At 36.3% G+C, this 138,335-nt stretch overlaps 1 protein-coding gene across 3 annotated transcripts; it reads right to left on the reverse strand.

Annotated features, from left to right (window-relative positions):
* Positions 1-12,956: 12,956 nt before the first annotated feature.
* On the reverse strand, positions 12,957-78,883 carry ABCA5 (ATP binding cassette subfamily A member 5). 3 transcript variants are annotated; one of them, XM_087441488.1, is made up of 41 exons: positions 78,763-78,883; positions 68,783-68,939; positions 68,031-68,065; positions 67,780-67,896; positions 66,514-66,718; positions 64,359-64,520; positions 62,942-63,030; positions 61,196-61,425; positions 59,474-59,615; positions 58,074-58,262; positions 56,520-56,667; positions 54,412-54,580; positions 53,011-53,069; positions 47,735-47,845; positions 46,089-46,264; positions 45,435-45,554; positions 43,957-44,095; positions 42,814-42,904; positions 42,485-42,624; positions 41,416-41,535; positions 38,359-38,560; positions 35,438-35,607; positions 32,970-33,097; positions 32,405-32,545; positions 29,511-29,624; positions 26,491-26,661; positions 25,385-25,498; positions 24,862-24,996; positions 23,295-23,369; positions 22,686-22,777; positions 20,404-20,530; positions 19,981-20,098; positions 19,793-19,884; positions 18,577-18,752; positions 18,127-18,202; positions 17,903-17,997; positions 16,705-16,824; positions 15,411-15,560; positions 14,924-15,003; positions 13,779-13,834; positions 12,957-13,263 (listed from the first exon to the last, which is right to left on the reverse strand). In XM_087441488.1, exons 4-41 carry the CDS (start codon positions 67,879-67,881, stop codon positions 13,156-13,158), a joined length of 4,932 nt encoding a protein of 1,643 aa, XP_087297614.1. In that variant the 5' UTR covers positions 67,882-67,896; positions 68,031-68,065; positions 68,783-68,939; positions 78,763-78,883; the 3' UTR covers positions 12,957-13,155. The 3 variants fall into 3 exon arrangements, with proteins under 3 accessions (XP_087297614.1, XP_087297613.1, XP_087297612.1); XM_087441487.1 differs by lacking the exon at positions 68,783-68,939 and having other exon boundaries at positions 78,763-78,828; XM_087441486.1 differs by lacking the exon at positions 78,763-78,883 and having other exon boundaries at positions 46,101-46,264.
* Positions 78,884-138,335: the final 59,452 nt, after the last annotated feature.

The following is a 138,335-nucleotide window of genomic DNA, read 5'->3' on the forward strand; positions in this document are numbered from 1 at the left end:
CGGGAAAAGGTGTTCAATACACCAAAGGCTGTGCCTGAAGAACTGTTTCCTTCCTTAGGCCTTTCACAGCTTTTGTCCAGATCCCTCAGGTTTCACTCTAATCAGGATCTTCTCAAAGCAGACAATTCAGGTAGTCATTTAAGTTTGAAAATCATTGCTTTAGCTAACGCTAATTCTCATTTTTCCACACATTTTGCAACGGATCACTTTTGACCGATTATCTTCAGTTGACTCAGCAGGAAGACCAGACAAATAGTGGAACTTCAGCCACCTTCCACTAGCCACCACCAGCCACCTTTGGCAACACCACCCTCACATGTGTATGGAGGTGCATGCATACCAGAGAGATGTCTATCTATTATATATATTGTGCTTACCTAGGGAATTCAATATTTTAGAAGGGCCATAGGACAGAAGCCAGATACCACAAAAAGGCTAAGTGGCACTCTCTATGAGAGGAAGAGACCAAGAACATAAGCTCTGAAGTCACACTGCCTGAGTTCAAATCCCAGCTCTGCCACTTAGGAACTCAGTGTCATTGGGTAAATCACTTAACTTCTCTGGCCCCAGATTCTCCAGCTATAAAGGGGAGGGTGGAAATAAATAATCCTTATTTCTTAGAGTTGTTGTGAGGATTAAATGTAATATTCAACACCCGTGGTTCTCAAACTTTAGCAAGCATCAGAATCACCTGGAGGGTTTAAAACAGATGGCTGACTCCTCCTGGAGTCTCTGATTTGATAAATCTGGGGCCACCTGAGAATTTACACTTCTAATGAATCCCCAGCTGATTCTGACATGGCTGGTCAGGGAACCACTAACCTGCAAAAAGTGCGTAGAACAATGGAAGAACGCCCTGTACAGAGTAAGCCCTCAATAAATGCCAGCAATTACTATTTCTAAAGCTCAGCTCTTAGATATCAAGTCTCTTCTAACGCTGGGAATTATTTTACTTTTAAAATAATCCAATAAAATGACTTTTGTTTTGACTCGTCTTAATGCTCTCTCCCATCTGAGAATTATCATTGAAATTCTTAAGTAATTGTTTATATGAGAAAAAAATTAACTGAATTTTCCCAAGTATGTGAGTATCACTAGTTTTATTATTTGAAGCAAAATAAGAGGGAGAAGTGAAAATCAGATTAGAGACCGTGGTTATATCTTTATTAACAATGATACCCCAATAACACCTTTCCTGGAGGTTTCATTTTACCATCTCTGCCCATCTCCCTCCTAATTATTCCAGTTATCAATAAAATTTACTTTTAGGATAAGACATGATAACAGAGGGTTCCCTGCCTGCCTTCTGGAGAGTACTTTAGAAGTTTCAGATTTTGTGGCTCCTTAAAAGGACCAAGGAAGGACTTATACTGTTTTGTTAAAATCCAGACTCAAGCGCTTGTCTACCACACAATTCCTGTCCTTTCTAATCTCTGGCTGTTCTGCCTTCTTCCATTTGATGAATGGCTGGGACTGTCTTCTGGCTCACCTATTTCTTGTTCTTTGTTCTGACCTCCTGAATCCTGTTGCCTCCTCACTATTTCCCGCATGAACTAGAACAAGGACGACCCTTTGGCTCAGTGGAGTTCAGCCTCGGGCTTCCCAGACTGGCTGGCTGGCTCCAACTTGGCTGTCCTTCCGTCACTGCTCAGGCAGCCTTACCCCACCCCTGTCTGGGACCGGGAAGGCGCCCCTTCAGCACAGCCCTCTGCTGCCATCTGGTGGTCAAAGGGTTTCACACTTTGCCCCGTCTCTGCTAGCCACAAGCAGCGTGTACTGTGTTGCTCTCACTTGGCAGGATTAGAAACTGTGTCTCATGGTCACTGAGGTGAAAAAAAAAAAGGAGGAGGACACTGGACCTTAATTGTAAAATTTGAAATAAAATGTTTCTGAATAAAAAACCCTGGCATTGCCACATTTCCAATATGAGATTCATTCTGCTCCAGCTCAGAGCTCTGACTTTAAATTGTAAATTATGTTTGTAACTATATATGGTGACAAATGTTAACTAAACTTATTGTGGTGATCACTTCGCAATATATACAAATATCAAATCATTATGTTGTACATATGAAACTAATATATGTCAATTATACCTCAATTAAAAAATTGAAAACAATTCTATATTTTCATAAAATGAATGTTGTCTTAACTTTTATTAGAAGGTATGAAATATTGTGAGTGGAAATAAGATTGGAATTGGCATCAGAAAGCCCAGCCACAGACCAGACTCTGTCACCTGAAACCTGTAAGATATGGATAATTTATAAAAATGGGAATCTCTGAGTGTTTTTTGTTATTGTTTTTATTTTAACGGTCAAATTCTTTGACTGTATTTCTTCGAAACTACATCTCTCTGTAAATAGGTTGTATATTTGTTTAGAAACAAATAAAAAAACTTTTTAATTAAAAAAAACTGTAAATTGTTATTCTAAGTTATTTTGACCTTCAATTAGACAAATGATCAAGAAATATCCGGTGGCTTCCTATACAATTCAGTTCTCAGTTTTTTTCTCAGTGGTCTGCTGAAAGGCTTTGTACCTTCAACTGCATGGGAACATCCACGAGGGCCAAGCAAGATCCTGGGTTTGCATCTTACAATAACAATTTATATGATGATTTTAATGGCCATAAGTCAAATAGTGCCAGTAGGACTTTTTTTAAAGGTTCTTATCTTTAACTTCAAAATGTAAGAAAGTTATACAAACGTGTGGATCTGCCATACTGTCTTTATAGACAGTTAACATTCATCTGAGGCAACCATTTCTAATATTCAAAATGTAGGCTTGTAAATAGTGATGCCCCCCCCCAAAATGAACAGTCCCAAATTGGGAACTTCATTAACAAATGGCTTAAGAATAGCAGATAAGTAACTTGACACGTAAGAAGGAGATAGGTCACAAAATAATGAAAAGATAATCCAAGATTAACTCTAAACAGCACTGAAAAAAGAGAAACCCTCAAATATGCACACAACGACCTTCAGAATAGCGGGGTGGCCTGGTGGCATGGTGGTTAAGTTCACGTGCTCCACTTCGGTGGTTCACAGCTTCGGATCCTGGTCGCAGACCTGTGCACTGCTTGTCAAGCCATGCTGTGGCAGGCGTCCCACATATAAAGTAGAGGAAGATGGGCATGGAGGTTAGCCCAGGGCCAATCTTCCTCAGCAAAAAGAGGAGGATTGGCAATGGATGTCAGCTCAGGGCTAATCTTCCTCACATACACACACACACAAAAACCTTCAGAATAAGTGCACATAGTCTGTTAAACTCTAATAATGAAAGTTCATTTAAAAAGTTAGAATTTAAAAGATGTCTCTATTACCTCAATCTGAATGAACCAGAACCAGGAACCCACCTCCCTTGAGCACAGAGTATGAAGCATGACCTGTATATGGAAAAAGCACAGAAAGGTGTTAAAGACAACTTTTCCACTAAAACCTTCACGGAAATGAATTGGATCTATTTTCAATCCAGAACTATGCATTAAATCAGTTTTCTCAAAAAGGGAGATTTTGGCCCCAAGAGAACATCTGACAAAGTTGAGACATTTTTAATCATGCTACTGGCATCTAATGGGAAGAGGGCAGGGATGCTGCTAAATATCCTATAATGCACAGGACAGCCCACACAACAAAGAAGGATCCAGCCCAAAATGTCAATAGTACCGAGGTTAAGCTATTCTGAACAATCATAAAATCAATCATAAAAAACAATCATAAATCATCTTTGTGCAAAATCAGTTTTTTAAGGAGAGATTCAGTATACTTTAGACAGTAAAGGGAAGATGAGAAAGGTTATTATTCTCCAGGAGATTATTTGTGCTGCATTTTGATATATCCCCTCTGCAGCACAATGTCTTACGAAGGCCTCCAACATCCTAGCCACTTCTCGCTCATCTAATCCGTGATGTCAAGAGTGGACCAGAGTCACGTTCTGTGGGATGTCCAGCTGACCCAAGTCTTGGAACTATACTGAGGGTGGAGAACCCCAAGTCTAACCTTAGGGCAAGGTTGAAATGTACACTTTTGTCCATTCCAGATTAATGCAGAATGTTTCTGATTCTCTTTCTGATTGGAATGGAAAAGAAGGGATTTTCCTAATCAGTGGTTGAATACCATGTGACAGAAGCTCTTCTTAATCTGCTCTTGCAAAAACAGTATATCTGGCTAAGCTGCTAAATAAGAGCTACTAGTTGGTTGCATTTGCAGTAGATTAATGTCATCCTCCAGAATCTGTCTGATTTTTGCAGGGGCAAGATTAGTAGATTAAAATGGAGATAAAGACCACTCCCACTGGCATCTTTAACTTCTCCCATTCTCTCTCCATCCTCCCTCCCAAAATGAAATATTGTTTTTATTTCCTATCTTGGCTAAGGGGAGGGCAGTTTTAGAGGCTTCCATTTGGCCTTCCCCTACTCTACTAGGTTGAATAGTGTCACCCCGCCCCCATCAAAATTCTTATCCTTTCTGAAACCTCAGAGTGTGACTTTATTTGGAAGTAGGGTCATTGCAGGTGTAACTAGTTAAGATGAGGTCATATTGGAGTAGGTTGGGCCCTAAATCTGAAATGACTGGTGTCCTTAGAAGAAGAGAAGAGACACCAAGACAGATTTACAAGGAAGGTGGCCATATGACAAGATTGGAGTTTGGCAGCTGCCAGCTAAGGAACTCCAACGATTCCCAGCAACTACCAGAAGCTGGGAAAGAGGCATGGAACTGATTCTCCCTCTGAGCCCCCAAAAAGGAATCAACCCTGCCAACACCTCGATTTTGGACTCCTGGCCTCCAGAACTATGAGAGAATATATTTCTGTTGTTTGAAGCCATTCAATTTGCGGAACTCTTTTACAGCAGCCCTGGGAAACTAATACACCCACTAGAATAGTTCTTATCCCACAAGCCAAGGAAACAATGTGGGGTTATGCCAACTCCCAAGTATGTCTATTCCAATTATAAATTCAGGGACTGAAGACATGAACACCAGATAGGTCTACAGACAAGTAGACTCACTCTGAACTGGATCTAGGCCAGGATTTTATTTATTACCTGACCCTCAAATGCCCCCACTCTGACAGAGGGGCCATCATGATGCTTTGGGTCTCTGGGTCTCAGTATCAACCTTTACCCTGTGTCCAATTGACCTTGAAATGTTTGGCACTCCTCCTTTTCCAGTGTATAGTTACCTGAGTTAATGGCTACAGATCTCTTTGGAGGAGGTCTGGGCCTCATGCTTTGACCTTAACCCTCTACTGTGTTTTTCAGTCTCATATAGTACACCTACTCAAGTATGCCCAATTTTCTGAGTCTTTTCATCCCTTCTTCCATCAAGTACCACAGCTTTTTAGCCTTTATACATAACATCATACGGGCCATTGCTTTTTCTATGCTTCTAGGAGGTACTCAGCAGTGTGTTCCCACCATCTCCTGGGGTTCTTGCCAGGGTGTTAAAAATCCCTGCCCAAAGAGTGCTCCCAAATAAACGAACTCTTTCTTATCCAACCTTATGTTCAGCATCACTTAATCAAGTACCCTCAGAATTCAGTCCTATGCATACTCTCCTAGCTCCTGTGGGTAAATGTGGCTAGCTCCTAGAATCCCTTTCTTCCCTCAGCAAGCCCAGCACAATTATGGCCAAGTTATTTTATGACTTAACCCTTTTGTTGGCTTAATGACCAGGAAGAGAGGGAAAGGCAGATCCTGGAATGCAGCTTGCATTAGTTTCCTAGGGCTGCCCTAGGAGGTTGAAAGCTAAGGCCTGTTTTCTGGTGGCACTCTCAGGAGTTGGAGAAGTAGGTTTTTCATTCTCTAAAGGAAATATAGATGGTTTATCACAGCATCCACTACAGCCAGCAACAGAGGGCCATTCTATGGACCAGGGGCTGGGGGGTGGAGGAAGTGGAGGATTTGGAGCAGCTAACTCAGTTTCTAGACTGGAGCACTCTTCTTTTTTATTTTTATTTTTTTTTGTGAGGAAGATCAGCCCTCATGGATGTGAGCTAACATCCGTGCTAATCCTCCTCTTTTTGCTGAGGAAGACCGGCTCTGAGCTAACATCTACTGCCAATCCTCCTCCTTTTTTTCCCCCCAAAGCCCCAGTAGATAGTTGTATGTCATAGCTGCACATCCTTCTAGTTGCTGTATGTGGGACGCGGCCTCAGCATGGCCGGAGAAGCGGTGCGTTGGTGCGTGCCCGGGATCCGAACCTGGGCCACCAGGAGCGGAGCGCGTGCACTTAACCACTAAGCCACACGGCCGGCCCAAGAGCACTCTTCTGTTGGTAAAATTAAACAGTTCCTTTAGCAAATAGTACCATGAGGAGATTTTGGTGGTCTTCTGACTCGGATACTAACTTTTCTGTAGAACACTTCAGTTGCCTGCTTTATATTAGCAAGTCTCCAGTGGACGGCTCCCCTGTCAAAATTGTCTCCCTCCTTCCCAGCAGTCTGGTCCTGTGCACTTCACAACTTTCTTCTTTTCAATTCCTCTGTAGCCAATACTTGAGTCCATTGGGTCTCAAATCTGTTCTTAGAATTTCCTTACTCTGGGTGGGATTCTTGCCTTTTGGCAGTGTACCTTAGTTATTTCACTACGGCCAGGACCTTCTGCACTTCTTACTCTACTGCTCAATACCCACCTGACTCGCAGCTTAAGGATGTGCTCCAAACCTAACACTGCCACAGAAGTTTCCTTCCTTTGCCTACCGGACATGTCCACTTGAATGTCTAAGGAGCATCTGAAACTCAGGTCCGAAACTGGCTCCTGATCTTTCCTCCACATCCTTAATCCTGAACGTCTATGGTCTTCATCCCATCTGATGATACCAGTAGAAGATGGGGTCAGAGAGATAACTGATGACAGTTCCACTCTTCCAGTACTCAGACAAAAAAACTTGGAGTGACTCTCCCACACCCCACATCCTATCTCCACCTTCAAAACACTGACAATCCACTTCTTACCACATGCACTTCTTACCACTTCTGATTCAACTCATCTTAACCTCTCGCCTAATCAAATGCAGTAGCCTCCTAAGAGGTCTCCCGTACTTCCTACCCCCTCCCACACCCCACATCCATTTATATTCAACACAGCAGCTAAATTGTTCCTATTCAATTATGTCAGATGATGTGAATCCTCTATTCAAAATCCTCCAATGACTTGTGATCTAACTCAAGTCCATACAATGTCCATAAGGGCCCTCTGATCTCTCTCTGATCCCATCTTCCACTCCTGTTCCCTTGATCAGTCCACTCATGCCTCACTGGTCCTGTTTCTCTCTCTCTCAAACATGCTACACACACTGCCTCAGGGCCTTTGTACTTGCTGTTCCTTCCGTCTATAATGCTTTTTCACCAGCTCACCTTCTCAGTGTGTTGTCACCATCTCAGAGTGGTCTCACCTGCAACACCCACTCTGGCTCCAACACTCCTTATCTCCCTTTTTCACCCACACATTATGCATTTCTTAGTAGTTTGTCTCACTCTACTATAACAAAAGTTCAGTGAGGGCAAAGATTTTTGTTTATTGCTTCAATAATGTATCCTCAGTGTTTATAACGGTGCTTGATTCATAATAGGCATGCAATAAAATACTTGTGAATACACAAGATATGGAAACACAATCTTTGATTAAACCTTTAAGATTGTGGACACTACCATGGATATGCATACTGAGTGGTTACAGTCACCCTTTTTAAGTTGTATTTCTTTAACCAGCCAAATAAAAACTGTATCTGCATGTATCTGAAGACCAGAACTTCCATTTTTTACTCTATAGGAATATTTACTCTTTTCTTGGAGAGCCAGAGAGCAGGATGACTTACTTTTCACTCTTTACTTCTAAATTTTGAAGGTGTTACATGTATCACCTATTCATTTAAAAATTAAAGCAAAAATATCTTGAAAAATTAAGAAACATGACATTAGAATTCAGGGTTTATCAATTTGTAAAGCTTGACCAAGAATAATTTTGATCTCATTCAATCACAAACTTGATTTCACATACTGTTTGAAAGTAGTCAAAAGAAAACAAATACAACTACATAATAATTACATAATAATATCAATAGTATAACTTGGCCAAAGAAATTACTAGCCAATATGTAAACAACATAATCAGCATTCAGTACTTTTTCCTACAACTGTGACAAAGACATTAATAAATAAAAATTAGATAAGGTGAGCCAAAACAATAATGCTCTCATTCTGTTAGTTAAATGACCATAATATTGCATTTAATGATACATATAAGAATTACAAAACACAAAGGGAAATAAAATTGCAACCCAAGTGAGGGATTCATTTAGCTAGTCTTGAATTAAGAAGGTTAGGCTACAGTCACAACATAGAACCTTGGAAAATTCTATTATCAAGAATTTAGATAACACCTAACAATAAAACTTAACTGATATCTTAAGGAAAAATACTAGGTTGCAAAAACCTGAAACTTACTTTAAGCCACAGCTGAAAGTTCAAAAGGTCAAAGCTTAAACCTAAAAGAAGGGCCACCTAACAGTTGCCAGCTTACTCTTTGAAGGTAGATCCACGTTTTACGCTTTTATTAGCATTTAGTTTACTTTACAGATAGCCCTTGATCAGTTCCAAACATTAACTGAGCAACCTAACCAGTACCCATCTCCTAGTCTCAAGTAATCAAGGTATAAACTTTCGTGACCTGAGATGGCCCTCTCACTGGTAAATGTGTAACCCTGGGAAAGTTTATGTGTAGCATAGTGAAAAGAAAATTACTTCAAATTTCTGTGTGCTTTTTCTGGAATCCTGTATTCACGGAAGTGTGAGAGGAAGCATTCCAATCATGCAGTTTTGTGTATGTTGTCTATTTTTAAGATGCTTGAAATTACTAAGAAGTTGATGTGCTTAATTTTAAAAGTAGATTAATTAGATTTGCAAGAGTTGCATAGGTGCTTGGGAAGAATTTGTTCCTTAAATTTAAAATCTTGCCCAAGTATTTGAGAGAATTAAATTTATTCAAAAATTCAAAGGGAAACTGATAAATATGTAAGCAGTGTTAAATACTTGGGAATAGTTTAATCTGCTAAATGTAATAAAATGTAAGTGAAAATGATTGCTTTATATTTTCAGCAGACTTGAGATAAAAAGCTCTACAAGCGTATCTAATTTAAATTTAAAATATGAATGTGAATTAAAACACAGTAACTGTCAATGTACTTTCTGTACTTGAAAACGTCCCTCAGATACTTAAAAAATTACTAACAATTATAGTGCCAGGTTTTTCCTTCATTTTTAATATGAGCCACTCATTATTCATTTATCAATACTAAATAACAAAGAATCAATTTCAGTATACAAAATGAAGAGTTGTCCTACATTTTCAGTTCTTAAAGCTTATTACTAATAATATAATAATATTTATTTTTCTTAAAGGGCAGCATTGAGAATTAATTACATATAACACATTATGAATAAAAAAAAGTAAACTTTTACCTTATAAGAATAGCTGATATAAAATTATTCACCTGAGAATAAATTCTTTCATTATATATAAATGTTCTTTCAAAAAAGAAAATGAAAAATCAATGTCAGCAATATTAAAAATACATTAAGGATAAGCATTTCTATTTTTCAAAAATTAATGCCTATTTATGTGTTACATGAAAATACAGTATGGTATTTCATCAAACTCAGAGGACAATCAGAATGAAATGCTGTGTGACCAAGAGAACAATAAAAACAATGACAACACTTACCCTAAACAGAATTAATTATGCTCCAATGAAACAGTGTTAGTAGCACTAACAAAGCATCTGTCATATTATATTATAGTTAGTTATGTAAGTATCTATCTTCCTTCTACTAGACTGTAAGATCTTACAGGGCCAAAAGTGATAGTCATCTTTCTACCCAAAGAACCCACTGCTTGAAACATAGTCACTAAAATGTCTACTGAATTAAATTACCCTAATGATATTTTAACAATTAAAATAAAAATATTGACTTAAGGTAGTTTGTGCCAGTTTAAAGGAAAAAATGCTTTTAAAGAAAACCTACAGCCTTATACTGAGAACAAACCGGAAAAAAATTAAGAGCCCACAAAGTGAAATGTAAAGTACACTCATCCTGTTTTTCACTGTTACCAACTACTTGGGTCTTAACTGCTGCAGACAGAGGTTTGCCTTATTAGTCAGTAACCACATCACTCGGTGAAGTCCGGACTTTACTTTTAAAATTTGATTGTGAATGGAAAATATAAGCTAGGTGATGCTGTTTTTTCCAACTTTTGCCTAATATATGTATTTATATTTATTTGTATTGGTATATAAAAAGTTTTGAGACCAAAAATTTAAGACATTTTGAAATAAAGTAATATATATGTTCAATAACTGTAAATAAAGATAAACTTCACATTTGACTTTCTGTCTCCTTTTCTTCCCACCCCACTTACCCTTGCTTTCCTATTAGTTAAATTATGCTTCTGAAGCTTCTGAATAGGAAAGGTTTTATTACTGTGAAAAAGGCAACAGAACATTCCTACAAATAATTTAATTCATGAGCAAAATAGATTCACTCTAAGTATGTAAAAATTTTTGAAAATTAAATCAAATGTCTTTTTTAAAAAATGCTTACAAGAGTACAATAATAGTAAAGTAACTGAATGGACATAATAGATAGGAACGTGATTATGACTAATCAGCATAATCTCAACTTTCACTCTGCAAGAAAAAAATTTTACTTTACATTGATCACACACAGATGTAAAGTGAAGGTGACCAAATCAACGTGCAAAAGCAGGTAACATTCTACGTTAGTCATGCTGTATTTTAAAATAACACATCTGGGGGCCACCCCCTGGTGTAGCCGTTAAGCGCGTGCGCTCCGCTGTTGGCGGCCAGGGGTTTGTATCCCGGGTGCGCACGGACTCACTGCTTGTCAGGCCATGCTGTGGTGGTGTCCCACATAAAATGGAGGAAGATCGGCCTGGATGTTAGTGCAGGGCCGGTCTTCCTCAGCAAAAAGAGGAGGATTGGCTTGGATGTTAGCTCAGGACTGACCTTCCTCACAAAAAAATAATAATAATAAATAAAATAAAATAACATCTTTCTCAGTATGGTCAGGTTCTAAAAAGCTACCTTTTCAGTGACTGCCCTAGTAAACTATAGTTTTGTTTCTTACGCTGAGCTTAAGTGTTCAAGGTAATCTATAGCTACAAAAACACATCTCAAAAGAGAAGCCCCTGGGAATTAAATGAACAATAGATACTAAAAGATCTCTCTTTAAATTTATGGCACCATTTAGCATTGACTTGCTTAGAAAATGCAATGTGCTATTTATTAATTTATCTACAAAGGTAAAGATTTTCTTTCAAATGTGTCTTGAATTGGATTCATCATGCAGTACTGAAGCTGAGTAAAGTTACAACTTTTACTAAAGATGTAAAAGTGAGATTCCAAGTGAAGAATCCAAAAGCTTGGTATTATGAGGCCAGGGACTGTCACTTGATAATAAAAGACTAAAAACTAGTGCCAACTAAATCTTACAAGGAGAAATAACCTAGCTGTAGGTTGTAAAATCCAAGCAGAGACTGTAAGGCAGCTCATTTAGATTAGTTAGAAAACCTCTGAGACAGCTGGTAAGGTAGGTTCTTTAGGAAGGTGTACAGCAGTTGCCAAAGCAATGGGGAAAATATCAGTCACCTATCCTGTACCAAGACTGAAAAGGGAATACTATTTAAATCAGCTGCTAGAGCCTAAAATCACAGATGTCCTATTACACAGTAGAGCTAAAACTTTATTAAGGTTTACCTAGGTAAATAGCTAATAACTTCCTTAAAGGGTTTGGCTATTTAAAGTAACTCAGTACCAAATTCTTCTGTTGTTGCTGTTGTTTTTTAAGACTCCTTGTAATGCAATAATCACACTCCCAATATATTTGTTTTTGCAAAGTTAAAACTTTCATTCATCTGGTTGAAATATAATGTCAACTAGTATTATTTATACTATATTATACCTATAGTCCATATATGGGTTCTACAAGGAAGTATTTCTAAGATTGCATGAACCATAACCTCACTTCAACTCTGGATTTCACAGAGTGAAATTCTGGTTTCTTATTAAAGAGAATTATGTATAGTTTGCTTCTAATCCTTAATTTAAACCCCAAAAGTTCATTTACATCCCACCATGTTCCAAAGTGAATCTGAGGTGAGTTACTAAATGAATCTACACACTGATATACTTAAAACTCTATACAGGAGAGAGAGATTCAAATAACAAAGTTTACCGATAAAAATGATTACCCAACAAATTATTTTATTCTAGAATAAAATAAAATGTGTTTTTGGAAGAAAAATGACAAAAAAAATTTCTGTCTTCCATGGAGGGGTGGAGGAAAAGGTACGGCTAATTCTTCGAACTCTATAGACATCTGTCATTCTAGCCACAGACAGACTATTACATAATAAGATCCTAGACACAGTCTTCTCTTAATTATAATAATTAAAACACCTCTGAATGTTACTGTAAGCAAAAGAAATGTAACTTCAAATACCTAAGTTACCTATGTCTAAAATCACCTACTACAACAAGGTCTCATTTCATTTATGATTGATGAGTGCCACCTAGTGAGTGTCACTTCCCGCAAACCTCTATCTGCACTGAGATTGTCTCGTGTTGGTGCTTGAGCTTTTGGATGCCAACTTCCAAACAAAGTTTCTTTTAGAAATTAAAAAGGAGAAGAAACTTTCGCTTTATGTCTCTTTTCTATGTACTATTTACCTATTAGTTTTATCTTTAGATTGACACATTATATACTTACATAACAAGATGGTATGAACTTAAAAATGAAGGCAACTGTTCAAAATAAAATTATTCTATCACTATTTTTTAAATCATAAATTTAGAAGCACTGTTTTTGAAAGGTAAAAAAGTAAATATTTTCAGCTTCACATACAGACTATAGTTCAACATATTTCAGATACAAACATGCAGTTTCAATTAATTAGACATAAGTTTTATTTGAAGAAAAGCAAAACACAACCACAGCATTCAGTTAAGGAACTTAGGAAAATCCCAAGTGCTTTCATGGTTCTTCAGTTACCACTCAAATAACACACTGCTTAAAACAAAGTGAAAATAGAGTGAAAAAAAATTCAATACGCAGACTCAGCAATATAAATTCAAATTCAAAATACTACTCTGTCTTCCTGTGTTCTTTCCCACCAAAGTGTGCTGTTTAAAGTTCCACAACTATTATCTTCTTCCTCTTGTTCTTTAGTGAGTTCTACAAAAACCTAAATGAAAATAAATAAATGAATACAGTATTCTGTATCAAGAATTTTTAACTAAATCAGAAATGGTATAAAGTTATATCTAATTACATTGACAAGTCAAGTATCAAGAGATTTATTGCTATAAACATTACTTAAACAGAATAATCTCCATTAAGCACATACAAAGATGAACATTATTTTAGAGGATTAATAGATTACTTGTTTTCTGATTAATATATTTAAGTAGCACCGTCATAAAAAAATAATTTATAAATATTTATCCAGTGTAACTTCAGATATGCTAATATGAAATACCATCATCATGATCAGTTTTCTTTACTAAAATGAAAAAAATTCAGCTATTCAAAATAAGTGAAGAACCTAAAGTTGTTTAAAATTATACAAAGTTTAAGAATATCCTGTAACACCTTGTCTTTGGTTCCCAAACTCCCTCCCTCTACAATATAAACCTAAACAATTAAATATTAGACACTTTTTTCAATAAAAGAATTTTTAAAAATTTAACATTATAGTACCTGTTCCAATGTTGCTTGAGAAAAGCTATATTCTTCAATGGCGAAAGTATGTTTAGCTATTAAAATATGAAAACAATATTTTACTTAATTGGCAGTAACTAAGTAGCCAACAACTTGTTTTTTTTAAAAAAATCTCTATAATCAACTCATTTAAATTTGAAGCTGCCGAAACATATTTTCCTCTACCTTGCTTCCTTTCTCTCCCCCTCACCCCGCACAGTTCCTCTACAGCCCTAAGCACTATATATTTAATGTACTTGCCTTATTTCACCTTTTCCAAGCGTCTCCTCTTTACCCTCTTCTATCTCCTTCCTCATTATTCCTTTTTTTCATGATTTCTTTCGATCCCTGCTATCTCCTACTCCCCAATTCCAATACAGCCTGTTCTTGACTTCTTGAACTAGACTCTGGATATTGTTCACAGGTCTATATACTTTTTTATATTTATTTCAGATCCTTTTGCAATCTAATCTAATACACCTAATTTTCTGGTTTTCTATTCATTCCTTTAATTTAATTCTTCCTAAGTAGTTCAGGTGTTCTCTTGAATCACAAAGAAATCACCAAGTAATATAGGTTGTTTCATCATTTAAAGATGCCACAAAATAACCTGTATATGAATACTTGCCCCATCCAGGAGCTTACCTCTTTCTATGCCACCAGTATATCTTTATCCTACTACCATTTACTTTAAAAATGCCAGGACTCAATAAGCTTCTTTAAAGCTTTTAGGAATGCCCACCCTCCCGCACTATGAATTCTCTCCTCTCTCCTGCTGCCACTGGAGTCTTGCCACCAGCGCTATTTCTGTGCCTCAATACGAAGTAAGGATTCAAGAAACTCAATGCTCCCACTTCTGGACAGAATTAGTGAGGACTACTTACACTGAACTTCCTCACAGACACAATGTGAAAAACTGTGGTGATGTCTACTAAAGACAGGAAAAGGTTTATACTACAATATAGTTGATCTACCAAACCCCTACATATTAGTATTTACCTACATCTTAGATTAAACTAATGAAAGGTTATCTTCTTATTTACTATAGTTTCTATAATAAGCTGAGTCCCAACTTCCAGACTTTTTAAATAAAATTCTTTTATAATTTGAAAGCTACCTAGCAATGTTTTTCAAATATTACTTACCTTCTTCTAGCTTAGCAAAAGATTGTGAAAGGGACTGAACATCTTCCTTAGGAATTTTATAAGCCAAAATAGAAGAAAAACTGAAAAGAAAAATAAGATAAAATGTAGGAAAATTAAAAGATAACTACTACTATGTTCTAAAGCTAAAGTTCAAAATTTTTAAAGTTCAGAATTAAACTACAATAACTCATTTTGATACTTAATTAGATAAAAATTGTTTGAAATCTTAAAGTATTTCCATGTACAATAAAATAACTCTCATAACTACTAAATAAGAACTTTAAAAAGTTTAAATACTACCAAACACTGAAATATTATATCTAGATTATATCTAACACTAAGTTAGATATAAAATTCCAGCCATCTGACTACATTAGTCCAATATCAGTGATAATACAGACTTTTTTTTCCTAATCCTTAATACAATAACCAATTTTTATGACTATTACTAAACAAAGAAATATAACTAAATTTTTAAAATCTTTACCTTTCTTGGCGGCTTGCATTTGGGAAAATATACTGAATTTCTCTTTGAAGGCGGTCTACTTCTAGGTTTTCTATCCAGTCCTTTAATTTAATTTCCAAAAAGTAGCCTTTTCCAAATTTACTCTTCAGATGTTGGACTGTCCCAATACATCTGTAGTTAATTTTTAAAAAAAAATTCAGGTATAAAATGATTTGACAGTTTCAAAGAATGATATCTCACTTAAAGAATGATTTAAATAAAATGTTTATGGTGGAATACTTTTAAATTTACAGAGAGGTTGTAAATATAATAAGAGAGTCTCCATACACCCCTCACGCAGTTTCAGTTTCTCTAATTTTATGATCTTATATTACCATGGTATGCTTGTCAAAATTAAGAAACCAATATTGGTATATTACTATTAACTTTATTTGACTTTATTTGGATTTCACCAGTTTTGCACTCACGTCCTTTTCCTGTCCCAGGATCTATCCAGGATACCACATTGCACTTAGTTGTCATGTCTCCTTAGTCCCCACTGGTCTGTGACAGTTTCTTACTCTTTTCTTCTTTTCATGACTTTGACAGTTTTGAGAAGAACTGGTCAAGTGTTTTGGTAGAATGTCCCTCAATTTGGAGTAGTCTGACGTTTTTCTCACGATTAGACTGGGGTTACAGGTTTTTGGAGACCACAGAGCTAAAGTACCTTTCTTATCACATCATATCAGGCAGTACATGACATCCGCATGACATTGCCTGGTTAAGGTAGTATTTGTCAGGTTTCTCTACTGTAAAGCTACTCTCTCCCCCTTTCCGTGCATTAGAAGAGACAGGCCAAGTCCAGACTACTTGGGAGGTAGGGGATTAAGCTTCCCCCCTTGGAGGGGTTAGTATCTACATATATTATTTGAAATCTTTCTGCAAGGAAGATTTGCCTCTTCTCCCACATTTATTTATTTATTCAATCATTTATTTATATAAGTATGAACTTATGTATATTCATTTTATACTTTGGGCTATAATCTAATACAATGCCTAGCAATTTTTTAAAATAACAAATATCATGTCTGAAAATAACATTCCAAGTTGTTGAATAATTAAGCCAATTCCAAATGCAAAGCAGCTAGCCATTTTTTCAAAAAATAAACACATTTCCAAGTAATTCTGTAGAAAGCTAACTGATTCAAAAACTCAAACATGGAAACATTTTTTTACATTTAAATTATTATGTATTATTATAAGTTTTTGAAATGATGACATTAAAAATCCACCTCCCCACACCCATCCCCAAACGGCACGCTGTTCAGACTTCTACCTTAACTGCCCAGACACCATGATAGCCACTCGGTCACAGACAGCCTCTGCCTCCTCCATATAATGAGTGGTCAGAATAGCAGCTCGTTTTTTGTTTTTAAATGCAGTTCGAATTGCTCGCCTACAAAACATAAATAAAATAAAAAGAGAAGAAAGCATCTGAATGCTAATAAAAATACCTGGGCTTTTAAAAATCCAGCTATTTGGTTAATTAGGTTAATTATAATTTATCAAATATCAATTGCTATAGTTACTATATTCTGTCCAACTATGATTTTTCTATTCTAATTTATTTGCCTTTATTTTTGAAAGCTTGTCAAATAGTCAGAAATTCTGTGATGTCAAATGTTTCTATGCATTAAAAAATGAATTATAAAAATCAATGCCTTTTCACGTTACAATAAAAATAGCCATAGAATCACAGAGAAACCTTAACATGCATCTAAACCAAAGCTTACATTTTACAGACATGGAAATCTAGACTCAAAGAGTTGGTCAGCTATTTGGCACTGTGCATTCCTAGAAAGAGTTCCAACATAAATTCAAGACAGTATTATTATAAGAAAGAATTATATATATTATATATAATATATATTTAATATATATCTAATTATACATATATCATATAATTATATGTTAAATAACTAAGAAAAACCTTTTAAAAACTATTCAGGGGGCCGGCCCCGTGGTGTAGCGGTTAAGTGCTCGCGCTCCCCTGCTGGCGGCCCGGGTTTGGATCCCGGGTGCACACTGACACACCACTTGTCAGGCCATGCTGTGGCAGCGTCCCACATAAAGTGGAGGAAGATGGGCGGATGTGAGCTCAGGGCCAGTCTTCCTCAGCAAAAAGAGGAGGATTGGCATGGATGTTAGCTCAGGGCTGATCTTCCTCACACACACACACAAAAAAAAACTATTCAGTCAGCAGTACTCTTTATTTTAATAATTACCTATATACTCATTTTTGTTCTGGAATATATAAAATATTATTACTACTTCATGAAAAATATAAAGTTTAAAGGATTCTCTAGAAATCAAAATACTTAATTTTTAATTTCTATTTAATCATTTGTATAGGATTTTAAATCAGTATGTATATATAACTACTATAAAACCATTAGTTATAACAACATATTCTTTTATTCTGAAGTGTGATATAGTATAATGTGTCTCAAAAGTGTCTTTAATATCATACTCACCACATATGCTGTTTGGCTTTAGGATCCATACCTGTAGATGGTTCATCTAACAGAGTAATCTGAGGATTCCCCAGCATACTTAGAGCAAAACACAACTAGATGGAAAGAAAACAGGAGGAGGGGGAACTAATAAGGCTTCACTACAAGGAATTTTATCAATGGTTTAGTATCAGGCACTAAACTATCAAGAAAACATACACATATTTGTTTTTTAATAAAAGTACCTTTCGCTTAATTCCTACAGGTAGTTTCTTTATAGTTTTCTGAAGATGTTCCTTTAAATCAAGTGCATTTGTTATTCTGCAAAATAGATAATACAAAATGAATGTATTATCACTTATTGTTTGTGATCATTGACATTTTTCTTTTCTAGAACACCCAGTTGAAGCTTACTATAATTAGACCTCCAATTTACATCATTTTAAACAAATTAATAAAAAACGTTCACTTTGAATTAAAATGTTTCATGACACTTATTGGTATATACATTCTGTAATTAGAAATAGAAAAACTGCCTTTTTATCTTCATAGCTATCATAATTCAGTAAAGAATATATGAAAAAGTAATGAGCATTTTCCATGAAAATTATGACCCACGGAAATGCCTGTTACGAAATTTTTTAAATGTGGAATGTAAACCTTTCTCCAGGTAACAAAAAGGTTCTAAATTTTACCGATATATGACTTCTTTCATGTCATCTGCACTCATTCCTTTCACAGCTCCATAAATTTCAAAATGTTCCTGCAATGTAATATCTGGCCACAGTGGGTTTATCTGAGGACAGTATCCCATACACTTAATGGAATCATCATCTTCAGCTGGGTCTGAAGAATAATCTCCTAGAAATACCTACAGAAATACAAATCAATTTTAAATAGCCATTTTTGCTTAATTTACATTCTGAAGGAAGTGGCAAGTGAATGAATTCAAACTCCTTCCTTGAGCCAGAGAACTATCAGGTGAGATTTTTACTCCTTTTGATGAAGAAAGGACACAAGTAGCTAAATCAGAGTTCAGTGACATGGCCGGAAAGGGCGATTAGGAATGCAGGGTTGACTGGGAAGCCCAGCTCCAATTTAAACTAGGATGATCAGGCAGCCTCACTGGAGGTGGTATTGAGCCAGGCAGGTAAGTAAATTTAGTCATTTGGATTTCTAAGGGGTAAGGAATAGCCAACAGGCAAAAACCCAAGGAAAAGAGTGTCCCTGGCATTTTCCAGGAGAACAGTGAGCCAGTGTGGTTGGTGTGATGTAAGCAAGGGGGAGAGGAGCAAGAGATAGGATCAGAGCAGTTTTGTAAAGTTTCCACAAAGTGGTGAGTGATATGCTTATAATCAGAGACCAAGTGATGGCAGGGTCAAGACTAGCTCCCATATATCCTGAAGTTAATAGGACTGTCTTCCATTAAGTTGGTGGACAAATCACCTGTAATTGTAATAATTTTAAAAGCAGAAATACAGTCTTGTGTCACTTAATGACAGGGATACATTCTGAGAAATGCATCATTAGGCGCTTTTGTTGTTTTATGAACATCATAGAGTGTACTTACACAAACCTAGATGGTATAGCCTACTACACACCTAGGCTACCTGGTCTTAATCGTATGGGACCACCATAGTGTATGTGGTCCACCATTCACCGAAAAGTCATTATGCGGCACATGACTGTACTGTATATGCTTGTGTCTGCACGTGTACATGAAAATTTCACTATGTACATTATTTTCACAGATAACCAAAAAAGATAATAATTTGATCAAGCTATACCAAAAAATTAATACTAAAAACATGTAAAATTTAAGCATCAAAATCCTAATTTGTCATTAATAAATTTATTTTAATTAAAAATGTAAATCATAGTCAACATACCCCACACCCTTACATATCATACCTGGCCTGAAGTTGGTTCAATATTACCAACCAGAATATTAATAATTGTGCTTTTGCCTGCACCGTTTGGACCCAACAGTCCCAAGATCTCTCCTAAAGGAATTGAAAGAAAAATCATCATACGTAAATCAAACTAAAAATGGAAATTACTCTTCTAGAAAAGTTATTTAATAAAAAGTAAATACCAGCCTTTTTTCACACAGAAAGAGACATATTTAGTTGCCACTTTCTTTACTTTTCTTGACAGAAGAAAATCTTTCCTGTCATCGTATTCTTTATGCAAATTGCTGACCATGATGGCTGGTTTCTAATAAGGGAAATAGGATTTAAAAAGAGAGTTATAAATCAGATACCCATCATGACAGGCTGCACACAACTCATGTCCATATCCTAAGAACTATATTTGCTAATAAAGGGTATTATATAAATAAATATCCATTTATGACTAAAATAATGGCTTATTCAAAAGTAAGTGGACAAAACTATTATTTCAAAGAAAGATTTTTGTTCAAATAGATCCATATGGAAAGAAAAATATTTTTCAGATTAATTCCTAAGTATGTGGAACTAATCATTGCACATTTAATATGACAGCGATAAAGACTAAATTACCTCCTCACAACACTGGCAGCTCATCAGCTCTTTGACCTTCAGTCTTTCAGCTTTGACATCTTCATCTTCATCCTCATTGTCTGGTGGTTCTGGAAACTTCCTATTTTTGGACTTTGTTGGATGGGTCCTAAATATATAAAGATAGTAGATCTGAAAATTAAAATTGTAAGAAATTCAAGCACTACACAGAGAAAAGACTAAAATAATATACCAATATGAGATCTATGGTTATCTCTGAAAGGTGGAATTACAGAGCTATTTTTCATTCAGTGATACCATTTGGATGACAGTATCTAAATTCATTCATTCATTCAACAATATTATTTTTGATCAGTATGTGTCAGGTACTATTTCACACAAAGATAAAAAGATTAAAAAAAAGTACCCCTCCCTCAAATAATTTACAGTCTGGGCATAAATGAGATTGCCCAGGAGAGCAGATGTAGAGGGCTGAATTAAGAATCCACAGAAACACCATAAAGGTAGGTAGAGGAAAAAGTTCTTCTAAAGGAAATTTTGAAGTAACAGTAAGAGAGGTAAAGAGGCAAACAGGAGTTGACATTATAGAAAACAAACAAACAAGAGAAAAGTATAAGAAGGGAGAAGTCAGTCATATTAAAAGCTGCAGATTAGTTAAATAAATTGAGCCTACTTGAAAGACAAAGCAGTCATTAATTAGCTTACTGAAAACAGTATCAACAGAAGGGTAAGGGCAGAAACCAGATTGCAGGGAGCTAAGGAATAAATGAGAGGTGAGGAACTGAAGGTGGAAGTTTTTGGCCATGAAAGAAAAGAGAGATATGGGATAAGAGCCAGAGAGGGATTCAGGTTTAAATGAGATTTATGAGTTCTGACGTCTATTACTTTGTTTTATAAGGGAGAAAGGTGACCTCCTCCTGAAAGAAAAATACCCTATTAAGATCCACAAGGGGAAAACATAGGAAGAGAAAAGAAAATTGACGGAGCAACATCCTTAAGAAGACAGAACAAATGAAGACTTAGATAACAGGAGGGGTACTTCTTCCTCTGGGACTAAGAAAAGGCAAAAATGATGGAAGAGATGGATAAGTGTGAAAAAATTTATAAAACTATAAAGTGCTTCTGTTTATTCTTAGACGGCAAGATCATCTACTGAGAAGTAGGAAACGAGGTGAGGCCAAGTGAAATTTGGGAATCTGAAGAATACAAAAAAGGTTTGGGATAACTATCAAAAGGAAGAGATAGGAAGGTGCTGACTAGGAAAATGTGATAGAGTTAGCAAACAGTGTCAAAGTTGAGTTTATATAGGATAAATACGCAGTATTTTCAGACTGCACTTTTATGTTATTTCTCTCCAGCTAAGATTCACCAAAAATTATGATTTTTAGCGTTCAGGTCAAAGAGATATAGAAGTTAAGGGTGCTGACAGAGGGTGAAAGTGATGAATCATGTGAGCAAGGCTGGACAGAGAAAAAGGTAAAAACAAGGATTAGCTAATACATTTGTGAGAACAGAAAAAACTCAAGGGTATGAAACCATAGGAGAAAAGTCCAATAGGACTAATAAAATAAGAAAGCTGGAAAAATGAAGTTACTGGTAGAGTTGGACACTGAAGTTTAAGATTTTACAGATGAAGTGAAAAGCAGAGACGGCATGGATCTGACGCAAAGAGATAGGTGAAATGGAAAAGAGACAAGTAACTGGTGTGGAGAAAATCAGAAACTGAGGGGGCAGGGTGTTAGAAAGGTTATCTAGGTGGATGCTGAAGTCTCCCCTAAGACAACAGGAATGAGGGAAAAGAGGAAGGAGAACCAGACACTAAGCCTTCCACGGATGTGGGAAGTATCCAGTAGTTAATATATACGCTTACAGCAGCATTATTCATAATAGCCAGAAAGTGGAAACAACTCAAATGTCCATCAACTGATGAACAGATAAAGTGTGGTATATCCATACAATGGAATATTACTCTGCCAAAAAAAAAAAAAAAAGGAATTAAGTACTGCTACATGCTACAACATGGATGAACCTTTAAAACATTATGGTAAGTAAAAGAAGCCAGACAAAAAAAGACTACATATTGTATAATTCCGTTTATCTAAATGTTCAAAATTGGCAAGTCTATAGAGACAGAAAGTAGATTAGTGCTTGTATAGGACTGGGGGGTTGGGGAAGTGACCACTAACGGGTACAAGGTTTCCTTTGGAAGTAAAGGAAGTGATCTAAAACTAGATTATGCTGATGGCTACACAACTCTGTAAACATACTAAAAAACATTAAAATTTAGAAAAAAATTAACTGACCTGAAAAAGGGATCCTCTCTTATTGATCGGCCTCCATATTTTTTCTCATAGTACTGTAAGAGGAAAATCCACAGTACACACTGCAGGTAAGGCTAAAAGAAGAACACATAACAGCTCACGACCAAATCTTTTTTTTTCTCCTTATACCAACAGAATGAAGACCAGATACATCAGATTCCTTACCATCACCAAAAAAATTAATCACAATTTTTTTTTGCATGTCATATGAGTTAAGAATAAATTTTAATAGGTAGATTTCTAGTAAAATAATCTCTCACATATTTTTCTACCTCTGTAAAGTCCACTGGTTGTCAACTTCATAAAATATAATCAAAGAAAAAAAAGCTCTGTTTTTGCTTCTGAGGAAGCCAGAATTATAATTAAATAGAATAACATGAAAAAGCCAAGTATATTAAAATGGACATATTCAGTAAATGAAAGTTATTACCACCCAAATGCACATTAGCTAGCATTAACTAACGCACTTGACTTTTTATGCACTTTTGTTTTTATGCAACAGGATAAAAATTAAAAAGAGAGTTAAAATCATACAACCAAACTATTCTTAAGGTAACATGCTAACACACAAACATTTCTGTTATTTCTTACCGATATAACAGCCACCAAAAGCCTATCCCATGGATTATAGGTGTCCTCATGTTTTCTACCATTCTTCCAAGAAATCTAAGACAAAAATTTTTGAATTGTATACGCTGCCAAGACATTGTGATATAATATTTTGGTCTTTGATCTGGGTTCCTGGCACACAGCTTCTAACTCCCTTGCCCTTGAAGCTTCCTGAGTGATAGAGGTGACAGGAGCATCTCTGGTTATTTAAAACAAGCCCCTAATTTAAAGCAAAGCTGAGTTAATGCTAATGAAGTTACTCATGGAGGATGGCGGCTGGTTGTCAGAGGAACCAACAAAGTGATGAGATGGTTGGAACTTTCAGTCCCATCCACTGACCACCGAGAAGGGGAGAGGGGTTTGGAGATTGATTAACTCATCACGTCTAAGTACCAGAACCTTCATAAAAACCCTAAACACAGGGTTGGGAGAGCATCCATGTGCTGGGAGGGTGGCACACTCCGAACTCCATGGGGACAGAAGCACCTGCACTTGAGACCCTTTTGGACCTTGCCCTACGCACCTCCTAATCTGACCCGTTCATTTGTATACCTGTTATAATAAACCGGTAATAGTAAATAGTGTTCCCTGAGTTGTATAAGCCATTACAGCAAATTACTGAACCTGAGAAGGGGTCACAGGAACCCTGGATTTGTATCTAAATTAGACAGAAGTGTGGGTAACTGGGGGACCCACTACTTGTAATAGGCATCTGAAATGGGAAGCAGTCGTGTGGGACTGAGCCCTTAACCTGAGGGGTCTACACTAACTCTAGGTAGCTAGTGTTAGAATTGCTTTATGTGAGGGAAAAACCCACACATTTGGTGTCAGAAGTGTTGTGATTAGTTTTCTTTCAGCTGCAATGAGTAGAAATATTTGGATTAAAATGAAAAAAATGCATTTGGTTAGCAAACGTATTCTTGATACATAAATTAGCTATTAATATTAATAGCTATAATTTTTAGTTAGATTACAATCTTCCCCATCCCAAAATATTTCTATCTGGGGAGGTATAAATTCAACATATTAAACTGAAGGAAAGAAAAAAGAAGGGAGGTTAGTGAGTAGACTTAATTAGCAATCATCCTAAGTCAATAATTCATCACTTAATTATTTTTCAAATCATATGGAAATGTTTTTCAATTATCCAGGCATAATAAAACTAATCTTTGTTTTATTTTTTTCTTGGAAAGAAATCTCTTACACTTTATTTTCTCTCATCCCTTTATACTACAATACATTATTTAATCCTTGAAAAACTCCCCCAAAACAAATACTGACTCAAGTCAGACCATATTTGTAATTCATGTACATCATTTTGGGCACCAAAGAACATGTACTGGACATGGTCCCTCTCCTTTGGGACTTTAAGTTTTAAAGACATGCTTGAAAAGATTCCACAGTAATTTTAAATGGCTGCATTCATAATATTTAAATCAAGTAGCAGCAGCTAACATGATGTTTTTTACTATTTTCAGTACAAGAACTAATATCTCAAAGATAAGCAGTATTTATGCTTTTTAAATATTAAAATACCTAACAGACCTACCTTTATGAAACAAATCAGACAACCTAGAAGTGGATAGATTGGAATGACAATGCAAAAGGTATAATGAAGAATAGCTGTAACTGTGTATCCCATAAAGAATGTTATTTCGGTGATTGCAATGCAAGCCAATGCTGTCTAGAGAAAAAAACGAGAAAACAAGTGAAAAACTGTTAGAAATTTCATACAAACTTACTTGTAAGTTTGTGCCTCAGCATTAACTATGTTTTCAGTCCTCTAGTAAAACATGGAACCAGAGACGATACTTAGCCAGGAAGCGTCAGTATGCTGGTACCAGTTGTTTGTAGCTGGCAGTTCTTAAATGCTTTCAATATCATCCCTTCATGGACTGGATGATGCAGAAGACAAATATACACACAAAAAGACGCTGCCAGCTATCTATTATCTGAGTTCCATACTTAGAAAAGACACAGTAACATTTTTGAGTATAATCCCAAAAGAGTTCATGACTTTCAAATAAGCTGTTATGAAAAGCTGGGGTAAAATAACATAAAATGTAACTTACCACAGAATAGATAAATGACCAAAATTCTTTGGTATTCAAAATTTTTTTAAAAGTGAAAGAAGTAATATAGGTAAACAGAATAACTGATGGAACATAACCAATGAGGCAAAAAACCTGTAAAACAGAAATGTGCACTTTTATGTAAAAACATGAATAGCTAGCAATACATATGATATAAAATGCTAGTCATATTAAAATATTAAGGAATAATTGTTTTTCAAATTTTATTGCTCAACAAATCACTCCAAAAACTGAAATTGTGATTACTTAAGGAGTCACCATGCACATTTCTCCTAAATCAGTAAAACTCATGCCTTTAACTTATTGTTAACATAATCCTGAACAAGTCACTTAAAATGAACACTATTTGTAGTTCTTTTTTATGCCAAATAAAATGGTATCTCATCATTTTATTATAAAAAAAAGTATAACAGCTGGTTACAACTTTATCTTTCTCAATCAACTATTAGCTACCATTTTAATATACAACATTTAATGCACTGTGTAAATTTTTAAGAAAAACATTTATTAATTTATAAGGCAGAAATTAATATGTAAGGTCAGTATGATCTCTGGCAAAACTGGTAAGTTTCCTTTCAGCAACCCCACCCTCACCTAGCTTTGTCTTGCCTTTTTCCTAATACACATCATTCATATGAAAAGGTTGAGTACCAGTCATTTACATGTGAACATGAATGCAAATCATACTCTCCCTTAGTATTTTAAACCATATTTTAAATTATGGAATAAAAGAGTTTCTTCCTTGGGAAGTTATTTTCAGGCATAGAAACGAGGAAGATATTTTAAGGATTGTTTAAGCATTCCTGATTACATACAAGTAGACAGTCTACATGAACAACCCCGTTGGTTTCAAAGAATTATTTTATAATCGTAGTAAGTTATTGTTTTAAAAATTGCTTATAGTAATATAAATTGCAGTCATTACTGGTATCATATACAATAATTAAACAGATGCTGCTTCTATTTTCTGTAAAAAAATTAATATCCAAATTACTCAACCAACCAATTGCCACATTATAAAGTCTTAGTTTTTTAAAATAACATTTTACTTAAAAATAGCATGAGTACAACTGATGTTAACTTACCACAGAAAGGAACTTTACAGCATAAAAATATAATCCATAATGAAATGCAAATAAACTTCCTAGCATCAAAATAAGAACAAGAAAAAATAAGGGGATATCAACAATAGCTTGTCCAATCCAATATGCCGATGGCAAAAGACCTGAAAGTTTAAGTTGAGTATAAGCTTTGATCTAAAAGAAAAAAGGGAAAAAACTGATTATAATTTTAAACATTTGCAAACAAAAAACTCTAGCAAATTATTGTAGAACTCTTAATTTTACATCAACAAAACAATAAGGGTCACATTACAGATCTACAAGTAATAAAAGCCCTCTTTAGAGCTAAGTATAAATTCAATTTAGCCTTTAATTTGGCTCATTATTTCTAAGATATAACAAAATAACAATTTCAACAAAATTTTTCAGAATCAGAATACAGCAGAGCAGCTAAGAAACACAAAACTAAAATAAAGCAAAAGGCGTTCACAGAAGTAAAGGCTGTGCAAGCAGTAAGGAGCCAAAACATTGCTGCTTTTGAAAATCTGTGGAAATAGATGGAAAAATATGTTTTAAACAGGAAAAGGACTCTCACTTTTAAAAATTAACCTTTCATGAAAACGCTAACAAACTGCCAAGTAACCTCTGCATTTACATAGGGCTTTCAGGTTAAGCATGACACCTGGTACTGATAATGCATTTAAAAGCCACCTATAGACTCCTGTGTAGTACATACATCTACGTTATTATTACTACCACAATAGCATTTTCATATGTACTAACAGTAAACTTAAATGACCATAGTTTTCCTAACTCTCTCATGGTCTCATTATTTAATTTGAAATTTTAAAAGTCTTTTATAAATCCAAATATCTAATAATTTTATTCACTTGATTTTTTTCATCTATAAAAACATCTACTCCTGGGGCTGGCCTAGTGGCATAGTGGTTAAGTTCACTCCGCTTCCGCGTCCCAGGGTTTGCAGGTTTGGATCCCGGGTGCGGACCTATGTACCGCTCATCAAGCCATGTGGCGGCGTCCCACATATAAAATAGAGGAAGATGGTTAACAGCTAAGAGATGTTAGCTCAGAGCTAATTTTCCTCAGCAAAAAGAGGAAGAATGGCAACGGATGTTAGCTCAGAGCCAATAGTCCTCACCAAAAATAAAATAAATAAATAAAAATCTACTCCTAGTTATTAAAAGTACTATATGAAAGAGCTAACCCTAGAGCGAGGTAAAGGAAGCATGGAATATAAAGATTAGTTAAGAAGAGAAACGATTAAAAAAAAGGACAACTTTCATGTTCAATGAATTATAAGAACAAAAACATAAATTTCAATGTAAGTATAAAAACATAAACCAAGTGAAATACAATTATTTTGGATAATCCTTGCTTTCGTCATTCATTCATTGTTGGTGGGAATGTGAAACAGTGTATCCACTCTAGAAAACAGTTTGACAATTTCTTATAAAACTAAACATGCAATCACTATATGACACAGCAATTGTACTCTTGGGCATTTATCCCAGAGAGATGAAAACTTATGTTCACACAAAAACCTGTACACAAATGTTCAAAGCAGCTTAATTCATAATAGTCAAAAATGAAATAATCCAGATCCACACCATGATATATTACCCAGCAATAAAAAAAACAAATGGACTATTGATATATTCAAATTGGATGAATCTCCAGGGAATTATGCTGAGTGAAAATAGCCAATCCTAAAAGAAGATATGCTATGATTCCATTTATACATTCTTGAAATATCAAAATTATAGAAATGAAGAACAGATTAGTGGTTGCCAGAGGTCAGGGAGGTGGTGGGGTGGGTATGTGGGCTTGAAAAGGGCAATAGCAGGGATCTCCGTGGTGATGGAACTGTTCCACATCCTCACTGTATCAATGTCAATATCCTGGGTGTGATACTGTACTATCGTTTTGCAAGATGTTTTTGGGGTAGTGGGAAAGGGTACATAGGATCTTGCTGTATTATTTCTTGCAATCTAATATGAACCCACAGTTATCTCTAAATGAAAATTTTAATTAAAAAACACAGGTTGAAACAAAAAAGAGAAAAATGCAATTGTCTAGTAAGTTTTATATTTGAGTTGCGGGAGTTATGAATTATTCTTTATTTTCTTTATACTTTCCTGTATTTTCTAGGTTAGTACAATGAATATATATTTATAAGAGAAAAATTGAATATATTTTAAAACTGTCTCCTGAGATTCATGCATTGCTTTTACACTAAAGAAAATTACTAAAAGATGTAACTGTCTGCTGTGAAGCTTAACCTTATTCTTCACCACACTGTGTAAATTAATTTAGACATATTTCCTTCCATTGAACTAAGAACAGACATGGAAAGAATGAAAATTTTGATTAGAGGAGTAAGAAAGAGATAATCTCAGAAGAGTGGAAGAGTGGAAGGCTTTGAACAGCCAAAAGACTGTACAAGATCACCAACTCACTGGGGACCTCAAAAGAGAAAGGAGCAGAAAAGAAGATGAAAGAACACCAAGAACCTCTGGACACACAGTAATGTCTCCTAGGCCCTGATGATCACAATCATTTCCTACCTATTTTTTTTCATTTAACAAAAATTAAATGCCTTATACATTCAACACATTCTATTAAAGGTTAAAGGGGAGAGGCAGTTTAGTGTACCAATTAAGAACATAAGGATCATAGTCAGTTCTTAGATCCACTACTTAAGTTGAGTCAACCTGGGCACACTATATGAACGTTCACATCCTCCATTTTGTGACCTATAAATAAAGCAGGTAATATAAAACTTACTTCACAATGTTGAAAGATTAAAGAATGTAACTTTTAAAGTACATGGCAGGGACTCAAGTATAAATGATAGTTATTACTATTATTAATAAATGTATTTATACTCCATTTACTTACTCCTGAAGTAATAATTATACAGAAGTCTTGCACTCATGCGAAACAGGTTATTTTTTGTGTGTGAGATATGTGTGAGATATCTTATTAGCAAAGTATACCTGTAAATTTTTTAACTGAGTCATTACCTTATGATTCTCTGCATTTTCCATGGCAAAGTAAGGTGGCATTGCAGTAACAATGATTCCAAGTAAAGCTGCTTGAAAATACAGCTCAATTTTAAAAACGATGTCTGTAATTTCCTGAAAGACAACCACAGAATAAGAAACGGAACTGAGAATCACTTTATATCATCTTACTACTTTCTAAAAGGCTATCAAAACCTCTGAAGAAAAACATTAGGATATCTATCCTAGGCACAGTCTATAGGAAAGAACAGGTGGCAGAGTTAACAGGCAGTGAGCTACAGTACCAACTCTGCTACTTATTAAATAGCTATATGATCCCGGGAAGATCAGTGTACTTCCATTTTCTTATCTACCACACCGAATAATATGGCATATAAATTAAGCTTCACCATTTAATTAAAAATAACAAGGTGCATGATAAGCAGTTAACATGTTCACCAGTGGTCTTATGCAATGCACATGGCCATCTCAGGATAATCTCTGACGCCTTCATTGGTTGCCTGGACTATGCACCAGCTGGGATCTTGGGGTCCTCCTTTTCCCCACTGGGAAAAGCTGTACCCAAGCTCAGCTTCCCACGGAACTAGAAGCTTCTTCGCTCCAGCAGGGGGGACTATAACTCGCACAGGCCCCAACAGTCCTAGTTGCCCTAAGGACCAGGAACAGAGAGCAAACGTTTCCAGACTACCCAGTTAACAGCTGGTGCCCCAAGTGCAAACTACCCAGAACCAAGGGTACTGTATTACCCCCCACTTTCAGCAAGGCCCTCTTCTTACCCTTGTTCTGTAAGAAGATATACCCATGGGACAGGAAAGTATTCTGCACTAGAACAGAACCCACACGATGTCTAGCAGACACCCCGGCCCTGGCACACTCCTCCACAGGATGATGTGGAAACACAGTGCATCTTGTTGACCCCAGCCTTCTGAGTTTTTAGCAATAAGGCCAATTCCTTAATTCATGCCATATGACACTGAGGAATTTGTCCCAAACTCTGGTACATTATAGTGGAAGACCCAGATAGAACCAACAAATATGTAAGCTAAGTAATACAAAAAGTGGAGATTAATGAGACTACAGTTGGAGCCAATCATGCAGAACCTGATAAAGGAAGAAAAAAAAATGTAGAACATTAATAAAACTATATCCATGAATAGTGATTTTTAAAAAGTCTCATTTCTTTCCCCTGGTTTTAAAAAATGGTATGGTTATATGTCAGTGTTTGACAGAAAGTTGAAGATCTTTTGTAATAGTTATAGATACATACAAATGTAGTCACATCATAAAAACACGTATAGGAATCATAATTTTGAATTGTGGTTGTTACTTCACGGAGTAGAAAAGGAACAAGATTGGGGAGGATATACTAGAGGTTTCAACTGTATCTTTAAAGTTTTATTAAATAAAAAAAAGTATGACAGAAGTTAACATTTGAAACATTTAGGTAGTAGATACATGGTTGTTTATTTTCTGTAGGCTTGAAATATTTCACAAAAAAATCACAAAAGACGATCTATAACTTCAATGATTTCAACATCACCTATGCACTGGTAATTCACAAATATTTATTTCCTATCCAGAAATCTCTCCAGATTCATACAACCAAATGCCTAACATGTCCATCAAGCAAATGTCACAAGGATAACCAACAACTCAGTAGGCTCAAAACGGAATCAGTATCTTCATTCCACGAAAACAAAACAAAAATCTCTCTTCTGCCTATATTCTCAAAATTGGTGAATGGTACTATTATGCACCACATCACCCAAAACTGTAAGCAATATGACTCCTTTCTTCTCCTCACCTCATGAATGCAACAGTGATGAAGTATGTCACTATGTCACATATTTTTAACATCTTTTTCCCTCTAACACTATTGTTACTGACATTGCATTAATTCAGACACTCATCATCTCCTCTCATCTAAACTATTTAGTAAAAGAATCTCTGATCCGATTTCTTTAACTTTCTTTCCTATCCTCCACCTCAATTCACCCCACAGAAATCCCTCTCCACCTTGATGCCAGTGAGTTTTTTAAAATGTAAATTTGATGTTAATTTATCCCCATGTCTAAGTATAACTATAATAAGACGAGTACTAAATTAATCTTCGATGTGATTTCCATTTAAAGATGGCAAAAGATCACAGCAAACTAAAAAAGTTTTGGGTGTAGATTACATAGCCATAGAGACAGAAAGTAGATTAGTGGTTGGCTGGGGGTGAGGGGAATTAGGGAGTGATTAACTAATAGGTACAAGGGTTTCTTGGCAGAGTGGTGAAATATAGAAATGATTGTGGTGATGGTTGTAAAACTCTATGAACATAAAAACCATTGAATTATTCACTTCAAATGGGTAAATCAGATAGTGTATGAGGTACATCTCAATAAAGCTGTTAAAAAACAGTATAGCAACAGAAAATAGAAAATGCTATTACAGAAAGATATTTGTCCATTTATTTTTCAATATATGAAAAACAAAACATAAAGATTAAGAGAAAAATGTTGAATATTTTTCTGGAGACTTAATTTTCATATTTATAATCCAACAGTCCTATCTAGAGGAAAAATGACTGCCTGGGTGACTTCTCAAGCTTCTTTCAATACTCAAAGTATCTAGATTTTAGACGAACAATATTCATTTTTAACCTAACTTTTTTTCTATGATTAATATAAAAAATACTTATGCTTTACAAAAGTATCAGTACTAAGACAGAACCTCCTTGACCCTGAAGCAAACTAAGACTCCTGAACCCAGATGTAAACCATCCCCAATTTAAGTTTTAAGACTAGGAAGTGTCACAAGATGAACACTTACAGATTTCGTTTGTTATTATCACTTGGCTTTTAACAGTTATTATATTTATACACACACATTTTTTTAAGTTTGCTTACTTGAAAGAATGGGGTATTCCACACCTGGATGCTTTCATCAGTCACATTTGAATGATAAAGATAGTAATTACTAATGATATTCATCAATACAGGTAAAGAATAAACCATAGTACTGTTGAAAACAGCTGTAAAAACATAGTCCTACAATTTAAAAAAATAGAGACTTATTACATACTATATATAAATATAGATAGATATACTGTTGTTATGTATCAAGCTTTTCTCACTAACTAATTAACTATACTAAAAGCCGGTTCAACAAATCACAAAAATAATATTCAATAAAAACAGATGAATAAAGACAACCTAGTTTGGAATCTACAGATATTTTGATATTTTAAACAAAAACATAACATAAAAATAAAATTAAATTCTTTGTAGCTTTATATATTAGTCACTTATAAAGGCATAAAATATATTATACATAAACACAGCTAGTTATTTCCAAGAGTAAATTCTAATTTCCAACTAATGAGATCAAATCAGCAAATGATTAATTTTACAGGAAATATCTTAATCTTTTATAACTTTCAAATGGGAATTCATTCACATACATTACTCTTACCTTTTCTGAATACATCACGTTTAAAGCTGCACTATGAGGAGCAGCAGACACATAGTCACTGTCATTAAACATCGTCACCATAATGTTCTGGTTTGTGAAAAAGCTAATAAGATCACTGATATCTGAGTCTGGTATTAGAAAATAAGCAAATAATAAAGAATCAGTTTAAATGAGAAATAGATACAGGCTTTTAATAATATCGGACAGTGCTCTTTTTAAAAAAATATTCTATCTTCATTTGATAAGACATGATTAAGAACACCGGCTCTGGAGCCCGTCAGCCTGGATTCAAATCCATGTCAACACATACACAGGTCGTGGAGCAGAACCTGGCACACAGTAATGATGCCAAGTTTAGCTGCTGCTGCTGCTGCTACTATGACTCACATTGGAAGTTTATCTATAATACTCACATGAAATTTGGTTAAACAGTGAGAATAAAAATCTACCTGGCTATTTTGTGTAACAAGACAACCTGGTGGGCTCAGAAAGGTAGAAGCAGGGTGTGCAGTTAGGTAACATCACTTCTTAGAGGATTTCTGTGTGCTTTGAAAAGACAAATTTTATAAATGTCAATTGCGTTAACTGCCTTAAAATACTAAAGCACATAATCAGGTCTCTATCTACATTCTTTAAATTGCCTGGAGCCAAGGGAAAGATTTGGAATCCTCTCTGAGGTTTAAATCTATATCAACGTGTCTGATGAAAGGAAACAGATCCCCTCCACCATCACAAAAGCCAGGATGCAAGGAAGGACAAATGTGACTTGTAGAGAAATCAAAACCAAACAAAGGAAAACACTATCAATAACTGAGGAGCATGGCAGGATGCATCAGACTCAGCACCAAACTTGAGTGTCAGAGAGAATGGCGCCTTTGGTGGTACTACATTCACTCCTAAGCTAGCGTCTTAACTCATCTCTCATCTCCAGCTTGTCAGAGTGGCTCTGCACTTGAGAAGACACCTATGTTATTACTGAAGGACTGTATCACCTGTGATACAAAAAGCTTTGCAGGGAGGGTAAGATACCACCCAACATATATACACAGAGGCCACTGATTCCTAAAGGACATGTGGCTTCATTTAGGACTAACAACAAGGGCTAGGAAAATATGGGATACATATATGAGCAACTCTAGAAATACTAAAAAATAACAGAAGGAATAAAATTTTGAAAATACTCAGATTTCTGCAGATCAGTGAGAATGCATTCAAAGCAGAAAGGTTTTAGATACATGTACAAATCCCCACACACAAAAAAAAATGTCCATGCAGTACTCTATATTTTAGCAAGATGAAATGTCAGTTAAAATCAAAAACAAGAACTCTAATGAAAGAAATAAATTGCAAAACATAACATTTTCTATTCAAGAGTAGTTTTCTATCACTAAATGCCTTCTTCCTCCAAAAGAATGAAGGTTATGTAATAAATTGAGAGCCATATTTTTAAAAGTGATGACTTTTAGAGTAATTTACAATCATCCCTAACTATGATTATTATTTAACACTAGGCAAAGCTCTTTAGTTAATAAGGAATCAAAAAGGAAAGATACTACATAGTATCTAGTGAAAGATACTTCACTACAGGTGAAGTGTTGGGAAATGTTAAACCCCAAAGAGTTTGTGAGTATAGAAAGGGTTAGATTAAATGCAACTTTCTAATATCTTTCAGCAAGATAAGCAAATGAAGATGCTTTTGTTTTGCTGTAAATTTGCCAGTTAGCTAACCTTGATTTTACTCTTCAAGAACCCTGGGACTATAAACTATCTATGCAGATGGGAGATGTTGTAGGAACAACTGATCATGTATTAATGAAATTCTGTATTAGGTTTCAATATTTTGAAAAGCAGAATCCTATGTCAGTTTTTTTTATTTGTTCTGAGCCTCACTCAAGACCATATGTTTTTAAATTTTTTTTATATTTGACAACTATGTAATAAGAATAATCAATAGCAAATCCAAAAATATTCATAACAAATTTAATGTATTTGATTATAAATATTTATATCTAAGGCAATTTTTCTTAATTCTAACTAATTTTTCAGAGAGTCCTTGAAGAATTGTTTAAACATTTCTATTTAGATATATAACTACATAAATATTACATACTGTAACTCTTTCTAAAAAGGGTTTTTCAACTTCTGAAGTTTACTTCACTCGTCATAAACTTTGAAATGAAACATGCTGCTCTGAGAATACGTTGCTACTATTAAAAAAGGAAATTTTATTATTATAAGCAGTATAAATCAGTATTTTTAAAAACTGTCATCCCCACTTACATCAAAGTTTCATTTCTGTAATATATTACTCAGCATCAATACGGAGTTTTTTTTTTTTATTTAGATTCGTGCAGACAGATCATGCCTTTACTTTCATATATTTCTAAAATTCCAACCTCTGACTTATATGTACCCCTCAACCCCAAGCCCCAACCAACACACATTCACAGACCTTCACACACTCTCACCAGTAGAATTTTGAAGAAGCAGAGTTGTTTTATATTTATGAGGTTTATCTCCAGGTTTTAGGAAATATAAGTCTGGAACAAGTTTGATGGGAACCACAGCATTTTTAAAAGAGTGATGCACCAGAAACATAAAAATCTGAACTGTGAAAAAAATTAAAAGCAGAAGCAACCTGAAAAGAAAAAAAATAATACAGCTCAAGGTACACTAATATATAAATCTATTAAAAAATCTTCCTTCACATGACAATTAAAGGGTACTCATCAAAAAGAGAGAGAGAGAGAGAAAGAAAAGAAAAAAACTTGGAAAAAACAGCACTTAGAATTTCTTCAAATGATCTCATGACAATACTGGACAAAAAGCCAATATTCAATGACAAAATTAAAGGCTATAAAAGTATATTTTAGACCACAGTCACCCTGAACTTTTTATAGGGCATGTAAACTTGTATAACTTAAAGAACCAGACATTGTATCACATTTACACCTTTATTCTCCTGAAGGAACTACTTCCTGCCCTACCTCTATTCTGACTATTTACTCTCCATACATTTTAGAAAATATATGATACAAAAATATTTTAGACACAATGATGAAAATAAAAATATAGTGAAAACTTGAATGATTATCTTTGGGTTTTTTTTGGGGGGGGAAGATCAGCCCTGAGCTAACATCCATGCTAATCCTCTTCTTTTTGCTGAGAAAGACCGGCTCTGAGCTAACATCTATTGCCAATCCTCCTCCTTTTTTTTTTTCCCCCCCAAAGCCCCAGTAGATAGTTGTATGTCGTAGTTGCACATCTTTCTAGTTGCTGTGTGTGGGACGCGGCCTCAGCATGGCCGGAGAAGCGGTGCGTCGGTGCGCGCCCGGGATCTGTACCGGGCCGCCAGTAGTGGAGTGCGTGCACTTAACCGCTAAGCCACGGGGCTGGCCCGAATGATTATCTTTGAAATTCATCCTCACCACATTAATTCCCATTGTTCCTCTAGAGGCAAAGCAAGATGTACTACACGCGCACCTGGTCAAGCACATAATTCTATTGTCCAGTCAAAGTGTCCTCCTACCTGGAGGGCAGATACCCTTCTATGCTATCCTGCAACACAGCTCTACATTATACATGATAGCTGTCACAAGTGGGTCGAGAGAGCTTAGATTACCACACTTGAGCATTTTTTAATTTTCAGAATCCCTATAATTTTTTAAAAATCATTCTTCAATTGTTGTAAGTACACCTAAACTAGCATTTCCAAAAGCATACTGCATTGAACTCTAGTTCTATAATAAGGTAATAGGTGTTTTATGGTAAAAAAAAATTTCAAGGTTAAATAATATTTGGAAACTCCACATTAAACAAAGTTGAGATAATTTCTTTACCATAGAACCTCTCAGGTGTTTTTATATGCTAATGAATAACTCTTTAAGAGAGGGAATATAAGATACAATATTTTCTAAATGCATAGATGGTCAAATGCATATCTGACCATACGATACTTTTTGTTATGAACTGAATGTTTGTGTCATCCTCCCCACCAAATTCATATTTTGAAGCCATATTAATGCCCAATGTGATGGCATTTAGAGGTGAGGCCTCTGGGAGATAATCAGGAGTAGATGAGGTCTTGAGGGTATGGCTCTCATTGATGGTATTAGTGCTCTTATGAGAAGAGACACCAGAGAGCTTGCTCTGTCTCTTCTCCTGTGCATGCACCAAGAAGTCATGTGAGCACACAGCTAGATGGTGGCCGATCTGCAAGCCAGGAAGAGAGTCCTCACCAGAACTCGACCATGCTGGTACTCTAATATGATTTCTACCCTCTAGGACTGTGAGAAAATAAGTTTCTGTTGTTCAAGCCACTCAGTCTATGTTATTTTGTAATGGGAGTCTGAGCAAAGACATTTTGCTGTTTTTCAGGGAGTATTTTACGAGAATAGTGTTGAGTGAAATAAACTGAAACATACTGATTTAAATAAATATTTTTCTTTCAGTAATGCTAACACTAATAAATCTGATACATTTCTTTGCTACTGAATAAATTAGGGCAAAAAAGCAAATGAATTCAGCATATTTCAAAAACATAACAATACTCTTATTCTTGATTATTAAGTTTTATTTCTACTGTCATTCTGGATCTAACAAGATAGGCGAGTGGTATTTGAAAGTACTTAATGTTATTTCCAAATAATTCAATGTCTAACACCCCATGAGAACCTAAATGAGAGAGGCAAAGCTAAGTTGAAAAGATGTCATTTTGATCCCAGTTCTACCAGCTATAAAGCCTTCCTTATAGTTCAGTTTCTTCATCTGATAAGAAGGGATAAAACTTATTCCTGCTGTATACAAAAAGTGGCTATAAATATTAGTAATAGATGCAAAATAATTGTGAAAAATATAAACGCAAAATAAAATTTAAATATAATGACAATAATTCAAAAACTACACAATTAGAGAATATTATTTGTCACTCCCTCATTTTATAGATGAGACAAAAATGCTAGTTCAAAAAAAGAGTAAAGCTCTAATGGTATTCGAAGAAATTACTAAAAGCATAATTTTCTTCTCAGACATTGTGAAAATATAGTTTTATCTTTCAAAACTACATAGATTATTTACATATGTCTACATTTTATTTTTTTTTTTTTAATTTTTTATTTATTTATTTTTTCCCCCCAAAGCCCCAGTAGATAGTTGTATGTCATAGTTGCACATCCTTCTAGTTGCTGTGTGTGGGACTCGGCCTCAGCATGGCTGGAGAAGCGGTGCATTGGTGCACTCTCGGGATCCGAACCCGGGCCGCCAGCAGCAGTGCGCATGCACTTAACCGCTAAGCCACGGGGCCGGCCCTACATTTTAAAAATTAAGATGGTAAATTCAATTTGTATCCTTAAAAAAACAACTCATCAGCCAGCAGAGTGATTATACTTACACTGATCTCACTGATTTACTTTCACGTTTCAAGGTAAGGAAATGAAACTTGGCTATTGTATACACCTGCTGTTTCCAAAGGCTCATGGTGCTCACTAGAGAAGCCTTGGTTTCAGAAAGAATAAGTAAGCTCTGCTCCATTTCATCAAAAGATTTTGAATCCATTTCTTCTTCTGGTGGCTGCTGAGTAAATACACTATAATCTATTTGCCAAAAGATAACAAAAAGATAGAAAATTAAGATATATTCCTTAAAAGGATGAAAATCTTTCTGAAGCACGTAAATTTTAAAGAAGCACACATCTGGCGGTGATGTAAGGACAAATGGAACTCTCATGTACTTCAGCAATATTACCAAAACTGAACATACGCATATCTTATGACCCAAGAAACTCTCTATTAGGTATAAACCGAACAGAGATATGTAAGATATGTACATAGGTTCACCAAAACACATGTACAAGAATATTCTTAGCCAGTACTCTATCCAGAATAGCCATAAACTGGGAAGAGCCCAAAAGTCTATGAACAGGTGAATGAATAAATAAGTTGTGAAATACTCCTGTAACAGAATAGCGCAAAACAATGAAAGTGAACCATCTACTGTACAGGAGTTTGAATCTTACAAACGTAACATTAAGTAAAAGAAGCCAGAAGCAAGAGACATACTATATGATTGACTCCACTAAACCAGAAACAGACAAAACTAATCAATGAGATAGAAACCAGGATATATTATTTTTATAACAGTGATTCAATTTAAAAGAGATGAAAAATAATGAAAAGATATGAAAATTGGCTTCAGTATGATGAGAGCCACAAAGAGGGAACTTCTTAGACTCATGCTAGATTTAAAAAATGAGTAAACATTAAAAATTTTAAGAGTGGAATGGAATAATGCATAAAATATTATTTAAGTACAATCTGGTTATCTTGGCATCTTACCAACTTAACAGTTTAGATGAATGACTTAGTAAGATAAACAAGTCCAATCCCTCTCTTCCTCTGATACAGTGGACTAATCAAACTAAAAAAGGTGTTAAAATATTGTATATTACAATCATGGTATTCCAGGAGCATCAATCTACCTTCTACAGAATTTGATATACACTAACCTTTGAAAAATAAAACGATCAAAATCGGCCAAACTGAAAGCAAGCTGATGTTAAAAGTAAATTTATTTTGCACGGTGGATTTAAAGTACTATAGAAAAAAGCCAGTAACACCTAGATAGAGCACACCCTTATCTTTATCCCCACCACCCAAACATTTCTAGAAACTACTTCATATACTTCAAAATATTTAGCACCACATGTACAAGCATCTTCTCCATCTAATTCTCTTCCAACATCCTAAGTATTACAAACATATTCGTTGATAATGCATTCTACATCCTGATCTCTAACTTCCTTTATTTCCTCTATTCCTACACCCTATCTCTACCCAATTTCATCAAACTGGATGCAAGCCTCAGTTTAAGCTCTTATTATCTTTTAACTGTATAAGATCCAAAATTTGGGGGCTGGCCCGGTGGCGCAAGCAGGTAAGTGCGCGTGCTCCGCTGCGGCGGCCCAGAGTTCGCTGGTTCGGATCCCAGGCGCACACTGACACACCGCTTGTCAAGTCATGCTACGGCGGCGTCCCATATAAAGTAGAGGAAGATGGGCACGGATGTTAGCCCAGGGCCAATCTTCCTCGGCAAAAAAAAAAAAAAGAGGAGGATTGGCAGATGTTAACTCAGGGCCAATCTTCCTCACCAAAAAAAAAAAAAAAAAAGATCCAGAATTTGTATGTGAACTTTCCCTCTCTGACTGCAATCTGATATGTGCTCATCATAAACTTGACTTTTCTCTTTTCTCCATGTTTGAGAGAAACATCTCCATTTCCTTCACTCTCCTGACCTACCACCACAACCATCTTGCTAACCTTCAGTCATAAGAAAAGTTTCCTCAACTCACATTCTCACCTTAAACTACACAGATCCACTGAAATTGCTCTGGTCAAGGTCACCACTGGCTTCCACACTACCAAATCCCCCACTGTCTTCTCTGTTACCAAAACCATCTTTTCTGTTCTCATCTTATTCTTCACAGCAACCAGAATTGGCCACTTCCTCCTTCCTAAGCATCATTTGCCTTGGTTTTTACATCTCCTTTTATGAAGAAAGAATGAACAATAATGGCTCCTTTTTAGCCCTTTTTGGCCCTTCATTGTTCAATCTCAGGGCTTGCCCCTCTACTCGTTTCTATACTCTCTACCTAAGTGATTTCATCCAATCCCATGGCACCATCTACATGTAACTCCAGAATTTGTATCTTCAGCCCTAACATCTTCACTTAGCTCCAAATGTGTTCATCTAACTGCCCACTGGACACACCTCCACTTGGACGTCAAATAATATAGCCAAATTCATGCCTGGATTCCTTCTTTCCACCAACCTGCTCCTTTCCCATTCTCAGGAAATGGCAATTCCATTCCCAGTTCTCAAGCCAAAAGCTTAGCAATTATTCTTGATTCCTCTTTTTCCCCGACCTCTAACACTTAATCTATCAGCAAGTCATCACCAGGATCACTAATATAACCCAAATCTGCTCATGTTTCCCTATTCTCACTACCATCCTAGTTCAATCTAAGATTAAGTGTAACAGTTTCCTAACTGGTCTTCCTGCTGCCACACTTCCTTTACAATCCACTCATCATTTGACAACCAGGATGCATTTTTTAACAATGCAAATCAGATCATGTTACTCCTTTGCTTTAAAATTGAAAAATCTTCACTTACTTAGATTTTTCTTGCCATCGAGGTCTCAGTTTAAATATCATCTCAACGAAGTCTTCCCTGAAGATATAATCTAAGTTATCTGCTCCCGAAGACCACCCCATTCTTTCCTTCATAACTCTTAGCCCTATCAGTAAATATTTCTATTACTTATCTATTTACCTTTTGTTTCTGCCCTTTCTCCCCCAAAATATAAATTTCACATGCTTATACAATTATTTGTCTTGTTCACCATCTGTCTGGTTCATTGCCTAAAATGTTTTGCTAGTTTTGTTTTTACCTGCTTGGTCAATTTCTGCTTCAACTTCCAGCTTTAAGAATACATCTTCCAAAGTAGTCATGGAAACACCATAAGAAATAACACCCAAATTTGAATGAATATCTAGATCAGAAAATAAACCTAAAAGAAAAAGATGAAAGAATGTTGTGTAGTTAAGCATACTATCATGAATTATTCTAAAATATCCTTTAAAAATAGGAAATGACTAACTTTACTCTGCTACCACAGTGGTTCTCAAACTTTTTGGTCTCAGGAACCCTTTAACATTCTTATAAATTGCTAAGGACCCCAAGGAATATTTGTTTATGGAAATATATCTATTAGATATTTATCATATTATAAATTAAAACTAAGAAATATTTTACAGACAGAATGATAGGTAGGGTTCATTAAATTGGCATATGTACTTCAATCCAGTTAATTAATGATTCATTTTTCTTTCTCGAAAGAAATTACTTAAAATTTCTGTCTAATTATGAGATAAATGCAATGGGAATTCTACACAATATCTATATAAGTAATATCCTTTTAAGAGACCCCTAAACAGATAAAGGAGACTACACAATATCTACATAAGTAATATCCCTGTAAGAGATCCCTAAACAGATAAAGGAGACTGAGTTTCAGTTCCTCATTATAAAGTGGAAAAATAATGCTACAATTAAAATAATTCCAGAGTTTACCATATAATCACGGAATTCACTATGGAATCATGAAACTGGAAAAGAACCTGAGGATATATACAAACAACTATAAATGTGTAAACATCTTATTCCCCGGAGGCCTACAAGCAAATGCAGCAATTTCTTTCTTTCTTGACAACAAAGCAAACACAATTATTTACTTAACAAATTGGTTACAGTTTATCGCATATTGTAACAAAAACAATACATTAGCTTGTAGTATTTCTGATTTTCAAAAGTAAAATAAAGCAGAAACGAAATATTAACTCTGGCCACGTAGGAGCATGTAAATTTACACAGAAAAGTAAACAAGAAAGTAAATCAAGAAAACCTATTCCCAGTGCAAGATCCTGGTTCAACAACAAGAAACTGAAAGTAGGTAATACCTGAGAATTTGTCCATGTCCTTAAAGGGCAAGCTATACACAAGTTGTTGGTCATTTTGTTGTAATAAAGTAGCTCCAGGTATGTGTTGTTTAACCAGAGAAGAAAGAGATTCCATAGCACAATATCTGTCTATGTACATGCTAGAGAAAACAAAAAATCATACTTTTTTTATGATTACTCAGTAAACATCTAAAAGTAAATTCTGAATGCTGTAAGTTAAAGTTAGTGCCATAAAAAAAAGGTCAAAGCACATTATGGAAGACCCTAAATACAACAACAGTATATCAAGAATACAATAATGAACAAAGTCAATAAAGAATGAATGATACCTCAGGCGGTAGCCAATCCCCCATTTACTTTTGAGAAAAATTGAAGAACCAACACATTTCAACATTCCTTGTGATATGACAGCTTTCCTATCTGTAAACAGAGATTTGCATTTCAATTTTTAAGTTAGTAACAGCATTAATAATTGGCATTCATATTTTATGGATTACCTCTTCCTAAAGGGCTTACTAATACAAGTGCTTTCAATTTCCTTTATAAACACATGTAAAAAAGACAAAAAAGCAATGAAAACAAAATGTTAGGTTTTTTTTAAAAACAAAGATACTACTGAAAAAATGAATCACATAACCTATTTATTAGATTATATTATAAACAGAAGTTGCTCTAGCATTTCAAACTCCTGGGTCTTGTCACAGTTATTAAAAACCATGTGTTGGCTTAAATCTAGATTCTTTATATATGTGTCTATGTTTAAAATTGTGCAGAAAACAGTTAACATAGCAGGCCTGAGACCGTTATTCTTAGAAAGACCTGCTTACAAGGCTGGCCCTTGACTGGTGTCTGGAAACCTGGATTTTAAGAGCATTCTCATCATTCCCAGAACAGATAAGGGTGGCTCACTGTACCTAAACTGTACAAACAATGTAAATTATGGTTAACACCTCCTTTCCTTCTGGGAGTCTGGAATTTTGGTATATGCTAGGCAGAGGGTGCCTACATGACCAGCACCCAACAAAAACCTTGGGCACTGAGTCTCTAATGAGCTTCCCCAGGAGAAAACATTTCACACGTGTTGTTAACAACTCATTGCTGGAGAAATTCAGCGCATCCTGTGTGACTCCGTTGGGAGATTCTTGGAAGCTTCTGTCTGGTTCCTCTAGACTTTGTCCCATGTGCCTCTTCCCTTTGCTGACTTTGCTTTGTATCCTTTCAGTTTCACTGTCACAAATCATACCCATGAGTATGACTATGCAAGTCTTATGAGTTCTCCTAGCAAATTATTGAACTTGGGGTGGCCTCAGGGACTCTCCAATACAAAAATATGTAGTTTTTAAAAATTTTAAAGCTTTTTTGTGAAGAACGCACAGTTTCTTTATTTACTCCTCAGGATTTAGCATCTCTATGTCCAATCTCCCATTTGGCCCCATAACCTTATCCTTCAAAAATAAAGTAAAAAATCTCACCAGCAAGAATGTCAGCTTCATCCATGAAATGAGTACTAAACACTGTCACTCTATTAGATTTTCTGTATTTTAGAAGATTCCAAACAATATGACGAGAACAGGGGTCCATTCCAGCTGTTGGTTCATCTAGCAAGAGTATCTGTGTGAAAAGGGATGGCAAAGGCAAGGAATCCTCAGGAAAACCAAAATACATAAAATTTATGTGGACACTTTAACACTTCTCCATTCCAAGTTACTATTTCCAATCATAAATATATTAGACCTGAGTTTTTCACTCATATGTGAGTTAACATAATTTTTGTGTGTGTGTGTGAAGAAGATCAGCCCTGAGCTAACATCCAATGCCAATCCTCCTCTTTTTTTTGCTGAGTAAGATTCGCCCTGAGCTAACATCCCTGCCCATCTTCCTCTACTTTATATGGGACGCCGCCACAGCATGGCTTGACAAGTGTTGTGTCAGTGCGCGCCTGGGATCCGGGCCTGTGAACCCGGGGCCGCCGAAGCGGCACTTGTACACTTAACCACTTGCACCACTGGGCCGGCCCCCTAACATAAATTTTAAAAATTATTAGTTTGGCATGTGAATACTTTCCTTGGTTTAATTTTAAAAGACTAATGTCTGTGATATATAAGACATAAGCATAATAACAATCAGAGAAACAAAAAAATAAAACATTAAGTATACTGCTTTTATCTGAACGATTAAATTTTGTAGATCTAACAATCGCTTGTTAGAGAAGTATGTCCTATATTAGTTCAAAGCAAGCAATTTGTTTTAAGACTATCTTTGATTTCAAACACATGGTGGTGGGGTTTGGGAGGAAGCTAAATGAACACAAAGCCAGAACAGAGAGCCATCCCCAAGCTGCAGCAGCAAGGGGAAATGTGGCAGGATGGTAGAAACCAATGGGGCTCCTGGCTGCAGGCACGTACCTGGCAGCTTTCTAGTACTGTGCATTGTATCAGCTGGTTCTCTGTTTCTACAAGACAGAGAACAGCACAAAACAGACATATAAAATTAAGTAAGCAGGGCAGTGAAAAACTGAACTATTCCTTTGATTTTATTTTTAAATTTTTATTATGAACTATTACAACTATAGAGAAAACCATAAAGAATAATAGAACAATACTACTATAGCCACCACTGAAATTTAAGAAATTTTAGTAAATTTAAAATGCTACTTTTTGGCCATTTTCTTGAGATCTTTTTTTAAAGAAATAAAACACTGCAGATATAACTAAAGTCCATCCTTCCCATTCCCCTTCCTAGAAGTGACCACTGTCATAAAGATGTTAGATATCTTTCTGACTTCAGTTTTAAAATCTTATTACTATAATTACATCCATAATAATGTACAGTATTTTATGTATGTTCAAACTTCACATAATGTGTGTATGTGTACATATCTTTCTACAACCTACTTTTTTATTCAACACAATTTAAAATTATCTCATCAGGGACACTAATATTTGTTTACCTTTGGATTCCCAAGAACAGCAATTCCTAAAGACAGTTTTCTTTTTTGACCACCACTTAACTTTTTAGCTTGATTATCTTTGATAGCCTGCATGTCTAAATCCAGTAAAACCTTCTGCACCTGTAAAAGTAAAGTGTGAACAATATTATTTTTTAAATCACACCAATTACATAATTATCAATATTAGTTTTTAAGTGTTCCATTTTTAATACCAACTTCAAAAATGTTCTTTTAGTATATAATTTAATTTTGACATATATTCATATACAATTTTGAAACAACAGATAACAAGATTCCTGATGGAAAGGTCTGTTTTACTTCTGTGACTTCCTGGGTAGTCGGGAAGGGATCAGTATGAAGGCTCTATGTGTGTGTGTGGCTAGGGGGAGAGGGCAGATGTGAAAGAAAAGGAAGGAAGAAAAGAAACATACTTATATTTAGAGATTAGTATCCTCCAGATGAACAACCACTATTTTATATGTGCTAAAACTTTTACTCCAAATTCTATCTAATTCTTTGTAACGATTTTCTGTTTACTGGCTCAGAACAGGTATTATATTTAGATTTCCAAGCATATTTTTATTACACAAGTTATTACAAAAGGTTATTAATTTACAGGGAATAAAAGTAAAGATTTCTATATGAATAACATACTTCTTGTATTACATTATTGGCTGGTATTCCTTTGATTGAAGCCAAAATGGATAAGTTTTCTTCTACTGTCAAAACATCAAAGTGCATATCTAACTGTGGACAAATGCCGATCATTTTTCTTGCTTCAAACATTTCATCTATTTCTGAGACTCTGTGTCCATATATACAGGCAAATCCTAAAAGCAAAACATATATTTAAATTTATAATAAATATATTAAGTATTAAAAAGTATATATGCTTTATATACACTAATAGTTACTTGTATGTAATAAACATATAAGGTAAGAGTTAATATAAATTTGGAAGAGAGAACACACCCTCATTTCCATACTATTGGTGATTTGCTTCCACTTATATTCCAATCACATCTTCCTTCATTTTCAGGTCATATTATATAGTGCAAAGAGCAAAAAAACAGAAGCTTCACGGGTGCATTACTTACACTTATATTCCAGTAATAATTTTTCTTCATTTCCAGACATTATGGATTAGCAGAGAGAACAAAGAACTAAAAATTTTCCCCTAAGTAGTTGTGCGGTCTTGAGAAAAATCAGCCTGAATTACAGCTTTTCTCTTATATAAACTGTGCTAAAATATCCCTCTTAAGAACTGTTAAATCAAGATGATAATGTATGGAAAATCGTTAACAAAAATCATAAATTCTTATATAAATGTCAGATATTATTATTACCATCAAAGAGTGACACAATTAGGAATAAGCAAAAAAATCAAACTAATTTTAAAAGTTAAACTACATTTAAAAAGATGCAGATGCGGGGGCCGGCCCGGTGGCGCAAGTGGTTAAGCGTGCGCGCTCCGCTGCAGCGGCCAGGGGTTTGCCAGTTCGGATCCCGGGCGCACACCAACGCACCGCTTGGCAAGCCATGCTGTGGCGGCGTCCCATATAAAGTGGAGGAAGATGGGCACGGATGTTAGCCCAGGGCCAGTTTTCCTCAGCAAAAATAGAGGAGGATTGGCAGATGTTATCTCAGGGCTGATCTTCCTCACAAAAAAAATTAATTAATAAATAAATAAAATAAAAAGATGCAGATGCAATACATGAAAATTTGGCCCTTTCTTAAAGTAAAATATTTATTGTACTGCCACTCTACCTGTGTTCAGTTATTGTGGAAATGTGGAGCCGCCATACTGAATTCTCCCCTATAGGGCAATCACACATAACAATTAAACGTTTGAGATATTGCTCTTAAAATTCTATTTTAGGAGATGGTATTGACATTTATCATTCTTTCCTTTTGAACTACTGCTGCATACTTAGAAATCTGTTTCTATTTTCTCAACCTGAAATGTCTCTAGATCTCATTTAATTTCCAATTAATTACTGATTTATCCTTCCTTGAAAAATAAACACACACACACACAAAAATCTGATAAAATAGGTACAAAATTACATCTTTTTTACTTTATTAAACATGACTGAATCATTTTTATTTTCTACTGAAAAACAGACAAATGTGTGCAATCAACAAAAAGATAAAAATACCTTTATAGACACAAAAGTTGGTCCCAAATCACTGACAAAAATCAATCCATACATATTTCAAATAATTATATTGTGATACCTTAGTTAATAAGGCTAATAAAACGAAGTAAGAGATTTTTTTTTAAGTCAAAAAACTCTCACCATCAGAAGGTGGGCATAATCCACAAAGAATATTCATCAACGTACTCTTCCCTGTTCCACTGTGGCCAAGTAATGCAGTAATCTGACCCTCGTATATGTCAAATGACAAACCTAGTACAGGAAAGAAGGAGAAAACTCATATGTGATTTTTATTTCTGTTGAGCTATGCAAGATGATTCATAATACTTGAGCATCCTGAAATAAGTTAATAAATTTAAAGACAGATGTAAAGTTACCAGCATATTTAATAGCATAATATTTAATATTCTAGCATAAGAATAATTCTTTGTTATAGTCAATGGTATAAACAATAAGAAAAATAACAGAAAATAAACTTCTATTTTTTTGTTAAACTAATAGATTCAGAAGGTGCACAAGATTTTGGGGGGGGGGTGATTTCTGTGTACCCACTTTTGAGAATTTCCAAGGGAATTAAAACAGATAAAGAGACAAATAAAAATTTGTTCCCAAGGATACTTACAGCATGTCAAATATATTAGCAAAAAACTAGAAATTAACCAACTGCATGAGAATGGCTAAGTAAAGGCTTGAAAGGTCCAATTTAAATAAAAGGCATATTGAATAAAGAAATATCACTAGATGCATGCGTCAATGACTGAAGGAAGAAAGGAGACAACAATCTGAAAAACCAGCTTCAAATAATCATAGCCCCTGATTTGATGAAGGTGATCTGGGATTGTTAGTATCCCTAGAGCTGCAGGCGAGAAGCAAAAAATAAATTCTCTTCTAGAGGAAGATCACATCATGCAGAACAGCAAACAATCTCTACAATTATTCATATGCAATATATAGCACTCAGCCAAAAATAACCAGGCAGGAGAAAGCAAGATAAGACCAAAACCCAATAGAAAAAATAGGCAATAGAAATAGATCCAGAGGCCATGTAGATATTGGCACCATATGACAAGATTTTAAAATAACTATGCTATCACATTCATAAGAGAATGTCAGCAAAGAACTAAAAACTATATAAATAGAACCAAGAGGAAAGACAAAAACCAGAAAAGATAAGTGAAAATATTTCAATAGATAGTTTATCAGCAGATTAGACCCAACTAAAGAGAAAATTAGAGAATGACAAGAACAGTCAGGAGAAAATATCTAGACTAAAGCACAGAGAGACAAAAGAACAAAAAATTCAGAAAAGAGAATAAAAGACAAATGGGATAAAATGAAAAGTCATAACATGTAATAATAAACCTAGAGGAGGAGAAAAGACAAAGTAGGACAGAAGCAATGTTGGAAAAGAAATGGCTGGGAATTTTCTAAAATAGAAGACACCAAGGCACAGATTCAAGAAGCACTATACAACCAAAGCAGAATAAATGTAAAAGCAAACAAACAAATCAGCAAGCCATGTCACAGCAAAACTGCTGAAAACCAAAACAAACAGAAAGATCTTTAAAAACAGCCAGGAAAAGGTATGTAACAACAACAGAGAAATAAAACTAACAGCTCTCTTTGCAACCAAAACAATGGAAACAAGAAGACAACAGAATTACATTTTAAAGAGCTGAAAGAAAGTGCATTTTCATAAAAACTGTATAATCAGTTTGTCAAAATCTACCCAAAAAGCCTAACAGAATTTTCACTGTGTTTGAATCTACTGAAATTTGGGTAAAACTGACATCTAAACATTGAGTCTTCTCACCTATGAACATGGTATTTCTCTTCATTTATTCAGATATTCTTTAATTTCTCTCAGCAATGTTATTTTATTTTTCAGGGTACATATCTGTCACATCTGTCATATTTATCTATAAGTATATCATATTTTTTGATGCTAACATAAGCATAATTTTTATCTTCCAATTGCTGGTAGTATATAGACATACAATTGATTTTTCTATATTTACCTTATATCCTCTCACCTTGCTAAACTAACTTTTTTGTAGATCTAATCGGATTTTGTAAATGGACACTCATATCAACTGTATATTAATAGTTTCACTTGTTCCTTTCCAATCTGGATGCCTTTTATTTCTTCCTCTTGCCTCTTTGCACTGGCTATAACCTGCAGTTGAATAACCTACACTGGAGGCTATATATCACCTCCAATGTTGAATAAAACAAGACTCAAAAAACACTGAAACCATAAAAGAATGGATTCATGAATTAGACTTCATTCAAATTAAGAACTTGTATTCATCAAAAGACACTATTAGGAGAACGAAAAGGCAAGCCTCAGACTGGAATATTTGAATACATATATCTAACAAAAGTCCTGGAACTAAAATGTGCAAAAAATCTGAATAAGTACTTCATGAAAGAGAACATCCAAATGCCAATAATCATATGAAAAGGTAAGCAATAGCATTAGTTATATGGTAAATGCAAATTAAAACTATGTTAACTTGTCATTATACCCTAGCAGAATAGCTGAAGTTAAAAGACGGACAATATCAAAGGTGGGCGAGGATGTGGAGCAAATGGAACTGTCACACATTAATGGTCACGGTGAAAAAGGGTACCAACTTTAGAAACCTGTTCAGAGTACTTACTAAAGTTAAACATATGACCTAGCAATTCTACTCATCAAGTACTAAGGAAAAATAAATCATCGTATATTCATTCACAATAGAAAACTAGACAGCAATGATAAAGAACAAAGTACGGTGACAGAAAGCAACATGGATGAATCTTAGACATAATATTGAGTAAAAGAAGCCAGAGAACATTCTATATGATTCTACTGATAGGAAATTCAAGAATAGGTAAAGCTAACTCACAGTGATAGAGCTTAGAAGAGTGGCTATCCTGGGGAGGATGGTATTGATTGGAAAGGGGGCATAAGCAAACCTTTAGAGTGCTAGAAATGTTCTCTATTTTTATCTGGGTAGTGGTTATATGGCTGTATACATTTGTAAAAGATTCACCAAGCTGTACATTTAAGATTTGTGTACTTTACTAACTGTAAGTTATAATGCAAGAAAAAGATAACTATGTTCAATCAACCAAAAAAGGCAAGAAAGATAAAGAAAAAACAGGATAGGTGAGATAAACAGTAACAAAGTAATAAGATGGAGGATTAAAATTCAAGTATAGCAATAATCTCATTAAAGGCAAATGCACTAAATATTCCAAACAGAAAAAGATTTTCAGATCAGATTTTGAAACTACAATAACAACTATACAGTACTTATAACAGACCCACCTTTAAAAACAAATAGAAAGAAAAAGGATGGAAAAACATATACCATGTAATCACTAGTGTAAAGAGCATAATTTATGCAAAAAATATTACTAGAGATACACCCCTTAATGAGAAAAGGTTCAACTCATTAGGAAGCTATAACTCTATATTTGTATGTATCTAATTGCATAGTCTGAAAAATATGTAAAGGAAAACAATGACAGACGTATAAGAGAAAATAAAATTCACCATCATAATTGAAGATTTTTACTTTTAATTTATCTCTCTCAATAAATGATAGAAGCAATCCCACAGAAAATAAATTAGTAAACATACAGATTTCAAAAACACAACCCACTTGACCTGATACAGAACAGTATATACGACAACTGCAGAATATGTTTTGTACAAGTGCACACAGATCATGTACAAAAACTGACCATACGCTGGGCCATCAAATCTAAATAAATTTCACAAAGCTAAAATGAATCATAAGACTATGTTCTCTGAGTACAGTGGAATTAAAGTAGAAATCTATAACAAAAAGATAAATTACCATATAGTTAAAAATCTAAACATATAAATAATCCATGCAAAGATAAAAACATAATGGAAATTAGAAATATTTAAAACTGAATAATGAAAACAACCTGTCAAGATTTGTACAATGCAGCTAAAGCCATGCTTAGATTAAAATTTATAGATTTAAAATGCATCATTATAAAATGATCTATGCATCTATCTTAAGAATTTAGGGGAAAAAACATTTAAATGTATAAGTAGAAACAACAAGAAAACAAGACCAAAAATTTAGGAAATAGAAAACAAATATAACAGAGAGAGTCAACAAAGCTAACAGTTGGTTCTTTAAAAAGATTTATTTTTACTGATAAACTTCTGCCAAAAAAAGAAAAAAAGTACAAATAACAAATCTCAGGAATAAAAATCGGGAGATCACTACAGATCCTACAGACCTTTACAATATGAAATTACTATAAAGTTTTTGGCAATAAGTTTGAAAATAATAAAATGAAGGTGATCTAAAAAAGTCAACATATGTTAGGCCAATAGTTCTCAAGCAGGGGTGGGGGGATAATATTTCGCCTTCCTTTCCCAGGGGATATTTGGCAAGGCCTGAAGACATTTTTGGTTGTCACAACCGGGCAAGGGGGAGGCTGCTACGGGCATACGGTAGGTAGAGACCAGGGATGCTGCTTGTGATGGTTAATTTTGTATCAGTTTGGCTAGAGCTATGATGCCCAGTTGTTTGGTCAAAGACTAGAGTAAACATTGCTATGAAGGTATTTCGTAGATGTAGTTAACATTTATGATCAGCTGACTTGAAGGAGATTACTCTCAATAATACTGGGGAACCTCATCCAATCAGTTGGAGGCCTGAAGAGCAAAAACTGAAGTTTCCCGGAGAAGAATTCTGCCTCAAGACTGCAGCACAAATTTCCCCTGAAATCTATGTCTGAGTTTCCAGCCTGCCAGCCTACCCTATGAATTTTGGACTCAAGACGGCAATTTCAACTCTTGCCTGAGTTTAGAGGCTGCCAGGCTGCCCTGCAGATTTCCAACTTGCGAGGCCCCACAACCATGTGAACCAATTCCTTAAAAATACAAAATTTCCCCCTTCCCTCTTGCTCCCTCCCCTCCAACCCCCTCATTCTGTGTGTGTGTGGGTGTGTGGGTGTGTGTATTCTTTTGGTTCTGAAGACCCCTGACTGACACAGTGCTAAACATTTTACAATTCTCAGGAGAGTTCCCCAAAACAAAGAATTATCAGGCCCAAAATCTCAGTAGTGCAGAGGTTGAGAAAACTTGTGGGAGGCCAAAAGAAACAAAAGTAACTAACATGTATACATATACATAAAAATAAAATGCAAAAGGACACAAACTTGTTAAATAGTTGAATATTTTTCATCTTAATATTATTTTTTTCTTTTACTACTTTGATGTTGTTAGTTTTATTATAGATATTAACTACATAAGTAAATGAAAGTATCTCTAAAGGAAAGAGAAACTGTGGCGAAAAAATTTAAATTTTCCATAAACTATGCAAATTGTTTTTCCATTTATACTTTAATACTATGGACTGAATACTAGAAAAGCTACTTACTTCTCAAAGCCTCCACATTTTCACCTTTCTTTCTGTATGTCTTCTGAATACCACTGATTCTGAAAAACACCATTTTCTACTTTAAGTATTTAAAGCAAGTTTATAAGTGTGTGTGTTTTCATCTATAATATTTTCATCAAAGTTGTCATATTTTATTAGAATAATAAAGTACCTTCCTACTAAAGCAATAAACCAAAGAGAGCTGACAATTATAAAAGTATTTCAAACTACAAGAGAAAATTATAGTATTCCTCTCCATTTTAGAAGCCATTCATTCGTTTTTCATGATAAGCCAACTTCTAAAAAGAAAGTGAATGGGGCTGGCCCAGTAGCATAGTGGTTAAGTTTGCGCACTCTGCTTCGGGGGCCCAGGGTTCGTGAGATCGGGTCCCGGGCAGGGACCCACACACTGCTCATCAAGCCATGCTGTGGCGGCATCCCACATACAAAAACTAGAGGAAGATTCACACAGCTGTTAGCTCAGGTCCAATCTTCCTCACCAAAAAAAAGAAAGTGAAGCATTTGACTCAAGTAATTTATAGATTTCTTTTCATCTTTGATACTCCTCTGTTTGTAATTAGTCAAACCCTTATTGCATCAGCTAAAGAAGATTAAAAACCAAATGCTATTATTTCACATTAGCACACATTTCAAATTGTCTATAAATGTGAAGCGACTCTCATTCCACTTTAAATGTTTTACCTAATTTTTTAAAGAATTAATGGTTTTGTAACCTCTTTGAATTTTACCTTTGAGAAGGCAGACCACTGGCCCACTGATTACATCCTATCTGACTCTCCTTAGCTTTTATACACTTTTCTTAAACTTAAAAAACAGAAATTATACTTCACTTTTTCTTTCACTTTTCTTTTTTTTTCTCTTTCTCACTATTATTTTTTTAATTTGGTTTTGGCTGATCTAGCAAGGAACAGTAACCATTTTCTTTGGTTCTTAGAAATTAAACTGATATGCTAATTAAACTGATATGCTAATTATGTCACGATACCTAAGGGTCTACGAAATTAACAGTGAACAATTTAATATATGTACAACTTAGACAACATAGCTTGAATAAAATTATAAAGTTAATATTTATTCTATTTTAATCTACACAATGGAGAAAGTTTAAAACAGCTTAATTGTATAAACACTAAGTTTTATTACTTTTAGAATTTTCCATCGAAACATAAAATTTCAAACCTAGCAGCAACTTTATTCCAAATGGTTGCAAACAAAATAAGAACTTAGAAGTAGCCCTTATTAACACTGTGTTTTAAAAATAATGAAATGTGTACCAAACCTCCTACAATACCATGCTTACACGCATTACTTAAAAGGATTCAAATGTGGCATATTCCATCAGTAGTTCTTATACCTAAATTGCCAAAGATTAAATCCTACCTTAAGGCTTCTTTTCCTATAAATTCTGAAGAAACAGGCTCAACAATTTCACTAAAACTAATATTCCCATTAACATTGCCCTCTGATAACTCCTTATAATTTCTTTTGCTCTTTGACCAGTATGATGGCTTCAGAAAATACAAAGATGATCTCCGTAAGCCAAATTCCCCTGAAATTTAAAAAAACTGAGTTATCATAACAAACTATTTCTGAAAACTAGTTTTTAAATCATAAAGGCAGTATGTGAAATATATGACAACCTAGATCTAAAGTTTAGTTATAAAGTACTAAATCAATATTGTGTGAAAAATAAAAGTTTTACTGACAAATAACTCTAGTCCATAAATAGCTTTAGAGTTGCTGAGAATGGGTGGGAACATAAAGGTGAGTAAAGCACATTTTCTGCCCTAAAAGAACTTACATCTTTATGAGTACACATATATACCAAAAGGCTAAAACACAATGCAGAACAGGAGGCATGCCATGTACAGTGCTACCAGGAGTTCAGAGGAGGAAAAGTTCATATCTGGATAGGGACTATATCCTGAAGGCTTCAATGAGTATCATCTTAGATAGTCTTTGAAAACAGGTAGTATTTAGAAAAGTAGATATAGTTCATAGAGAAGACATTTTAGAATTCGGAGAGTAACACAGCAATGGGACAGACATAGGAGATTTGGATGTCGCACAGCGATGGCTGTATCCATTTTCCCCTCTTTCCCCTCAAAAACCCACACACCCCATTTTTTTTAATATCCACTCCTCTTCTAGACAGCCACATGTTTCTAAGGGATCTGATCCCAACTACAGAGAAGGTTCTAATTGACCTAATCAGTACTTGGCATGCTCTGGTGACTGTTGTTGCTCCAGCCATAAGCACATAACCAACCAGACAGAAGCAAGGGCTTAGTTGGGGGAAAGGTTCAACCTCCCTCCTCCACTGGACATGAACAAAGAAGCACAATACTCTGCAGCCATGAGGAGAGTAAATCTGCCAGACTCTGAGACAAAGGTGGCAAAAGCTTGGAGAGAGTGGGCCCCTTATGACATGCTGAGCAAGTCAACCAACTCGGAGCCCATCCTATCTCTGGACTTCCTTTTAAGTAAAGCAATTGGTTCCTTCTTGTTTAACCCAATTAGAAAGGTTTTCTGTTATGAGTAGCTAAAAACAATCTGATATACTGAAGATGTGTTTAACTAGGACTGTAGAGATGAATATTAAATACAGTGAGGGGGAGAGTGATAAGGAGAAATTAAATATGTATGTAAAAGTATCGTGGAGGACATTAATATATAACAGGTTTCTATTTAATTCACCAGGATATGCCCAGCAAGGTTTCTGAGCATGTGATCAACTTGATTAAAGGGAATGGTGAAGTTCTTAGACAGACCTGTGGTAGGTAATTACATGAGAGGTACTGCAACGGTCTAGACTAGTGCTACCCAATAAGACTTTCTGCAATGATGGAAATGTCCTATATCTGTACTGTACAATAGGGTAACTAACAGCCACGTGTGGCTACTGAGTGCTTGGAATGTGGCTTGTGCTACTGAGGAAATGAACTGTTAAGTTATTTAATTCTAATTAACTTATATTTTAAAAGCCAAATATGTGTAGCAGTTACCATGTAACAGTGCAGGTCTAGAACACAGACAAAAGTAACAAGGAACTCAACGGGAAAAGTAAAGGGGTGTCCGATATTTAACAATATTTTGAATCCACAGGAGTTTGCTATAGATGCAGGATAACAGAGATGAGGGGAACAGTAGGGGTTACAATATTACTTCATAGTTTGGACCTCAGAGGGTAAAATAATGAAAGACTTCAGCCAAAGAAGATTGACATAGGGAAGAACCAAGTTAAGAAGCTCGGTTAGGGACTTGAGGCTTTCAAAACAAACTGCTCTGTTTTTACACAATTTCCTTACATTCACTAGTAGTTAAGGCATAAGGTACAAAATATACTTATTTAAAATTAAACTAAAAGTTTTAACAATGAATATGACTTAGAGTACTCTGGCTAGAAAAAAAATTTTAAATTAAGTTGACCCTATGTGGGAAAAAAACCTAAAAATCTTTAAAGTAAAATCCAATAACTACCTACATACCTGGAATGACTTGATCAAGATAGACAGCCAAGAGGACATAGAATATACTATTAAGTACCAACATGATAATAGTAATAATTAGAGGGTATGGGCCTTCAGTCAAATTAGAAAATAAAGCACCTTCATTAAAATCTTCTAAATGCATGACCTGAAAAACAGAAACACCAATTTTATTATATAAACATAATAAAAATAAGCAAAAGCTAACACTACTTAGAGTTACTCATTATATTCAGAGTGACAGTAACTAAACTGGGCCTTTTAGCAGATTAAACAGTCAACTAAATTAGTAATACGAATTTATTAAAAAAACAATAAAAACTTTACCAAAATATAAGTTTATCACAATAATCCTTTTCGATCATTTTTAATACTATGCTTCTAAAACTAGTACTGTATACATCCATTCCTGGGGCATTTAATTCTAATGCTACAATGAGCAAATGAAATAAAAATAAAGTATGATGCTAATATTAATGAATGCAAACAAAAGGATTATGGTCCACATGGAAGTCAAATTAACTGTCTGAGGATAAAATTATGGTCAGCATCTTTTTGATCCCAAAAAAGGAGAAGGTACTCTGATTAACACATTTACTAAATTATTCAAAGTAGATATATGTTATAGAGCAGAAAGAAATGTACTAGAGGTTGAGGCCTCTAATAAACTTTACACCACTCTGGATTTCAGTCTCCTCATCTATAAAATGAAGGAGATGAATTAAATGACACTGAAAGTCCCTCCCACTCACAACAAAAACCTATGAATCTATAATTTTACCTTCCTAAATGAAGGGGGACTCAGTGGACTCAAAATGGGTAGCAACAGCTCTTAGGTCTCAAGTAATTAAAACCTGTTTAACTCAATATTCATAAGCAATCTTTCTTAAGTCTTACAAATCAGAATATTCTATCCAGCCAACATGAATAATCTCATATTAAGTAATTACATTTTCTCTTTATACATTAACCAAATTTATGTTCTATTATATAAAGCAGTACCTTATAAGAATTTTTCCCTTAGAACCTGACTGCCCCGAAGACTAATAAAAATCATATTTATAAATCTAAATATTATTTAGGTAAATATGACAATCCCATGATTCCTAGACCAATAAAATCCACCAGGTCTACTTATTTCACTACTATAGTCATGAAAAACCTATTCTGCTCCACACACTATTTTCTCCCAGGCACACATCTGAGATAGATTTGCAACAGGTAGCAATGTAACCAGGACATAGAGCAATCTAGCTTACCTGATGCTTAAACCAATAACTTCTAACAAACTGAGTTATTGCAGTGAAATTGATTACTGAGATATACTAAAGCAAAAAGTGGAGAACTTATAAACAGATCATATAAATTAAAAATTTAAGAATGGAGAAAATATAAATGAAACCAATATGAAGGGTACTCCAGTATTCAAATGTTGAAATTTTAAAATAATTTTTTTTGCAAATCAAAGGTCGTATTTGTAGCAGTATAACATGCTGCATGGAACTAGAGAAAAAAGAAAACATTTAGCGAAAGCAAGATAAATATATCACCTACCTGTGCAATACCAATCAAAAAAGTACACTGACAGAAGGGACTTAAAAGCCAGACTAATGATTTGGGAAAACTTTCCAGGAGGACTATCAAAAGGCCAACAAATCCAAAAGCCACAGTAACTAAAAATTCAACTATTCCCACGTGTTTTGATTTTTTAAAAAGAGGTGTCAGCATTAAAGCAAAAAATACCTATAAAATATAAATATTAAGGTTAATACATTGTTCATATACAGTGGTATGAAAACAAAATTAAATTTTGCTTGTGAAAGAACAAGCTATTTTCATTGAAAAACACATTCATTAAAATACAATTAATTTCTAAATGCTATGACAAGATATTTTATTTTCACACAAATAGTGATACACAAAAAAATTTTTTTTTAATAATTTTATTTATTTATTTATTTATTTTTCCCCCCAAAGCCCCAGTAGATAGTTGTATGTCAGCTGCACATCTTTCTAGTTGCTGTATGTGGGACGCGGCCTCAGCATGGCCGGCGAAGCGGTGCATTGGTGCGCGCTGGGGATCCAAACCCGGGCCGCCAGCAGCGGAGCATGCACACTTAACCATTAAGCCACGGTGCCAGCCCACACATAAAAAAATTTAAACTGACAAATATTAAAAACTGAATTTAATCTATATAATAGGAAAACATGATCACCTCTACACTAAAGAAACCATAAACAGCCATGTGCTTCTGTAGTTGGATGTGCACATATATGAACAAAACAGTAATAACAACCTTTAACTACAGAACACATTTTTTAAACTTAATGTGTTGATAAGAAACAAAACCAGTTAAAAACCACGCCATTATGTAGAGAAGTATATGACTTATTTGTAAAATATCATGTTACAAAGCAGGAGTGATAGTCAAAATACTTAACTGGTAGAGCATGGGCACACAAGCCAATCAGAATGGAAACTGGAACCACTTACAACAAAGGTTGGTCATTAACAGCTAGCATTCAGCCAATATACCAAATGAATAGCAACACTGCCAAAGAGCTATATTTACAGAGTTCTTGGCACAACATCATCCTATAACACAAATTAACTTAAAACAGTCAAGATTTTATGAAAAAAAAAGGAATAAAAAGTCCACTACTGGACAATCTTAATTACACATGGTTATAAGAAGACAGTAAAAGACAGACTCAGAGGAACTGTGTGTGAAATACTTTATATGAAAACAAGTTAAATTTAAACTTGAGACTATTCTGTACCTTTTCTAAAAATATGGAGGTTCAATGATGCTACTTTTAAGTCATTTATTAGCAACCTCATCACAATCTCTTTCATGGGAAATCAGGTATAAGTAAACCAAAGAACAAGACTTTGCTATATTAATCAAATATTTTGACAGTTCTTTATTACTCTTTCAAGTTAAAATACTTACAGATGATAATCCATACAGGAAAAAAAGCAGGAATACCACAACGCAGCTACTGTGAGGAAACAACGAAGAAGCTGTTGCAATGACTGCCATAAGAAGGGACATAAGAAAAATCAAACTCGTATACAGAAGAACCCAAGAAAGCCTAAAATGAGAATACAAATACACGTATGGTTAAACGCATAAGCTTTAACAGTTAAAAAAATCATTTTAAACAAAACTTCAGCTCTATTTTCGCATTTTATTCTTAAAATTAAGTCAACCTATTCATTTTTGTGTATGCTTGTGTATTGAAAATTAATGTTTTTATAATTAAAAATACAGTATTAGTTAAGTTATAGATAAAAGTATACTGATATACAGATAAAATGGTGATTACCTTTCCAAGAGGCAAAATCTTTTACAAATTAATAGCAATTCATGATTAGTTTAAATCTAATACTCTCAAAAGTGAAATAATGCGCAACACTTCTGATTTTCTTAAAATACAAAAGTGTTTAATGACTAACAATTTTCTTTATAGCATGTGCTACAATTAAACCTCTAATGGCTTTTGGTACTTTAAACAACAAAGGCTACCTCAGTAATCAACAAAATTACTGCATTTACACAATGTGAGATCAAGAAGATCAACAATGGATTCACTACTTTACTAAAATTTCTCCTCAAATCAGAGCTCAATGGAATTACTACAATATTTAGTTTTATTTTGTCTTTATTTTTCGAGTTAACAGATCATGATTGATTGTATGCTACCATGAAATCACTGAAACAGGGCTAAAAGATACCTAAATTACCAAAATTGAATCCATCATTTGACGGAGGCAAACACTGAGGCAGAGAGACTGAGTTGCCTAAATTCTTCCAGCTACTGTTTACTCACAAAATACTTAAACGACCCAACGCATCTTAAAAACCAATCACTACTGAAATGACAGGAGGAAAAAAAAGGAGCAAAGAAAATGTTATACACAATGATCCCATTATCTAAAATGTTATAATTGTTGCATCGGGCTAAATTTAGTAACATTTGTAAAATGGACTATAATAGCAACTCACATGCACACGTGCACACTATTAACTTTTCCCCCAAAACGAAGTCAAAATAAACTTTCTTACTACATATCGGGAAAATAAGAAAAATTCACTTAGAATTACTTATAAAAATGCATGCTAAAATTATCATTGTATAAAAATGCTGATACATTAAAGCTCACTTGTGAAAACATTTATTTTCATGTTTCTCTATAAATTATCTGTATATTTTCATCTTAATTCACACAGATAACTTTTTTTTTCCAGGAAACAAAAGCCCATACACTACATACACAACCATTTTAATTAAATTTTTAATAACATGTATGTGCTATGATATTGGGGGAGAACTATAACAGGCAATTAATTTCTAACTTTCCAAGATCTCGTATCTTCTATACACTGAAATACATGCAGCACACGTCATTGATTCAAACTAAATGTGAAATAAAATTTAAACATGTAATGTCAACAGGAGCTTTCCACATCCCACTTCCCTTACATTAAAATGAACTAATCAATTGATGAAGCTTGTTGACTACTCTCAAATTCCAAGACAAAGGCAATCACTGTAAGAAAACATAATCAGCATCTCATCAAGTCAGGTGAATAACAAAATTACAATTCTGAAGATTTCTACATTTAATACAATTATTAATCATACTAAACAATAAACTTTTAATAACATACCAAAAGGCAGTGTCATGAAGTCCCATGATCTTTAAAAACTCTTTTAACTTCTTCTCTTTTTCGGCTACAATATGAATTGCCAAAAAGTATCCAAAAGGTGAAAATGCTATAACTAAGTATATTAAAATTACTCCTCGGGGAAAGGTATCTATTTCTACAACAGCAGTTTCTCCCATAACGACAGCTTTAGTTGACTCCAGCTCCTTCCAAAGAGAAACATTGGTCTTCAACTATAATTAGAAAACGCAAATTCAGTCAATTAATTTAGTTCTGACAGTAGCCCCTAATGAAGTGTGACAAATATACCCAAAAATTTAGTCAATAACCTTGTACTACAAATACGATCTTCAAAAAGCTACACAGCTGAAATAAAGTGATTAAGCCCAATATCATGATACAGACTATAATATTGCTCTTATTCATTCTGGAAGCATACCATAAAGTTTGAAGTCTGAAGTTGGGAAGTATACAAATTTTGATAAAATAATTTGTCAAAGAAAATAAAATTGCACAATTATCTTAAGCAGATAATTATATGTATCTTAACAAAAATATGCATTTATAAAGTTGAGGAGTTAAGAAATGATTATTAGTATCATGAAAGAATGACTCTCTTTAAAAAATGTTTCTTTAAATAGTATGTTCTTCTATTGTCTTAAAATCTATATATGCAGCACATATAGACAGAATAATAAAACTATTATTGCCATACAATACTTCTATCTAACGTTCAACTCTACGTCTAAAATGAGACATGCTCTGCCTATTCATTCAGTGTGGTCTGGGTTGTAGATGGCTAAGGTCTTTGGCCAAAGCATAAATAAGTGCTAAAACACAATCAATGTGATATACCCTATATTCCACTGTTTTTACGTTAAACTTCTGTACTATTAAATTTGTGTAATATTACCTATCTACAAAACATTTAAATCATGTTGTCAGAGTTTCTAAGACAATTCTACACATATCATCTCATTTGGTTCTTACAACAACCCTGTCAAGTAAAGCATTATTATTGTAGTCGTTTTACTATATAGCAGACCAACAACAGATATAGATCTCCTGTTCATTTCTACTAAAATGTGAAACACTGGATCAGGTTTAAATTTGTCTTTAGAATGTAACTGTAACATTTATACACAATCCTAGCGGCAGTATAGTATTAACACACAGACTTGGAGCCAAAAAGCTGTAGTTTCATTTAGCTTTGCCACTAATTAACTGAGCTTTGGCAAGTCACTTAACCTCCCTGTGCTTTAATTTCATAACTAAATGGAGATAATAACAGCATCAATCTCACAGGGTTGTTAAAGATTAAATAGGTTAATATTAGTATGTAATTTAGAGACAATGTTCGGCAAATAAGTGATAAATGTTGGTTAAACAAAAAATAAAATCTACTACTATGATTAAGATAAAGATATTCACTTTCTTTAAGCCATTTTTATTCAAGGGGAAAGTCTGCAGATATAGATCTTTCATAAATATTACTTATCGTCAACACAGATATAATAATACAAATATATAGAATGTTGAATTATATACTTAGAAACCATCAAATAAAAGTGGGTTTCAAAAAATATTAAATCAGAAACTACGATTCTTATCTTCTTTTCTTAAAGGAGTTGTAATAAGTTATGAATTTTGTACATTTGACAGCAGTCAAACCAAATCTTATTATAAAGATTTATGGCATAATTATGAAAACATGGTTTGGCTTTATTTGTCTTCCTGTATCTTATTTACCTGTATAATGGCAGCATCTATGGATGCTTGTAAAACTGTGAAGCCCGAGGACCAGTACTGAGCAGCCTCACATGATTTTGAACAGCCAGCTATGGGGGAAAAAATGTGAGACATAACATTTTACACAACATGCAAGTGCCTTCTTTTAAAGATCATATATGGAGGGTTACCAAAGTAATATAATTAGTCAGTCTCTACAGAACCAAAGAAAATAAGCAATTGCCCTTCGAAAGTAAACAATATCTATCACCTTCCTGATTGTTTATTTGAAATTTTTGAAATAGTCACATGTTAGGATACTGAATGGTAAATGAATACAAACAGAAAGATAAAAATTAACTGTAAACATAGTTATTTAAAATAAGTCACTTTTCTGTTTTAAAATAAGTCATTCTACAACGACATCAGCTTTATTTATTTATTTTTTTGTGTGTGTGTGAGGAAGATCAGCCCTGAGCTAACATCCATGCTAATCCTCCTCTTTTTGCTGAGGAAGACCGGCTCTGAGCTAACATCTATTGCCAATCCTCCTCCTTTTTTTCCCCAAAGTCCCAGTAGATAGTTGTATGTCATCGTTGCATATCAATGACATCAGCTTTAAAGCACTTCCAGATGCAAGGACAAGTCCAGGTTAAGAGAACAGAAAAAAAAATAATTTCTGGTAGGGCTTTTCAAAATCAAGTCACAAATTCAGTACTTAGTACAGTGACTTCAACATTGCTCAATAAATGTTTGTGGTTGATAACATCTCTTCATAGGTTTAAACATTGAAGGCTGCTTTCCATGTTTTAAACATAAAACTAATAAAGTTTATTGATGGAAGACCTTGCCATTTTAAAGATTTGATTTATTTATTTTTTCCCCCCAAATCCCCAGTAGATAGTTGTATGTCATAGCTGCACATTCTTCTAGTTGCTGTATGTGGGACACGGCCTCAGCGTGGCCGGAGAAGCGGTGTGTCAGTGCGCGCCCGGGATCCGAAGCCGGGCCGCCAGCAGCAGAGCGCACGCACTTAACCACTAAGCCACAGGGCCAGCCCAAGACCTTGCCATTTTAAAGATATGTAATATACCACATGTGAAAACAATTACATGGAGAAAAAATAGATTTAGAAAATCACACAATTCAAGATACAATTTTGTTTTATGTTACTGTAATCGACATAATATATATGAATGTATTAAAATCAAAATGGATGTTACATAAACTATATTTTATATTATATATGTAGATGTAGATAGACAGATATTTAGGTATACTTATATATTTTTATGCTACACTTGAGTGTTCTTATTTGAACAAATAAGTATAGTTGAAAAATGCCCATGTTGGACCCCATTAAATTTTGCATGTATAAACTAAGAGCAGCAAAAGAATGCATTTAACTGATTTTCAAAGATCACTTAGGGCTATTTACCTCTTGAATCCATATAAATAGAAGATACTGGAATCATATCAGGAAAATAACGGAGTTCATAGGACATGAAGTCTTTGAAAACCACACCTACAAAGTTGCTGGACTTAGAAAGACTGGATGCTACCAATTCTTTTTCATTTGTATATTCTTCAGTAATTATGACTATAAAATACAATAATATAGTTAACTCACAAATTAAAATAGTTTAATACAATAGACCAAATTTATATTTGATGAATGTAATATTTTATAAGCACTTTTTATTTTATGCTCTAGCTTCTCAGAAAATGAAAACAGCCCTTCTAAAAAAAAATACTAAATAATAATAAAATAGTACAATTTTACAGACACTATTTCTTAGCTATCATCTGATCATAAATTATGTGTCAGTGTAATACACAGTTACTAATATGATAAAATACATACTTTACATGCAATATATGCAGTTCACTTATCTGTCTCAAAGTAAAACTATACAAATAACTCCTTGATAAATAAATGGATATTTTACTTTCAAATATTTCTTCTTATGAATAAAATTCCATAACCCTTCTCAGAAAACTAAATATGTTTATTAGTAACTATGACACAACTCTTCTTTGAATAAAAACTGTCATTTAAACTCAATATTGTTTGTTCCTTTCTTAGAAGATAAATGGAGAAAATACTGTAATCATTATTCAGCTCCTTTCACATCAGATAATGCTAATTTTTAAACATTTTCTTGAAGTTTTATTTGAAGCAATTAGTCTTCACTGCAGAAGCTTCAGATGCGGTGAAATGGAAAGAACATAGGCTTAGTACTTAACTTTATTACTTATTAACTGTGTGAGTACAAGTAAGCAACTTAATTCTCCAAACTTGAGTATCCTCATCCACAATATCTAGCTGATCACACTGGGTTAAGACCAAATGTAGTTATGAACATGAAATACTTTGTAAATTATAAAGTATTACTTAAATGTTAATTATCATGATTTTCTAGACCTTTAAGGGGCACATGGAACTCCAGGACTGATGTGAATAAAGAGTGTTAGTTCAGCATCCTACCAGTCACGTTAGCATGTATGTATGTATATTCCATTTTGGGATAGTTCTGTTGTTAAAAAGACAGAACTTAAAAAAAAACTATATATAGTTCTACTATTTTGGCATCTAAGTTAATACACATTGACTTGGATTTCTTTGGTGTATATGCCTTTCTCTTACTCAGAATTACCAGTGAATTTCGTTCTCAACATTTTTGATCAGTTTTTTGAGCTGGCATGCTAAATTCTTATGGCTATTCATGCTGCTTGTGCTTAATATGATAAACCAATACACATATTATATACCAATAAGAAATGTGTTTGATAAAAATATTACATAGTAACAAGCCAGAAAGAAACCAATGGGGTAAAAGTTATTTGGCTCCTGACTATATCAACATTTTCTATTCAGTAACCTATTATCCAATAAAGTGATTGTAACATACTAGAAGTTAATTACCACTATTCTACTTAACACAACAGGTTCACCTGTTACTTTCTACAATTCAGCATTTCATTAAATCAACCATCATTGTATGAACATTTCTGTCACTTTCTCCAGTTCTTGCCTTAGGTTATCTCACAGCCACATTAGGCTCATTAGTACTTCCTTGTTTACACTGTTTTCTAGTCTATTTCTTTGTGAGAAGTACAAACTGAGAAAAATAGACTTAGGTACTTAGCCACAGTCATAGTCTCCAAAGCTAAGTACTTCTTCAGTTTACATCATATACCTCCATAAATAGGCATGGCAATCTGAAAAGATTACTGCTTTATAATCTTTATCATATATTTCTAGCTTAATTATTATATGAGTCAGAATCAAAATGAAACATTCCTTCAAATCTGTTATCCTGTATAAATATACTTATTTTATAAATGATCTAAGAATTAAATATAAAATATTAAAACTTATAAAATATGCTATTACCAAGAATATAAATTAAGGTTTCACAAGAAACATAAGGCAGCAGAATTAAATGATTTTAATATTGTTATAAAACTATACTTTGGTGAAGGGACATATCTCAAGTATTAAGAATGTTATTTACTCAATAAAGCAAGCAGAAAAATATTGAAGAGGCTTTCTGTTACAGATAGAATACATATATATAAGCTCACAATACCATCAGGAAGGTGATCAGTAGAAACTTTTTGCATGATGTTTCTTGTAATATTAGTCACTGGAGTATATCCAAGAATTAGGTTAGAGAGGATAGATTTGTCCATAGGGTTAAGTTCTATATCAGGCACTTCTTCATATCTCTTATTTGGATGCAGCATGCTAATTAATATTAACCAAAATAAAAAAAACAGTGGAAAAAGAATTTCCTATAATAAAGGAAACAAAATGAATACAAAGTATAACAATGGCAGCAAAAATCATCAAGATTTCTATGCAAATATAACACTAAGAAAAAACATAACGAATTTGGGTCTCCTTTCTTACATACAAATAAGTAAAAAGCAATTCTATCCTAAAAGAAATATTGTGTTGAACATCTCACCTAACCCATAGGCATATTAGACAATTTTTCCTTTACATTCAGTTTTACTGAAATATTTTAAAATTCAAGTCACATGATATATTAAAATAACATAGAAACTAATATTTAAAGATCTTAGATTACTAACATAAAATACAATAAATTTACTCATCTTTACTTATAACTTTATTTCAAGTAACTTATCAAACATCACTATTACAGATCACCTATATAAAAATGTCTTTATTCAATTCTAAATTAAAATTCATGCTTTAATTATACCTAAATTTCTACGACTAAAACTAAATTCAGTTAAATTCAATAGTCAGCTTTAAGAGGGATAGACTATTGTTTCATCTTGCTGTTTAACAGTTCTGCTGGTTTCAGAACATGAACAATATATTTTCATCCTGTAAAATTATTATTAACTGGTTAGCCAGAGTTCTTACTTTCTTTTTTTACCTTTTAAAGTAATGTACGTTTGTGCAAACAAATATATGACATAATTTTAGTAATCTTGGGCAAATTCAATCCAGAGTCCAAAAGATGGGAGGTCATGGGGAATAAACTGTGAAATAATGTTCCACAAGTTATTTGCGGAATTTATTTTTCATTTTATGAAACTTGGGAAATGCATGCCTAAAAGTTCAAAACGAAGCACTGATACTAGAAATTAACTAAATTTAGGAATCATTAAAATTTTTAACATTTAGAAAACATTAGGTAAATTAGGTACTCTTCTGTGGCTAACACAAGTTTTCACTTCACAATAAATTAAAGGAACCTAAGGACCTAAGGAAATTATAATAAAAATATATCCAGCAAAATAAATAATCTGTTAAAGATAGAACATATCAACACAAAATAAACTGCAATAAGGCATAAAAAAAGAGTCATTTAACTTACCTGAACACTACTTTTTTTAGTCCTGCATTTAATTAGGTAATTCTTCAGTAGGAGTGTTCTGGTTTGTCTCCAAACTCCTACCTCCCTAATTGCTGTAGCCATGTTTCCTGGATCAGTCTATTAAAGGGGGAGACAAAAAAATTGGAACCACACAGTCAACTACATGCCATTTTTAATGGCAAAAACAGAGAGACAGATGTTTCAGTCTCAGGTTAGATGAAGTTAAGCATATACCAAGCTGTCTCTCCTACCTGTACAGAATGCACGGAACAGCAATTTGAAGACCCTGAAAAAGTAAAGAGTAGCATGTGAAACTGGGGGAACCAGAATTCAAAACACCACCCAACCAACAATGAGCTTACTACTTTTTCTCTTTCAGAATCCCCCAAACTGAATGCACTGCAAGTAGGCACCAGAGCACCAATTTTTTTTGTTTTCTATATTTTCTTACGCCCCTGTCTCCAAGGAATCCCATGATAACAGTGCCAGACTGCAGTAATGAAAGCTTAATGGAGCCAAAACCCTGAGGCAGGGGAACCTTTCTCTCCATTAAGTGGAGCTATGGTTCCAAGAAACAGGCTTGTTCTGCTTGCTGTGAGACCAGCCAATAAGTCCAGAGGCAAGTCGGTGGAATAGAAACGGTTTATTTGTTTTTGCAAGCAAAGACGGAAGATAGCAGACCAGCGTCCTCAAAGCCCACCTTCTCAGAACAAAGACTACAGGGCAGTTATATGTGGAGGAGAATGTGTAGGCACACATGTAACTATTTTTGGAATGTCATTTCTTCAGACATCTGGCCTCCAGGTGGGCCTCAAGGTCTGGTTTCAGTTCCCAGTCTTTCATTTGTCCTCCCTTGTGACTGATGTTCCCGCTTTCCCAGAGACTGGACATGCGTCAGAGACAGAGTCAAGGCCCTGTACCCGGATTTAGCTTAAAGATAACGAGAACAAAGGTTGATGTCTCTGTGTAACATAAAGATTATCGTTTAACTTGTTCCGCTTACTTGAGTGGCTCCAGGAGGTGGAGCCAAATGCCCCTGCTTTCTTCTTCACCTCCTGCCACCCGATGCACTGGACACAGTCGCAGAAGCGTATGACCCAACGGGGCAAACAAACCCTAGCGTTCTGGTTGGAGGATGGAAAAGAGGAGCCACAAGGAATCTGAAAGTAGCAAGGAGAGCAAAGAAAAAGAGGAGCTCAGGAAAACAACACAATAAAGTTGCTTATTAACTCCTAGACCAACCACCAAGCTGGGTATACATGGATCTAATCCTATTCTGTGTACCAAAGACTTCAGGAACTGAACTAACAGGAAACACTGCCCAGATCCAGACTAGTCACTGGGTGGCACACCAGGACAGATTCAAATTGCACTGCAAAAGCTTTTGAAAACTAAACTGAAATTAGAACCACAGCTCAAAGAATGTTGAGTGGAAACTTGCAACCTAAACCTAACCAGGTTGACAACATGCTAAAAGAAAATATCAACACTCTCCATAGGATTAAAACAAAACTCAAAGTCTCATTCAACTCACAATTACTCAGCAAATGAAGCATGTAGAAAATATCAACTCTATTAAGAAATGAAAATCAACAGATGCCAATGTCAAGTTGAAACAGATTTGGGAATCATGTGACAAAAACTTTAAAGCCGCTAATAAAAATGTGCTCCAAGAAGCAATGGCAAGCACTCTTGAAAACAATGAAAAATAGAAAATCTCAGCAAAGAAATAAGACATAAAGCAGCATCAAATAGAAATTTTAGAACAGAAAAACACAAAATAACAAATAAATAAAACCCATGGAATGGGCTCAAAAGCAGAATGGAGACAGTAGAAAAAGAGTTTGTGAACTTGATAGATCAACAGAGGCTATCCAATCTGAACAACAAAGAGAAAAAAATTTTTTTTTTAAATTAACAATGACTCCACAGAACTGTGGGACAATAACAAAAGGTCTACCAGGTCTTAGAAGCAGAGATGAAAGAGTGTTAATGCTGAAAATATATTTAAAAATTAATGGCTGAATACTTCCCAAATTTGACAAGAGATAAAAACCTACAAGTTTCAAGAAGCTTGGTGACCCCAAACAGGATAGATCAAAGGATATCCATACCCATACACATCATAATCAAACTGCAAAAAATTAAAGACAATGAAAAATCTTGAAAGCAGTCAGAGAATAACCATACATCACCTACAGGGAAATAATGATTTGAATGAGAGCAGATTTTGCTAAAAAAAATTCTGTGGTAAAACTGGAATACTCATCCACTGCTGGAGGGACTGACCGCAAAATGCTTCGGCCGCTGAGGAAAAGTTTGGCAGTTCCCCAAAAAGTTAAACATAAAATTACCACACGAGCCCACTATTCCACATCTAGATGTATACCCCAAAGAACTGAAAACAGGGACTCAAATAAGTGCATGTTCACACAGGTTCACAGCAGCACTATTCATAATTGCCAAAAGGTAGAAACAGCCCAAATGTCCATCAACAGATGAATGGATCAACAAACTGTCGTATACAGACACACTGAAATACTATTCAGCCATAAAAAAGAACGAAGTACTAATCTATGCCACAACATGGATGGACCTCCACAACGTTATGCTAAGTGAAAGAAGCCAAACACAAAAGGTCAAATATTACATGATTCCATTTATATGAAATATCCAGAATATATAAATCTATAGAAATGGAATGCAGATTGATGGTTACCAGAGGCTGGGGAGAGAGGAGAATGGGGAGAAACTGCTTAATGAGTAAAGGGTTTTACTTCAAAGTGCTGGAAACAAATTTCACCTCAATAATTTTTTTTTAACTGTATAACTTAAATCACTGTACCTATCACCTTCCAGGGTATCCATCTTCCAGGGGAATTTTACCCTTTGGAAGTCCCTGAAGCCCCTTCTGCCAGTAGACCTCTGTTGGAGCTATCGCAGTTCTTTGAAGAGGTCCTATTAGGGCTGAATTCAAAAGAGAAGTGGCCAGAGTCTCAACTGCAGTCTCCATGGTCCCTATTCCAATTTGCTTACCCCAGTAACCTCAGATCTTTGCACACCAAAAGGTATTGGGAGGGCAGCTTGGAGGAGACACCAAAAAAGTCCTGTTAAGCCTTCTTCCAGAGCAATATTTGTTGCCTTGTTTTATATAAACCTATCTGATGGGGGCCACTGGTGTGACTCCCCTCCAAAACAAGAACAATCTAGTGCAAGCTGGCTCACTGTCTCCACCTAGATGAAAAAGCAGGCAACCTTTTAGGGGTAGCTTGTCTTACTCAAAAAAGTAAATATATATAACTAAAGTTTGGATTAAATAAGCATCTTCTTTATATGCCCAGAAGAAAGACAAAAGAAATATATTTTTTTTTATTTAACAATGGCATTATGGACAACTTTTACTTTCTTTGTGCCTTTTTTCTATTTTCTCAATTTTCCCATTAATATGTTACTTCTATAGTAAAAAAAAGTACACAATTAGACATACTGTAAAAATATTAAATGAGTAAATTAAAAACAGCAAAACCAAAGCAGTCAAGAATGGAGGATACATCAAAAATAAACTTTTCCAACAGCCTCATTAATGTTATATCAGATTCTGTAAAGAACTGATAATCATCTCTATGCCAATAAGAAAGAAAAACCACACTTATTCAAGGACGATTTACTACAAAACAAACATAGAAACACTAACCAATACAGCAAGAACATTCTCAAGTTATCTGCCAAAACACATTGATTTAGTGGGCACTACTGAATTATTCATTCAAACTGAACGCTGCATGCTTCATTCTTCATCTGTAGAAAACAGGCCCCTCATAAAATAGCCGATGGACTCACAATATTTTTCCTTCTTGGAGAACTGCTCCCTGAACTCGGGGCTGAGTCTTTCATAGCCTTGTCTGAAGTCCATGAACCTTCGCAGCCACGCCACCCCTAGTCAGGGCTTTTTAAAGCAGAACTTACTCCTACTCCCCCCATCCATCCACTGTCCCAAGAGACACACAAAACATCTCCATCACCACCACTATCACCTCCACCACTACCCCACAACTGTATCAATTACATTTTCTCCTGGCAGCATGGAATTTTTAACTAAGACACTGGGAGACATGGAAACAGTTACATTAATGGAAATATTTAAGAAAGAAAGTTCCTACGTTCTTGGTACTAAGCTTTCCCCTAACGTGTGATACCTACTGTGCCCAAACCTTGATTTTTCTTCCCTGGAGTATGTGAAATGCCCTATTATCTACCCAATATATTTTATTTTCACTTAAGCTAGCCAGAATCAGATTCTATTTCTTACAACCGAAAGCACTTAACCAATATAACAGTATAATAACCAATATAACAGTATAATGGGTACTTAACTGCATGGTTAGGATACTCATAAGGATAACAGTGATTTTCAAAGTGAAGCATGGGAAGAACACGGGGGATGTTAAAAACCTGCCTGCGTCCCCTTCCTAGTACGCGCAGAATTCCACTGATACTAATGGGAGTGTGTAAGGGCAGATAAGTTGAGAATCACTGATGAAACGTTTTTAAAGTAGCTTTAAAATAATATTAACGGAGAAATATTCCTGCAGAAGATAACATACAACGATTAATTAAGGAAGTCATTTCAGTGTCCATTCAATCTTCAGTTAGTTTTATGTCCTTTCTTCCAAAGCACAAAGTCCCTTCATAAGCAAAAGGTGCTCTCATACTATTTTCCTTTTGCACATGAGCTCTATTCTTTAGGTAGATTTTTTTTTTTTTCTCATCATTTTTTCTTAGTCAAAACATCCTGTACTCCTCTGTGCCCAGGTCTCTCAGGAAGAACATTCTACTTATTGGTGGATAACCTCATCAATCTGATGTTGAGGTGATCCATCCTCATCTGTCATCCTTCTCCTCCAAAAAAGACTCAAAATCAACACAAACTGAGCTAACAGTTTACTTAATATTTATAAAAAGAAGATACCACATCTACACTTTATTTTGTTACTTTAAAAAGATTTTTATTTTTAATTAAATACCTTTGTAAGAAGAGCTTAGCCTATCAAGTAAAATTTCAACCTTAGCTCTTCATCTACTTCAATCTGGAATCTGGTGTGTATATTTAAATTGAAAGGCAGTGCAAACCCTTAGGTGGGTGCTGGCACCATTCTCTCCTCCATGCACACAATAAAAAAAAGGCTACAGTAAACCCAATCAGCATCTTCAAACATGCTGAAAGAAACTGGAATCAGCAAACATTTATGGAAAAACGTATCATAAGAAGAAGCATCAAAATCCACAAACACAAGAATTAATAATGCCTGAAGTAATACAGCAGAGTGATTAAGAGTATGAACTCTGGAACCAAACCAACTAAACAAGAAACCTGCCTCTGCCACTTACTAGCTTTGAGACCTTGGGCAAGTAACTTAACTTCTCCGTGCCTAAGTTTTTTCTCCTCTGTAAATGGAGTAATAATTGTACCCACTTCTTTGGGATGTTAGAATGACTAAAAGAATACATATAAAGCTGAAAATGGTGCCTCTTACATGGCAAATAATTATACACATTGATCACTACTGTATATAAAAGCAGTATAATTGATATCCTCAAAAGGATAACAAAGAATATCATGCTCATGAAACAAGACAATTAAGAAAAAGCTACTAGAGAATTTGGAAATGAAACAGACTCATAGAAATAAAATTCTCAATAGAGGTGGTGAATGGCATCTAAAGGCAAATTAGCGAGTAAGAATGAAGACCGAGTCAAGGAAATCCCCCAGAATGGATGGCAAAGGACAAAGAGAAGAAAATGATGAAAGGAAAGAATAAAACCTGTTATGAAATTATATAGATGAATGAGTATTATGACTGACCTAAAAAAAATTGATGTTTCTTATATTCATAAGCTCTAGTCTAATCGTGTGAAAATGTTAAACTTCAATAACCTTGAACTTCTATCTATTCAAGTTATTTAAAAAAATCTTAAGGAAGAAAACTCAATGGACTGCTTGTTTTTTTCTTCATGATATGAAACCCTTGGTTTGGCTGTTGGAAAAAAAAGAAAGAAACAAACATTCTTAACAATGATTCTTCATAAACTTTGAGTTTAATGTTCATCTAAGCAGTAACTTCAAGGCTGTAGTTAAGTTTTTGTAAACTGACAACAATGAACCTATTTGCCCTTCTCACCACCCACAACCCACAGGGTCTAAAGCAGGTCGGTTTGAAAGGGTTTTGGGGAATAAATCACGGCAAGGTCTGCTCTGTATGATAATGTGAAGTACTAACTCTACTGTAAAAGATTCCTTGCAAATTATAGGTGCTTAGGAAAATATTTTGCTTCCTCTTCAAGTGCTGAGACCACATTGTCTCTGAGAATCTAGTCTGTCCTTTGGAGAAGACAAGACAGAAGGAAAAGGAATAAAAAAGGGGTGCCTACAACGCAGCCCAGTAGGGTAATCACAGAAGTACCCCCCCCTTCTCGCTCCCATTCCCCACTGTTCTGCAGGGTTTGGAATGGGGAAATTGAGACAGAGGAAGGATGTCTGAAGGAAATGCTTTCTATACTGAACAACTCAGCCAAAGACAGAGATGGTATGAGAGCTGAGACCAACTCCAATACGGGTAGGGGAATGAGGTTTCCTGAAAGAAAGGTGGAGATCCACCCAGCAGAGGTGACATGCAAGTGGTGCTTCTGACTGAAGTGTATAGCTGAAAACAGGGCTGCAAGGTTAGAAATGAAGTACAGCCAGCAGGGGGACATCTGTAAAGCGTTTAACTTCTCAGTTGCCTTTTCTTAAAACATAAGAAAACCCATACTTACCACAGTTCTAAATTTCCTCTTTCTATACTAAAATCCCTTTAATCATCCCAAACTTTATAGCCTTATGAAGTGGCACTCAAAAGAATCAAAGGAAAAGGCAGTAAAGGATACTTGGCCTGCCCCACATTTAACGTCGGCTGTGAGTGAGAACAGAATCAGACAAACAATATCCAGGAGTTCACTCACTAGTGGTAGAGTGCAAACAAGCCCACGGCAGAGCTGGAAAGGGTGCAGAGGACCACACAACATTAACATGCAGCTTTTTGAGCAGACAACACCTTCTCTTTTGCAAAATATAAAGACCTTCTCTTATGCAAAATCACCTTCTTGCAAAATTCTCTTCTGCAGGATGATTCTTGAAAGCACATGTTAACAAATGAAATACAATAAAACTTTGAATGGCATATTCTTAACAAATTATACATTTCGGAAAACTTATAATACTTGATACAGTTCCAAATCAAAGTCTTAACCAATGCCATACCTTTAAACCTCTTTAATAAAGCCAAATCTTAACTGCTAAAGAACAATGATAAAGACACAGAAATAAGGGTAAAAAATTATTTTAAAAAAATGTTGAAGTTACTTTCCATTGCTCCACAGCATACCTGGGGAATGCATTAGTTTGTTGTAGAGCTGTAAATAATAATTAGATAAGTTTCAAAGAACCAATATCACCAAAGGGTTAATCAAATATTTAACTTTCCTAGATAAATAATTTCCTAGATAAAAATTATTCATACTAAACCTAATAAATTGCAAGAAAACGTAAAGCTCATCTTCCTTTTCTAATGTATAACTATAATGTATAATTGACAAAATAAAGACTAAAAGTTACATAATCCAAACTTCAATATCAAAAATCCATTAATTAATTTATTAAAGAAATATTGATTACTATATTACACATACAATGAAACATATTTCACTTTTCTCAGAGCAACAAAAAATAAATTGAGTCATCCTGATGTTTACAGCCATCCTCGTAAGAGGTGCGGTCAGTAACCTTCTCAGCAATCTTGAAAAGATTCTCAAGAAGGCTCTGAGCTGAAAATGTTCCCAATCTCCAACAGATAACTATCAGGTTACTTCTGGTCCACCCAAGTAGAACTGATTACCACTCTTTTGTTCCACATCTATATCTAATAAATAAGCTATAATTGCAGTTACCATACTGTGTCATCGTTTGTTTACATGTCTTAATCTTGAACTTGACCATGAGATTCCTGACAAAAAAGACGACCTTATTTATCTTTGCTTCTCTACCGTCAATGATAATACTATAACCAATATCCTGGTACTGGAAATTCCTTTATCAAGGCATGCTGAGAGTCCTTATGGATCACAGGTCTACAAACTATGATGGAGGAGGTAGGGGCTAAATCTAGCCCACAGCCTGTTCTGTACAGCCCATAAGTCAAGAGTGTTTTCACATTTTTAAATGGTTGGGGAAAAATCGAAGAATAATAAAATTTTGTGGTATGTAAAAATTATACAAAATTCAAATTTTGTCTATAAATAAAGTGTTAACAGAACACAGCCATGCTCATTCCTTTCCATATTTGTCTATGACTGCTTTTGTGCTACAACGGCTGAGTTAAGTAACTGAGACAGAGACTATATAAAACCTAAAATATTTACTATCTGGATCTTTACAGAAAAAGTTTGCTGACCCCATCATGGATTAAGAGAGAAAGAAGAAAAGTGGCACATTCATTTAACATTTTCTAAGGGATTTATGCACCAAATGTAATGAAAAAAAAGTGAGACACTGTCACTGACTTTGCAGATAGATAAAATTTAATATAATGTGACAAGAGCAACCGAGGGAAAGACTTTGGCAAACAGTAGAATGGAAATTCCAGGCAGATAAAAAAGAAGGGAAAAGCTGTACTCCCAAAAGAGCTTGACCTGTATAAAGAACAGGGATACCTGCAAAATGGCAAAGCCACAGGCAGTGAATTGGGCCAAAGGGTGCAGGTGTACAGTCTAGATGACATTAAAGATAGGCACTGGAAATGGGAGGTGAAATACCTTGTACGCAAAATTAGATTAGACGCCTTTATTTTATGCACCCATATATAGCACCCTATATTTCCTATACCTCGCTTTTCATCCCTAAGAGTGATTGTTTAATTGCCTGGCAATCATATATTTCACTACTCCATTCACTGTCCCAATCCCCAAACCTCCAAAGCTTCCACCCACAGCAGCACCACCCTCAGATTATAATCTTGATTCCTACTTCACTGAGAAAACTGAAGCAATTGAACAAACTTCCAAAATGTCCCTGTCTCCCTTCTATCCACTTACCTATAACTGTGCCTAACGTAATATATATTTCAACAATGTGCCATTTGGCCTAAACTGAAGACTCTGTTTTCATTATAACTCTGAGCCATAAAAGCTAAAATAGAATCTGGTAGTAAGTATACTTTTAACTTAAGATTTATTTTTTGGAAGAAGAGATTAAGAATGTATTTGGCAAATGACTTGAATGAAATTCCTGCCCAGCTACATCACTGGCTTCTCAACTAATAAAATAAAAACACTATAAAATCAAGTCTTTTAACTTAACAGGGGATAAATTATAAATGCTCTCTTCTTCTCTACTGTTTTAAAATTTATCGAGGGTAGTGTAATAATAAAACAAAATACTAATTGTCAATATGATTTAACCTAAATTTTATGACAGTATTTCTTACTGAATGGGAAAATAACAATGCAATGGGACCCACATGACAAGTTATCCAATACTTTTTCTTATACATAATAGGTTCCTAAAAGCTTGTGCTTAAAACTCTTTTTAATCCAATTAATTTACACACTAGTAAAGATTATGATTTAGCAGAATATTACAACATTCTTTTATATGATCATCCATTTTAACTCAAATGCAGAGATTATAAATTGTATTCATTTGGGTACTCTTGGCACATAGTTTAGTCTCTGAAATATAAAACGCATTCAAATAAACATGTAATGTATTAATAAATTTGCTTTTACCCTGAATGTAAGATTTCCTATACTTAAACCCTGTTTGAAGGCAAATACACTTAAATAGCACATATTCAAGGATTAATGCCTTGCTAGCTTGATTTTAACCCAAATACCCCAACAGCCTTAACTGTCTTAATAATGTTCTCTCGTATGCAGTCTTCCCTAAAAACATGTAATATCGCTCCCTGGGCAGACACAAAATATAGTGGATAAAGCACCAGAATTTGGTCTGGCATCCCTGGGTTGGAATCTTAGCTCTACCTTTTTGCTAGTTGAGACCTTAATAAGTGACTTAACCTCTTCGCGACCCATTTTCCCCATTTCCCCAACTAGAATAACACCTCCAATCTCGGAGGGTGGCTGTCGGGATTAAATGAGATAATACTGCGCCTGGCTCACGGTTGGGAATCCAACATATACTCCTCTTCTCCCCTTCTGTTCCTTCAGAGCGTCCTCGAGACAAGTAAACGTGATTCTCCCAAACTTATTTATTTAGAAACGTCTATTTAAGCCTCAGGAGCACAGGAGAAACCCTCCTTCCGCGATTACCACCTGAAACCGAGATCGACGCCCCAGACTACCTAGCTTTCACAGAAGCTGAAATATTTTCGCGCCTGGAGCTCTTCGCTGTGTTTTAGGAATCAGGGTGTCTCCCCCCAAATCGTGTCATGAGATCTGCGCATTTTCGGCTCAGCCAAACTCCTGAGAACACGCACGGTAATGATGATCAGCACGAAACCCCGGAGGAACAGCCAGTGCTAATTACCCAGTTGCTCCGAGGGGAATTCACGTCCACATTTCTTCCCTCTCCCTAACGATGCCCTGGGGATGGAAACGACCCGGTCCAACCAAATGCAGCCCGGCGCTCGTCCCCCGGCCGGCCCCGGTCCCGGGCGGGCCGCCGCAGCCCGACACCCCGGGGGGGCGGACAGCAGCCCCGACGGAGCTCACGGCCCGGGGCGGCGTTTCTCGTTCCCCTTCGCTCGCCGGCTCGGCCGCCTGCCGAAGCCCCCCACACCGCAGACCCCGAACCCCCAACCCTCATCGCCACCGCTCTCGCGCCAGCGCCTCGGCGGCCTCCTCCGGCCGCCCCTGCTCGACGCCTCCACTGCTCAGAGCGGCTTGCGCCCCGCGAGCCTCAAGCGCCGCCGCCCTCGGCGCCCTCCTCACCTCAGGGCCGAGCCCGAGCCGCAGCGCCGTGAGGCCGGGACGCGCTCGGCCGAGGGAGACCGCCTGAGTGACGGAGCTGAAAAGTGTGTGAGAGCGCGGCCCCGCGCGCGCGCCCCGGCGCCCCAGCGCCCCAGCGCCGCAGGCCCGGCAGCGCGCCCGCGAGAGCAGGGCTCGGCGCCGGAAGCCGGGCTCCGCCTCCAGCGGAGAGCACCTGAGGGCGGGGCTCCTAGAGGACGGGGTCAGCGGACGCGCGCGCTCCCGCCGCTCGGCCCCGCGCGTCCCGGCGCGGGCGGGGCGGGCAGCGCGCCCGTGAGGGAGCTCACCTGGGGGCGGGGCTCCGAGGGGGCGGGGCGAGCGGGGGCGCGCCGAGAGCCGGGTGCCGCGCCCCAGGCACGCTGCAGAGCCTTGGGAGCCCCGCCTGGTAGGTCACCCCCGGGCCCTCGGCGCCTCGAATCGGCGTCCTCCGTGGAGACCTCGCCACGCTCACGCTGGAGGCACAGGCAAAAACAACCCGTATGAAGTCAGGCGCTCGGGTTTGAGTCCGAACCCTGTCGCCGCCTAGCGTGTGACGTTGGCCTGCTGCCATCTCCTCTGCTTCCCGCGTCACGTCTAGTTTTAAGAATCTTTTCTGTTTCCCGGCTTCTGAAACAGTCGTCTTCCAGGACTGCATTTCAGTTCGCTCTGCAGCCCGTTCTTCACGCCGCAGCGCCTGGGATGCAGTGTCCCCATTATCATAACTGCTTCCTCCATCCCCCATCAGACACTGACCCAGGACATCTGGACATTGAGGATGCTTTTAGTTTCTGAAGCGTCCTCGTGGGAGTCCGGGCTGTGGCGGATCTTGAATTTTCCACACGGCCGGAGACATATGGCGTCTGTGGATATTCTATATCGCACTTATTTTTGCTATAAATATAAACTGCTGTTTTGAGTTTTGTTGCCCAAAGTGACCTAAATGGTGGTCAAAAGTTACTGTAAGGGAAAGACAAGCTCACAACACTAGCATTACAGATTTTCCTCTCCAGATTTCTCTGTGGTCACACTTCCTCGCAGTTTTTTATTTTTGGGAATTTATTCAAAGACTTTTTAAAAATTCCATTGATCTTGTGTACCTGCTGTATTTTTTTTAATTATGTTGTTTTTCTTCTCAAATTTAAACCGAATCTCCCCAACATTCTGCTAAGTTCTACTAAAATAAAATAAAAAAAAATCAAGCAATCAAGTTTTATTTATCCTACTGAATATGGATCAAGTAGGAATTCAAAGAGATTTAGCAGAATCCATGGTGATTAAAAATCTGGCAGTGGAAGTCTGGGAAAGGAAGCTAGAATGTCCTAGAAACTACTCTGGAAAGCTGAAGAAGGCAGGTAATGAAAACTATTCGTGATATATTTTCTCTCTTACGAAATGTCTAAAGCATTTTAGTTACAAATTCAGAAGAATGCATTCTTAGTGGCCTAGGATTTGTGGGCAAGTAGATAAATGGAGGTCAAAGATAAATAAACTTGGTAGAAATGTGTTACTGAACCATACATTCACCCCCAACTCTCCAATTCTACTTCACACTAGTAGCCTCAACCTGCTTTAACTTCAGAAGTCTACTCATGATTTCTACCACTATTCTAGGCATTTGTTTCCTGGATTTCTTATCCTTGCAATGTTGTCTGTCATTCAATCTGTCTGCTTTAAGATAACATGACCAAAACCCAATTCTTCTCTAAAACTCTCACCATCCCAGACGAAATCATCTCACTTTCCTCTCAACTGCACACGTGGTACCATCCTGTTCACATCATTTTACTTATGTACTCTCTCTTCAATTAAATTGTTAAGTAGTCTGGGATTAAGAACCCTTTCTTAAATTGGTCATTTAAATTTCCATGTCTTATGCATCATAGTGTGCAGTAAATGTTGTTGATAATACTACTGATGAGAAAACACATGTACAAGAGTATGCAAATATCGTTGTCATTGTTATCCCTACAAAATGTCACCACTCAATAAAATCTACCTAATAGAAGAAAGGGAAGATGTTAAATTCTTATGGGATGGATGACAAAATTTCGATGATGATATGGTTGTGAGAATAACATAACAGAGAGAATACTAAATAAGACCTTTAAATAAGTAGACTGCTACAAAGTAATATATTGGCCATGATGTATTTTCCTGTCTCTTTGAGCTGGCTGTTTATCAGACTGCATGTACTTTGTAAACAATTTAGCCACATAATCTCATCTAAATTTCCATAGTTACCAGGTCTCAGTACTAAATAAGCAGCTCTAGGAAAGATGTTCCTTTCCGAGCTTCTGTATCTAGGAAATAGCAAACAAGCCATACTGCTTGGTTGTCATGGTGGCAAGCCAAATCCCCATATCTCATTAATAGATTTTTAGACAAATAAATCACATGGGAATACATAGATCATAGAAGTCGTAGATTGAGATTTAACAAGTTACCTAGCTAAACAAAATAAACGGAGAACTCGAGTTTTGACAGTATTTAATATGGAGAAACAGAGTTAGGCTTGCTACCCTAAACCCCAACTTACGTCCTAATCTGCTTGTGAACAATGGATTCTATTTGTGTAGCCTTTTGACTTGCTAAAGACCAAAGCTTTATTTAATGGATTTCTTAGACTATTCTAGCCAAAATTAAGAGCAAAATTGCTAAATTGTTAGAGCAGGTTTTTTTCCTGTTGTCAAATCAGTACATTGTTTTGCGAGATTATCAATATGTTGAAAATTACATATACCATTTTATAAATCTATTACTGTTAAACACTCTTTATTACTATTTGTTTTTAAACATTTACCATTTCTACAAGCTAAAAAAGTGCCAAGAGAAGTGATGTGGTTTCTAAATTCAGGATTTAAATTAGATATAATTTCCAAAAATTTCAAATTAGTACCTTTTTCTAGAATAAGGCAAGACAAATAAAGGAATGGAGGCTTGACTGACAGACAAAGTAGGAAAGAGAATCTTGCATCTTTAACAATAGAATTGTAAACTACCATCTCAAATGTGTCTGAGATTGTTATTAAATAGCTTAGGGAAATGATTAATTCATAATTGGTGGAAGGTTGGAGAAGGGAATGACTTCTGAAGGTAGTGGCTTTTATTACTACTGCTACTACTGCTATTATTATTACTATTATTTTTATTACCTAAAAAGAATTCCAAGTACTATATTCTTTCTTTATGTTTCTCCAAACATAAAAAATATTCAAGGAGATTAATATTTGAATTTGATATTTAAAAACTCAACCAACCAAGAAGTGTATACCGAGTGCCTAATATTCTCGCTTAACAAAACCTCAACATTTTGGTGAACAGCAGCAGGTGAACAAAGAAAGGTAAAGAAATCAACAAAAAAAAAAATTAAAGAGCATTAAATGCAAGATCTTATTTGTTCCACTGTTAAACTATGTGGTGCAAACTGTAAAGTACTATAGAGAAATCATTGAGGGCTGGAGTTACCTGGTACCTTTAAGAGGAAAAGATGGAGAGATTGCTTTAACCAGAGTGGAGACTATATTAGAGGCACAGAGAAATAAGCCTGCACAGGTTTTTGTAAACACAAAATTATCAATTTACCTAAGAGAATAATAAAAAGGCTGAAAAAAGACTTGACTCAATCTGTGTGTTCTTTCCCTCTGCAGTAAGGAAAATGGACATTAAGGTGAAATAACATAGAAAGAGAACTGAAAGTCGAGATAGGTGGGGAGATGGTAAGCAAGCACGTATCTGTTTCAAATAAGCTCATGTTTCCAGGCACAAATTACATCCCACAGCTGTTTACAGGTAACCTAAGACCTATTCCATTGCTGGTAAGTTCAGAGAAACTGTAAAAAATGAAAAAGATGATAGGGCACCTGCTTTCTAAAAATGGTAAAAGGTAGACCCTAAAAACTTTAGAAAAGTAAAATTCCGGAGTACATAATTAAATATATCTTTTGAACATTTAGGAAAGAGTATGTGGTCAATAGGAACCAGTCGAGCTAAATTAAAGATAAGTCATACTATACTTCTTTTTTGATTTGATCTTTGAGTTAAAATGGCAATTGTATAGTTATGGTATGAATTAATTTCAGCAAAGCATGTAATCCAGTCTTTCATATTTGTGGATGAGACTCTAAAATAAAGCCTTGATATAATTATACTTAGATAAACTCAAAGTTAGTTGGACAATTGTAGCCAAATTTTTGTTTATGATTTTTCATCAATTACATAGGCAAAGACATAGACATCATTCTAGTCAAATCAGAAGATGAAACAAAACCTATACAGCATAGAAAATATGACTGAAAACAGAACCAGAAGACAAAATTATATTAACGATTTGAACTCTGAGCTAAAAATCTAGAGATAAAATTTAACAGAAATATATGAAAATCCCTACATTTGTTCAAATTGAAAAATAAAACTGCAGAACTACCAAATAAGATAGATTCTGGGTTAGCCATGTAAAAAAGATCAAGACATTTTAGTGTCTGCCAAGATCAATGTGAGTTAATATGTCAGATAGCTTGCAGTGACACCTCTAACACTTCCATTTGAAAACGCTGTGCCCACAAGCACCTGCTCCTTCCTTTTATTTGGGGGATCCGCTTGCCAGCATTCCCCTTAGAATTCACTATTCTAGAATACGCAGAATAATGCCCCCCAGCCACCCAAAGATGTCCACAGTCTGATCCCTGGAAACTGTGAATATGTTACCTTAACTTGGAAAAAGAGAATTAAGTTTGCTAATCAGCTGACCTTAAAATAGGGAGATTATCTTGGATTATCCGAGTGGGGCCAATGTAATCACATGGGTCCTTACAAGTAGAAGAGGGAGGCAGAAGAGGAGGTCAGAGCGATGCGATGTGAGAAGGACTCAACCCACCATTGCCGGCTATAAAGATGGAAGACAGAATGCAGGTGGCTTCTAGAAACTGGAAAAGAGCAAGGAAACAGATTCTCCCCTAGTGCCTCCAGAGAGAAATGCAGCTCTGCCAACACCTTGATTTTTATCCTAGAGTAAACTGTGTGTTGGACTTCTAACCTATATAAGATACATAATAAATTTTTATTGTTTTAAATCACTAAGGTCATGGTAATTTGTTACAGCAGCAATAGAAAAATAATACACCTCTTGCAATTTATTTTCTTCTCTGCAAGGTAGCCCTGTTATTATTTAGCATCCAAATGTCCTCTATCTTCTCTCCCTCTTGGTAAGCAACGTGGTGCCGTGGTGCCGTAGAAAGGACAATGAACTATTACTTAGATATTGTGGATTCAGAAACTTAATAACTGGGTGGCCCTGTGGCTTAGTGGTTAAGTGCACGCGGCTCCGCTGCTGGCGGCAGGGTTTCGGATCCGGGCGCTCACTGACGCACGGCTTGTCAGGCCATGCTGTGGCGGCGTACCATATAAAGTGGAGGAAGATCGGCATGGATGTTAGCTCAGGGCCAGTCTTCCTCAGCAAAAAGAGGAGGATTGGCACAGATGTTAGCTCAGGGCTGATCTTCCTCACACACACACAAAAAAGAAACGTAATAACTGATGGGACTCCATAATGTATAGTTAGCCTCTATAATCACTAGTTTTCTAATTTGTAAAATAGGCTTAAAAATACCTACCTTCTTTGACTGTCTGGGTTGCTTCAAGGAGTTTTTGACATGGGGCATGTGAAACAGTAAAAGCCAACTATTAAGCATATAATATGTGCTCACACTGTTCTATAAGCTTTACATGTAGTCTTTTAATTAATCTCTACAATGCCCATGTGAGCTATGTACTACTATTTTTCCTCCACCTAGGTAGAGAGAAGTACTCTGAAAACTATAAAGCACCAGAGATTACAAAGAAATAGACATCATGTAGGGAATTTTTTTTCTGTTAGTAATTTTCCTGATAATATTTTTTTTTTTCATTTAAGCTTTACTGATAGTAACTTTCAATATTTGCTCCTTGCACATTTCTATCACGGCTATTGTCCTCATTAATCTGTCCATTCATTCCATAAATAATATTTCTGGAGTGCCTATTATATGTCAGGTACTACCCGAAGCGTTAGGGAGAGAATCGTAAATGAAGCAGGCATGGTACCAGCTGTTAAGGAGTTTACACTGTAATGAAGGCTGTAGATAAAAATGGGAAGTGACAATGCAGTGTGGTCAGTAGCTTTAAGGGGATAGTGATCGGTGGGTGGGAGGACATAAATGATTCATCTAATACAGACCTAAGAGGTCCAGGAACATTGTCCAGAGGAAGTCATATCTATATTAAGATCTGAAGGCTAAGCAGGAGTTAAGTAAAGAGGAGAGAGAATATTCTGGTAGAATACTGTTACCTTCAGCATTTCAGCCTCTTCCTCATTTACACTGATTTTCTTTTTCTCGACTTTCTCTACAAACTCAAATAGATCTTGCTTTAAGGTTCATTCCAAAATACAATTTGATGTTAAGTCCCTGATGTGAAATTTTCAAATGTTTCATATTTAATAATCCATAATTATCTGTATCTATAGATAATTTTTTATCTTTATCTATAATCCATTTTTATATGACCCCATATTCTCTTAATCCAATCATCAAGCAACGTTGTTTTATTCTACTTTACTTCCCTATCCTGTTAGAACATGGCCCACTTTTATTAGCTAATCATAATATAAATAAGTGGGAAAAAAAGAAGTTTCCATATAGAGGAGTTCATCCCTGTGGTTACCTCCTTTTGCCACTAGATGGTGCTTGTATGCCTGAGACACAAAAATGCTGATTAAGTTGACCTTCCTGGAAACTAACAAAACTAACCAATCAGAGGATCAGGACATTGAGAGGAAGAAACTGCCCAAACTAAATTTTAAGTGATCCTCGTTCTTAAATGTATCCTTAAAAAGTAAAACCAGCATCTTCCTTTCCTTTTGGATAAATAGGACAGTAAGAAATTTTAAATTAAATTGCCTTTAAATACCTGCCTATCTTGTACCACCTCATCCCAACCCATGCCTTGACTTCATTTCTTTTATTTTTACATTCTGATAATACTGTCTTCTAACATCCTAACCTGGCAAATTGGACTACTTGTTGTTCCCTGTTTATGCCCTCCACCCTCCCATCTCCTTATCTAATCTTATGCTTTTCCCTCAACTTGGAAAATCCACCCCTTCTCTTCCAATACTTCCCCCTCCATTATTACTTTTAGAAATCCCACTCATTCTTCAAACACATTTCAGCTAGCACCTCTTCCATGAAATTTTTCCAGTTACTACTAGAAAATGCCTTCTTTCTCTTCGTTCTTTTAACAAACTGAGTAATTTGTTTAATAATAAATGTAGCATGCATTATTCTAAAGCTAGCACTTAAAGACTTTCTGCCTTATGATTATTTATGAACCTTTCTTAATCTCCCTACTGTATAATGCTTGCTTCTTGAGTGCAGAGACTATCTTAGTCATCTCTATATTTCCTGAAATATTTAGCAGAATATTATTTATTGAGCTGATTTGAATGGTAATATCCGTAATAACGTTGCCAAAAACTCTAAGAATCAAAAATGAGATGATGATTCTTAGTGATAGTCTCTTGGATAGTTTGGATGAAATTCAGTAGCAAGATCTGTGGAACCAAATCATCTTTCCAACTAGAAATGACAGTCATGGCATGAGACTCCCACCTCTTTCAAATTTATAGAAATGATGGATAGAGTATAACTATTTTTAAATATAAAGCTGAGTTCAAAATAGAGAAGGCAAATCTTCAGATACCAGAAATGAAGAGGAAATTCAGTCACAGAAGTAAGGGGCAGGAGTTGAGATTTTAACCCTATGCAAGACCCAGAGATGTGGCCCTAGAGCCACTTAATGAGGAGCTGGAACTAGAATTCCTGCCTAAATTAGGACCCAAGGGGTTTTCACTTTTTGAAGCCTAAGGAAGTTGCCAAGAAGCTTATCTTCTACTCAGTAGAAGCTTAGGTTAGGTGGAGGTGGAGGGGAATGATTCCCATGAAAATTGAAAATCCCAGTCTATAGAAGTCTACTCACACATTATCATTTGAAAACAGAATCCCGAGATTAGAAACAGAGAAACTGCCAGGCCCCTAGAGAACAAATATAAAAATCCTTGATAAGGACATTTGCACAACTCAGGGCACAAAAGAATCGCACAGAATAAACCACCACCACTAAAGATGAGCTATGAATAAAATTTGCACACCACACAGGGGAACAATCCACCACAAGGGAGAGTCAGCAGATACATCAAATTGAAAAAATCTGTGCCCAAATAATGTCAGTGAATAAAATAACCTGAAAGTGACTACAAAAGACTAAAATGGTTGAAAACGTAAAAAAAGAATATATAATAAAATTAAGAACAAGATGAAAAAACAGAAATATTTGAAAATTAATAGGATTTTATTGATTCATTAATTCTCTTAACAAATGTTTATTGAATATCTACAAAGTTCTAATACTGTTCTAGGTGCTGGAGATAAAATGATGGATAGATATACAAATTCCCTACTATCATGGAGCTTATATTATATTAAAAATAAAAAGCTCAACAGGTGGGTGAAACAGATAGACTAGAAACAGCAGAAGAGATGATTATTAAACTGAAAAATAAATCTGAGGAAATTACCCACAGTACAGCACTAAAGATTTAAAAAAATGGAAAATATAAAGATGAAGTTAAGATATATGGAGGATAGAATTAGAAGATCCAATATACATCTATTAGAAGTTCCAGGGCCGGCCCCGTGGCTTAGCAGTTAAGTGCGCGTGCTCCGCTGCTGGTGGCCCGGGTTTGGATCCCGGGCGCGCACCGACGCACCGCTTGTCCGGCTATGCTGAGGCCGCATCCCACATACAGCAACTAGAAGGATCTGCAGCTATGACATACAACTATCTACTGGGGCTTTGGGGGGAAAAATAATAAATAAATAAATAAAATTATAAAAAAAAAAAAAGAAGTTCCAAAAAGAGAGAAAAGAGAAAATGGAAGGGAGGCACTATTCAAAGAGAAAATGGCAGAGAATTCCTCAGAAATAAAGACAGACGTGAACACAATGAGTCCTCAACAGGATAAATTTTTTAAAACAAATCAATATCTAGACACTTCTAGTTAAAATTGAAGAGCACCAAAAACAGGTAGAAAAGCCATAACAACAAAGCAAAAAAAAAAAAAAAAAAAAGAACACCTACAAAGTGTCTAGGTTGAGAAAGAAATTCCATTGGTAGAATAAGATTGAAATAAAATTTTTAAAGTGCTAAGGAAATTCTATTCTCGGCTAAACTGTCATTCAAAGTGAGGATGAAAAAAAACTTTTTCACAGAAAAATCAACAGAGTTTACCATTGACAGACCTAAACAAAGAGCTACTAACCAGATGTACTTCAATAAGAAGGAAATTGAATCCAAAAGGAAGAAGCAACATGCGAGAAGAAAGACTGAACAAAGAAAATGATTAAAATATTGGGGGAAATTAAATAAGTATTGACCATAATAATAATACAGGATCACCAAGAAAATTAAAACACTGTAACATGAAAGAAGAAGAGGTCAGGGTTGAAACAGTTTGTGTTTCTAAATTGTGGGGTTTTTTGAGAGGAGGCTACAGTTATCACCAATGCTACCAGGTAAGCACTAAATATTCATGAGGAACCACTTTGGCCACATGTGTCCTCTGCGCAAGCCAGTTAGATAAAATCCGTGGATCCTCAATGGTGAGTTACTACTACAGCAGGCATACCAGCCCCTGAGTCTGGTAGAGAAAGTAAGAATTAGCGCTAGGCACCTTCCGTCTGCTCAGCCTTCTTAGCTCACCCTCAACTCTGGTCCTCATAGTAACAACGTTAGTGGAAAAAAGCTGATGCAGAAACATGGAGATAGGGCATATGAACATTTCCTCATACAGGATTCAGGTAATTTGGTCCTTCCATCTCAGTTACACTCTTTCCTAAGTACACTGTTATCCTACTTCATCTCTTGCCCCTTGCTTCTTGCTGTATGCTTTAAATTGATTCAACAAATAGTGTGACTTCAGCATCTTAATTTGGTCTGTAAGCTCTTCTGAGCTAACCCCTTGGTACTGGACTTGGAGGCTACCACTGCATCAAGGTAATTTCTTACAGATATACCACTGAAAAGTAGAGATAAATATATAACTCGTAAATAAAGAAGAGGCAAAAAGGGAAGAAAAAAATCACTCAAGTAGAAGGCAAGAAAGGACTAAAAGAAATTAAGAAATAACATTTTAAAAATTAAACTTGATTACTTTTTCCTCTGTCTCAAGAATGGACAACAAATTTTTCATTCACAAGCCTCCTCACATAATTCGTTAGTGGCTGTATGGAATACTGGGTTAAGAAGGATTCTAAAGCCAAGCCTCACTTTAGTGAAAAATGAGTGCCTTCATCTATTAACAGTCTGCCAAAAAGAACTGGAAATGAGAAGAAATATTTGCCTTTCTTGATCCAGGTTTTCTAAGCTTAAAAAATCACCACTAATTCCCAGAGCTTTCAACAATTCAATTATATTTTCTTTTAGTGTTTTTTTTTCATTTAATGCTCTTACAGTTAATCCTTTTACCTATCTAGGAGAAAAGTGAATTTATATACTATTAACTCAAATAAAAATATTCACAATATCCACAACTGCATCAAAATTATAAGATTATATATATACATATATATATATATTTGCTACTACATGGGAAAGAAGGTACAATGATATGCCTATAACTGGCAAGAAATTTCAGCCATTAGCCGATTGAATTCTACCAATGGTCATTGAATCCTTACTGTGATATGTGCAAGGCACTTGTCTAGACCAAAGCATAGTTCCTGCCCTCAAGAAACTTTAATTATAGTGAAGGAGAAATCCGTGTTCACAACCAACTGTGAAACGGTATGATGTCCGTAGATCCTAAATCTAGCTGAGCATGAGGATTATCCAAGAAGCTTTTTTAAAAAAAATTGAAACTTATTTGACACATAACATTGTGTAAGTTTAAGGTATACAACCTGTTGATTTGATACATTTATATATTGCAGTATGTTGCCATAGTAGTATTAGCTAGCACCTCTATCACATCACATAATTATCATTTCTTTATTGTGGTGGGAATATTTCAGATCTAGGCTCTTAGCAAATTTGATGTTTATAATATAATGTCGTTGTCTTGATACATGAATCATAATTTACCTGCGTGCAGAATTCTTGGGTAATACCCTTTCCCCCTCAAAACTTTGTAAATACACGTTGTTTTTATTGTCTGAACCATTTGAGACTGAGTTGCACACATCATAAAGCCCCCAAATATTATGGTATGTATTACTTAAAAACAAGGATTATCTCCTACACATATGTAATTATTAATTTGCTTGCTTTCATTCTTCTTTATAAGAATATAAGGCCACCGAGGGTAGGAACTACTTCTTTGTTGGTCCCTGCTGTATCCCCAGGGGCTAGAATAGTACCTGTCATTTATAGAACTGGGGTAGACAAACTTTTTCGGTAAAGGGCTAGAGATATATATTGTAGGCTTTGCAGGTCAAGAGGCAAATTCTAGGATAGTATATAGATACATATAAAAAGAGAGAAAAATTTCCATAATGTTTTAATTGATGGAATTTAAAATATAGTAATAATAATTGAATACAATTTTTTGGTAATACTACAGGGCTGGATTAGGGAGGAAGTGGAGAAGTAGGCAGCAAGGGTTTGGCCAACAGAGATCAGTGAAGCAGTGATAGCTCTTTTCGAGAAGAGAAAGGGAAACAAAACAGACAGCAGCTGTTGCTGGCAGCCCCACCCACACCTCCAGTCCTAACAGGTTTCGTGTTCTACTGTGCTAGAGAACTAAAGTGACTTCAGAATGCTTTCAGTCAGGGGCAGTCTGGTGGGGGGAGGGGGCTCTAGGAAAGAGTTAAAATACCTAGATGAGAAGGGAGGAGGTAAAGGGCAAGAAATTAGACCTGGTCTCTGTAGCAGCTCCTCAACTCTGCTGTAGCAGAGCTGTAGCAAGAAAGCAGCCATACACAATATGTACACTAATGAGCATGGCTGTGTTCCAATCTAACTTTGTTTATGAACACTAAAATTTGAATTTTGTACAATTTTCACATGCCACGAAATATTATTTTTCTTTTTTTTTTAATCGCTAAAAATGTAAACATTATTCTTAGTGGGCCATACAAAAACAGGATTTAGGCTGGATTTGGCCCCTGTAATAGATGTTCAAATGGAAGGAAAGAATAAAGGAAGTGTTAAAGAAAAAAAATTTTTAATGGTGAAATCATGTCATATACAAACACAAAATGAACATATGTCATTGATTTTATTTAACTCATTAAATGATGGGGAAATCAGTCAGATGTTACAACTGGTTCAAAGGAGAATTCAAACAACATACACATATGTACACACACACACAATCAGGAATGCTGACGTAAATTTACTCAAGGATGCAAAATTGGTCAATAGCCACAAGGCGATGATCATTTGTATTCCTCTGGATAAAATTCATTTGCATCTCTTCGGGCTGGCCCAGTGGCATAGTGAAGCGCTCTGCTTCAGCCGCCCAGGGTTCGAAGGTTTGGATCCCAGGCGTGGACATACACACCACTTATCAAGCCATGCTGTGGCAGCGTCCCACATCCCACATGCAAAATAGAGGAAGATTGGCACAGATGTTAGCTCAGGGCGAATCTTCCTCACCAAAAAAAAAAAAAAAAAAATTAATTGCATTTCTAGAGGCCGGAATCATCTGCATTATCCTAATTTTTCTGCAACTTACAGAGTTGTAAAACAGTTCAAAGACAACGAGAGGCCCTGGACCCTACATTCACAGCCACATTAAGGAAACTGAGACGACTTACCAGTTAAAAAATCAAGCATGATGAAATCTTAAGCATGTACTGGTTTCAAAATATCAAATTTACACCTCGTGCTACTTTAGAGGGAATGCTAAAAATTTATTTGTATTCAGTTTGTTTATAAAATATCATAAGATTTTAATCATATAGTAGTCACAGAAACATTATATTCTAACTCCTCTATCACAAGAATACTGCCTGTAGCCTGGAGGACTGTGTAGGATCTAGGGCAATAAGGTGGCTTTCAAGATGTAGATTCACATCACAGTTCCAACACACACTGGCTAGGTGATCCTGAGGAAATAATTAACTTCTCTCAGTCTCAGTTTCTTCATCTGTTAAATGGAAATAATAATAGTAACTATTTCCTAAGGCTGTCATGAGAAATGAACGATGCAATACAAGCGACACAGCATACAGCCTGGCACAGAGTAATCACACGATACAGTTATTTTTCTTTTACATCAGGGCTTGATAACCTCTAATTTGTCTAAAATTTGTCTAGGACACATATTCTTTTGGGCAGTCTTGATAAAGCTGTAGTTACTATTTTACGGCATATTGATGTATTTTATTAGAGAAAGTTCCCTTTTCTGGAGGAATACCAATACACTTAATTCTCTAGTTCCCGGCTGAAGTGTAGTGATGTGGAATTGCTATAGCTCTCCTGGGCTATGCATCTATTAGAGGTATATATGTCAGTGGAAAGAGGAGAAACACCACCTGATTTTCTATAGTATAGGAATCAAAATGTTCTTTGAATTAGACATGTTTTCGAAAGTCTCCATTGAAACTACGTGAATATTATTTTCCAGCATGCATTCAGTTGTATTAGATCCTAATGGAAGAAAACATCATTTTTCTATAAAACTATTAAAAACCTTGGCATTTTCCACACTGCAGTTCTTTCCAGAGGAAGAATTAAATTTGAACCTAATTTCATTCCAAGTACATTATACACACTTAATTACATCTTTTCTGTTCAAATTAAAGAACATTAGACATTAAAGAAATTAGAATTGCTATACCTGCACTTCTAAATTGAACAAAACAAGCATCACTGAAATAACTTTTTTTAGAACCACAAGAGGCTTCTTTTTTTCCCTGAAATAGAACATTTTTCTATATGAAGAACTGGCATTTTTATTCCATCCCCTACCCACTCATCACTCTGCTCAAATTATCATTCCAATTCCTCAACTCAGTGGTTTGTTGGTTTTTTTTTTTCTATTTATGGTAGATGAAAACCAACATAAATGCTATAAACATAACATTAAGATGCAAACTCAAAGCCCATAAGGAAAACTTTTTGGGCTGAGGGCATTTCTGGCTGGGTTTTCCATAAAAGAAAAGTCCGTTAAGATTGACTTTTGAAATATCCTTTGTTTGACATTGGAGTGCCCTCTTCCGCCCACTTGGTCAGCACAGGTGAATTTAATTTTCTCTTTTCTTTCTTTGATTATCAACTCTGCAGGCACCTCTTCCATGGAAATCCAATCAGCTTTAAGAGGACCCAGGAGGGCAGAACTGCCCTTGAAATGCTAAAATTGGGAAAACAGCTTGAGAATGTTATGAGGCAAGACAGACTGACGTGAAAGATATTTTCATCTCCACTCACTTGGTGCCAACTCAGAGCAAAGTTAGGAAAACAGTGCACCATGTGCTGTAAAGTAATACTGAATGGAACAGGTGAGTTAAGAATGGAGTAAGAATGGAAAAGTGAGTCAGGCATAAAGTCACAACACTGTGACTTTATCCTCAAGATAATCATCAGTGGCAATAATTGGCAAATTTCTGTTACTATTTAATAGTAAACTAATTTGTGCTATATGTACAGGATTTGCATTCTGTACAGAATGCAGTACAATGTTCTTAGTATAATATTAGATGGGAAAGTGCAATTTTGTTTTTAATTCCATTCTGTCTCTTAAGTCACTGATTTCTATTGCAAGCTGAAGGAGAGAAAATCATTGTAAATGAAACATGTAATAATTTAGGGTGCATACTGGGGAAAAGAGAGTGTTCTACTAGTAAGGGTTTTATTTAAAAGCATGATAAAAGTTACAGAGGGAGAGTATATTTTCTGTTTCTATGGCAGTTTTTCCAAATAGCTATTTTCTAACAAAAATAACATCTTTTTTGCAAAATAGGTGAGGGCTTTAAATTGAAGAGAGCCTATATCATAGGTCTTTGATTGTCAATCCTATTAATACGTGGCTTGGAAACCATCTCATGTTCTTAGTTCTTAGCTTTTCCTTTCCATAAATATAAAAATGGAGATGATAAAATGATAGAAATTAAAAAAAAAATTTCTTGTGTCTGTTTGCTTTGTTTTGGGATTCCTAAGTGGACATTTTTATGTCTATGAAATACTACTAACACTGGGAACTTCAAAATATAGTGGTAAATCCATGGGACAATGCCATGGAAACTAAGTCTATTTTGATGAAATACAACTTTAAAGAATGAGCTTCAAAAACTTTTTGAGGGCCGGCCCTGTGGTATAGTGGTTGAGTTCAGCACACTCTGCTTCAGTGGCCTGGTTTGCAGGTTCAGATCCTGGGTGTGGACCTACACCACTTGTCAGCCATGCTGTGGTGGTGACCCACATATAAAGTGGAGGAAGATTGGCACAGATGTTAGCTTAGGGCTAATCTTCCTCAAGCAGGGGTAAAAAAAAAAAAAAGAGGAAGATTGGCAACAGATATTAGCTCAGGGCTATTCTTCCTCGACAAAAAAAAAAAAAAACTTTTGAAAGAATACATAGATCTTAAAAGAATAAAGTTTTAAAAAATTTTTGAATATGCTGGTGAGGGTAGAGGGCAATAACTCCTTATATACTGCTGGAGTGGTAACATCTTTCTGGAAAGTAATTTATGCAATGTGCACCAACAACTTTAAAAATGTTTGTATGAGTCAGCTCAGAGTGTCATAATAAAATAGCATAGACTGGGTGACTTAAACAACAGAAATTTATTTCTTATAGTTCTGGAGACTGGAAGTCCAAGATCAAGGTAGCAGTGTGGTTGTTTCCTGGGGAGAGTGCTCTTCCTGGCTTGTAGATGGCTGCCATCGAGCTGTGTGCTCACATGGTGGAGAAAGATTTCTCTCACTTCCTTTTCTTATAAGGCCACAGTCTTAGACCCCACCCTTATGACCTCATTTAACCTTAATTACCTCCTAAAGTCCCTATCTCCAGATACAGTTCTGTTGGGGGTAAGAGCTTCAATTTATGAATTTTAAGGGGATACAATTCAGTCCATAGCAATGTTCATATCCTTTGACCCAGTATTTCAATTTCTAGGAACCTATCCTGTGTGTGGTATGAGATGGGGGTGTGGAGTGGGGAGAGGTAACTGGAATGTAGCCCAAGATGAAAGGTTAAGAATATTCATTGTATTATTTGTAATTTTAGACTAGGAAACCAAACACAATGTTCAAAAAATATTAATAGTTGAGTGTGTTGTGATATAAAAGACAGAAAATTAAACAATCAATAAAAGTGTTTCTTTGAAGTTTTTTCTAACCATGGAAAAATGCTTATATTTTTAAATGTAGGATAAAAAATTATTTATGTACTATGATATCGACTATGTAAAATAAATGTATAGATGCATAGAGAAAATCCTTAAGGAATAGATAACAAAATATTAACAGTGATTATGTCTGGGTAGCAGGAATATACATATTTTTCTCAAATTTTCTACAATAAGCATATATTATGTCGATAATATAAAAATCTTTTTTTAAAGTAAACAAATATATAAATTCAGGGTAAAGCAGAGACAGGAGAGCTAAATGTGTGTTATATAGGAAACCCACCAACTATCTTAATGATAAGATTAATTTAAAAATTTTATAACAAAATCTTAGGTAAATAACTTAGACCTTTTTTTTTTTAGCTCTCTCTTTTTTGTAAACCCCAAAGGGGCACATTTCCTTCTTTATTCTTCCCATATTTACATGTTGGAGATAAGAAAATAAGGGGAACTGCTTCTATTTCTGATTTGTTCCCTAATATTGGATTATTTAAATTACAATCTATAAATCTCATTTATGTTTCTATCAGATGGGGCTGCTTAGTGGGACACACAAACAGCCATTTTTTGTCTTGTATCTAACATTTTATGCCTTGCCTTATTTCCAACGTAAGGATCCTCGAAATTTCTCAACACAGTTAAATTTCAGGCTTCAGTGGAAGTAAAAATGAACCTGATCTTATGTTGCTGAAGAAAGCTCTTTCCTGCTCCCTGCCCCTAACTTGGATTTGATCTCTTCAGAAAATAAACTTTCATTAGTATTACAAAAAATTCGGCCTGATACTTAACATGATTTTGTTCTTATGGATTGATTTCTCTTTCATCTTATACCCTTCCTCCTAATCTCCTCTAGTTTTTCTATATGAGCATAGCCAGAAAACAATTTATAAGCATTTGCACATATAAGTGATGAATGCAAATACCTCATAATTATTTTAAGTTTAACCTTATAAGATTTAAAAAGTTACCTCGATACTTTGTTACTTAGTTGTGACTCTTCTAGTCACGAAGTAAGCATGTTGGCTCATTCCTAAATAAATACATATATTATACAAAGCAGATCGAGAGGGCCCCCAACTCAGTTGTTTGTAATTACATTTTACTTTTCTGAATAGTTAATCTCTACATAGTCCCCATTTCGCCTGCTGGCTGAAAATTTAATCTAATAAATGCCAAATAAAGTCAACGACTTCAGTAGTTCATCACTGGATTCGGGTTTAACACAGTCAATCCAGGATTTTCCATCTTATTTCCTCCCCAACATAGATTCTATGGTTCAGGGTATAGTGATATGGCAGGTTAGGAGGCTCATAACAGTGGGGGAAGATTTCAGGTCTGTTTTCATCCTTTGACTTCCACTGGCGTCTGTGAGAGTTTGTCAATTCAGGTCATTGACTCTGCCATATATGCTCCTGCTGTCATCTTCTGAGACTTACTCATCACTTGTCTGGGCTATCACTTATGGACTTCAGGTCTACAAAGTTCATTCCATGTTCTCTTCATTACCGAATAGGTCCACCGACCTTCTTTCCCTTTGCCATTTTGATGCTCGTTGCTGAGAATGGAAAATTTTAGAATGCACCCCCGTGCTACGTCAGAGTCAAATAAGACTTAGGCAGCCACTTCGGAGTTTCTTTACCTAGAGACTGTGACACCATTTCTCCTTGACTGCCGCTGCACTTTAGTGGGTGGAGATTCTTTTTTAATTGACATGCCACATCCTTGGGCTTCACCTGGGAAGCAAGACACATTAAGTCCTTTCTACTCCCAGATTTCCAAGCCCAGAATTATACCATCCATAACCTACTCAGGAACAAGTTATGAGGAGACAGGGTACAGGACCCTTCAAGAGCTCACTCAAATCCAGACACTCTCCCTCCCCTCTCCCAAGGAGACTCCTCCCACGGCTTGGGCAAACTTGATCAAGTTAAGGGCGGGGATCAGAGTCCTTTGGCTCTTTATCTATTCTCTCCCCTTCCTATTTATTATTCTTAAATTTTAAATCCTGATACATTTAAAACTCAAAACACTATTGTCTTTTTAAAAAGCCCAGCTCTGAAAGCTAAAGTCTAGACTTCCAAGAATATTTTCTCATGTGTGTTTCAAGAGCTTAAACTAGAGTTCAAATACCATGAATTTGACTGTTCCATCTCTCTTTTTTTGTGTGTGTGTGAGGAAGATCAGCCCTGTGCTAACATCCGTGCCCATCTTCCTCCACTTTATATGGGACGCCGCCACAGCGTGGCTTGCCAAGCGGTGCGTCAGTGCGCGCCCAGGATCTGAACCAGCGAACCCCGGGCCGCCGCAGCGGAGCGCGTGCACTTAAGAGCTTGCGCCACCAGGCCTGCCCCTTGACTGTTCCATCTCTATGCTCAGCATACTAAGTAGTTCGATTTCAGTGTAACTTACAGGCAGGATGAGAACAACCTCGGTAAATAACTCAAATTTTTATCTAACTATGTATCCAAGAGCCCCACTCATTTGTCCAACATAGATTTATTGGGCACCCATTTCGTGCCAGGCACTGTCCTGAATACTGACGTGTATATTTCTAAAGATAAAAATACAATTGGTTTTCATAACATATAATGTTTATAAATTCCCTACAACGTTTTGAAAGATTAGTAGTGACCTAACCATATGTTGCACTAGGTTAATTCATGAGTGGGTGAAAACCAGGCAATTGTGCTCTGGGGACCTAGGCAAGGTGGGCATATTATCTCCTGAATAAAATCATGAACTAGTTACAAAAAGAGAATTCCATTAGATTTCCAAAAAAGGCATCAAAGTAAACCAGAACAACGTTACAAATCCAAGTCAGGCACAATAAGAAATTAATGAGCTAAAAAATAAAGCAAGTCACAAACTAAAAAGTTGCAATGCAAAAGAAAGTTCCAAGTAGGGAGAAGGAAGGTGAAATTGGCATACTGCTCTGAACCTGGTTTAAGGATTTACCAACACTTTTTTTTTTTTTTTTACATTGTGTCATCGACCTCAAGCCTGAACATGCTATGGAGATAGCCTCTTTTGGCTTTTGCAGTTTCAAAACAGTTATAAGAAACATTATTCAGGAATGAATGAAGTAATACTTATTCACAGAATAACAATTAAGTTCTGAAACAAATTTGTTCCTCTTAATGTTCTCTTGGGCTATTTCATCTATTTGCATGACCTCAGTGATCACCCCAATAAAGACAATTCACAAATCTGTTACCTTTAAGACCCAGCCCAAATAAATGCCCTGACAGGTCTTTCAAATACTAGTGATGGGGCCTGACCCAGTGGCGTAGTGGTTGGGTTCGCGCTCTCTGCTTTGGCGGCCCGGGGTTCGCAGGTTCAGATCCCAGGTGTGGACCTACACACTGCTAATCGAGCCATGCTGTGGTGACGTCCCACATACAAAAAATAGAAGAAGATTGGCACAGATGTTGGCTCAGGAACAATCTTCCTCACCAAAAAAGCGCCCACAAATACTAGTGATGCATGGCCAAATGCTTGCTGGCCATCTCCCTCTGATTGTTTCGACATCTCCAACTCATCATGTCCCAAACAAAAATCATCACCTTCTAGAAATGTGCTTACCACCTTGCTATCTTTATCTCTCTTCATGGCATTCCCATGCCTGGAGCCACCCAAATTCAAAACCTCAAAGCTATCTTTGATTCTCGTGTCTTATCCACTGTCATCTTCCAGCTCACATTTCCCCATCCAGCCTTGGACTGATATTAAATTGAGTTAAGTAATGGATAATCATTACATACTTTTGCTTTTTATTTTTATACGCTATAGACAGGCTATAGCTTTGGGTCATATTAATCAATATATTCATTTTTTTGCCACTTCAGGAATATGAAAGAGATGTATGTCTTAATCTGTTCAGGCTGCTATAACAAAAATAGCATAAACTCTGCGGCTTAAACAACAAACTTTATTTCTCATAGTTCTGGAGGTTGGGAAGTCCAAGATCAAGGCACTGGGAGATTTGGTGTCTAGTGAGAGCCTGCTTCCTGGTTCATAGACGGCCATTCTCTCTTTGTCCTCACATGGCTGAAGGGGTGAGAGAACTATCTGGTGTCTGTTTTATAAGGGCACTAATCCCATTTATGAGGGCTCTACCTTCATGACCTAATCACCTCCCAAAGGTCCCACCTCCTAATACCATCACATTGGGGGTTACAATTTCTACATATGAATTTTGGGGGGACATAAACATTCAGTCCATAACAATGCAATTGCAAAAAGTTGTGTTATATGTATTCATGAGTGCTGCTAGTCGGCTACAAAATGCTTGTGTATGATAGACAGTTCCCAATATCCACTTCCTGCTTTTCTCTGTGAAGGTAGTCACTTTTATCAAGTTATAAACAAGAGGTTGAGACTATATAGGAGGAATATTGACAGAGAAATACAACCGTGCTTTGTTTTTCAGGGAAAAAAAGTAGTTTTGTTCTAAAGCAACAATCTTTAGGCTTTTTGGTCTCTGGGCCAACTTTACACTTTTAGGACCTCTTGAGCATCCCAAAGAGCTTTTGTCTATGTGAGTTATAACTATCAATACTTAATGTATTGGAAATTGAAAAGTTGATTGATTTGAAGATAGCAATGATGAACATATTGCATATTAACATTCATATCATCCTAGTATTATTATATTAGTATAATTTTGACATCACAGATACCCTAAGAGAGAACTACTGTCTTAAAATGTCAGTTTGTTCTAGAATATGAAAGAGCATAATTAAGCACAAAACTTTGAAACTGAATTATTTGCTTTGATTTATAATACCCAAATCTCAATAAAAGCTATGAAATGTTAAAAATTATAACAAAATTTTCTCACTTCATTTTTTTTTTTGGTGAGGAAGATCAGCCCTGAGCTAACATCCATGCTAATCCTCCTCTTTTTGCTGAGGAAGACCGGCTCTGAGCTAACATCTATTGCCAATCCTCCTCCTTTTTTTTTTCCCCCAAAGCCTCAGAAGGTAGTTGTATGTCATAGTTGCACATCCTTCTAGTTGCTGTATGTGGGACGCGGCCTCAGCATGGCTGGAGAAAGTGGTGCATCGGTGCGCGCCCGGGGTCTGAACCCGGGCCGCCAGTGGCGGAGCGCGCGCACTTAACTGCTAAGCCACAGGGCTGGCCCAAAATTTTCTCACTTCTGATGGGCTTGCTTCCGTGGTTTACTGATTAGTCTCTTCACCTGTAATATTAAAGTTCATTGTTTACCTTATGCATAATCTGCCTACATGGCAAAGAGTCTGTGTCTAACCAGAGTAATTTTCTTTGCTTTATATGGACTTTATTACATCCTTGATTATTCAAGAAAGAGAAAAGCAAACGTTCTCACTTATAAAAGACCTAAAGTTCTTGGGGCCGGCCCAGTGGCATAGCGGTTAAGTGTGCACGCTGGGCTTTGGTGGCCTGGGATTCGCAGTTTCCGATCCTGGGCGTGGACCAATGCAGTGCTTGTCAAGCCATGCTGTGGCAGGCGTCCCACATATAAAGTAGAGGAAGATGGGCACGAATGTTAGCCCAGAGCCAATCTTCTTCAGCAAAAAGAGGAGAATTGGCAACAGATGTTAGCTCAGGGCTAGTCCTCCTCAGGAAAAAAAAAAAAATAGAGCTAAGGTTCTTTATAATAATGCTACTTTCTATGCTTATTTTTATATATTTATTTTTTAAATAAACAACAGAAATTTATTTCTCACAGTTCTACACACTTGGGTCTGAAATCCAAGATCAGGTGCCAGCAGATTCCGTGTTTGGTAAGGGTCTACTTCCTGGTTCACGGATGGCCATCTTTTTTCTATGGTTATTTTTAAATGTTATATTGTCATTTTGGTTAAATAGTTTCTCAGGCACCCATTATCCTATATCTTAATCAAGTCCCCAAATTTCCTTTGACAACATTTTTAATTGCCTTCCCACAACTGGATATGAAATAGAAAAAATTTTTAAACATTCAGGATATCTTTTATACTAAACTATCTTTGAGATTTCCTAGAGGGCCCTTGGAAAAACACAAAGATTTGTTCTTTTACTTTACAAAAAGAGAGATTCTGGAAATAATTAGGTTAAGTTTGTTTGATGCATTACAATAGTAAGAATTGCACAGGAATATTTGTCAAATTAGAAAGTGTACACAGCCTGGACTAGGTTAAATATGTACAAGTAAAATGTTATTAATATAAATATTTTAGAAATCAAAGACTTTATGGGAAGTCCCTGGATATTTGTGAATGCCCTCGCTGACCATAATGTTTTACACTCAGAGTGAACACAGATGATCAAAATTCTTGTGAAATAGTTATTTAATGTTCCCTGATAGAGAAATTCAGTATCCTCCATTCTGATATAACTGGTTACAGTAATGAATCAGTGGGATGATGGTTTGGCCCAAGATGGTTATGGAGGTGGTGACAAAAGTCAATTTCTGGATAAAAGTTGAAGGTGGAGCCTATAGATTTGTTTATAAATTGGATATGGGTTAGTGAGAAAAAGAGTAGTCAAAACCATCTTCAAGGTTGTTGGCTTAAGCAAGTAGTGGAATTGAGATGCCATTAATGAGATGGAGAAGACCACAGGAGCATCTGGTTTGGGAGACACTACAAAGAATTTAATCTTGGACCTGTTAAATAGTAAATTATTAATAATAAATAAAAAGGCAATAATATTCATATAAAATAAATAAAAATGTGATAAATATATTTTATATAATAAAGTATTATACAAAATAAAATATTTTTAAATACATAAATTTTATGAATAAAATATAATGGCAATATAAATTATAATAAACAAAATAAATAATAAACTAATATCATTAATCATATTACTAATATTTATTATTAAATATTCACATTGCAGGTGTTAAGTAGGAATCTGGATTCAAGGGACAGATCTAGGCAGGAGATATAAATTCAGAACTTATCAATTATTATAGCCATGAGACTGGATGAGATAACCAAGGGAGACAGTGTAAGTAGAAAAGAGTAAAGGTTCACCCATGTTGTCGCAAATGGTTGGATTTCCTTCTTTTTTATAGCTGAATAATACTCCATTGTATATATACAGTGTGTGTGAATCACATTTCTTTATCCAGTCATCCATGGATGGACATTTAGGGTGTTTCCATCTCTTGGATAATGTAGATATGCTACAATGAACATGGAGGTGCAGATTATCTCTTTAAGGTAGTGATTTTATTTCCTTCAGATATATATCCAGAAGTGGAATTACTGGATCATATGGTAGTTCTGTTTTTAACTTTTTGAGGAACCTCTGTACTGTTTTCCATAGTGGCTGCACCAATTAACATTCCCAGCAACAGTGCACAAGGGTGCCTTTTCTCCACTTCCTCACCAGCATTTAGCTCTTGTCTTTTTGATGATAAATCTGGGAAAAAAATTAAAAAAAAAGAGAAAAGATGCAAAGATTTCAATGCCATAACCTAGAAGCCCTGGTTTTTCACAAAGATGGATTTCCAGCTTGCAGATTCATGAGAAGTAGAGGCTTAGGAGTATATAGAGCAAGACTCAGGTCACCTGACTTTTAACTTCTGTCACACAGCTTTTTCTTATTTTCTCTTCCTTAGTCACAACTTCCTTACTAGCACCCAATGGATTCCAACATGACCTCAGGATTATGGGGTGTATTTGTTTATGTTAGGTTTTTTGTTTTTTTTGTGTGTGAGGAGATCAGCCCTGTGCTAACATCTGCCAATCCTCCTCTTTTTTTGCTGAGGAAGACTGGCCCTGGGCTAACATCCGTGCCCATCTTCCTCCACTTTATATGGGACGCCATCACAGCATGGCCCGCCAAGCAGTCCGTTGGGGCGTGCCCAGGATCCGAACTGGCGAACCCCGGGCCGCCGCAGCGGAGTGTGCACACTTGACCGTTTGCACCACTGGGCTGGCCCTATGTTATGTTTTTAATTTACAAATACTTATATGATGCTTACTATGTTCTAGACTGTCATATAACATATAACAGAGATTAATTTATAATCTTCGTAACCATCCTAGGAAGTGGTGAACGTTGTTATTCCCAATTTACAAAATAGGAAACTAAGGAACAGGGTGGTTTAGTGACTCACCCAAGTTCTCACAGCTGTTAGATGGCAAATTTGGATCTGCCAGGAGGCAGCTCCTCTTCAATTACTGCAACAAGGTAGAAAAGCTCTGGGGACAATGGGAGGATGTATGCTCTGCACCAACCATACATGAGACCTGGAACTCAGGAGGCCTCTGTGTTTATTGAATCCCTAAGTCAGGACTTAAAAGTCATTTTTATCTTCTCAACATTAAATTTCAGTTTCATTTAACATCTATATTCCATATTCTCAAATCCCAGTTTGCAATTTTAATGATAGTTTTTCCACAGACCCATAGTTTTCAATATAACATTCAAATTGTGGTGTCTAAAATTCAGTGTGGTACTGGAAGGAAGACCCATCAAAATTGCAAACACAGTGAAAAGATTTCACAGCAGTCTCTCCTACATTTTTGATTTTTCCAAATGCAAGAAGTACCTGAAAAGAAAATCTCATTATGTTGGAAAAGCCTATGCCCTTGACAGCACAAGTGATCTTTTAAGCCAAGCGTGTATTAGCACAGAACAGGCAATCTCTATTCCAAAGGGAGGTTGCAACACTCCTTTTCCTTATTCACCACATGTGCTCCAGCCTGTAGGACATGCAGTAGTTAAACAGTCTACCTCCAATACCGACTGTTGACTGATGAGTTGCTACTTTGATCAAAGGAATGCTTTCTCAGAGTCAGAGTGAATGGTTTTGGAATAGGGACATAGATTGGACAAGTCCAAAGAGCAGAGCCATGGGACTCAGTCCATCACAGGAGCCTTTGCTCATTTCCCACAACAGTAGTGTTATGGTATCTGTTCACTTATTGTTATATTGGTAATGCCAATCTGAAGAAGCAGATCAGTGGGTTTCCAGGACTTTCCCACTTGCTAAAATATGTTAAATGAAGCTGTGTTGATTACCGATATTTGCATTTCAGTAGCCTAAGTAACAAAGAAAAACTCTAGCAAATTGATTTTTTTATATATAGGTTTCCCTTACTATCCGAAAGCTCGCTTCACACCACTTCGCTTCTATGAATGACCGAATGACCTACATTAGTACCTGTTTTCATTAATCAAATCCTAAGAGGATTTTCACTTTTATGAAAAAAAGGTGAAAATAGCGTTCAGCATTTGTTTTGCAGTAAGCTGTTATAGAGGCTAAGCATACTGTCATATTTCCAGCCTTCCACATCAGCCACATCAGACAATCAACCTGGACTTTCGACATCAAGGCAGGCAGACACAGAAGGTTACGTTAGTGACCTGACTGGCCTGATGGATTCAGATGACGACGATGAGATGTTAATAGATGACCATCTTCCTCTCGCTCCTACACTCCAGTCTCCTGTACCTCCCACCACCCCAGCCTCCGACGACTCAGCTTAACACATCTTCATCATCTCCACCACTTCTCAGCCTTCCAGTGTGCTCGCTGTCTTCCCGAGTCCAGTAAGTGAAATTACAGTGCACATACTTTATTTCTACTTTATATAGGCTGTGTATTTATCACGTCATTTCTCCTTTCACTATATGTTAGTGTTATTTTAGGTTTTATGTGTTATTTGGTAGGTTATTTTGGGGTCTTGGAATGCTCAAAAACTTTTCCCATATAAATTAATGGTAACTGCTTCTTTGCTTTATGCCATTTTGGCTTCCTAACGGTTTTACAGGCATGGTCTTCTTTCAGACAGCAGGGGAAACCTGTATATGAGTCAAATTTGAACACGACTTGATTTTTAATTTAAATATTGAAGCGTGCAGGTTAGCTATCTGTTGGATTAAATGTCAGGCACATCCTTAATTTACTAAATCAGTGTTCAAGTCTGTAATTGAAGTAATCTCTTTGATAATGTATCCTGAAGGCAAGGGAATACTTTGACTTAATTAAAAAGAGAATGTCAGTTGATGAGTATGTCTTTTTAGAGAATGTCTCCTTGCAGATATATCGAATCAAAGAAATAATAATCAGCTCAGTGAAACCTTAGAGTTAAAGAACATATTTGTAATTTTAAAATGCATATACTATTTGTATAATTAGCCAATGTGAGTTTGTCACTTTACCCTGAAGGAGAAAATACATTTTCTGATACTAACAGTCTCTGATCGCATCTTGAGCTATGATCTTAGGGAATTTTCCTAGCTGATGTTTGCTTCAGTTTATTTTTATCATTTAGGGGTAATTCATTAAATGTAATATATTTAAAGGTAATTTTAACACACAAGGTTTTTTATATTTTGTTTCTGTTTATTTTAATAATACTCTATAAGAAAGTTTTCATTTCTCTGTTCTCTTGGCCTTCCAACAACCAGCTTTATGATTTTTGGCAAATTATTTAACCTCAGATTATTTCATGTATAAAATCTGAAGTTTGATTTTCAATGGTTGGTCCAGATCTAATATTCTGTGATTATTTGCTTTATTTAAAGATCATCTTTTGTCTTCTGAAATTGAGGATCTTATTTATATGAAGCTGATCTTTTATTCCTACGTATTGAGTGCTAAAATCTCTGAAATTGGAATAATACTGTCAGGAAAACACTGAAACAACAGTGAAAGACTTTGAAATGGGCAAAGAGTACTGGGTGTCCTGTCTAGAACATCCTTCTGGGTTATCTCTACCTTTCACTGTCTTTGGTGGTTTTTTTTTTTTTTTTTGTGAGGAAGATCAGCCCTGAGCTAACATCCATGCCAATCCTCCTCTTTTTGCTGAGGAAGACTGGCCCTGAGCTAACATCTGTGCCCATCTTCCTCCATTTTATGTGGGACACCGCCACAGCATAGCCTGACAAGCGGTGCATCAGTGCGCGCCCAGGATCTGAACCCGGGCCTACAGCAGTGGAGTGCGCGCACTTAACTGCTACGCCAGGGGGCCGGCCCCAATCTTTTACTGTCTTTGAGCTATACGATATAAAATACTGATAGTAATTCAAATGATTCTTGTCCATAGATATACAAATTGTCTCCCCTGAAATGCAATTGATCATTGCCATTGGATATTAACCTGTTTGACATTTATTTGTAAATTCATTTCAGCATTCCTAATTGTCTATATATGTTTAGTCTTTCAATTCTCCTTTGAATCAGTTATAACATCTTATTGGTTTCCTCATTAATTGATAAATTAAATAAAATCTTGGGCGTGTGTTCATTTTATATTTGTATTAGGGTCATGATTTTAACCTTTAAAAATTATCTTTTAATTTATCTAAATAATTAGATTACTGTGAGGATTAAATAAGATGATGCATGTTAAAGACTTGGCATAATGCCTGAGAGATAATGATGAGGATGATTCATATTTAGTCTACTGAACAAGTGAGCTTTGATTCTAGCTAACGAGTGTCTTCTTCACAGCTAACTGATAAGAATTTAAAATAATAAAGGATTTAGCTGAGATGGTTTGAAGATAATTAAAACTATAGGATGCTTGAGAGAAGGACTTACACATCATTAAATTACATATACTTTGGTTATAAATGTTCAAATATCAATATATCACTTAAAATCATGTTTTGATTTATATTAAATATTTTCAAAATCTGTGAAGGGACTAGCAGAGATTTAGTTACCACCTGAAGTGCCTAGAGATGCAGAGGCTCAAGAAAACCACCTGGAAAAACTAGTAGTAGAGTTTGAAGGGAACCAGCTTCTCGCTTCTCACAGTTCTGCCACTTACAGAAGTCACCCATTGCTGAAGATTCATTAATAATATGGCTTTTGTCACCGGGGGGGAAATATAAGAAGGAATGACAAATAAAAGATTCAAAATAAGGGAGTCAAAATAAACTTCCAACTGCCTTATTTTTTTCCTCCCAGCCTATTTTACCTCAAAATAGGTAGACCTTGCAATGAAGAGAAGTGAAGGATATTTTATTTAGGTAAGTATTTTTATGAACCATAGAAATCTCCATTGAACAAAGAAATCTGAGCTGGCTATGGTTAAGATATAGTTTGGACAAATAGGAAGGAATCCTGATTATAAGCACATTACACACTGGAACAGGTTTTCCAGGAACACGACTGGCCTCATCAAGATATATTAAATAGTTGTTGAGATGATTAAGTGAGAAGGGCTGAAGGAGCAGTAGAAATGTCCTCAAAGAATTTCTTTCCCTCAATATCATTATGAGCAAAACAAACAAATAAACAAAACAAACAAATAAATTCAACCAACATTTATTAAATACTGACTATGTGCCAGGGACTATTTTAGTCAGAAAAATCTCTGCCCTCAGGAAGCTTACCTGGGGAGGGAGCAGGGAGCAGACCAGGAGAGAAAGTCACCAAGTAGGATGAAGAAATAAATAACATGGTATATTAGAAAGTGACAGGTGCTATGGAGAACAATGAAAACAGCAAGAAGGCAAAGGGCTGAGGGCTGTAGTTTTAAATAGCTTGGTCAGATGAGGTCACTTTGAGAAGATATTTGAGCAAAGATTTAAAGAGAAGGAGCAAGCCTTGAGGATATGGGGTGGGAAGGGAGGAGGAAAGAATGTTTTAGGTAGAAGACCCTGAGGCAGGTAAACACCTGGTGTGCTTGAGGAATAACAAGGAGGCCAGCTGGCCTCAGCAGAATGAGCAAGGAGGAGAGAACTGGACAAGGTCAGGGAGGTAATGGGAGTGAGGATGGAGGCAGATCCTTATGGGCCTAGTGAGCCAGTGTAAGGTCTTCGGCTTTCACTCTCAAAGAGATCGGGAGCCACTGGAGAATTTCAAATAGTGGAGCGATATTACCTGACTTAAATTTTAAAAGGGTCACCAGGAAAAAAAACATCAGCAACTGCAATCAAACAATGAAAGGGTCAACAAGAAACAGAAGAGTCTGAAGAGAAAAACCTGAAAGTCCTGGGCTCTAAACCTGCTCCCATGCCACCTCCGCCCACTGCTTACAGCCAAAAAGCCATATTGAAAAATTTCCTCCCCCAAATCTGGAGACAATCGAGTTGAGTTGGTTCATTCACTTTTTTTGCTTTGAACTGAGAATTAAAAAAACTATTTTGTATTCCGTACCCAATTCCAGTGTGTGGAGCGGGGTTTTCCTCCCACACCACCCAGCAATGCTTGGGACACTGGCTGGGTGTCCTACAATTCACCTCAATTCTGACACTATCAACCAGGATACAGCATCAGATTCCACGGGTAAAGGGCTCTATCCCACGGGACGCCCTCCACTTCAGATGCCGGTCGCAAGCCCAGGTTGTTACCTGTGCTTCTGACCAACTGGCTATAAAATCAGAGGTTCCCAAGACCCCCTACTTGGGTTCGATTAATTTGCTAGAGTGGCTCACAGAACTCAGGAAACCCATTTACTCACTACTTACTGGTTGACACAGAGGATATTAAAGGATATGGCGTCAACAGTCAGATGAAGAGATCCATAGGGCCAGGTCCTGATCAAAGGAGCTCTGTCCTCGTGGAGTTTGGGGCCGGCACAGTGGCACGTGGAGGCATTCTGGTTCCCCAACCTGGAAGCTCTCTGAACTCTCTCTTTTTTGGGTTTTTATATAGGCTTCATTACATAGGCATGATTAATTAAATCATTGACCATTGGTGATTGATTACTCTAGTCCCTCACCCTCCCTGGAAATCAGGGGATGGGACTGAAATTTCCAACCCTCTATTCTGGGTTGGTTCCCCTGGCAACCAGGCCCCATTCCTTAGGTGCTTTCCAAAAGGTGCTTTCCAAAATACATCTGATAAGGGTTTAATCTCCAAAATATATAAAGAACTCATGCATCTCAACAACAAAAAAACTACCAACCCAATTAAAAAATGGGCAAAAGACCTGAACAGACATTTCTCCAAAGAAGATATACAGATGGCCAACAGACACATGAAAAGATGTTCAAAATCACTAACTATCAGGGAAATGCAAATCAAAACTACAATGAGATATCACCTGACGCCTGTCAGAATGGCTATAATTAACAAGACAGGAAACAACATGTGTTGGAGAGGATGTGGAGAGAAGGGAACTCTCATACACTGCTGGTGGGAGTGCAAACTGGTGCAGCCACTATGGAAAACAGTATGGAGATTCCTCAAAAAATCAAGGATAGAACTACCATATGATCCAGCTATTCCACTGTTGGGTATTTATCCAAAGAACTTGAAAACACCAATTTGCAAAGGTACATGCACCCTGTGTTCATTGCAGCCTTATTCACAATAGCCAAGACTTGGAAGCAACCTAAGTGCCCATCAAGGGACGAATGGATAAAGAAGCTGTGGTATATATACACAATGGAATACTACTCAGCCATAAGAAATGACAGAAATCCAGCCATTTGTGACAACATGGATGGACATTGAGGGTATAATGCAAAGTGAAATAAGTCAGAGGGAGAAGGCCAAATACCGTATGATTTCCTTCATTAAGTAGTAGATAATAACAACAATAAACAAACACATAGGGACAGAGATTGGATTGGTGGTTACCAGAGGGGAAGGGGGGAGGGGGGAGGGTGAAAGGGATAATTGGGTACATGTGTGTGGTGATGGGTTGTAATTAGTATTTTGGTGGTGAACATGATGTAGTCCATGCAGAAATAGAAGTACAATGATGTACACCTGAAATTTTTGCAATGTTATAAACCAATGTTACTGCAATAAAAAAAAAAATAATAAAAAAAAAAAAAAAAAAAAAAAAAAGTCACCTCATTAACATAAACCCATTCGATGGTGGAAAGGGGTTCATTATAAATAACAAGACACCTATTTCACCATTATGCTCTGAAGCCTTTGTAGGAACTGAGGACAGAGACCGAGTATTATAACAAAAGATGCTTCCATTGTTCTTATCACTTACGAGATTCTAAGGATTTGGGGAGCTGTGAGCCAGGAACTGTGGAGACCAAATATGTATGAGAAACAGATTTTGGTCATCTGAATGACCAAATATATATATTTCCCATAAATCACTGTATGCACTGTTGTTGGGGGTGAGGGAGTGAGACAGAGAAATGAACAATGATCCTCGCTCTCTCTGATGGATACAAAGGTTCCAGGGCCACATTGTGAATTGAGGGAAATGGTCCGAAGGTTGAATAAACAGGTGTAATGTACTGTGGAAAAAAAGTCAAGAAGTCACCGCATTACATCAGGTGAGACGGAGGCACTCAAGCCTTAGTAAAAGCAATAGCTTGGTAAATCTGCAAATATCCTATGGGGGGAAGAGGGACTATAGCGTGCAAGAGGCACAGTGCAACCTTAGAGGAAAACACAGCTCAAGAACAGAATAAAAAGGGAAATATTGACCTAAGGAAAACCATCACACGGTCCAATACAATGTAATTACAGAAAAAAAGTTAAAAAAAATTAGAAATAACAATTAATAGAATAGACACTACTGAGAATTGAACTACTAAGATACAGGAGCTTCAGCTAATTGGAGTGAACGCATATAAAAAGTACAGAGAATAAAGCAGTAAATGAAGCTAAGAGATCCAGAATACAGACCAACATAATCCAATAAGTTCTCTCCATGAAATAGGGACCCCATCAGAAGACGTATTTAAAAATATAACTCAAGAAGAATATCCCATAAATAAAGAAAAAACTCATCTCCAAATTAAAAAGAACACAGTTTTGCTAGTTAAGTCTGATAGAGAATGCTCAAATCCAATATGATTGAATCTCAAGGATAGAAGAATTCTTCAGGCATCCAAGCAGAAAAAGCAAATCATCTTCAAGAGGGGAGCAATAAAGCTGGCGTTAGACTTCTCTGTAGCAGCATTTGGGGTCCAAAACCAATGAAGCAAAGTCCACAAATGTGCTCTTTAAAGTAGGGTCCTCAGGTCAGCAGCATGGGCAATACATGGACATTTGTTAGAAATGCAGAATCTCAGGCCCAATGCCAGGCCTACTGAATCTGTGTGTTTAACAAGTTGCCAGGTAATTTATGTGCATATTAAAGTTTGAGCATTAGTAATCAACAAAGCTCTCATGGAAAGAAGGTGTTGAAAGCAATATTCTATTTCAGTTACTATGTCACTCTATTTATAAGGTCATATTTTCAAACAGAAAATTACTAACAGCAACAGCACCCACGAGCCTTTCTGAAGGCTTGATAACAAAATTCAGATGTCTCAAAGAATTCAGGAACAAAGAAGCAAGAAGTGAAAGCATGGTGTTAACTGTGAATTCATTTGAACAGAGAGCAAAACAAGCATGAGAATTATGGTTAAAGAACTGAAAGTGTGGGCCAGCCTCGGGGGCCTAGTGGTTAAGTTCGGCATGCTCTGCTTCGGTGGCACAAGTTCGGTTCCTGGGCGTGGAACTATACCATCAGTCTATTAGTGGCCATGCTGTGGTGGCGGCTCACATACAAAAACAAGAGGAAGATTGGCAGCAGATGTTAGCTCAGGGCTAACAACAACAACAAAAGAACTGATTGTGAATGCAGCAACCTGGATGATGTAAAAACGATGTAACTCACAACAGAGAAGATGGGAAGAAGAATATCCCCCATTTTTTCACAGCAAACAGACTACAAATACTTTCTAAATTTGAAGCATGTAATGTTTTAAAAAAGCATGATGACTCCAATATCTTAATATTTTTAATGTTTACACCTGTATGCTTTTTTTTATTAACCTTAGAGACATATTTTAGGAAATGAGTTTTCCTGTGGTAAAGAGACATGTAAAGTTCAACAATTCCCTGAATTTCACTTCCTTTTATTTTTCTTACACTAAATTCAAGAAAATTTAACATTTTAATTACAATAATATTTATAGTTCTCATTTTTACAAAAGTATTTTTATCTTTCTCTCTTTCTATTCTACCCATCCATCATCAATATTTTCTCTGTCCATATGCAAAAAAAGTTGCCTGTGCATCAGGGGTGTCTAGAATGTGTTTTTTAAAATTTTTTATTGAGGTAACATTGGTTTATAACATTATATAAATTTCAGGTGTACATCATATTTCAACTTCCAGGTAGACTAAATCGTGTTCACCATTCAAAGTCCAGTTGTCTAGAATGTTGTTGAACATTGACAACACAAGTTTTTAAACACTCATATTTTTACATTTATTTCTTGTCTAAATTATTTCAAAAGAGCATGAATAATTTTAAAAAGTAATATAGCAAAACAAATATGAGAAGATATAAATAGTAGTTAATTGTAGGTGGTGAAAATAAAGTTGATTATTTTTTTCTTTGGATTTTTATGTATTTTTTATTTCAAAAAAAGTTCAGCCAAGCTTTATATCAGAGCATCAAAGATATTTTTGACATAAAGAAGATATTTGCTGTTCCTCATACTTGGGCTTCAGTTCCGTGGCCTTAATGGGAGTAAAGGCAGAAGCCAAAGACCAAAGCACATCTAAAGTAGCTGGGACCCCCAAGAGGCTACATTCTCAAGGTAAAGATAAACTACAGCTGACCTCCCCAGTGCCCCAACATTAGGGTTCCCTTGGCATAAAGTTTGTGTTGGCATGACACGGGGACAAAATTACTATTCTTGCCACAGACCAGCCTCATGCAGATCTGGATATCCACAGCTGGGATGGGCCAGGGAATCCCAAGCCTTGAAGTGGTTTGAGGAGGTCCCCAATTGGTAATGCACTTATGTATTGGCAGATGTGAATGGCAAATCTCTTAGGAGGAGGCTACCATCAGCATAGGCATTGGAGAATTCCCACAAAGTTTTTCAAAGACAATCATCAGTACTCCATCAATGATAACCAAGACACAGGATAACAAGGAAATATGAATGATAACCAGCAGAAACAAGAGACAGCAGAAACAGTCCCACAAATAACCAGATACAGATTATAAAACAAATATCCTCAATGGGTCTAAAGGAATAAATGACAAGCTTGGAAATATTTGCAGGCAGCAGGAAACTAAAAGAGTGACCTCGTGCAGTTCTGAAAAAGAACCAAACAGCATGTCTCAAAATGAAAAATGTAATAGCTGGAATTAAAAGCTCAATAGACGTGTTAAGAAACAGAAAACACAAAGAAGAATTAGTGAACGGGAAGACTGAAGTAAGTACCCAGAATTTCAGTACAGAGATAAAAAAAATGTGAAAAGTATGGAAGACAGCTTAAAAGAGGCGAAGTCTAACATATGTTTGATTAGTTATAGAAGAGGAGAGAGAAGAGAGGAGAGGAGAGAAAAAAATGGGCAATATTTGAAGAGAGAATGTCTGAGAATTATCCAGAACTGATGAAGTCACCAATCTACAGACTTAAGTGGCTCAGTAAATCCCAAGAAGGATAAATAATAAGATAAATGCATTCATATGTGTCAGAGTGTATCAACCCCAAGAAAGCTGGGGTAGCCATATTAATATCAAAGAAAGTAGACTTTGAGATAAGAAGCATCACTAGGGACAAAGTGGGCCACTTCATAAGGATAAACATTTAATTTAAAAGTAAGGTAACAATTTTACATTTTGCGTACACCTAATACCACAGTCTAAAAATGTATAAAGAAGAAAAAAGAACCACAGAAGAAAGGAAAAAAATCCATACATCGTATTATGAAAACAACAACAAAACTCTTTCAGTAATTGATGCAACAAACCAATTAAAATGTCAGGACAGATAGATATAGAAGATTTGAACAATATGATTAACAAAACTTGAACTAATAGACATTTATAGGACATTGCTTGCAACAACCATGGAATGCACATTCTTTTCAAGAATATAATATACACACACGCATACCCAATATACTCCTATATATTCTGGAACAATGCATGGACATGTGCACCATACACATATACAAGAAGTGTTATTCATAAAAGCCAAAATGTGGAAACAACTCAATGACTTATCAACAATAGAATGGATAAATAAATTGGGGTAGATCCATAAAATGAATATTATAAAACAATCAAAATGAACTACAGTCAGACATGCCAACATGGATGTATTACATAAACATAATCTTGAGGAAAAGACACAAAAGCAAGATACGTAAGAAGAGATATAGTATGCTTCCATTTATATAAAATACAATAAAGGGCAAAATTCAACAGTTCTGTTTGGACTCTTAGAGATACAAAGAAAATTAAGGAATTGATTTCCATAAAAGTCAGAATATCAGAATAGTGATTAATTCTGGAAAGAGGGAAGAGGTTGTAATGAGAAAAATACTGTGGGGGCGGGGCTTCTGTAGTGACACCAATGTTGTATTCTTTTTTGTTTTTTTTTAATTGTATAAGTTTTAGGTGTACAGCATTATAATTTGACATCTGTAATGTCCTATTTCTTGATGTGGATGGTGGTTATCTTATTTATAAGAATTTATCAAGATGTATGCATAAGTTGAATAAAGCTTTTGTATATATATTGTTTCATTTTTTACATTTAAATATCTAATCTATTTTTAATTTATCTTGAAGTATGGTCTAAGGAATGGGTCCAACTTGAGCTTTTTTCATATGGCTATCCAGATATCACAATACTCCTTATTTAAAAATCAATCTTTCCTCCACTAATTTGCAATGTGCCTTTATTGTATACTAAATTAAACACGCACCTGGATCTAATTCTGGACTTTCTATTCTTTTCTACTGGCCTGTCTATTCATGCACCAATACCAAGATGGTTTAATTAGAGAAGCTTTAGAGCCAAGATTCTCAACCTTAGGAGTATTCACATTTTGGACCAGATCATTCTTTTTTGTAGGGGGCCATTCTGCGTATTGTAGGATGTTTAGCATGGTCCATGGCCTCTACCCACTAGATGCCAGTAGCAACCCCCTACTCCTACCCCAACTCCTAGTTGTGACAAATAAAAATGTGTCCAAACATGGCCGAGTGTTACCTGGGGGGCAAAAACGACAACAAAAAACCTAGTTGAGAATCATTGCTTTGGAGTATATTTTTTTTCAATTTTTTATTTATTTATTGATTTTTCCCCCAAAGCCCCAGTAGACAGTTGCATGCCATAGCTGCACATCCCTCTAGTTGCTTATGTGGGATGCGGCCTCAGCAAGGCCGGAGAAGTGGTGCGTCGGTGCGCGCCTGGGATCCGAACCCAGGCCGCCAGCAGCAGAGCGCATGCACTTAACTGCTAAGCCACGGGGCTGGCCCTGGAGTATATTTTAATATCTGGCAATACTACTGTTGGAGGAGGTCATCAAGAGGATGTGACCGCTGGTTGATCCGCAAGTTGGACCAGGCAACTGGAGTCTCCTTACCTCCTCCCCTGTCCTTGAAATGTACATTCTGCCTACTGTTCCCTTAGCCAGAGCTGTTTCAAGGACGCAGCCTTGAGAGAGCAATGTGTTGCTGAGACCATCTGGACAGTACATGTGACTGAAGCCCGTTAAGACCTCTATATAAACTTTTAAGATTCTGGTGGGCATGTGTGGAGATCTGCTCATCTTGTGGCTGCCCAAGACAAGCCACGTAGGTAGCTCCCTTGCTTCTTAAACCTGCCACCTACCAATCTGGAGTGGCCTGCCTCTTTGTTCGATTTCTCCTTGCCCTCTGTGTACAGGGCAACAGCTACCTTCCCTCATTGTTCTCCTTACTCAAGGTCTTCTTGCTTGTTTAATTCTCCCCAAGCATTTTATAACCCACATGTCTAGTTATAGAAGAAAATATAATAGTATTTCTATTAGGATTGCATTAAATTTATAAATTAATGAAGGGAAAACTAAAATCTTTATGATGAGGATTTCTATCCAAAAATATGAATATTTATATTTATTCCAGTCTACCTTTCTGTCTTCCAGGAGTGTTTTATGGATTTTCTCATGTAAGCTTTTGACATTTCTTGTTAGGATTTGCTATTGTAAAAATAGTCTATATATGCAAGCTATTGATTAGGTGTGTTAATTTTAAAACTCAATACTAATTTTTTAATTGTTTGTAGTATTTTTTCTTTTGTTTTTGGGTTTTCAAGTTATAGATATCATCTATAATAGCACTGTCAAATAGAAGTTTCTGTAATGATGGAAATGTTCAATATCTACACTGTCCAATACGGCAGCCACTACCCACCTACGGCTATTCAGCACTTGCACTGTGGCTAGTGTTACTGAGGAACTGAATTCTAAATTTCCTTTACTTTTAATTAATTTAAATTTAAATAACTACATGTGGCTATTGGCTACCATATTAGACAGCACAGATCTATATAGTTTTACTTCTTGCTTTTCAATCCACGTGCTTTGATTGCTAACTCTTATCTAGCTGCATTGGCTAATCCTTCCAACACAATATTACATAGGAGTGGAGATTGCAAGCATCATTATACTGTTTCTGAATTTTGCGGGAAAGCCTCTAGTGATTCTCCATTAAGTAAAATAAATGCTGATATAGTGTGTGTATGTGCGTGTGTGCATGCACATACTTCATGTTAAGGAAGTAGGCAATAGTGAAAATAGCTAGCAATATAATCTCTTCATCCACCTCTTCTTGTTCTCCCTCGGTTGTCCAAAATCTGATTTTAAGTTTATTTAGTCCCAACTGAGACCACTGAGAAGATCAGGAAGCTTATTCTACTTTTTACATAAAGTCCAAATTCTTCACCATTTAAAATAATTGTACTGTATCTACAGTATATTTTCTCCCTTATAATTGTTATTGATTCTTCATACCACAAATTAAGTATATACTTAATGCTCACCACCAGTCTTTATGTCAATGCCTTTCCAGTCTTATGTCTTGTCTGGAACTCACTGTAGTTCATTCCTCAGAAAGAGATCTATCTACCTATCATCTATCTATCTATCTATCTATCTATCTACCTACCTACCTACCTACCTACCTACCTACCTACTTGTCTGTCTATTTTCAGGTTCACTGATTATTTCCTCTGTCACCTCCATTCTTCTATTGAGGTCATTCAACAAATTTTATATTTAAACATATTATTTTATAGTATATTAATATATTTTATCTTATATTTTTGTTTAAAAATCTATTTGTTTCTCTTTTACCTTTCTATGAATTTTCTATATTTTGATTCCCTATGAGCATGTTCCCTTTTGCCTCACTCAGTATAGTTACAATAGCTGCTTTTAAAACCTGGTCTGATAATTCTAACATTTTGGTCGCCTTGAGATTGGCATCAGTTGGTCGTCTTCTCCCTCCAAAATGGATCGTATCTTTTCTGGCTCTTTGTACATACAGTAATTTTGCATTATATGCTGGACATTGTGGATTGTGTTATTTTCCTCCAGAGTGTTGATATTTACGTTTTAGTAGGCAATTAACTGAGTTCAACGCAAACTGCAGTCTGTCAACACCTGTGTTGGGCGTTGCCTCAGTTCTCAGTTCAGACTGACATCAGTTTGTTCTGTGCATGCTTGGTCCCAGGGTGAGCCAGAGACTTGGCAGGTTTTCACACATTCTTTGGGGTCCTCCATCTCTCATTCTTTCCTTTCTGGGATTCCCTGCTCACTCTCTGGAAGCTCTGATTGCCTCAGCCCCTTCCCTGCTTCCCCTGAGCAGAAAGAAAGGGAGCATTCTATCAGAGTTTCAGCCCTCCTGCACTTCCAGTGGGACTGCTGATGCTCTCAGGGTAAAGCTACAAAACAAACAAACAAACAAAAAATGGGAGCACAGGGGGCTTATACTGAGCCAAACACTTCCTCCAACTATTGACTCTCTTCCAAAATCTGCCTGCTTTTGCTCGTTGCTGTTTTTGTATTTGCTCAGAGTTTATCTGAAGGAAGGCCAGGTGGGCTGTAACTCCATGTCCAAAGCCAAACTTCCCTGGAAGGGATGTTTGGTGTGTAGTTTTATGAGTTTATGTAGGTTGGATTCCTCCAGTATTGTTTGACATTATTAGACCTTATCCTATCACAGCCTCTTGTACACACTCATGAATTGAATCCAGCAGAATCCTCTCTAGTTTTGGCTGCTGTTCTCAGTGAGTACGTGTTCCTGCTTTGGGGGTCCTCTTGTTACCAGGATCATCAGATGCCACACTGCTTCCCTCTCTTCATCCAACACAGACAGTGATTCCATATGGACCATGTAGGTTTGGGTGATGTAACACCTAAAGTAGGGCTGCTACAAAAATGACCACAAACTGAGTGGCTTAAAACAACAGAAACTTATCCTCTCACAGTTCTGGAGGCCAGAAGTCTGAAGTCCAAGTGTTGGCAGGGCCACAGTCTCTCTGGAGACTTCCTTGCTTCTTCCTTAAACTTCTGATGATTGCTGGCAATCCTGACATTCCTTGCCTTGTAGATGCATCACCCCAATCTCTGCCTCTTGTCACATGGCCTTCTCCCTGTGTGTCTTCTGTGTGCACAAATTTCCCTTGCTTTATAAGGACTCCAGTCATTAGATTAAGGGCTACATTAATCCAATATGACCTAGTCTTAACTTTATGGCATCTGCAAAGACATTTCCAAATAAGGTCAAATTCACAGAGGTTAGGACTTGAATGTATCTTTTTGGGAACACAATTCAACCTACAACAGGTGATTTGCCCTCAATGGATCATACTGGGAGTACTGGGGGATAATCTGTAATCTAATTTTTTTTTAAAGGTCATCCATGGATCTTTGGTCTGATTTTCTAGTTTTTTATGGCTCAGGAAATTTCGAGAGATTCCTAAAAGGTGAAAACATCAGATTCTGAAGTAATAGAGTGAGTTGCATAGGTTTTGTAATGGGAGACGGCGTGCTGTTGCAAGGGGGCAAAGAAAAAAGAACAGGATGGAGGGACTAAAAAGAATTTGCCTTTAGTGTAAGTATCACCCAACACATGAATTACAGTCCTACCTAAAACAGGCTGGGAAATGCCTATTTTAAAATTAATGAAAGATTGAGGTGAAAACATTTAAAATATATACCTTGGGATCCAAATTTCTAACTATGATATTTATTTATACATAGTGAAAATATTTATAAATGTATACAATTAAGTGACTTGTGTAACATCACGTAAATAGTAAAACAGAATCCAACCCACCATGTTCTTCTATGCATTAAATAGTAAATAAGTTTTACTTATTTTACATTGTTTTCTTTTAAAAATGGGAACCCACTAAAATAATAATACTGAAAATTTTTAAAAAGGGGAAAAATCATCCCAGCTCTCCTACTATCCTAAGACCAAATATATTTTGTTTTTTGCATATCATCTTCCAGTCTTTCTCCATTTGCACCTGTATTTTTACATATTTGCAAGAAATCAAGGTTAACTTTTAAATAAAAAATAAATAAGCAATAGAAATTGTGTATAATTAAGGAATTCAGTTACAAGAAATTTAATTGCTTTGCATTTTCACTTAAAATGAAATCCATAATACCCAGGGCAATTTTCAAGGTCTTGTCAGCTGCTTGGAATCTTCCTTCAGGAATTGCTGATACTGGTCTTACAACTGCTCTGTTTTCACAAAGGTACATTATATGATTACCTACCAAGCCTGCAGTACACCTGCCCAAGCTAACAATCAGGCCTCAAACATTATTATCAGCCATTTCACTAATCTCAATGAATTTAAGGTTTAACAATTACAAATTGAATAAATAATTTCTATGACTAACCGTGATTCATGATACATAGATTACCATCAAAATCTGTATAAATTGGTTGCAAAACATTATTCTCAATTCAGACACGAATGCCCCGAAATGACATCATCCAGAGATACAGCACGGAAGCAGACGTGCAAAGTAGTGAAGACTGAGCTTTGATTTTGGGATCAGCTGGGCTTGGATCTTGAGTGCTCTTCTCGTTGGCTGGTGAAGGTACTTAAACCTTCCTAAACTTTCGCTTCATTATCCTTAAGTGGAGAAAATACAACTTAATTCACAGGTTCTTGAGAATGTCATAAGATCAAAACAATGCCTGACACTTAGACCCTCAGTTACTGACTTAATCAACTGAATATTGAATTATTCAATTGTTGAATAAATATTCTAAGAGTAACAGGTTCTACAGAGATACTATTCTATAAAGTGTGCTGCTGGGCTGGCCCCGTGGCTTAGCGGTTAAGTGCGCGCGCTCCGCTGCTGGCGGCCCGGTTTCAGATCCCGGGCACGCACCGACGCACCACTTCTCTGGCCATGCTGAGGCGGCGTCCCACGTACAGCAACTAGAAGCATGTGCAACTATGACATACAACTATCTACTGGGGCTTTGGGGGAAAAAAATAAGTAATTAAAAAATAAATAAATAAAGCGTGCTGCTGACCCCACTTGTCTGACTCGGGTCACTGGAATCTTGGTGGTAACCACCACTCTGATCTACTTGATTGTGGTATTTACCTTTAATAATATCGAATGGGCACTTTCAGCCCACAACTTTATCATGATCATAGGAATTAGTAGTTATAAATCATAAAACTCAAAATATGAAATTTAAATTTAAATACAATTAATAAGTAGTCATAAGCACAGTACGGTCCAGAACTTAACTCCAGTCCTTCCCAGATGAAATGTCAGGCAGATGAGTAAATGTTTTGATCTGGTACCAACCTTCCTCTTCTTTTATTGTACAGGCTCTCATTGTTCTGTCTCCTTGTTTACATTGATCTATGAGAGGTTTGGCACTTCCTTGCACTAGGGATGTGGATTTCAGACTACAATTACTCAAAGCTCATACACAGTCTTGATTGATGGTATTTATTTTTTTTGCACTGTTTTTCGAACCTTCTTAACAAGTTCCTTCTCTTTAGAAATAAATGCATACTCTTCCAAGCTGTCTGATGCAGCTGCCTCTGGTCTTTTGTGTGATAATTTACCCAGAAGGAAGGTGACATCAAGGAAGGCTTGACAGAGGCTATTCCATTTCACCCAAATCTTGAAACATGTCAAGTAGACCACGTATTGGGGGAGGGCATTCCAGGAGCCAGGAAAAGCCTGAAAGTGTCAAGGACACATCTGGTTTCATCAGTCTAGTTAGCAGGAAAGGCTATTTGGAGGAGACTGGCAATAGATAAGTCTGGACAGGGAGCCAGATTACGGTGAGCCTTACATACCATGCTATAGAGTAAGGATTCCACACTGCAGATATAGGCGTACAAGATGAGGAGCCACTGGCACATGCAGTAGCTTTACATTGCCATTCACACTGTATTTGCATTGCAGCAGCTGTGCAGTAATGGATTGGGATGAAGTGGCAAAAAAGAGCATCTGAAAGATTATCCCTTCACTACCTCCATTTCCTCCTCAACATACTGCACTCCCTTGCGCTCCACCAATCCCTTCTATTCCTCTATACCATATCCATGCAGTCTTCTCTTTATTGCAGGCATCTCACACTTCTGTGCTTATTTATTTACATGCGTGTGTCCTCTACTAGACTTTAAGCTTCTTGAGGGCAGGGATAGTATTGCACTCACTTTTGCATCCTCAGTATTTAGCCTGATGCCTAGAAGAAACTAAGTATTCAATAAATTCATTATTGCATTCATTCAATATTTTATTTAGTGCCTACTATGTGCTTCCTAGGAAAACTGCTACAGGCACTGAGTATAGGACAGTGAACAAAACAGAGAAAAACCCCTGCCCTCATGGAGTCTGCATGCTAATTCTGAGAGACACACAGTAAATCAGGAGGTAAGTAAATAAATAAGTGGGTAAAATATTAGTATGTCATATAGTGATAAGGGCTACGGTAAAAAATAAATCAGGGGCAATGAATCGAGGGTGTGATTTTCAATAAGGTGGTCAGAGAAGGCTTCACTGTGAAGCTGAGATTAGAACATAGACTTGGGGGGTCGGCCCCGTGGCTTGGCGGTTAAGTGCGCGAGCTCCGCTGCTGGCGGCCCGGGTTCGGATCCCGGGCGTGCACCGACGCACCGCTTCTCTGGCCATGCTGAGGCCGCGTCCCACATACAGCAGCTAGAAGGATGTGCAGCTATGACACACAACTATCTACTGGGGCTTTGGGGGGAAAAAAAAAAAATAAAATTATAAAAAAAAAAAAAGAACATAGACTTGGAAAATGAGGGAGCAAGCTACGTGGATATTTGGAGTGGGGGGAAGGGTGAAGGTTGTAGGTAGAAGGAATTGACAAAGGAAAGCCCTGAAACAGGATGTGCCAGGTGTTCAAGGAATAGCAGAGGCCAGTGTAGCTGGAACAGTGAGCCCCAAGGGATAAGGTCAGAGACGCTAACTGGAGCCAGGAGGAGGGCGGTGGTTAGGCAGATCTTGTAAGGCTACTTTTAGGCCATTGTAATGACTTTGGCTTTTACTCTGAGTAGAATGGAAAGCCACTGAAGGATTTTGAGCAGAGGAGTGGCATGATCCGACTTGCTAATTAAACATGATAGCTTTGGCAGCTGTGTTGAGAACAGCCTGAAGAGGGGCACATGTTCTTCTGGGTGAGAGATGGGGTGGCTTGGACCAATCTGGTTTCAGTGGACATGGAGAGAAGTGCTGTAGACTGCATTTGGTTTGAAGGTGGTTTTATTCAACTGGCTTTACTAATGGTTGATGACGGGTATGAGAGAATGAGAGGAGTTAAGAACGTCTCCAAAGTTTTGGCATGAGCAATTGGAAACATGGAGTTGCTATTTACTGAGATATGTTGGGTGACCATTTAATTCCCTGTCCAAATTATGATCCTTCTGAAAGTGAAAGGGGATGCTATACACTTGGGAAAATATGTAAACTGGGACTGTCTTGGAAAATCTGTTCACCCTCGGGCAATGGTTCTCAATCAGGGGTTATTTTGCCCCCAAGGGGACATTTGGCAGTGTCTGAAGACATTTTTGGTTGTCACGACAAGGGGCTGCTACTAGCAGTGGGTAGAGGCCAGGGATGCAAAGGACAGCACCCCACAACAAAGGATTATCTGGCCCAAAACGTCAATAGTGCCGAGGTTGAGAAACCCTGCCCAGAGATAGAGAACAGAATGAGAAGTCCAGATTTGCTGACATGAAGTGAGATGAAGATCAATGTAATCTACGAGATAAATTATGAGGATGCTTATTTCTTCATTTGTTTATCATTTCTACCCAGGCTACTTCTAAAAAATATATAAGGCCATTGACCAAAAAAAGGCTTATACCCTTGAACACAGCAGAGTATTAAGAAATTATACAGTCGAAAGAATCTACAGAATGAATTAACCTTAATAGTATGACCACGATTTTACTGGGACCCTCATCCACTCCTCAGCTATCCTTTCCTTTACCAGAGGCTCAGTTCAGCTACATCACTGGTGCTGATGGCTTCTTGGATTTCCAAAGTATATACATATAAGAAAAATGATGATCACCACCCATCTAAATACGGTTATCTGAAATTGATTTTATAAGCAAAGTTCTTCCTTTTCACAACAGATAGGTAAACCTCCCAAGAAGAACAAGATTATCAAGTGAGGTGCCTGAAGTCATTCTTATCGCTACTCCACCTTCCCTCCAAAGCAGAAAAAAAATAAATACATGAATACACCATTGCAATGAGTGACAGAACTCAAGAGGCTGACTGCCAGGTCTCTGTAGCTATCCTTTTTCCTCTTCATCTGTTTGGACCATCTGTGAAGTTATAACTAAAACTTCATACTAGCTGACCTAAAAGCATTCTTTTAGTCCCAGTTTAGGTTTTTGCATTTTTATTCTCCTCTTCTTTTTTTCGCCAAATTTAGTCACTGAATGAGGTGACTCCAGTAGCTGGATATATCTGAATGAGCCTGCTGGGTTCTTAGCAGCTGGAATCTAAGAGTAGCATCCCAACTACTAAGCTAATAAAGCAAATTACAACTTTCAAACTAGTCCTAATTTTCTGCATTCAGGTCTAACAGGCAAGGATTTATAAACTCAAACCCTTTCCTGTCTGGATTTTCCTCTGTGATCTTATACTGGGGTCCCAAACTTTAGCAAAAAGGGTAAAAGTGCCTTTTTGGTAGAAATTATATCAAGGCGTAGTTTCGCACGATCCCCTTCCTCCTCGTGGTTTATACGCAGGCACACAAGAGCATTTACAGCTATTACATAACATGAAACTGGGCAAGGGCAGAGTGTGTACACATTCAGAACTCTGCCCTCTGTGTGGAATGTGATAGAAACAAGTTTAAGCAGGACTGTGCCCCCAGAGATGGGGGAACTTAGGGAGAGTGCATGGGGAGAGTAATCAACCCGTCTCTGTGTTCTGTTCATTCAGGGGAGATTTCACGAGAGGGAAGAAGGCTGGAAAGTATCTGTGCTTCTTGCAACCCAGGGATTTCCACATTTGGTTATTTGTCAGGTAGCTATGAACATTTTAAACACACTGTTTCTACATGTGTGGTGAGGGAAATAGTTCACCCGGAAGGCACCACTGGTAAATTGAAGAACAAACAAACCCATGTAAACATTCAAGGAAAAAACAGACAAGCAAAGACATAAGGCTCCTTTTAAACTTTGGAATCTCTGACATGGCTATCGTGTGCCTGAACGCACGCCCCAGTCAGGGGTAGGATGGCACGAGGGGGTCCAAATACCATGCGTTTCTACTCTCAGCCCTACACAACTCCCCAAAGTAAAACAAAACAAGCAAAATGGCCATGGAGTGCCAAAAGGATTAATATATTGTCCTTACTCGACCTTTTCTTCACTTCCATTTGAAGACAACAGGTGGTTCATTTCAGTCACACGGAGATTCATGTCCCGATCCTGAAACCTAGACTAAGGATCATAACCAGATCAATTGGATACCTGTTTTCCCAAGAATAAAAGATACTCCTGTTCAGAAGCTGATGCCCAAATCCTTTCAGCCCTCCATCTTCCACAACACTCACTATTAATTACTACTTGTCAATGGTTGTTAAAGAACTGCCGACATCCACTTTCTGCATCTCCGAATAAAATATATACGCAGTGGGCACACTTCCTGAGACTCCTCAGGGAGACTCTGTACATCAAGCACACTTCATTATCTAAATGTGACAACATGAAAATAATTTCTTTTTGCATTTGTAAAATTCAAGAGTGCTCATAACTTTCAGGGAAATCGGTCTTTGTTCTTGGAATATTACAAGTGCATGCATAAATTGCCTGCTCCAATGAATATAGAAATAGAACTAAGAGTGTGCACATATAGCATCTTGAAAAATGATTTCATATTACTTGTTATTCTGCTTCCAAAGCATTATACAAAATTGATTGAAGAGATAACTGGAATATCATCCACCACAGCTCAGCACTTCATCTCCCTTATGACTTATTTCTAAAATGCTGTTTTTAAGACGCAAGGCTCAATTCATTTTTTGGAAGGCACACTGATAGATATTTGCTCAGCTCTTGTTCTTTAAAAGAATCTCAGTCACTTTGAACATGGAATCTTAAAAATACTTTATTTTCCTCACTTCTTATCTACTCGAAACCAGCATTGATCATAAATTGCTAAAATAATTCATCCAAATTAAAGTTAAAAGGTTAAATGTATACATTTTTAGTCAAGTCAGAAATTGAGCTTTAAAATCCATAATAACTGGAGAAAATGTTAATAATATTGGGGAAAGAAAGCAATAGAACATGCTACCTATGGGTTGCACTTTTTAATTTTTCTGAATACTTATTAAAACTTCAAAATAATCCCATCTATCCTTTTGAAATTCTGCAGATTCTTACAGGGTGATTTTTCATGTCTGGACTCTCTTGACATTGATAAAGGAAGAATATTTATTTTCTATGTATTTTTTTAACTCATTATGATGGAAAGTAAAATATTTCAGATAATAAAAAAATTATCTAATTTTTCTTTGTTTTTTTCTTTCCTTTTACCCCTGCCTAATTCCAAACAACCATGTGGATCATTTTGGATAGGTATTAAACAATTATTTTAAACATAGAATCAATAAGTCTTTAATATGAATTTTTCCATTTTTAAATAATAATAAAATACCTCCAATACATGCTCAAACCCCTCTATTATTTGGTTATCAGATAACCAGGCCACCGGGGAAAACATATACTGGTGATTTTTAAAATATGCCTAATATAAATTTTAAAATTGAGCTAATTAATTAATTAACAAGTTAACTAGTAAAAAGGCAGCAACCACTAGTAATGGTTACAAGAAAAAAGTTAATACAAAGGCAATCACTAGAAGAAATATAGAGATCAAATAAATAAAATGAAGGGATTTAGACTATTAAGGTCCTAATGCATGCAAGCGACTGGAAAGATTCAAAATAATGTTATCAGTATATTTTTTTTAATGAGGAAAACCATATCATACAAACTGATCACTGAAGTCTAACTCTTTCTACCTCTCATTAACTACCACTATGCCCCCTGCTGTTTGCTTTGTTAATCTATGACATTATATGGCCAAAGGCCTCTATAATTCATGCCCTAGCTATTCAGCTGTCCTTTAAATCCATTCCACAGAGTGGAATGGAATTGTTTTCTCCATATGGCCTCCATTTCCTCTTAACAAGCATCCAACAGTGTTTTGATTTGCTGCAATAATAAAATATTTCTTCTCCCTTTCCCTTCCATTAAACTAAGCATTTCTATTCATATTTCCCTACGTTGGTTGGTAACATTCCTCTAATTTCAAAGCTTTCTTAAAAGTTTTTTTCTTATCACTTGGTAGGACTCATGTTCTTACATCCCAGTTTCCTTCAATTTCAAATACAGTATCTTCATTCTCAAGAAAGGAGCCAATGCTTGGAAATTTGATAGCAATAATAATAACCCAAAGCCTCAACAGGTAATAACCATTGAGCATACATCATGGACCAGGCACTCTGATTAGAGCTTTAAGTGTATTAATTCATGGGCCGGCCCCGTGGCTTAGCGGTTAAGTGTGCGCGCTCCACTGCTGGTGGCCCGGGTTCGGATCCCGGGCGTGCACCGACACACTGCTTCTCCGGCCATGCTGAGGCCGCGTCCCACATACAGCAACTAGAAGGATGTGCAACTATGACATACAACTATCTACTGGGGCTTTGGGGAAAAAATAAATAAATAAAATTAAAAAAAAAAAGTGTATTAATTCATTTAATCTTCTCAACTACCCCAGGAGATAGGTACTATCATCATCACCTTTATACAGGTAGGAAACTGAGGCACAGAGAAGTGATCTGTTGAGCCCAACTCACAGAACTAGTAACTACAAGAGCCAGGAGTCCAATCCAGTCAGGCAGTCCAGCTCTAGAGTCTGTGTTCTAATCCCCTCACAATAATGGCCAACCTATACAGGTACAGTGTAGTCAAATTACACCTGTGGACAAGTAGAAGAAGATAACAGAAACTGGAATAGGTCATGGACGCAAGTGCTAGAGTTGGGTCAATTTATCTGCTTCTATGGGATACTGTACAGGAAAATAGCATCTTCCAATGGTCTATTCTTGGTATTTGACACTTTACTATCTCTACCAAGTCTCTGAAACATAAAACCGGGGGCCAAAATTCACATTTACTTGAATTTTTATTGCACCTAATTCTTCACAATATTTAAAGCCTAAGTCACAATGAATGGTATCCCATCAGCTGAACTGTCTTAAGTCCTCAATCATCAATGGTTCAGTTGAATGAAAAAATGATTATAAGCGGAGCTGAAATAACAGAGAAGCTTACCTACTCCTGCATGTATGAGGCAGGGCAATCATTTTCCATGAAATAGACCTGAAATTATTTCTTTAATTTAAAATTCATTACTTTTCTTTTTTGTGTATTAATTTAGTGTTTGAGGTATAAGTAGATCAAATATACTCCAAATTATTTGACTCCCTTTTATTTTTATGTATCTATGTCTGACCATATCCACTAATTCTCATGAAATATTTACTTGTAATATACTATCATTCTGAATATTTCTACCTCTTCCAGTCTAAACTGCCTTCAATAGAACACTTGACTTTGAGAAATATTCATTATATTTCACTCTTCCTATTACCATAAACTTTTAAAAACAGGTAGGATAGGTATTAATCTACTTATTCAAATTTCCTTCCCAAATTCAGTGTGAATGGCTGAGAGAAAGCTAGCAGGAATCCTTAGAATAACTTTTTCATGTAACATCTGTTGATTCATTATCAAAAATGGGTTTGAAACAGAACACATGAAACATGCTATGTGGAAGGGCACTTGAACAGCACCATCAGCCAATAAATTCCATATTTTAGAGTCACCACTGCCCTTGAAAAATAGTCCATGACTATTGGTTATATAAAGACTTGAATTTGAAATAATTAAGCATCTTTATAGAACACAGGCTTTATGTCTCTGAGTTGGGAAGTGTATTAGTATGTTGGTAGTATCCACATGGATATAATCTTGTTTTAATCATATTTTGGAAACTTTTGTTTCTCGGGTATTTAATTTTAAATATAACGGGCCGGCCCCGTGGCTTAGCGGTTGAGTGTGCGCGCTCCGCTACTGGCGGCCCGGGTTCGGATCCCGGGCCATGCACCGACGCACCGCTTGTCCGGCCATGCTGGGGCCGCGTCCCACATACAGCAACTAGAAGGATGTGCAACTATGACATACAACTATCTACTGGGGCTTTGGGGGAAAAAATAAATAAATAAATAAAATTTAAATATAACAGAAAATTGCTGGTAATGATTTTAGTTTCACCTTGGTATTGCTCGTAGGTCAACATTATATCAATTAGGTCACTTAAAATTGTGACAATGAGGGCTCTCAGTTTGCAAACTAAAACAGTGCCTTCAGCCTACCAAATTAAAATCTGAATTGACTTGACTCCTCCACTGTTGATGAACAAAAAAACTGGTATTTATAGATGTAGGAATAAACAGAGCAATGTATTTTACATTTGAGGTGCCTTTTTGCTCACATCCTGTGAGTTATAACAATTCCTCGCTTAGCAGATAGACAGATGTCATAATCATGTGTAGTAGCACTATACACCCTTTCTTGATTCTATCTATAATGTCACAAAAGTATATTGTGGACGTACTTCAGTTTCCCTAACTTCAAACTGAGGGGCACTTTGGTTGGCTACCTTATTAAGATGGGGGAAGAATTAATATTATGAAGTTCATAAATCCTCTAAAGATTTTTTTTACATAGCATATTTTAAAAATCTACCATTAGCAGCTCTATTTTAGACAAAATTAATGAGTCATTAAAAGTTAAGAGCCAAGCATTATGTTTGTTCATAAAGCACTATCTGGGTATTAAAAAAAAATCATCCAAATGTCTATGGAAAACCTGTAGAACACGTTTCCTAAATCATGCCTCTCATGGAAAGAAGTTTAAGAAAATTATACACAAAATTTCCTACATTTTTCTTTGAAATTTCCACAAGCATTCCAAAATTTATTCACAGTGCCAGATGCTGTTACCACACTCCACACAGTTTCTTTATATACAGTAGCATCCGATTTGGCAATGTGCCCAAAAAATGTTTAATAAACGCATTTGGATATTTATTTGGATTAAAAAAAAACAGAAACAAAAGGATAAATAAGGCCCTGTAAAATGGAAATCTCTAGTTGTCTTTAGCAAATGTGCAGGTTTTTAGGTTCTCTTCATTTCCCATCTAAATGTCAGTAAGGTAAGGCTGATGGAAAGACTCTCTAAAATAGACTTCCAAAGAATTCCAGAGGCAGTAGAGTACAATCTAATACATCTCTGCTGTTTTACTCCTTATACTGTAGGATACAGTCATGAACAGGCATGGAGGCAAAGAGGTTAATCTTAATCTCTTTGTGGTAGGAAGCCCAACCTATAAAATACCATTGGACATTCATTATATTCTCAGATAGCTACTTTCTAATACTATAAAATTGCATAATACTTAATTATGCAATTAATTTAAGTATTAATTTAAAAAATATTTAGAACCTATTGTTTTGATGAGTTTGGTCCACAAATAAAATTAAGAGTCTACCCACCTCAAAAAAGAATAAATATGGAAAATCAGTAGTATTTTCTACTTATCTGCCATATGCTGTTAATAATAAAACATTCCCTTTGGACACTAATCCAAATGGGACAATTTAAGAACAAGTTGCTTTATTATATTGACTATAATTATTTCTACACCACTGTAGTTCAGACAGTTTCTTAATCTTCTGGGGACTTTTGAACTTTTTCAATAACTTGCATGTATCATCGATCTAAAATATTTCCCAGAATATTTTATAGTTTTTAAAAAAGTGCAGCAGGTCAGTATGACCTGAATTATTCAGGCCTGTGACTGAAGCCCAGAACCATCTATTAATATCAATGTAAACAGATCAAGGAGCCCTGAAGGGCACAACACTTTGTCCTATATCAGTGTTTCTAACTCATCCTCAAATAGTACAGCATTTACTGAATTGTCACAGTGTATTGGTTAAAGTACAGTGTGTAAAGGAGATATACAGATTTATTGTGGACTGAATTCAGCTTGTCCCATTAATAACTAATATAAAATGAGGCAAAATATTACCAGATTACTCTTAGCCTGAAAAAGGCACAAACTTCTAGGGCATTTATTAAAAGTTACCTAGTTTAATACTAGATTGGATAGCTTAATGTAAGGAACTAGGAATCAGAAGACAAGTTTTTACATCTGTATTCAAGACAGTGTTAAATGTTTTTCCATCTTGTCTAAGTAAAGCCACAATATGAGGTGATAAAGATAAACTGGGATGTTGGGACAACCCGGTTCACATGTCATTGCAAGGATAAAATGATTGGTGAATGTGGAAAGAGTTTCGAAACCTTAAAATATTACAAAAATGTTATTAATATTCCCTACAGGATTTTAGGCTTCTCAGACCAGGGATCATACTTGTCTAATCTCTTAGCCCATACCATACCTATCATAACTGTAGGTCTTAATAAAAGTCTATTACTTTTTAAAATGTGACATAATAACATGGAGTGCTTCTCTCTTTTCTTTTAGTCCTGGGGATAAAAAGATTTGTGAGCTGTGTGTTTTATAGCTGGCATTGCCTGTATTTTATATTTAGATTTTTCTTAATCCTTCTCTAGTACATAGACCTAGTATTTAAACATATTAGGACTTGAACATTCTGAGAGTTATGTAGGAAAAGTAAAATAGGTGGAAAATCAGATACACTTAAGGAAAACTGAGAACTAATTTTTTCTTATGTTACAAGATTCATGATTCTTTTAATGAATGCTCAATTTAATCAATCTATCAAGAAATATTTACAACAGGCTTGCTATGCACCCACTGCTGTTCTATATAGCATCTCCAGGGTATACAAGAATATTCTCAAGGATTTTAAGGTATAATTGTTAAGACTTTTGTAATACAAATAGTTCAAGTACAGGGTGATTCCAAAAGAAGTGAATACTTTTGGAAATGCATTAATCAGTAACCGTGACGTATAGGAGCATGTAGACAAGGTCACTTTGTAAAGGTGGGTTTGCACACTTATTCTGCAAAGTGCCAGAGAGTAAATACTTTAGGCTTTGCAGGCCAGTCTCTGCTGCAATACTCAATGCCGTTGTAGTACAAAGCAGCCGTACGCAATACATAAGTGAATATGCGTAACTGTGTTCCAATAAAACTTTATTTACAAAAACAGCAGGCAGGATAGATTTGGAGCATGGGCCATAATTTAACAACTCCCATTGTAAAGAAGTTCTCTTTATAATTTAATAAATGTTCAATATGCACCTTTCATGTCACTAGGGCATGCATCAATCACCCTTGACCTTTTTGTAATATGTCACCTCTGACAACTGAAATGGCAGCCACGAGAAGATTCTTCATTTTTTTAAGGTTGAAAAAAATGAAGGTGCAGTACAGACATGAGGTTCCAGAGGTATTCTCTCTGGAAGAAGACGCAAAGTGAGACATCTGGGGATCTGGGTGGCCAAGGTGCAGTTCTTTTTGAATCACCCTGGATAATACAAATCAGTAATTAATTAAACATAGAATTGATTAGGAGTGTTACAAAGGAGTTCCCAATTTAACTGTAACTTGAACCTCACATATAGAGTACAACCATTTATTTGACTTTCTGTAGAGCTCTGACTTCTTCAGACTCAGAAGCCAGACAGGGCAGGAACAGAGAAGAAAAGTAGTGAGTGTTGTATGAGAGAAAGAACTATGAACACACACATACACACATGCATACTTGTGTGTGTGTATGTGTATATATGTGTGTGTATATATATGTGTGTGTATATATATATTTGGAAGGATTGATTTGATTATGGTGGAAGGAGGACAAAAAGTATATGCATACGTTAGATTAGACACCGTTCCAATTGTCTCTCTTGACTTAAATGGATTTGAAATTTTTTTTGTGCCCTGTATTACTTAATCTAATGATTTGAAGTAGCTCACTACTTGCCAGCACTTTAACATACCACACAGATGATATACTAACACACTTACAGGGTTAATGCTAGCTGGAATCATTTCTATTCTTACTCTCCTAGAACCTACATCCTTTGTCAGTCAGCTCATGCTAAGATGTCTGGCCAAGAGTCAATATGATTTTGGGGAAAGGTTGTAACAGCATTACACTGGAGCTCTACATGGCTCCTCAATTGCTAAGAACCATTGAATATTCATATTACACATTTTTTATTCAATGAGAATGTAATCCAATGAGGATTCTGGATAGTTGGTTGGCATTTCCATAAGATACAACAGACACTGTTAATTTTGAAGGTTGTTTATAGTAATTTGAATATCTAGAATCTCACTAGGAATCTTACTAAAATATTAGTAAAATATTTTTTAGATAATTAGGTATCATAAATAAAAATTCTTCTTCCTATCAAATCTCTATGCTAGCATTTGACTAAAGATGCTAGCATCTTTAATAAAGAACACTAAGATAAGCTAATCAACCTGTTTTAGATTAATTCATTCAGTATGTAATAAACCCACCCATCCATCAGATAAACAAGTATTGATTGAGCACGTATGTGTACGACATACGCTAGGCCTGGGGCTGCACGATGAAGATGAAACCGTCCCTGCCTAAGCTTAGACTCAAGGGCCAAATACAGACAAGCAAGCAGATCTGTCCAAGGGAGTAGGTTAGGAATATGCAGGGAATTTAGCAGAAGAGGTAAGATTTGTACTCACGTAATAGTACTGCATATTAGATATATGGCCCATAATAGCTAACAAATGCCATCAGAATTTAAAGGTAAGGATGCTCTTTAACAAGACAGAGGGATGTGATCAAGGACAACTTCATGAAAGAGGTGACCTTGAACCCTGAATGAAAAGTATAATTTAGGAAAATGAGACATAGAATAGCATGAGTTGACACACAGAAGTGCTGACATCTCAGGTCTCAGAAATTCACGTCTCAGGTAGGCTAAGCACAGGGGGTCCCTGACTTATGATGATTTGACTTAGGATACTTTGACTTTATGATGGTGCGAAAGTGATATGCATTCAGTAGAAACTGTACTTTGAATTTTGATCTTTTCCCGGCCTAGCAATAGGCTGTATGATCCTCTCTCGTGATGCCAGGCAGCGCAGCGAGCCACAGCTCCCAGCCAGCCATGCAATCACGAGGGTAAACAACCCATACACATAAAACCATTCTGTACCCCTCCAACCATTCTATTTTTCACTTTCAGTACAGTATTCAATAAACTACATGAGATATTCAACACCTTATTATAAAATAGGCTTTGTGTCAGATGATTTTGCCCTACTGTAGGCTAATGTAAGTGCTCTGATCATGTTTAAGATTGGCTGGGCTAAGCTATGATGTTCAGTAGGTTAGGTGTATTACGTGCATTTTCGACTTACCAATATTTTCAACTTATGAAGTGTTTATCAGGACATAACCCCATCGTAAATTGAGGAAGATCTGCAATCCTGTTTTTACCAGATTGCTTAAACAAAGGAAACTTGAGAGATAAGGCTGAACAGGTATAGTTGTGCCATATTGGGGAGGGCACTAGAAGCTAAGCTGAATCTATTTTGGGATTTCTAAAATTTCTGCCAACAGTCATAATTCATTGTGATATTTTAATGCAGTAAAAAAAAAAAATTTGTACTTAAAAGTATTGTACCACCATAACTCATCATCCGGTCCCCTAAACTAATTACCCACATGCTCTCCGCAATATGCTTCATTATATATAACATACCTATTTACACTAGAATCTAGAAAAGTAGATATTCAGACTTAACTCTTAGCTTTAACTTTGGTGCCTTCCTTTCCCTTGTTCCTGATATCTTGTAGATACTGCTGGAAAACATTCATAAATGTCACATGCAGGTGAGTATTGCTACCCAGGAGGCAATATTTTACACTGTAATATGAATATGTCTTGTCTTATCTCTTAAGTGATATTGTTATGATGGTCATCAGTTATCTTGCTAATGCAGGGGATGAGGAACACTTCTGATACCTGAACAGAAAGTTACTTAGCCAATGCAAAAAATAGAATGTGTGATCACCACTGTCTTTCTTTCTTCAAATCACTGGTGGTTTTAATCAGACATTTGAGGTGGGTTTAGAGTCACAGGATGTTAGAACTGGAAGGGGCCTGGGGCTGGCCCCGTGGCTTAGCAGTTAAGTGAGCGCGCTCCGCTGCTGGCGGCCCGGGTTCGGATCCCGGGCGCACACCAATGCACCGCTTGTCCCACCATGCTGAGGCCGCATCCCACATACAGCAACTAGAAGGATGTGCAACTATGACATACAACTATCTACTGGGGCTTTGGGGGAAAAAATAGGAGGAGGATTGGCAATAGATGTTAGCTCAGAGTCGGTCTTCCTCAGCAAAAAGAGGAGGATTAGCATGGATGTTAGCTCAGGGCTGATCTTCCTCACCAAAAAAAAAAAAAAAAAAAAAAAAAACTGGAAGGGGCCTTAGTCTGACCCGTCTTATTTTAGTGGAACAAAAAGAGGTCCAGAAAGGCGAAGTGACTTGCCTTAGGAAACACAGCTAACGTTTTCTAGTCAGGACTAGAACTCACATCCCCTAGATTCTAGTGTTTTTTCCACATCAAAAGTTAATGTCTTACCAAATCTCATTTGCTTTAAATTAACTTAAAAAATAGAGTGTCAGTAAATTCTCATGGTATCCTATGCAGCAAGGTTTCTCAAACTCAGCACTACTCACATTTGGACCAGATAATTCTTTGTTGTGGGAGGCTTCCTGTGCACTGTAGTAAGATTACAAGCATCCCTGATCTCTACCCACTAGATGCCAGTATCACCACCTCCACCCTCCTGGTTGTGACAACCAAAAATGTCTCCAGACATTGCCAAAGGTTCCCTGGGGGTCAAAATTATCCCTGGTTGAGACACCCTACTCCCAACACCATCTCCTCCATCCCACATATACTTCTAGAATAATTCCTTCAGAGCCAGCCTGACCTAACCTAGGGGCTCTTTCCAAGAATCTCATACCTTTAACCTGACAGCACAGGACTTTCCCCAGGTGTTCTAGTTTCCCCTGCAGGTGTTAACTCCATCGTTGGAATCTAGTTATTCCAGGGTAGCCACGGTCACAAGTCCTCTTCCTATCTACTCCTTCAGTTTTTCAGCATTCATTTGAGTGCCTGTTAAACGCTAGATGCTCGGCACTGGGAATGCAGAGATGAATCTCTGATCTCCAGTAGTTCAGTCTCCTGGGGGAGACAAATATGTAAATAAACATCTGTCAGCCTTATGATGAGTGTTAGGAGAGAAGTATGTGTAGGGTGCTACAGAATTAGGGAAAACACTTCATTCACACTAAGGGTGGTCATAGGGTGATATGTCACAGAAAGTAGCTGGAAGAAAGTGCCAGCTAAGCCAAGTCTTCAAGGACAATTCTGAATGAGCTAGGCAGAGAATGGAAAAGGCTTGCCAGCCAGAGAGAGCAATGTATCCAAAAGCAACTAGGGAGAAAACTCGGCTTCTGGCTGTAGCATCAACATAGGGTGTGAAATGAAACTGGAGAGTAAGCAGGGGCCGGGTCTTGAGGGGCCAATTATACCATGCCAAGGAGTTTGGAATCGATCTTGAAGGTAAGTAGAAGAAACTTGCATTTTAGAAAGATCTAAAGTACAGAAAATTACAAAGATGGCAGATTCGAAGTAGGAGCACAGGCCACCTCAAGATAAACATCTGATGTACCGTCTAATAAAAGAACAATCATCCAGATTTTGCTCTCACTTCCTTACACCACCAGGGGAGGGATTCTCCTCCTAAGAACATTGCCACAGATTGGCAAGAAGAGGAAAGGCCCACGATTGTACAGAGGTACAGCCTCTTCCTCCATCCAGGACCGTGGGCAGAGGAAACCTTTTTACCACCAAGGCAAGAAGGACTTTTTTTTCTGGAATCTAAGACTTCACAGAGAGGTTGAGTTTCCTGTGGAAATTCAAAATATATTTTTCCCAGAAAGAAAAATGATAAATTTTGATATTTTTAACTATACGGTTCAGCCAATTTATGGGTCAAAGGTGTTTTGCATACGTGTGTGTGAGTGTGTATGTGCACTGGCTGTTGAACACATCATTGTTCCTATGGGAATATGAATTACAGATTGACTTTCAGAACATAATCCATTTGCCAGCTGGGAACTGTGCATGCCTATGCAGAGAATGTACAAGCACAAACGACAGAAGCAAAATGCACCAGACAAGTGATTAGAACTCTTCCATAAAGAAGGGAGTCTGGGGCAATTTAAGAGCAATGCTGCTGACCACATAAAATGCAAATTGAAGTAAGCTCTAGGTGGCTGGCTGTGCAGGCCCTGCCTGGGCTCAGCGAGTCTATGTGCAGCTCCAGAAGCTATCCCAGGGCCTGGCCTGTATCAGGTGCTCCACCAAGGTCTGGAAAAGTAGATGAGATGCACTGAAATGGAGCTCCACGCCCTCATGCCTCCTGGTTAAATGAGACAGAAAAACAATGCTGGTTCAATGAGGCACTGAGATCCTGTGTGTGAGAGAGAGAGGAAGGGACAGCACGGATTCTCCTAGAAGGACAGTGAAAGAAAGTGAGCTACTAAGTCTCTGTACCTATGCTCATGGGACGGAAACCCCTTCCTCTTAGGGGCAGAAACTAATATGAACATGAGGTGACCTTGACAAATTCTCAATAATGTCAGCAGACGGGATCAACTTAAGTAAATTAATGTTAGTTCCATGACCTGCTGCATATTTGTTTTAAGAGCTGATTTGTAGCTGAAACATGGTGGCCTTCTTCCCTCTGATTCATCCATTACTCAGAAGGCCCTGGCTTCCTAGAATTCTTAATAAAATTCCAATAGTTTTCATAAGCAGTCATCAAATCTAGCCAAATCTTTCAAAATGCCTTTTTCTGCTTTTCACAACTGACCTGACCTATCTCTAGCCTCTCCCAGTTTCAACCCCCTTAATCGCTGAGGGCAAATTTACCTTCTTAAAACAATGCTTTGATTAAGTTACACCCCTTTTTAAAATCCTTTCACCACCTCCCAAGGATCTGCGGAATAAAGTCCAAACCTCTAGCCTGCCTTTTAAAGCCCTGTAGAGTCCTCACCTCTAAATTCCACCCACCCTCACCACTTCTGTATACAAGGCAACGTGGTATCCTTAAGTGTCCCCTGACTAGGCTCTCCTCAGTCTTCCACTGTGCTTGGTTCACGCCTCAGCAGCCTGAAATCCTCAGTTCTTCCCTCTCTACCTGAAAAGCACATTTTGAGTCTGGTCTACTCAGTGAAGTAGAAATCTGAGCTCATTTCAGCCCATGCCCCCTCACTCCTTTCCATTTCTTGCATGGAATTATTCTGTGCATCTCCAGCTTCCTCGTGAAGGGGGTGACCAGGGTGCTGTCCATCCCTAAGCCATGAGCAATGCATGACAAATGGATGACCCAAAGCCCTAGAGACATTCCTGGCACATCCTAGGAGCTCAACAGATGTCTGTTAACTTTGTTGAATAATTCCAGATATTTGACTTTGTTAATTTAAGATTACCACTCACTTGCTCCCTTAGGCCAGGGATTTTCCTCTCCTTAGGTGAGAAAAAGCATCTAAATATTTTAACTTTGATAAAGTTAGCTTTGACACATAAAAAGCAGAACTTCCTCTCTAACATTTCAAGAAATAAGAACTCCTCCTCCCCCCAGTATTGAATTTCAGGTTCCTTGAAAATAATCGACCTGGATCCTATCTTACTAAATCAAACTTTGCATCTTCTCTGCAGTGCAAAGGTAATCTTACCTCTGGCCAGCCAAATCACCAACAAATTCTCCATGCCAAAAAAATGTTTTTGAAAATGGAGGTGTGAGGGTAAACGTCTATAGGCAGGAACAGTACAACAGGTGCTGC

Source organism: Ceratotherium simum, chromosome 16 (assembly GCF_057802395.1).
Source record: "Ceratotherium simum simum isolate JZ-2026a chromosome 16, ASM5780239v1, whole genome shotgun sequence".
In the NCBI taxonomy this organism is placed as follows: domain Eukaryota; kingdom Metazoa; phylum Chordata; class Mammalia; order Perissodactyla; family Rhinocerotidae; genus Ceratotherium; species Ceratotherium simum.

Excerpts from the sequence above, each read along its gene's own strand:
- ABCA5 (XM_087441488.1), bottom strand. The coding sequence starts at position 67,881 with ATGGCTACAGCAATTAGGGAGGTAGGAGTTTGGAGACAAACCAGAACA. Across the intron at positions 24,997-25,384 it reads GGTCATTTATCTATTCTGTG|ACAGCATTGGCTTGCATTGC; the intron begins GTAAGTTACATT and ends TTTTTTCTCTAG. Across the intron at positions 17,998-18,126 it reads CTGTAGGAATTAAGCGAAAG|TTGTGTTTTGCTCTAAGTAT; the intron begins GTACTTTTATTA and ends CTTTCCATCTAG.